The sequence below is a fragment of the Scleropages formosus genome, chromosome 19 (assembly GCF_900964775.1).
Source record: "Scleropages formosus chromosome 19, fSclFor1.1, whole genome shotgun sequence".
Lineage (NCBI taxonomy): Eukaryota > Metazoa > Chordata > Actinopteri > Osteoglossiformes > Osteoglossidae > Scleropages > Scleropages formosus.
This window is the reverse complement of record NC_041824.1, coordinates 11009893-11154071: the sequence shown is the minus strand read 5'-3', so window position 1 is coordinate 11154071 and position 144179 is coordinate 11009893. Positions and strand designations below refer to the sequence as shown.

At 40.1% G+C, this 144179-nt stretch overlaps 1 protein-coding gene across 1 annotated transcript; it reads left to right on the top strand.

The window, feature by feature from the left end:
- The first annotated feature begins 58999 nt into the window (after positions 1-58999).
- Positions 59000-114687, top strand: LOC108931848 (cadherin-2-like). Its single transcript, XM_018747896.2, has 16 exons — positions 59000-59488; positions 62007-62115; positions 94981-95201; positions 99410-99574; positions 100414-100569; positions 101363-101507; positions 101917-102089; positions 104765-104902; positions 105557-105742; positions 106129-106382; positions 106496-106638; positions 107490-107723; positions 107886-108119; positions 108413-108552; positions 110796-110960; positions 113800-114687. The coding sequence occupies exons 1-16, from the start codon at positions 59441-59443 to the stop codon at positions 114004-114006; spliced, it is 2718 nt and encodes a 905-aa protein (XP_018603412.1). The 5' UTR covers positions 59000-59440; the 3' UTR covers positions 114007-114687.
- The last annotated feature ends 29492 nt before the right edge of the window (positions 114688-144179 follow it).

Here is a 144179-nt window from a genome sequence, read left to right as displayed (position 1 = left end):
GGCATTGAACCTGATCCCCACACTTCACCTTGCAAGCGTTGACCATTTCAGGTTTAGTTTTTGTGGGTTATGTGAATTGTCCAACCATCAAGTGCTTCCTGACGAACAGAACCCTCTAGTCCAGCTTCAAGCAGCGGGTCCCAGTAACCGTAATCTGAGCAATATACATTTAGTTAAATATATTCATGGAGCTCTTTATGGACCCCTTTTGTCTAATCTCTCCCCACAGACCTGTTCGCCAAGGAAGGCCCTACCAGAAGTTCAAGGCTCCATTCAACATAGCTCTGAGGTTCACTGAGACACTGAATCCCTACCACTATGCCACGGTGATGGTTCATTAGTGGAGAATACCGTAAATTATGCAGGCCTTAATTACATTTTACCTCAGTTATTAATTGAGTCATTCCTTTTACATGTATAGATGAACAAATTTCATTTTGTATGTTCTTATCACAATATTAGTAAGTGAGATGTTTGAAAATAATTAAACATTTTACAGATTATGTGACTGCCTGCAATGGACTAACATCCTGTCCATAATGTATTCTTCATGCCTAGTGCACTGTGATTGTCAGATATTGGGATATTATCCAGACCATCGCAAACCCGACAAAGATACACGGTTTATGAAAGTGTCATGGTCCTTGCCAGAAGCAGGGGTCGGACAAAATTGCAGAGCACCGGACTTTACTGAAGGGAATCCAAGAATCGTGGTCTCAAGACTAGCAAGGTCGCCGATGTACGAATGTGGTTAGAGGGATTATCCAAAGTCGTCATTGAGAAACAAGCAATTGTCAGAACACACTAAGCGATGAAGGGGAGGTCAGGAGTCAGGTGAAGGAACAGGGGCGAGGACGGGAGAATAGGGGAGGTAAGCAATACAGAGCGCACAGTAGCGAGTTGTATGGCTGAACGAGGTTCCGCAGTTGCTACCGTTCTTCTGTAGCCTTTTCTGCGTCTCCCCTTGTGGTGCCCCCAGGTGTTCTGCGTTGAGTCGATGGCGTGGCAGAAAGTGACTGAGTGGGTTGAGTGAGTTAGTGAGAATTTTAGTTTGCTTTACGTAGCTCCTAATGGATAGTTGCAATGGAATATCTAAATGCAGAACTGAGTTTGAGAAAATCTGAAAAACTTGTTAGTTAATACTAAGTGATAAATTGATGAATAAGCTAATTGCATATGCCTCATAAACTAGAGAGTATGATTGCCAACAACAGCAGTACAGAGATATTGTAATTTTAGAAGATAATTTTATTTCATTTCGGAGACTTGTGATATGTGCAATGGTGGCACAGCTGGTAACACTGCTGCCCTGCAGAGCCTGGGCTATGCAGGTGTAGGTTGGAATCCAGCTCAGCCTTTGTGGAGTTTGTACGTTTGCCCAATGTCTTTGTGGGTTTCCTCCTACAGTTCAAAGACAGGCATTTCCAGTTAACAGATGATGCTAAATTACCTATAGTGGGTGTGTGCAGGGGGGCGTGGTGGCACGGTGGGTTTGGGAAGTGCCCACTGTGTGGTGGGTTTGAGCCCTGCCTGGGGTGCCTTGCAGCAGACTGGTGTCCCATCCTGGGTGTGTCCTCACCCTCTCCAGCCTTGCGCCCTCTGGTGCCGGGTTAGGCTCTGGTTTGCCGCAATCCCACTTGGGATAAGCTGTTTCAGACCGTGTGCGTGTGTAATCTTAGAATATGCTGAACACTGACCTTCAGACAACTTAATGTTACACCCTAGGGTTGTAATACACATATTCGTCATTTTATAGTACAGCTGGCTAGTTTTTTTTTTTTTACTTAAGCTCTTTTTTGTCCTTACAACACACCGCTACATTCTATTAGAGTCAGCAGTCTGGTTTTATTGCTCCAGGAAAAATTACCCAGATCAGCACACAAATAACTGTAAGAAGTACATTCTAGGTTGCTTTGGAGAAAAGCATTTAGTAAATGAATAAATAATTACTTCACACCCATTCTAAAAAATGTTACAGTAGACTGTTGTTCTTTTGTTGTATTCACTAATAAAGTTACAAGTTCTCTGATTTCATTTACTAAAAAGGTTGCTACATATATTTCTTCTGTTGGTTAAAATGGAATAGAATAGAATAGAATAGAATATACTTTATTGTCCCATTTCTGGGAAATTTGTCTTGGACAACCATGACACGACCAGCGCACAACATTGCACTCACATAAAACAATACATACCATAACATACAATAAATAAGGAATAAAGCAACAATCAAAATTATTAAAAACCTATTGTATACCAATCTAAAATCTCAGTTTTGGAATTCTCTATTCAATAATTTAACCACAGTTGGCACAAAAGAATTTTTATATATTTTAAAAGTGTACAAGAAAGCTGCTTCTGCTGCTCTTGGTTCACAAAACTGAAAAGCGTAACTTCAGTCAATATAACTTTGAAGTTTTTTTTTTGACCTGATGCTTTTACTTTACTCAGATAAATTTCTGAATGAGTACTTTGAAATGAGTTCTTTTTTATTATTTTTTGCTTTTAGTTTTAAAAAATTGATTCATTTGTATATTTTTTAAAGTAACGGTACTTTTGCTTGACTTTTACTTCAATGGTTACTGTGCCCACCTGTGCAGATGTGTTAAGTGAAGGCTCGTCAGTGTCAGACAAGGAGGGCTGCAGGCACTTAAGAAATTGTCTTCACTGATCCCTTTTAACTCCTTTCCAAGTTCTTAGCGGTGTAATGAGAACTGAGAAACCTGCTGAAATGTTGCCCCACTGGGCTGGAATTGAGTAGACCTGGGCCAGGCTGAGCCCCTCCACGCCACTGTCAATTTTCCCTGCTCTTGAGTTGTTCTGTACTTTGTACTGTTCTGTACTATGGCTTGGCACCACTTCTCAGGAGACAGCAAAAGAATCCTGGACAGGTGCCCTGAGCTTCTTCTAGTCGTTCTACACCTGTAGCCCACCAGACACCACCACTATCCATTTAAAAAAAAAAACTCCTTTGGTTCTCCAATAAACAAATTGCACAATCCTTCTCTGTGCCTATTCATCCTCCTCACAGCACTGCCCTGCTCCCTTGGAGCTTCCCAAATTGAATCCATCCTCCAGTCACATTCCAAGGGCTTTCATCATTCCCATCGTGACCATTTATCCCCTTCACCCCATTGCCCTTCCATTTTCTGTTGGATTCTATTTTATCTCTTGTTGCACTGGCTGCATATTTCTCTTTTCATTTCTATATTCTCTTGACCGTTCTATGGTTTGATGCATTTTTTTTTCATTCAATTTCTTTATAGATACATTTTTAAACCCTTTAAACCTCTTGAGGGAAGTATATTAAAATCACATATAATATCAGTGTAGTTTTTCTTGCTGTTTTTGTTTTCAATTATACTAGCTATGATGTGCTATGAAAAAACATTCACAGTAGAGCTGACATTTAAGGTGTGGTATCAACAAATTACTTACATTTATGAGTTATAAGGCTATAACATAAAGCATAAACAAAGAAAAATTGGTCATAGGACAATAGTGAATGACACCAAGTCCAATAAGGAAAATGTCAGAATCTGACTACATTAAGTATGACACATAAAGAGACTTGAAAGGCAGAACAATCTTTAGTGTCAGACAATGTTTTCAAGTCCCAACTCAGAGTACAGCAGTAAAGATGAGGTAGAAGAGAAGCAACACAAAACATTTTCAAATATCACACCTATGAAGGAATTACAGATTTGTGCCATCAAACTGACAGCAGTTATAGAAGGCAGCAGTTGGGTGACATAGTGATTGTGCAATCCAAAGAATGGAATTTTTGGTAGCATAAAGTGCTATGATACCTGGGCTGTTGGTTGAGTAGAGTTTAGAAATTTCAGGTTTGAATCCTACCACCTCCTCTTGAGCAGCATACTAACATAAGTTACTTAAACTGCTCTTGTAAATATTGCCCTGCTGTAATGAGTAAATAATTGTAGGCAGCCTGAAATTGTTACTTGCTTTGAAGAAAAGTGTTCATTAAATGTATCACTTCATGTTTACGTTTACTTATTTAGCAGATGCTTTTCTCCAGAATGACTTCCAGCATGCTTTTGGATTTTGAATTAAGTGAAATAATGTAAATGACATTATTATTCTCTCATTGCTTGTGCAATACTGTCATCATAAGCATCTTACAGTTTTAACCAATACAGCAAGATATTTTACTGGAGCAGTTCATGATATTTACCTTTCGTAACAGTCCTGTAAAGAAACAAGTAGTTATTTTCATTCTCACTTACAGTAACTTTGATTAGTTTCAAAATCCTCTTTTGCTTTCCTGATACATTTTTTTAATATATTAATCATTTTGTAGTGTTTATAATACATTTTATTCTGAACTTTAGCTTTCTCTTAAGTCCTTAGAAAAGACGTGGAGCAGTGCTTGAGTCCAGCTGAGATTTAATGCCGTTCTCTCTGTCAGCCTTCAGTCTGTCAGAAATAAGTTACATTGAGGCATCTGAGCATATCATCTGCTAATGATCTGCAGAAAAACGCAAGAACTTGAAACTCAGCTCAAGATCTTTTTTAATTTAAAAATGTCTCAAAAATTGATAATAACTGTAATTACCTCATGATTTCATTGTCTTGAAAGGGATAACAATGAATAGGAAGCAGCATATGTTCAAATGTCTTTTGAAATTTAGAGTGGCACCAGAAAAATAATGTCCAGAAGGACACTTGTCTAATCTTTCAGGAAGAATGCAGTGTGATGGAGGCAGATTAGTTTTGAATCCTGTCTACTACTGTAGTACCCCTGAGAAAGGTATGTACCCAGCTGTATAAATGGGTACATGATTATAGGTATCTTAATCTAGTAAATTGCTTTTGATAAAACCGTCAGATAAATGAATAAACCCCAAAATTCTAATCAAACAGTGCTTTCTATAAGACTGCTTAAAATGCCTATATAAAGCAGAATTAAGATAATGTCTGAGAAATTCCTTTTTATATGACATTATATTGTACTAACACTCCCATATTCTGATTGGTTGATCCAAAGAGAAGGCAAATTTCAGCATAGTTCGGGGTGATATTTTGACCAATGCTGTGAGGCCTCATTGGTTCTGCAGTAGCTATAGTAAAGAATCACTTCCACTACTCCTACCAGATTATTTCTGTAGGACTAAGAGAAGATGCTGGGCAGCAGCTGACCTCTCCATTTTGAAAAAGAAACCAGCAAAGTATAAGATGTATAATTTTGGGTAACATAATGGAAAGTTGGACAAGGAGAGGAGGAAGGGCTAGTGTGAAGAAGAAATACACATTATCCAATATGAATTTAGTGAATGTGGGAATACCAAAGTGTGAAGCAGCCAGTGTTGATTCAAATGGTCGTGTTTTCCAGACTCAAATTGCTGCTACCAATGGCAAATGCCTAACAGGTATGTAAATGTAAATATAACCCCTGGATGAAAAATATTACCGTTTCAGAAATATTTTTAGATAAGGCGAAATTTTCTGTGTGATGCAGACCATTCATCGAAAGTGTTCCTCTAACAGAAGTTAAAAAAATATTATAATAATAAGTTAACTTAAAATTAATACATAGCCCTCTAGGAAGGCCCAGACCACTTTAGACTGTACGCCGTGCATCTGCTGCTTTGTTTCTAAGCCCGTACTGTTCATTATGTTGGTGTCAGGGAACTGCCGACAAACCCACAAACCCATTTCAAACTGACTGACAGCCTCTGCCTCTAATCTCCCGTGCTGGGCTTTTGATTTCAGTACGCACGCTTTGTTTTGTGGAAGTGCCATTGGATTCATTTGGCTGCCCGTGCTGAGTGCAAATCTCAGGTGAAAAGTTTTACCCTGTATGCTGCAAGGGGTAAAATATACATATATATAACATATGCTGTATTCTGCATGACTTCAGAAGACATGCTTCTGTGAGAGCTCATTGATGGTTTTTGAGCAGTCAGAGAGGATTGTAGGTTTGGATGGAACTTCAGACTCAGCCTTCTTATTTACAAAGGCAGTTATGTCCCCTTTTTAACTATTTTTCATTCAATCGTAGATTCATGATCCATAAATAACAGCAATGATGGCTGTAATGCCCAAGGATGTGAAGTGATGTTGTCATATGAATGGTGCACTGATATAAAGTTGTTCTTAATGATCTAATTAAACTGTGTTTTCCCTTTGATTTGGTAATGAGTCAGCAACATGTACTTTGGTTGTTATGCTAATGGTTTTGTTTTACCAGAGGCACACAGTCATTTGAATGATTCACAGACTAAAGACACATAAAATGGGTGCGTACATCCCAGTATGCAGGAAAAGACTTAAACTTGGACCTGGAAAATATTCCTACCACTTAGAAATTATCATATTTGAAAGAAGTATGTATAAGCGTTACGTTCCTGTACGGGTTTTTGATGTGTTTCGTTATTCTTTTCTGTTTTGTGTATTTTTGCTCCCTGTACATGTTAGTTGTCTATCATTGATTGCCATCCCTGTCCATCATCATCAGTCCTGTTATAATTTCCTCCATTCGGACTAATCACCTCCAGACTCTGCCATCATAAAACCTCACCATTTCCTGAGAGACTCAGACTATTGTTTCATGGGCTTGTGTTGGGCTTGTGTGTTTGTTCAGTTGTTGGTTTATTGTTATGATTCGTTGTCTATTAACTTTGTGTTGTTGTCCTGGGGAAAAAACAGACAGGTGAGAATGTCATGTGACTTACATATCCAGCATGTATGTTTCAGTTGTTAGCCAAGAGGCAGGTGCCACCCCTTGTACTTTTGATTTTTGGTAGATGGAGGACGTTAGTTAAGGCATCCTAGATGCTGAAGACCCTTTTATTTTGTTTTATTTAGTTTCATACCTACGGTAGTGTACCAACTCGAGTTAGTTTAGTTTGGTTTTCCAAAGTTTTTTTTTGCTTTGGCACCATCATGTTTCCCTTTTTCCCCTGAACAGTCTCTCTGTATTCTGTAAAAATTGTAAATAGCCACATGAATATCTGCACTTATTTGCACAGTAAAAAGAACTTGCACTTAAGCACTTCCTTGTTTTTGTTGGCCCTTTGTTTCTGCTTGTCACTACTCACCTGATGTTATGCCCTAGTCACCCGTAGATGCCTGTGGTCGTAACAATAAGAATAAATTAACTATTATAAGAAGTCTTGATATAGTATTATATTGATACACATGCCTATAAAATACTTTCATAAGCAAGGATGTTAACTAGGGAATTGTGGGAATGAAATGAAAAAAAAAAATTATTAAATAAAAGTAAAATAAATAGATGCATTTTTATGAAAAGGCTGGATATGCAGTACTGTATGAGTAATATTAACTAAGAATTTCAATATAAAGTAACTGAACTATTGCAAATAATAGGCTTTCTATTTTGGATCTGGGTACTTTCAGGAAATGTGATGTTAGACCTGTGACACAAAAGAAATTCAATGAATTATTATTGAGCAAGGGGGTGCGGTGGCGCAGTGGGTTGACCCACAGTCCTGCTCTCCGGTGGGTCTGGGGTTCGAGTCCCGCTTGGGGTGCTTTGCGACGGGCTGGCGTCCCGTCCTGGGTGTGTCCCCTCCCCCTCCGGCCTTACGCCCTGTGTTACCGGGTAGGCTCCGGTTCCCCGTGACCCCGTATGGGACAAGCGGTTCTGAAATGTGTATTATTGAGCAGTTCTGTATAAATTATTGACATGTACAGATCTTGGTTTATATTGTGAGAATATGTAGTCGTTATTAATTTGACTGCAAGTTTGATGATAAAATCTCACAGTGAGACATACCGGGCGACTGCGTGTGTGAAAGCCCATTCCGTGGTATACCTGGAGAGCAGTCTATTCTGCTGTCATTGATAGAGAAACTGCACAAAGAGCTTTTCATTACAATAGTTGCTGCACCAGCGATAGGGGCTGACTCTCATCCAACAAAAAGTTTACCTGAAGAACTGCTCTGATAAGGCTGCAATGTTATTAGTGTGGCCTGAAACTCAGTTGATAAGAAAGAACATTGTTGTCGGGGCTGGAAATGGACTGAATCAAAAATCAGCTCATATATGTTGCAACAGTATGGAATTATAATACATTGTGCAAATCAATGTATGAATTAAATGTTTCTACAGTAATTTCTTTAGCAGATGAACACATGCATATACTGTACACACATAAACATCCAAGTAGATGTATTTCAATGCATAGAGATGCACATGTGTGAACTATTACGTAGTTAATGAATTGTCTCATTGGTTCCCTTAATCGATAAAATTTAGAGATAGATCAGAAATGCCATTTGCCCATTCAAAAAAGAGAAAATTGATAATGTTGTACTATTTTATTTTAAAAGTAATTTTTTCTTTATTATCAGTGCAACTTGGACACATAGGTAAGCCAATTAATAACCAGCAGTAACTGACTGATAGCTAAAATTTCCTAATAGTTTTAAAAATAGGCTGTTTTGGAAATTTCTTTTTTCGTGTTTAATGGCTCATTTTCCCTGTTGGATTGTAACTGTTGCCAGAGTTCGATTTAGTCTTCTTTTAGGGTGCCTCCTTGGTCATTTTTATTGCATTGCTCAATATCACACATACACCAAGGTGGCAGCGAGACTAATTGCCTTCTACAAACACTGCCCAATTTCTCCAGTACAAGCAAGTACTTTGAGTTAGTAAATAGCTCATGGCTAATGAGGTCTGGACATAAATTGCTGCACTGCTTTGTTGCCTTTTAGCTGGATAATATTCCTAGCGGAAACCACAATGGCGCTAGACTAGTCCACATCATGTTGGCCTGTCTTGCAGAATATATTGTGCTGAGATTTCCCTTGCCTCAATGTTCCAGTGTCATTCTTCTGTCATTCTCCATCAGGTAGCACCCTTTTTTGGACAGACAGAGTGTGCTATTGTGAACTTGGTACTGCTGTAAGAGTGAACTAGCCAAGCCTATCATCGCTGATTCCTGTGGTTGCGTGTTTATGGGAATAAATGTGTGTATGTGCACCTGATTCTGTGTGTTTAGGGGATTATGTGTGTTGGTGTGAGTCCAAGAGTGTTTGTGTGTGTGTGTGTTTTTCCTCTGTTGTGACTGCCCGTTTGCGGCACACCCGCCCTTTCATCCATGCTCCCGCTTCTGGTGCCCGAGGCCTGCTAGGCCTTCTTTGATTGTGGACTGCGTTTCAAGCTTTTGTCTGCTTCCTTTCTTGCGCCAGTTGCTTTTTGCCTCCGACTTCTCTGTTGATTTTTTTTTACCCCCAAACCCTCGCCTTCAATATTTTTTTTTTTTTTTTCTTTGCGGTGAGATAGTGGGGTGATCCTGGGCTACGGTTTTCCTTAGGCTATTTTTCCACTGTGTGACTTTTTCCTTACCTTTATTGACTGGTACTTTTTGTGGTTATTTACTTATTTTTTGTTTACTGGTTGTGTGCTCTTTGTCGTAAATTAATGCAATTGGTCGCTGCCCATGCCCCTTTCAGCTGTTCTTACATGATACTGTAGTAGGGTATCGAATCTGACTGCAGCCATATATCAGCTGAAAGGGCTGATTAGCGCACTAGCAGTTGTTGATCATCCGTAACTTAGACTCTTGTCCCCTGACCCTAGAAGAATAGGACCTAAATTGCTTTCAGCCTCTTTGATGGAACATCCAGGAAATAGATGCTATAAGAAAGTGAACGGTCCACTTATGTTTGTAATACCCAGAGCTGCAATGCTGTGCACCTTAGCGTCTATTTAACCAAATCTTCAATCAGAGTAGTCAAGAGTTGTATTTTAGTCAGTGAATAACGTTCAGCTGTGATGCCTCTTGCATTCTTTAGGCATCAGATCAAACAGTGGTGATCCAAGCAGTGGGCAGTGTGGTTCTCAGTATGAACATGTGTTGAGACTCTGTGCTCAGTGTTGAATGTTAGAGAAACTAATTCACTATACCATTATACTTGTGCACATTGAGTCCAATGCATATCATAGTTTTATTCATTTTCAACCTTTTCCAGATCTCATTTTTAAACGTGTTTGAAAAACATGTGCACAAAATTATAACATGGTACCCTGCCATTACATATGGTTTGTTTTTTTGATGTTTTCCTTACAGTCTTTAAGCTTTTTTACTTTATAAAGGTGCTCCAGTTATTTTGGATGAGAGGATCTTCTTGGAAAACCTAATTTATGGGGTTCTATAATACACTGGGTTTGATAAGTTGGCAGTCATTCAGATCCAAGTAGTACATTTAAACCAGCAGATGTTATTGCAGACCAATTTACCTCTCAACAAGCAACTGCGGTAATAAAGGATTTGTTCTGCATTTTTTTCCTGATCTGGTATTGGAGGATGCACATAGCCTGAATTGTGTTTCTCCATAGCTGTAAACAAACCAAACATTTTGACTGGTTCAACTGCTGATTTTGTTTTGAAATATAAACAAAAAGCCAGCATTGTCAGAAAGAGATGAATACGATAACACTAGTTCAACGGCATACATATTTCACAAAATTTATGTAAATAAGTGTTATCATTATCAGGCACCTGTTTACTAATGCCTGTATGTTTATTGTTGGAAATGTCAGCAGGAATTGACTTCCTGATAAAGGTATAATTTGTCAGAAATGTGTTATCTGATATCACACTAGTGCCTCTGAAAGGGTAATGTACCTTTGTTAGTTTCTTTTTTTTTTAAAATGCGACAAAAGTATAGCAGAGTCATTAAGGCCCATTAATATACTTCTTTCTCTTATGTGAAATGTTTATCACATTAGCCCAGCTAAGCACTGCTGTTTACTGTTTCAACAGAAAATGACTCTGAGGACGTGCCCTGCTCCTTAATCTCACAAATTCTTTTCACAGGGGTCGCGGCACTGCCACCAGCCGTCTCCCTAATTATGACACTAAAGCACATTGATGGTAATATCCCAGATTTCAGAGTAAGTTAATGGGGTTAGTTCATTTATTAATTTAATCGTTCGTTCATTTAGCGGTGAATCACAGCCCTGCTCTCAAGCCATTACAACGGCACACATTATAGTGTTGGCAAAGTTGCAAAAGGCCACTACCAGTGACAGCAGTGGTGTAATGCAGTCCTTCTTAGGATAAATTTAGTCCACGTACTCATTGTAGCATTTTACCGTTTATTTTGGGATAGCAGTGGAGAGGGTTGCACACTGAAACACGGTAAGTATCAGTAAACAGCAGCATGACAATCATAGTAACAATAATAATGCTGAAAGGGGAAGATGCCGTACACCATAAACTGCCACCAGAGAGAAAAATCCGTTTCCATCACCCTTGGTGGTGAGAAGAGCCCTTCTGTGCCAAAATCAGCTTGACACGGCAGCTGGGACCCAGAGTGGTGCATGACAGCCCTGGCATCCTGCTGGTTGCCCGCTGTGCATCAAGGGGTGAAAATATGAATTTCATGGTGTCCTTCCTGGTCTGAAGTCATATTGAATCTACTGAACATTGGACTAACATATACTGTATGTTACTATACTTTTATATTACAATGTATTAAAATAGTTACCTATTATTGGTGTTTTATTTCATTGCTAACACTTTTACGCAAAGCAGTTTAAAGTTATTTTAACACTATTTTAAAGGCATTGTAGTGGATTTTCTTCTGGGAAGTGACATTACAGCCTTTAGCTTACAATGTTACAATGTTCTTAACCACTAAAGTTGCCTGCTGCACATTTGGAAATGACTTTTTGTCCATTCTGTATCTGTTTAAAAAAATACACATATTTTAAATGCAGGGAAAAAAGTCAATGTCGCTAATGGATTTGTGCATTGTACATTTTTCAGTCAGATAACATCTTGGAAACTGCTTAAAAAGGAGTCTATGGTTCTGTGGATTTAAAAAAAAACTGTTTTTCTGTCACATTTTTTTTAAATTTTTTTGACCTTCACACTGAACCAGCTCAAATATTCATGTTGCAAATAGAACACCACCTGCAAGCTGTTTAGGCAAACTTGAACAGTTTCCATTGATAAGGTAAATCCAAACATGACAAGGTCAAATAAATAGTCTGAATTCTTTGTGCTGCCCTCTGGACAGCTACACTCACAGTAGATCACAGGCAACTCTTTAGTCCTCCATTGAGCTAGTAACCATAGGGAGCAATAATTTGTACTCTAAATGAAATACTGGCTAAATGTTTTTCATGGCGATTGCCGCTAAGGCTCACTTTGTTTTTGCAGCTGAGACACTTCCATCACAAAAAGCAATAGTATCCTCTGTTTGTTTTCGTTTTGATCCAGAAGAATTTAAGGCACCGCCACAAATAATCATTAAATGCTTTAATTTGCTGATGGCAACGCTTTTTGTGTCAGCACATCTAATTTTCAAAACATTTTTATGCTGAAACATTATCTCTAATACCAAGTTGTAGTTGAAGAAAGAGTGTAACCGAACTGTTTTATATTTTGTACGGTGTCATTAATGGTCAAAAAAGAGGTTGGAAACAAATACAAAAATGACAGTTTTCTAATAACTACGGACAAAAACCATCCTTGCTTTAATTATACAACTATGCTAAAAATGTGGCGTGTCATTGGATTTTATGCTTGCTTTTTGTTTTTGCTGCGCTTTCCCCCACTACACATCATCAGTATGCTGAAAATGTGTTAGTGCTATTCTATTTCTGGTGCAAAAAAGCAGCATCGAAGTCTCACACGCCCACTTACCTCCCACCAAGAACATGTGAGATACAATGCGCTGTTTTGCTGCCGTTGAGATGCACAGCAATCACGAGGAACAGGAATCTGCATGCGCAATCTGTGCACACAAACTGTCTTTGTCGCAGCATTTTCCAGTGTTTCACATATTATGTCTTGTGGTCATTTCTGTGTCTGATCTCCTGGATATCAGCTCACGGAGCAACATACTTCCAGAGGTGCTGTCAACACAGTTCATTGCAAGTAGCCAGGATTTATGACAAAATGTTGCCAGTTTTGCCTATAATCTCAAAATTGGAAAACTGCTAACCGCCTAAATTCTTTAAATGTAGTATTTAAAAGAAACTAAATTTAAGGCAAATTCTGCAGACATTAATGGGGGGTGGGTGGTAGGTTTCAGGGTAAGACAGCTGCAGATTGTGACCTTTGTAAAAGCGTCATTGTCGGTCTACCTTTTCATTTATTGCTTCCTGGAGAGAGTCATATCACCTGTGGCATCTGTTTCAAAACGGCATCCCGACAAACTGCTCCGACATGGCACGCCGTCGCGTGGCACTTAGAGTAGCAGTCCTCTCAGGGTTCTTGATGTACATGTGCCAGCTGTTAGTTGTGAGCAGTGGTGACTGAGAGAGGAAAGTTGCTCCATGTTTGCGGACATACTGTGTTTTCATGGAGAAAAAACTTTCTTCTTCCTTAATCACCTTGGTGAATAAAGTGTGCGGGCTGGTAACAGTACATAGTATCTATTGTAAGTTGCTTTGGGGAAAAGTGTCTGCTAAATAAATAAATGTAAATGTGAGCGTTATAGTAGCTACAAATAACACTTTATTTAAAACATTTTTCATTACAAAAGTCAAGACATTTTGTCAAAGCTGCTTGCCCCATGTAGGATTAGCTCCTATAGCTCTAATTCGACTAAATAACTCTGGTGCTGCAGACCTTTCCATCACCACTGTGTAAAATTAACCATAAGAGGAATTCTGTAACGAGCCCCGTTACTAGGAGTTTGAGTTGGAAATGGTTTTATTGTAAATAGTTGGATTGTGGGTAAAATGAAACTGTGTTCAACCGCTGTAGAAACTCACAGGGAATATCAGGGGGTGGCTGTGTTGGTTAGTGAAAGGGAAAGAAAGCCTGAGGTGTGCTAAATAGGCAGGGAAGGCTGGCTTGAGGTGTAGGTTCTTAAGGAAAAGGGGTCCTTGGACCGAGAGAGTTATTTCCTTGTGTTGGCGCCGATACCTCTTGCTGTGTGCTGGTGTTCTAATGAATGTTTGTACTGTATGCTACCCATGTGTCCTTTCTTGTCCCATCCAAACCCAGCACACTGCAGTACAATTCATGACAATCTTTTCAGATAGCATATATTATCACTAATTTAGCTTTATTTCTTTAGCTGATGCTTATCTCAAAAGTAGCTAACAATTATCTACTCCTTTATATAGCAGGGCAATTTTTACTGTATCAATTTAGGATAAGTACCTTGCTCAAGGGTACTACAGCAGGAGGTAGGATTTGAACCTGGGTCTGCTGAGTCCAAAGACAACTGCTCTAAGCACTACATCACCTGCTGCTAAATTTTTATGCACTCAAGAAATTGAGTGGAAATTATTGTGTGTAATATTTTTACAACTAGCGTTTGAACACAGTGGTGCTATACTATTTATTTTGCGGTTTACTGTTTTGGTGATATGATATCAGTTTGTTTGTCAGACTTTGCTGAGCTACGGACCCTTTAATCCCTTTATTCCAGTTAACCTTGGTTTAATAAATGGTTGAACTTTGCAAGGACAAAAGGAAAAATCAGCTCCTACAAACTCCCAGTCGATTAAAACTTTTAATTAGAACAAACCCCTTCAAACACACAGCATAGAAGCAAACAGGGTTATTAGCGGATGGCCATAAAGCCATGCCAAACTTACCAAAAAAACTAATTAATGTTGGGATGACAGATGGTGGGGAGTAAAGTAATTTCATTTTAAACCAAATGCTGTGGTGACAGCACTCAGAAAGATTAATCCCAGCTATCTACATAAGTTTACCAGGATGTGTGGTAAAGTTGTTTTTTCCCTGTAATTTGTCAAGAAGGTTTTTGTTCAAAGGATAAGGAGTAGTGATTTGTTTTCCTTACTTGCAATTCATAATTTTATGGATACACACGTGGCAGGACTAGTATTGTTGATTTATAGGAATGCATTTGCTATAAATGTTGCTTTGATAAGTATTGTATTACTGGAGAATATGTGGCTTATCTCAAGTGTTTGGTCACCAGCAGTTTACAGTTCAGCTGTACTTTTTTCCTCCTTTCAGGAATAGGTTTCAGGGCTCATTCTGAAATTAGCGATTAAGACTTCAGAGCATGCATGGCCCATGAATAATCTTTCACGACAATGCAAATGAGGTTTCCCTCAGCCCCCCTAGTCAAAAGCTTCCAAATTGATTAGCCCATTGTGCAATTGGCGAGCGCCTCCGGTGATTTCTAGATGGGCAATTAGACACCTTGTCATGTCTGAATCAGGACCAGGCCCTGAAAGATGAAATCAGTTTTGGACAAACCCCTGGAACCAAAGTATTTTAATGCATTTTAATATTTAAATGCATCAATGTCAGCTTTGTTTTTATTATTTATTAAACAAATCAATGTTTACTGAATTATAACTACCAAGCATGTGGTAACAACCAACTTTTTGTGTGCCTATATGTCTGTGTGTGCTCTACTTGTAATGGTTCTAGAATGCTGAGCTGTATTCATGAAATAAGAACGCCTTTATCATTTTATCTTTATCTGAACTGCCATGAACAGGTGCACTGGTTATTTTCTGCAACAGCTATCCTTGATCAATTACATGTGATTCAAGCGTGCACTTCCTCGGATACTTTAACAGGGATCTCTGTTCCTAAACTCCCACAAAGACTGACGTGAGCAGTGCCACAGGTAGGTGGACAGGGAAGGGGTTTTAATCAACTTCTGTGTTTTTCAGCTAACAGAAATATGTCCACATCCCTTTATTTGTTCGCTTGCAATGACAGCGGAGAAAGATTGACAGTAAAAGTTCCCTTGCATAAAGTTTGCTCTACTTTCAGTAACACTCAATGTCTTCAAAATGTCCAGAAAGTATCTTTTAATTTTCATTTTGGCTGAATCATTTCATTTGCTTTGCTGACTGGCATAAAGTTGAAAGTGAGGAATATCAGTCCTTGTAAAAGTTTTACTTCTTACTAAAAATTACTTTCTTCACGGCTGAGGCCCCAGCCTTCGTTTATCTGATTATTCAGCATCAAACCCAAAGCTTTGCGGAAAGGAAGCAAAGTGAGTTTTCTCATCATCAAAATCATCCTAATTGCACCGTTTTGCCACCAAATGCCTTCTCACACATCCGTGCAGTCCGTCTGTGGACATTGTGCCCTATGTTCAGCTCTCTGGGGGGACATTGTAGCTTCTCACCCTACCTTTGTGGGTCAGTATGATAAAGAGAGGATCCTCCAGACATTCCCATGACATCTCATCATTAAAATATTGCTGCCCACTGTTAAGGGTGCCATTAAAAACCACTTCTATCAGGGCACGTCCTGGTTATAATTAGGTGTTCTTCTTCAGCGTTATTTAACATAATTTAATACGAATTCAGAGTAACAGCTATGAATTTCCATTGGTAAAATAGCAGTGCAGTGCATACGGGGTAATCACCAGCTGCACAAACAGGACAGTATTTTTTAGAAAATACATATTTACTCATTCAGTACCAGCACAATTTAGTGGAAGAATTGAGTACAGAAGCCATGCACCAGTACAATAAGGCAACACATTGTGTCAGGGCATTAGATTCTGAACAGGCGGACTGCTATGCAAGTGATGAATCATAGATGACAGCTCTTTTTGTTGTAGTCACCCGCTTGCCTTTCCCACGTGGGAGTATAGTGCACGCTCAGAAGATCTACAAACCCATCCACACATGTTATTTTCTCTGTCTTATTCACCACATTTGCATTTTATTCATTTAGTTGACACTCACATTCAGAGCTACGCATTGGGCCATCTTGGCAAGGTAAAAAAAAATGCAAATAACAATATGACTCTACTAATTTGTGTAATAAATCTATTCTAGGGTAAGGTTCTGTTCATTTACGTGCATACTCGAAGTGTGCATGGGCATCATGCTGTTATACAATTTGAACCACGGGGTCAAGTGAAAGTCACCGGGAACAATTTTCATTGAGTCCTGGAGGAAAGGGAAAAAGAAAATCATGGAGATAAATTATTCCGCTGAAACATATAAGCCTTGCTTATCAAGGATTTTTTCTCCCTAAATTGTTATTATCGCTGCAGAGAAGACTGTTTATGAAAATAAACAATTACATTCTTTTAATGCTCGTGGCAAATATGTTGGTGTTTACCCTAATTAGATGTATGGTACTTTGCGGTGTAGCTTCTTTGCAGTTGGCATTAACCTCCAGACGCTCAAACATGCACACAGATGTTCATAATTTGGCTTACTTTTTATTCTTCTGAAGTAAACTTTATCTTTTTTGGTAAACACTATCTAAAGCACCTAGAAGTCAAAGGGGTAAAAATGCTACACGTTTTACTCTTACAGGCTATGAACAGCTGTTGCTTCTGTTGCAGCACAAACCATTAGTAGATCTCTTTATTCCTCTATAATTCTGACAATATTAAATTTCAGTCTCACTCTACTGTTGAGTTCTGAATCTATTTTTAATACATGCATAAAACTCTATCTATATTTCTGATGGCGCTACTTAGTCCATTTGCATGAAATGATTTGGGTTATAAAGTGGAAAAAAAAGGTCTTATAAAAATAAGTTGTGCAGGTCTTTGTGAATTTATACACATCTCAATTTTAAAATGTTCTTGACATTTACCACCATGCAAAAAGGCAGCGAAAATCAACAAAAAATGGAAAAGGAGCTTCAAAGGTTGAGACCCTGTCAGGATATTTACTAATTGATTTTTCATTTCACTACCCGAGTTCAGAAGGACTTTCAGCAGTAAAAACATACACATTTTTAAAAGTTATAATCAAATCATGATTTACTTTTTCAATTACTGATTGTGTAAAATATTGTTGTTTTTCCAGGCTTTTTTGGCTGTTAGAAATATATATCTACTGAGTACAGGCCTGAACCTGGTCCATGTAATTTTGGCAAGGAGTTTCAGGCAGGAAATCTAAATTCCAAATACATGTCACTGCATAATAGCCTTATGTTTCCTTTGGCTGGTTATAAGTATGTGCAAGTGATGCCCTTTTCATTGGATTTATCTTTACTGAGCTCAAGCCATCGCTTCAACAGGACTTCCATCATGGTTTTATGTCAACCCCTGTCTGGAACAATCAATCTGACCTGTCAGGTTGTTGCCCATTTTGGATTTTAAATTTACAGTTTTTATACTTGCTTTACTGGCACAACATGTAGAGCTGTTGAATGTCCTGGTTTATGCAACTAGAAATGTATTGAAGCTATTTTGCTTAAATGAATTTTAACCTCATAAGCAGTTTGTTTTACGCTTTTGTTTGGTACAGACCTAATATTGTAAGTTGTCTTGGACTAAGGTGATGGCTAAATGCATAAAAAAACTATACATTACCTGCATTCTGTAGTGTGTGCATGCACCAGAAAAAAATGGATTTTATTATTATTGTTGTTGTTGATTTATTTATTCATTCAAAGATTTACTTCAGCATCTTGTATTTAAAGGATTTCAGTGAACTTTTTAAAACTTCTCAGTGAATACGCACACTGTCTGAAACCACTTGTCCTAAGCAGGGTTGCGGGAGCCTAACCCAGCAACACAGGGCATAGGGCTGGAGAGGGAGGGGACACACCCAGGACAGGACACCAGTCCATCGCAAGGCACCCCAAGCGGGACTTGAACCCAGGACCCACCAGAGAGCAGGACCTGGTCCAACCCCATGCGCCACTGCACCCCCCCTCAATGCACACAGGAAACCAAAAACAGGGGTAAAAAATAAATTGACATTCATCAGTTGATCAATGCCTGCTCATTCCCACCAACTAGACCCTGAAACCAGAATCCAAATTCTTTTTCTTTTAAGCAAGTGCAAAATTTCTGAGTTAAATTATGTGGAACTTTCAAATGAGGCACATTTATCTTTGCACCTAATCTGTACCAATTTAATGTAATAAATCCTAACATATTAAACTGACTTTTAACGCTGCCGTTTAGGTATGGTATAGTTCATTACAGAAATATGCTTGGAAATGGTTGTTCTATTTTTAATAACGTTATAATTTTGTCACATTACTGTTCATTAAATGTAATAAAAATGTTTATGGACAAGAGCATATTTCAAAGAGAAAGTGGTGATTTGGAGATACCTGCAGAATCACTACTAAATGGGCTTCAGAGCTGCACAGCGCAGTTAATACAGTTCCCAGCAAGCGATGTACTGACCACATTGAACACATTACTGCTTTGCATCCCATGAGGGACCCTCCTGCACTACCACTGAGCATAGCAAATTGCTCCACAAAAGCATCCAAGGGTAAATTTCTAAGATGTTTTGAATAAACATGTTATCTATGTATTCATCAATTTACAATTTGATAATCTTCTAAATTTCATTTGCGAGATCTCCTCAAGTTCAAGTTCAAGTTGTTTTTATTGTCATTCCTCTATACAGCTTATTGTCAGTGGAACGAAATGTTGTTTCTTCGGAGACCACGGTCCTAAAAATATCCTTCATTTGCTGATGGTTTAAGATCATTCACAAATGCAATCTATTAGAGCATTGTACTCAACGGACTCAACAGACTACTTATGTAAGATTCTATTCTTTGTAGCAGAACAAGCTCATTCATTAAGGATGACAAAAAGCTGGTCAGAAAATAGAGAACAATTAAAAGGATGCCGAATGTAACTGATAGTGACTGGGAGACATAAAAACAAGGACTAACTTTCTAATCCAGTGTTTATTTTTTGTATCAAAATAGAGCAGGTTTAAAGTATCTGGGTAACGTTTAGATGTCACTTCTGTAACCTGGAGCATCAGTGTGAATTATGTCCTCCTTCTTGCTTTTTTCAGTATGTATGAAGTTTCAGCCAATGTGACAGCAGGAGAATTAAAAGTTAATGCATCTCAGCCTTTAATGGTCCGAGTTCTCCTAATGGCACAAACAAGCGTAACCTCAATTCTGAATAGATCTTCCCAAGCAAATTTGAATTGTAGTAAGTGTCAGAAATTTAGTCCGCAACAAATTCCAAAGGGCAAGATTAATGAAGCCCCACCATTTTATACCAAATGCCGTGACAATGTACATATTAATTGATTGAAAATACTTCTCAAGCTAATTTTTGTCTTCTGTAGCAGCTGACCCATCTCAGTATAGGGATCTGAGTGTGGGTAGTAGGTGCCCAACTTAATATTCACCACTTTCCTCCTTAAATGAGACCTGTCAGTCTTCATTGTTCCTTTGATGTGGACCAGTGCACAGGACCTAAAGCATTTTTATATGTATTTCCTCAAGTGTACATATATATTACTCACAATCTCCTTTCATAGTCCTGAATCCCAAAAGGTTTTGATGTTAGAATCCTGAGAGTGCAGAGTTCAGCCTCAAGGTGAGGCACTAAACCTGCTAGACCTGGAAATGATCAACTGCTTGCTTAATGTAAAAGAAAATCAGAACTTAGAATATCAGAACTTAAATAGACTCTCAGTGTTTAATGACTTTCCTCAGGATCAACGTCAAATATCAAGTAGGAGGGGAAGAGGAGATCCTTGCAAACTGTTACATCTACACTAATACCATTAAGTAAGAAATAAGATAATACATTAAAACTAAAGTTGAATGATTTACATGCCTGGGATCTAGAGCTGTAAAACTTCAGTTCAAGCCATATATGTATCATTTTTCAGGCTTTTTTAAATAGGTGGTTTAACACAATGAAACAAACAATTGACTCTGCCATTATGGGCTCAGTAGGAACAGAAAACAAAGCATGAAGTTGTTTAAGGATCAAGGGACAAGACTTCCAGTAAGGCCTCTGCTCTTTCTTGGGTGTCTCTGTTCAGGGGTTAGAGACCCACTGGGTAAGCTGCTTTTTTGTTCCAGCTGAGATTATAATTACTCAGCTTTACAGCACTCAGCAGAGTACACCCTACGGGTTGCTCCAATCAATATTTACATGACTGATTACAAAAAATTCTGCATGGTATGAAAAAAAGTTATCCAATGCCTGTTACTATGTCTAGCTTTTGTTTTTATGGGAGCAATTACAGCATCCCAGTCCTTTTGATCACTGGCAGATTCACTCTAGTGAAAAAGCAACTTACTCTCCGTAGTAAAGCATGCATGAATGAAACAAGCAATGCAAATTATTTTGTGTTCTCTGAACCCCATTGCCATACCCATCAAGATAAACAACAAAGTTTATCTGTAAATTAGTAAATTATCTCTATAGTACAGCACTGGGAGCAGTTCAGATCTTAGCTTTTTCATGCATATGATATATCTGCCCACCACTCCAGATTGCATTAGGGCATGAATTGCACATCGCATGTCAAAGCATTTTGTAATGCTGGGGTGCTTTATAGATTATCTGGAGCTTATTATAGCAACAGCACCAACAGAAATGTGAATTTGATCCTCCAAGCACAAATAAAATGTAAATAACATGACATTTCACAAACATATAGCATATATTAATTATAGATGCGTAGTATTTTAAAGCAAGTGTGAAGGGTTTGAATGCTGTGCGAGCTTCAGAATCAGTTTTTCATTTGATTACAGACTGTACGTCTCATTTAAATAATTCAGGCTTTGCTTTACACAGTAATATGTTGCCCAAAAACTAATCTTCAAAAAGAACAACTCAAGATGTGTGACGGCTGGAGAGAACTTTTTAAAAAGCCTTAACAAAATGTTAAATGTATGGGTGCAAGTATGAATGTTTCATAATTCACATTATTTTTTCATTCTTTGTCATGTACTTTGCTCTAGCCAATTCCATTAATCATGTGTGTTATTAGAAATAAGCAAGGTGCTTTTTTAATGCATGAAAACAAAAAAAATGTCATAAGGTTTAATACTTTAAAATGTTACTGGGATATAGCTACTCTTCATAGTGGGATATGGCTCTATGTGCAGAATTAGGTCGTGCAGGGTGCTGTCAACCGTACAGTGAAGTGAGAAAACAGTCTGAAATTGTAAAGACTTGTGGTACCTAGTTTTGTTCTGCTGCCATTTTCATAGCTTACTTTCCATTTTCTGTATGGAGAAAGAAGTAAACACAATTTTGTTCCCTTAAGCTTTTTTTCATTCTTGAGCATGCATAATTAAGGACTAGAGCAGCTTTGGTATCTAAAGACACCAACAGTGAAAGCTCTGTGCCAGCTTGCTTCAAAGATGGCTTGTTGTTGCTGCTACCAGTGCTTCAGCATTCCCTGGGACGCTTCGGCATTCCCTTGGCAGCTTCAGCATTCCTCGGGTAGCTCCGGCATTCCCTAGGTAACGAATTCCAGACTAAGGCAAGGTTACATTCAAGGATACGTTTGAAGTGCTATTATTTTTACTCCATAAAACATTAACAGCAACAGCAGTAAAAACGCCCCCCCGCTTTATAAATGGATAATTAAATGTAGGGAATGTTGTAAGACACATTGGAGGAAAGCATCCGCTAAATGAATAAATGTAAATGTAACACAGAATAATATTACATGAAGTTACAAAATTAACACATAAAATAAATACATAAGTGGTTACTGGTCAAGGAAAAGGTTTGCAATATGAGTTTTTTTAAAAAAATAAAACTTACCAGAGTAAATTCGCATTGCTCATTGAGGCTTTATAAACTGAGGATGCGTCTGTGATAATAAACTAATTATAAGCCATACAGATAGCTGGAGATAAGCTGGCTTAACAAGGATTCCAATAGGAGGAAAAAGGGACACTGCCATGCTTAAAGCTGCAATTTTTCCTGCTATTACAGGCGTGAATGAAAAAGGAGTCCGCTAGTAACAGGTTATCAGCAGGAAGGCGTGTGCAAACAAGACCCGTACGGCTGCTCCGCACCTCCAAGCCCACGTAGAAACAGTGCACTGAATTAGCTTTCATCCATTTAGAGATGGTGTTAGTGTAACATTCCTTCAACCTTTCATTTCAGTGTCTGTTCTATATATGCATGTTAAGCACACAAATTGTTCCTCTTTTTCCATTAAATTTTCTCCTCTGCCAGTCAAACGCAATGTATTTTTCAGCACATTTTATTAAATTTACTGTTCATTATACAGCAAACTAGCAGCAACAAAGGCTGGTGTCATAAACACAACTGAATTCAGCTGCTGTAGTCATAAACCTGAATACAGCTGGAAGACTTCAGCATAAACCATCTCAGTCTAGATGGTTGCCCACTATTTAGAGCTCATGCTTTCCAAGGGTAAAATTATACACCTCCCTTACAGGTCACCAGACTACTGTCACCTTTCTATCATTCTGAACAACTCGGTCATTCATCTACATCCACAGGCAAGAGCAGGACAGTCACCACTGTAATATATGATGTGTTGTCATATACATCCCTACCTCATCTTTTTCTGTTACCTTCAACTTTCTGGCTGTATGAAGTTTAATACTTTAATTACAGCTTAAAAACTGGTCAAAGGAACAACATCACGGAACCTCTGAAAGCTGATCCTACACCCTCACAATGGATCTAAAAAGAAAGTATGTCCATTTTCAGCATTAATCTCAGTGTGGCTGTTACCTCCCCAGTACCTCAGAACTGCAGAATTTGTCAACAGTCTAAAAGAACTTCCTTAAAACCCCAGAATCATTGGGAACAAGGAGTGTACAGTGTTAATAACAATAATAATGATTTACATAATTTCTCCAAGCAACTTGCTTTTCTCCAAAGCAATTTACAGTGTTAATCTACCTACTATTATATGCCCATATGTACATCTGGGTAATTTTTTACTGGAGCAGTTTAAGGGTAAGTACCTTGCTCAAGGGTGCTACAGCTAGAGGCGAGATTCAAACCTGCCACTTCTGGGTCAAAAGGCAGCAGCTCTAACCACCACACTACCAGCTGTCCCTATAACAGCAATAATAATAATAATAATAATAATAATAATAATAATAATAATAATAATAATAATAATAATGTGGAGTGTCATGTTTGAGCAGGAAAATGGGTTTATCGTAAATATCTGGCTTGAGGTGCAGGTACTTGAGGAAAAGGGGTCCTGGGACCGAGAGCATTACTTCGTTGTGTTCACACTTATACCTCTCACTGTGTGTTGGTGTTCCAATAAAAGTTTGTAATGAACAGTGTCCGTGTCTCCTTCTTTATCCCATCTAAACGAATGAATAATAGATAGATAGATAGATAGATAGATAGATAGATAGATAGATAGATAGATAGATAGATAGATAATTTGTCTAAAAGGTATTTTTCTATGTTAATTCCTCTTCTTCAACCATTTGTTGAAAACTGATCATTAACTAACACTGGGTAGTTCAACAATTGAGGTGAAAGAAGAAGGCAGACACTGTAGTCCATACAGCACTTTAATTTGTATTCACAGTCAGGCAAACGGCAGTCCCAGTAAAGACACAAACACAGACCTGTTGAGCAGACTGATCACCTTACAACTATTCCACCCGCTTACTGGTATGCACAGGTATATTGTTCATCCAGGCACCTCTGTATTGCTTTCATATACTCTTTCTTTAGGTGCCTATAACCAGTTAATATTGTTTCCTTGTTTCTGTCATCATGTGTATTCATAAACACATATCTCATCTGCCGAGATGTTCCAGGAAGCCTTGTGGTACTGATCCTCAGCTACAGCACTTCAGTTTACCCAAAAACTCTGTTCTGTCCTCAAAACAAAATACTAAACATTATATTAAACTGCATTAAAAGCATTTAATAGTTAATAATTTCAATACATCTACATTTATTCATTTAGCAGACAATTTTCACCAAAGCGACGCACATCTCATAGAAAATACAATTTGTACATTACATTAGGAGAAAGAGAGACAGCTGAAGAAGTGTGATTCTTAAGTAAAGTTAGTTTGTTTCTTTCCAATATATGTATCAGTGTTCATCACACGAGTAGCTACGTAAAACTCAGAATAGATGAATCCTATTCACCTTCCTACAATTTTTTTCTTTTTTTTTCAAGATACACAACCATTTATGTACAATACAAGGAGCAGCAGCTAAGTAAAGGCTTATCCGGGCATGATCATAAAGTTATGGTATATGAACATTTACACCTATATATTACTTATGTATGTTAAAGACTTCTGACCACCGCAACTCTGACTTGGACAAGCAGCTCATGACAGTGATTATAAAAGTAATATATAGGTATAACATGGTGGTATATTATATATCACCTTTTGGCATTATTTGCAGGTTAGTCTTACATGATCTATTCCGTTGTCATTATGATACATTCTGAATTTAGTGGAGGGAAAGAAATGAACACAATTCTTACTATTAATAGCATCAGCCAAATTCTGAAGTTTTAAAAGGAAACAAAAGAGTGTGAACATCATTTCCACAATTCAGTTTTTATTTCCATGTCAAAAGACCAGACATATTCTGAATACAATAGCCATTAATTGTTAAAAAATTCAGTGCTGCTTGAAAGCATGTGAACCCTATAGGGATGGTCATTATTCTAGTAAAAAATATTAAAATAAACTTAGAAACTCTAAATCTTAAACTTATAAAATAAATTTCTGATTATGATTTACACACCTGATTCTAATTACCTACTTCGTTTAACCACTGCAACTTGGGGTTCACTTTTTTGCACCTGCACTACTTCTGTGTTTGTGCTACACACATGATTTCCTCCAAAGCAACATAGAAAATTGGTCATTACACACCTACTATGTCAGATGAAAACGACTGGTTCTGATTAAATAACAATTTCATGGTAAAACCATGGGACACAAAGGGTTTGCATACTTTCAGGCTGCACTGTATGTATGTTTCACTTTACCAATTTATTACTTTATTTTTCACTAGTGAACATTGCAATAGTTTAATAAATGAGAGGCTCTTTAAGGCACTGAAGCCATGCTGAAGTTAGCACTGTTAGGGTTTCTAAGCATCTCCATCACTGTGGAAATTTTCTCAAATTGTTTAGGCATATGTTTAGTTGATTAATGGCTCATAGTTTGCATCCCTTCAATAGCGATAAAATGGAAAATGTGTCGATACTATTACAGACTGTTTTTAATTCTTAATTCTTGTACAGTTTTCTTTTTGTGAATGAGCATTTTTTTTGTGATATTACATATACTGCATGTATGTTCAAGTGTATTAAAGACACAGCATATAAATTTGTTGAGTCTTGAAGGAAGGAGACTTTGCTATTAACGTGGGCCACTCCTGCCCTGCCCACCTAATTCAATTGCTCATGCCCTGCATCAGCAGTTTTCCATCTTAAACATTGCTGGTGTTTGCAAGCAGAACTAAAGCAATTACAGCGCATTGCATCTCATTTTGTTAGTATATCAATCTAGATAAAAGCATAAACTAAGAAAATAAACAACAATGGAGACACGTGTTTGAACCAAAAAGCTTAGCCTTCAATTAAGAAGATGAACATTTTTAACTCTGATCTATCATACATATAGAAAAAACAGGAAACTGGAGCTCTCTATTTTTAGATATATGTACATAGAATATATACATTCTAATTACTCTGAAAAATGTATAAACTTTACTTAGCAACATCACAAAAGGCATGTGGTTTCCACTTCTTTACTCTTTTGGTTCAAGAGAGAAAAAACTTTGGCTCTGAGGCCAAATGGAATCAGCTGTGATGTGCTTCAATCATCTCAAAACCAAAAATCTGAAATAAATAAATAAATACATAAATAACAAAGGGCTGCAGCTGACCCAAACCCATTGCTAGAAGTCCAAAGAAAGGATCAAAGGATTCCCAACAGCGAGAGAAAGAGCTAAAATAATTCCAGGGCCTCTTTTCATTGCCGCACAGCTCTAGTAGCTCTTTCGCCCGTGAAGATGCCCAGCGACACAAGGTGTTGAAGCTTGTTCAGCACATAGAGTCATTCAAGGAGACAAGGACAAGCCATCCCCCACTTCTACACTGCTGTGCCCACAGGACCTCTGTGCACACACAAGTGGGATGACAGCTAAATGCATAGTTCAGGGACCTTCACTGGGAGGGGAAGTAAGAGTCTTGCACTGAAGTCATAACTTTGGACACCACACTGTTGAAAAACAACCTTGCTGTCACCACTGAAAGTTATTTCGCTGAATGAACCTATTGGATTGCTATCCTCATAGAACTAATTTGGCCACTACCGTAATTCAGGCTATAAGGGAATAGTTGAAAATAAAAAAAAAATAAATAAAATAATGTAACACATCATCTATCTATCACAGAAGCAAGGGAAACATTTAAACCAGTCGTGCTAACTGTTAATACCATGCATTGTTCAATTCATCATTCAATTCAGTCAATACCATGCCAAAGAGCACTGAACACATAGTATATGAACATATAAGAATTCGTTAAATATATAATATATTATATGTTACAAAGATGCTTTGAATATGCGATGGCATGCTGGTATAGCAAGTAACGCTGCTGTCTCACAGCACCTGGGTGGTGTGAGGAGAGGACATGGGTTCAATCCCTACTCAGTCTGTGTGGAGTTTGCATGTTCTCCCCGTGTCTGCGGGGTTTCCTCTGGGTGCTCTGGTTTCCTCCTACAGTCCAAAGACATGCTCTTCAGGTTTCCCGCTAGTGTGTAAATGACACAGAGAGAGTTTGTTCCACTGATGTATGGATGAGTGACCCCCTGTAAGTAGTGTATCTAGCAGTGTAAGTCACCTTGGTGAATAAGGTGTGTGGGGTGATAACACTACATAGAGTTCATTGAAGTTGCTTCGGAGAAAAACATCTGCTAAATAAATAAATGTAAATATGATGCATTGAAGTGTAGCTCAAAAAGATCACACAGGAACCTCCAGGCATTTAGCAGTTTCTGTCTGACTTCTTGGAGTGTGCTTTTTTTCTTTCTTCATTTAGATAACATTTACTCACTTAGCAGAAAATCTCAGAGAAAAATACAAAAAGTGCATTGCACCAACGGAAGGAGAGCTAAAGAAGAAGAACATTTTAAAAAAAGAAAATTGTATTCACCTTGCTCTCCACAATATTCTTGGTCCATTCTAATTTACTATTTAATCTTGTGGACTGAAACCCAAAACAGCAGTGCGTCATTCAGTGATTCGTCCCTGGGAGGCGCTTGTTTTGTAATGAAACAACAGATGTCCTGTTCAGCCTGAAAGCCCTGCTTTGGTTTTTTTTCTCTTGCAATCGGTCCACAGGAACTCCCCCCACACCCTTACAACTGAGAAGGTGTTTTCAGATGGATTTACTTTGACCAAGAAAAAAAAAAAATCATCTTTCAGAGTGACTTATATTAGGGAGTAATCTTGTTGAATTCACAGACATGCCCCCTATACGCAGGTAAATCCAGTCCTGAACAAAAATACAAAGGAACCAGTATAACAGGACATTATAAAAATTAACTAAGGTCCAGATATCACCTCCATTTGTTTTTTGTAGTCACTGCATCCTCAAATACTCATATGTTTGCTTCCTGCATAATCAGATTTCAACTATGAGAAATACTTGCTTTTCTAATGCATTGGATTTGAAATGATGCAAGGATATTTTGAGGAATGTTAAAAATACCTTGGAACTGTTCGACAATCACTTGTCCTGTTGCAGGGCCACATTAGTCCCAAGCTTATCCTGAAAGCGCAGGGCATAAGACCAGGTTGGACACACTCTCAATGGGATCTCAAGGCACACAGTTATTGACAGTCACACACTGCAGGCAATTGTACATGTTTATGGGATGAACTGGTCAGCAACTGGGGCTGAATAGGATTTTGTAAACAACATATTTTGATTTTCAGTCATTTTAAATGATCTAGTTTTAATTTTTACTTTGTTACTTGAAGTTAATAGCAATGTTAAAATTAAATATTATAGAGTATTTATCTTAGAGTATTCCTGCTCTTCGGTGGGTCTGGGGTTCAAGTCCCGCTTGGGGTGCCTTGCGGCGGACTGGCGTCCCGTCCTGGGTGTGTCCCCTTCCCCCTCCGGCCTTGCGCCCTGTGTTGCCGGGTAGGCTCCGGTTCCCCGTGACCCCGTAAGGGACAAGCGGTTCTGAAAATGTGTGTGTGTGTGTGTGTATTTTTATTTATTATAGCTCTATCCAAGATATTTATAGAACTTATTCCATAAATAAATCAAGACACATCTGTATTATTATGCTTTTATTGATTGTATAGAAAGGGGGCGCAGTGGTGCAGTGGGTTGGACCGGGTCCTGCTCTCCCGTGGGTCTGGGGTTCAAGTCCCGCTTGGGGTGCCTTGCGATGGACTGGTGTCCCGTCCTGGGTGTGTCCCCTCCCCCTCCGACCTTATGCCCTGTGTTGCCAGGTAGGCTCTGGTTCCCGCGACCTTGTATGGGACAAGCGGTTCAGAAAATGTGTCTGTGTCTGTGATTGTATAGACAATAAATAAAGCTGAAATCAGTCAGGAGCTGAAAAACATTGGATATGTTTATCTGTGGAGTCGGTCAATTATTGGGACTGAATAGGAGATTGTGGAGAAGACTTTTTTTATTTTAATGCAGTTTAAAGCTAATAAAATTAATGAAAGAAATGCTGAGTTTTTTTAATTTAATGTATCTTAATCCAGACATTTTACTGAATTTATGCCGTGAAGAAATCGATTAATCAAGAGATTAATGACTACATTATTAGCTTTCCATCAGTTGTGATGTAGCGATAATAGTGGTTTTGGATTAACAAATAAAACTAATTTCTTCCAGTCCGAACTGTGCTTGTCAGTTTAAAAGCCAGTGTACAGTAAAAGTTGTATTATCACAAGAGTGAAATTTTGAGTGAGAAAATTTCAGTATTTCCCCTAGTATTTCCTTTTCAACCTTAATTTCAGCAGGCAGTGCAACTTTTGTTCCAGTTTTGTGTTTGTTCTGGTGCCTAAAGAGAATCTCACGAAAACAAGTTACTCTGAGCAAGAAGAAGTGGAACACAGCTCTGCAGCTGAGCATGTCTGTTTTCAAAGCACACATCGTACCTTCAGCACTACGGCACCAACACTCAATCTGAGCCGGTAGTATAATTAAACAGGAGGCAATTTCAGGCTCTGTGCAATAAAATTAATTTGGCTGAAGATCTATTTATACAGAGGGGCGTGAATGGAGCATAGCGAATCCATTCTAATCATCAAAGGAAGATTGCAAAAAAACATACATTGCTCATAGCTATGTAGATTACAACCTGCTCAGATTTGCCTATAAACACTAAACAGAGAAATGGGCAGCCGTTTTGCGAGACTCAATCAGCAGTTGTGAGAATGAAGTGTCCGGGAAAATGAGAAATTAATCATATCTGAAGTTACATAAAAGTTGTCTTCGGCCTCTACTCAACGTGCCGAACCACTAAAAAGAAAATCCTCTCTGGTTCCTGATTCAGAACAGCCACCTAAACCTAATATTTTAATGCAAATATGTAGATCAGTGCAATGGGAAGCTCACGTTTACTTTTTCTTTTAATGGAACTTTAAGGTTAGCTTTGTTAAGACACGTTTGCCAAAAGCATGAAGAATATGATCTGCGAGTTTAATGTTTCAGAGAACCGCAAAAGCAACAAATCATCATTTTGGGTCAAGGATAAAACAGGTTGTGCGTATATCTGTGTGCCTGGGTTTTATGTGTGCAGTCTTACACTCACACACACCCATATAACACGGGAATTCTTACACAGATTGATTCTTCACTTCAGTGTGAAATTCAATTAGAATGTGTTCCAGTGATTTAGTTCTTTAATTTATTTTTCATCCTAAAAGCGGTTTGAGAATTATGCTTAATCCCAGCATATCTAGATAACAGCTCGTGTTGGCCTAATTCAAGCGATTAACTCAGGTAAATGCTAATGATGTGTGGTTATACATCACTTCTTCTGCTATGAAAGTACTCTTTTACAAATGAGTGCGTAAATAGCCTGATAGGATATTAAAAAGAGGAAAATTTTCTTTGCAAAGACATTGTCCTTTGACAAAAGTGACCTCTACTTCCATTTTAATAAGAGTTTTTTAGATCCACCAATTACACGGAAAGGCTGGACTCCCGAATGCCAGTCGGGCAAAACTTATGACAGTCAAAATTCAGCTTTATAGCAGTTACAATTTAAATCATATCATTTTCAAAGGGTGTCCTGTGGTGGACCTGTGTCTCTTCCAGGGTGTACTCTACCTTGTACCCTATGCTTTCAGAATAGACTCTGGACCCATAGACCCTGCCCAGGACAAGCTGTTCTTGACAATGGATGAATGGATGGATGGATGGATGGATGGATAGACAGATAGATGAAAGGAATGTTCAAAGATTGTTAGATGCAATTTACAAACGATGTAGCAGGATTAAACTAATGGTAAATGTTCCACAGGCATAATTTAATTTTCAAAATTAAAATGGAAGCCATTTAAAAGTGAAAAAAAATTTTGAAAAGAAAGGAAAAAAGCTTGTGAAAGTCGCAGCGGGCTAGTTTCTATGTAATTAGTGACCTTTTCACCAGTCCCAGTGACTGGGTTCTGCCATCAGTTACTGCTACCCAACTTCACAGGGAATATCTTCACAAATAATTCAGTACTAATGAATGCCAAACATAATTTAGTAATTGTAGTTTCAAAAGGCTGGCAAAGTAAAACAAGCTGAGAGCCTCACATTTGCTTGCTTGAAATGAATTCTTGAAATGCAGCCTTTCTGTCAGTCTGTGGTTAAGGACCACCCCTAGCCCTGCTCTAAATATTGAAGTAGGAAGAAGTGAGCCAGTAAAGTGCTTTGGCACTGTGTTTCAAAGATTTCCTGCATTTTCAAAGGATTAGATATTAAATGGTGAACTACTGCCATGTCGAATTAAAGCACAATGACTTATTATGATATGAATATTAAATAATGCTAATTCAAGATGGGCTTTAGTCTCATTTTGAAATCTGTCAACATCTAGTGGAAATATATTTTTTTAAAATAATGACTTCTAGTTCCAATACTGGCGATCGTTTTTCTTTGCAGTACCAGTGTTTGATATTGATCTGTCACACTTATGGATTTTCAAAGCAATTGAAATTTTGATGCTGTATTTTTAATAATATTTTCATGGTGGACTTGTTCTAATTTGCATTTCAGGCAAACTAACAGAAGGAGACTGTTATGCCAGTTCATGTTTCAGATACATACGCCTGAAAAAGTGGGAAAATCGACTGACTATGTGAATCTCTGCTTTGATGAGCACCGAAGGCTTGCCCGGTAAACGAGCAGCCTTGTCAGCATACTGCTCACAATTTATACCCCAGAATAAGATTGCCAGTGGGCTTATGGACCTCCAAATGTAGTTACACACAGAGGGGAGTTCAAAAGCAAAGTATCTAACTTTAACCCGATCGTCCCTTTTGTCGTCATGCTACCTCAGCTAACTCCACCTAACCTCAGCCAACCTCTCCATCAAACGGGCTGCTATTTTGTTATGTAAAAATCTGAAATCTGAGCAAGACCTCTCGGTACAAAGACACTCGTATTGTGGCATTGTAATAGAGAAGGAGCGTCCCCCAGTGAAACATTTAACGATGTTAAAAGTTGGTAGCTCAAGTGCTCAGGATCCCATTATCATTTTCCCACCTGTCTGATTGCACTTGTTAAACTAACATGGCAACAGGGTCATACATGTCAAAGTATCTATTGTCTGCTGTGTGGTTTTGCTGGAATATTTCAAAATAATATTGCTTATAGATTTTTAGTATAGACTTATGCAAATAAACCTTGAATTTATGCAAATGAGCTATCCCCCCAATCCGTTTTGTACTCATGCCCACATATACAGCCTACTCCACTTTGGATTTAATGATGCTTCAAGTTTTTCAGATGTGGGGGGGATTTTATTGCGGCTGCAGGGCCATGCAGAAATGGGCTTATCTCTAGCATTTCGCTTTGTTGCACATTTTCCATTCGGCCTCCCCAGCATGCAGGCCCTGCCAGTAACAGTCACATGAAGTGGATTTGAAGCTTAAACAGACAGGTGCTCACACTTAAAATGTTCACTCAAGTAGGCATTTCCTGAAGTCCAGCCATATCCACACTGTGAGTCATTCATTGTGACTGCAGAAACTCAGCAAGGCTCCGTGCACAGTATTTGTTTGACTGATCACCAGATTTCAAAATATACCACGGATTAACGACTGAAAAAGTACAAAACTTCAAAGTAACTACTTTAAACTGTGATGCACTTTGTAAAGTAAAATAGACAGATATCCTTATATGTAAACTTCCTTTATTTCCTGATATGCTTTATAGAAAAATACCCTTTTTGTTTGGTTTTTTCCTGTGAATGTTGGCATGAAAAAAACAAAAAGCATGTTGCCACAGGGTACAGTTGCACTATAGGTACTCCCAATGGTTTCTTTTTACTCCTTAGTGTGTTCTCTGAGCTGTGTAAGGAGCACGTGCACTGAACTAAAGGGCACTTAATGTCATACTTGCCCAAGTGCTTTCTCATGCTCTGCACTGTCTGGTTACTCTCATTATTTTTCAGAAACGAAGAATGAAAAAATAATAGGTATGGTAATAGCCACACTAGTAATATCCACATTAAGAAGATGCCTTTGTGAACTGTGAAGTTTAAAAACGTGAGTACCGTATACACTTTTATATAAATTTCACAGCTCATTGTTATTTATACAGGTACACAGGCAAGGAAAAAGAGATTTTTTTTTTAGCATTTTTACATGTCTCTAATGTCTCCAAACAACAATCACCTGACAGATTTGCCTGTCCCCCACACCTGTTCGGAAAAGCTCAGTTTCTGCTAATTAAACAGCTGCAGCTGGCTTCCCGAGCCATACAGTGTTCTCTCAGCCTCATGTCGACTTGTCGCTACATAACAAGGGGACTCTCTCTCTCTCTCTCTCTCTCTCTCTCTCTCTCTCTCTCTCTCTCTCTCTTTCTCTCTCTCTCGCTCTCTCTCAAAGTTTGTGAATTGTGCTGTGAAATGTCTCACGCTCAGATCCCCGCGACTGGATTTCCAGACCCTCAGGGACTCGAGTTTCAGAAGGTGGAAATGAGGTATGCAGGGATCTGGGAAAACAGCTGCCTAATTACCATATGGAAAACATGGGGGGTTGTGTGCGGGAATGGGACACTGCCTTCATAAGGCAACGTGTTTCCTTCAGGACATCGCCGTGGTTATGTTTTCTCAGCCAAAAATTAAATGGAGACAAAAAAGTGTACTAAAACTAGAAACAAAATGAGGCAGATATGTGTTAAGCGAAGGAGTGATAAGTGAGTTAAAAAGGTTACATGGGCTAAAAACAGACAAACAAATTTTTCTAGCATAGATTTTGTTCTGTCTCTAAAATGAACATATTGGTGGTGAGGAACTCTGTGTATGGGTTATGGAGAACGTAGGCTTGGGAGAGTGTTTACCATCCTGCAAGACAACAAGGCCAAGCACAAGGTCAAGGCAACACTGGAGTGGCTCTAAAACAAAAAAAGTAAATATCCTGCAATGGCCTCATCAAAATCCTCATCTGAACCCCATTGAGAATCTGTGCCACTTTTGAAAATTGCAGTTCATAAGTGCCATCTAACAAACCTGAATGATCTGCAGAAAATCTGTCAGGAAGAATGGGACAAAATCCCTACTGAGCAGTGTGCAAAGCTGGTTCAGACTTACCCCAAAAGATTTAAGGCTGTTATTGCAACAAAGGGAGGCTTTACTAACTATTAATATGTGGGGCCTGAATACTTATGCAAGCAGCATTTTTCCAGGTTTTTTCACTATTTATTTACTTTGACTTTGAAAATGAACTGTTTGAACACCTAGGTTTACAATAAGAATACTTAATGGAAGAATATGTCTATGTCTTTTTGAAATCCAGAAAATGGTGTCAACATACAAGGGGCTTGAATACTTTTGCAAGGCACTGTGTGTTTGCTGTATGATGTTTCTGAACACCTACCTGTTGCTGCCAGTAGTGAATCTTCTACAATTATTCAGTGGGCAGTGTGCTCTCTTTAGCTGCCTCTTCTCTAAAAGTAGGGCTTGGGACAGCCATCATGACGTAAGCAAGTAACAGATGGAGCTCTGCCCTCAGCTTCTAGGATGCTGTTCTCCTCCAGGTTGCATGCAGAGCTGCATCCTGCTGCGAGTGACCTCGCGGTGACTGCCACATCATCACAAAGGTTCCCAGCTAGGGCCGGAAAGACAGGAAATCAGCATCGGGAACACCTGACATCTCCATGCATAAAGCGGCCTTTATTGTGACACATTACCTCTGTTATATGGCTGTGCCATTTCAGTGGGAACCTCCAAAAGGAAGCTACAAAGAATAGTACTGTGGTTTATTGGTGTGAGGCGTGAAGTTCTGTAGGTACAGCACTTGTTTACAGACTTAAAGGAAACCTTAATACACAGGAAAGCTCCTAAGCAATTTAATAAAACAGTTAATAAAACCCTTTTTTTTCCATGTCCCCTGTTTGTTATACTGTAATTTCTGGAAAGATTCAAGATTCAAGAGTTTATTGTCATGTGTACAGTAAACAGTTTGTTACACCATACAATGAGATTCTTACTCTGTGAATCCTCTCAGCAGCCTATGACATAAATTATAAGGACGTAAGGAAAGAAAAACACAAGAAAAACATAAGGAAGGGATTACAACAACACAAGGGTATGGCTAAGACCATACAAGCAACGTGGGAGTGCATTTAACACACTGGGCAGGGCATCTTGTGCAAGTTTACAAAGCAGAAATCAGTCACATGGTGATAATATGACCCTTGACAGGCTGGAACAAAAAAAATCAGTTGAATGGAAATACCCTTTTACTCCACAGTTTTTAAATAGTCTTTTGAATGAAAAGGTGGCTGGAATTTCATTTCTAACAGCCCACTTGTCAAGTCAATATGGCTTAAAACAAAGTAGCCTCTCATGTCAACAGCTCTTATGCACAGTTGTTCTGGTACCACTCCATACAGTCCTACTTAGCTGAGGAATCCTTCCAGGAGCCCCTCCAGGCTTGACCGCATCACCAGACTCAAGTTGGATTTTCTCACGGATGCGATGATCCTTCTATCACATGTATGGGCGTGGCTTCTGAACCTCTCATCCAGGATTAGGACCAAGATTTTCTGTGGGTGGCTGGCTCTGAATCTCTTTTCATCTCCCTAACAGTCTACTCTGGTAGGAGTAACTTCCAGTTACCCATATATACACACAAACATACGCACAAATCTTGCTGAAATATTGCAGATGGACACCCTCCCTCACTGCTAAGCTACTCACAACATTAGCAGTGCCAAGGCAGAATTGGATCCACTAAGAAAGAAAATATGGTCTTTGAACAGAGGTATTGTTTCAGCTAACTTTTTATTTATTTGTACCATAAACAAACTGTGTATGTGTCTCAATAAAAAAGAAAAAAAAAATCTGCCGAAAGTCGGTACAAAATGGCCATCTGGGCTTAACAAAAATGCCGTAATATCATCAAACCACTCTGTCTATAGCAGAGGAAAGAATTGCATGGAAATACCATTTTCTTAAATGTTAAAGAATCCAATATACCAAGCTGTTAACGGTGCATTTTCAAAGTGATTTGCTGAATAAGTCCCTGCACTCAGCTGTAAAATGCAGCCACACCTGGAAAGTAAGAGCCGTGACGGTTAGCGAATCACACCTAATCGAAACAAAACTTGCTGCAGTGAGCAGTGGCACTGATCTGCTGATATATGCATCTTCCGGTCCCGGCAATATCCACTAAGATGCCAAATGTTGATGTGATATGTGTATATTGTTTATGCAATATTAGGGAATAATTCACAACTGAGGCTCTTAATACTTTCAGCAGGTTTTCACCATTTAGCGAGAAAGTCGGCCATTCCCTTCGGCTTCGCTTGGTTTGATGGTCTGTGCTCCCTGTACAAGAAATAAAATAAGATTAATGCACTGCACTGCAAAGCAGCAAGGACCTCTAGCCAAGCCAAGGGTTTCAGAGATGCGGGAAATCAATTTAACTGAAAACGTATCCGTTAATTTACCTGATGAATGCTGACATCTTCCCTCATTGGTTGGAACCTGACTGTGTTGAAGGTACTGCTATCTGGAATGAGAGAAGCAGACGGCAGAAACAGTTCATAAACCACTGATTATGGTTTCTTGTGACTGGAATGAACACAGACCAACCTTTCAACCTTTCTAGAATGTAGCATGTATCACTACCACACTGTTTAATGCAAAAAAAAAAAAAAAAAAAAGTAATAAAAGATCATACTAATGCTAAATGTAACTATTGTGATGGCACATTTGAATAATGACCTTTCTATATTAATACCAAGTAGAAAGTCTAGCCTTCTTGCGTTTTAGTCAGTCCTTAAGAAACAGAGCACCAATCTGCATAATGAAATGCTTAAATTATTTACTGTCAGCTAACTCCCTTGGCCAGGTTAGGTTTCAATTACACCTGCACATGTTATTGCATTATTTTACAAATTAAAATCCCTTTTAGCATTTGTGCCTCATGGTTGCATACTAACTTGATCCCATTTAGATTTCTGTCATCTTTAATACATTTTTCATTTAATACACTGGTGATCCCTTGGCAGTTACTAAAATGACAAAATATATTGCAGTGCTTTGTGTGGTTTAAAAGCTAAGGTTGCATTTCACTAGGTTGTCTGTAATTCTTTTGGCAAAATGTGTTTTGTTTTGCAGATGCTGAATACCTGCTCTTGTGGTTTGCAAGAATTTCAGTTGCTCATTTTGCAGTGAAGTGTGTCAAGGGTACTGAGCTCAAAAAGTTTAAACAATCAGGAAACTCATGAAAGGATCTTTTTATCAACTTTTCTAAAGTAATGGAAAGAATAAAGTCTTTAGTTATATCTTTGCTTGCAGATTCTATGAAAAGCAAGACTACACTAAGAATAAAGAGCAAGAAAGGAGTTTAGTTTTTTTTTTTCTGATTTCTTCCAAACTTATTTATAGAACGGCCTATTACTTTCTGTTGTGGATCAGTTGTGCAGATTTTCCATTTTACACTGTTGGACCACCACTGTCAGCATACAATTTCTCATTCATCTAGTAGGTTTTTATAGCGTCCTGGTTGTCAGCAGTCTGTGTGATATAGCTGACTTCGTCACAGCTTCAGTTGGGATTGGTCAGTGACCTGCTCATCCATGTAATGGAAAATTACTACAAACTATCCCATGTTTTTCCATATTGAGGGTGAATATGCCTTGACAGGCAGTGCACTGATTATTTTATCATATTCTTTATGACAAAATCCCAGGAGCCCCCACAAGGGTTACTATTCATAATAACACGCAAGCGTATTTTGGCATGTCTTATGACAGAGACATTTCATGGTTACTCTTAATAGAGAATAATTACCTTTGGCTTTTACAGAAAACAATGCCCTCATGCTTTATCTAACAGTAAGAAACAGAAATGGGACCAGCCTCACATAGTACACTGACTTGACTTATTGACTTACCTCTGAATAACTTGTTGTCGGTTAACTTTTTAAGCAAGCTTCATTTTATTATCTGGCTGTACTTCTATAAGGTATTTGCTCCTTTCTAAAAATATAAAGTCTAAAAATATAAAGACAATTTTTTAATCATCTACAGTCATTAATTGTTCTCTAAATGCCTACAGTTTGCTAGTATGTTTACTTACAGTGTTGTTTACTAACAACATTGTCAGTAAAGATACTACCAAACTCTCAATTCAAATATGCTTTTTTTTTGTATAGTGCTAGCAATGTAGTGTATTTCTACAGAAGAACTGAATTTCAAAGGCAGAATTCATATATTATTAATTTCTTAAAAAAACTATATCAAACTTACTCAAGACAACAGAACAGTATACTTAATAGGGTTTAAAAAAAAACTGATTTTTTTTCCTTTCTCTAAACTTTAAGTAGATAAATCACAGAATATGCTATTTAGCACGTTGTTTCTATTTCCACAGGGTAACAAATCTGTAAGTTTGAAAATTATCTGATTAAATATATCATTCTCATTGGACATATTGGTTAGTGCCGATGGCCCAGGAGCCAATTTCTTGGGCCTATTAGCACTCTATTATTAGCGTATAAATCACATTTCTGGCATTTCCAAGAGGGTGTCTTTAAGCATAAATGTGAACATGCTAAGTGTTCTCAGCCGTAGGCACCCTTAATTTTATAAACTGCCCATGAATGTTATTGAAAGAGGACAAGTGAGGCAGCAGATGGCCTCTCAGCTTCAGCAAGACACTGTTGATGCCGTTCTGCTCAAGAATAGCACAGGTCTACCAGCTCACTTAAAAAAGATATGCACACAACCCCAAATGCAAATGGACATCAACTGGACATAGTAACCCTGAAGAATAATGACTAAAGGGTTGCTGACAGGTTACAAAAAAAAAAAAAAAAAAAAAAAAAAACACGTCTTTGATAGATCATGGCCTTGATACACAAATCTTTTACCAAAAACAACTGACTTCATACATAAAGGTTTAACTTGAATTCATGAAGACCTCAAATTGTATGAAAAAACAAAAATGTACAGTTTCACAGTCCTTCAATCACTTTTCCATCACTCTCCATGACATATGCCTGAAAATACACACGTACCTATATTTGAGTTCAATATTATTTTTTAAATTTTAAATTAATCATTTGTAAAATAATGATAATACTTATAAACAACTGGAAAAAAATCTTTACTTGCCAAAGAGAAAAACTAAATTAAGTGAATATTAGATCACCTTATTTTCATCTTCTCTGCAGTGCTACTGGCAGGAATACAAATAGACATTAAGGGCATTATAACTGCACAGACGTAAAAATCTCCATCAACCAAGAAAAGAACTCCAGCGAAAATAAAAATGTATCTTATTTCCTACTGGCTGACCTGCTTCCACTGTGCTTTTGGACTTGTTCAAGAGCTTGGACAAAAGATGTTCTTGTGTGTGCTGGTCTTTTTCTCTTGGGTGACCTTCAGAAGACAAAACCTGTTGATTGTTTATATCCGGGCACAGCCAGTTCTCCTGCAGCATTTCTTTTCGTGAGGCTCATTTTTCATGAGATCTCTAGGTTTGCGGTTTCATGGTCATTCATACCATACTTAGAACATTTTTGAGATGGTTAAATTGATAAGCTTTTTTGCTGAAAATGTAATTTTGCATTTTTTTTAATTGTGTGTTTCTTAAAACTGCTTATGGTAGACACCCCATGGAAAAGCAGGGACAGCAAGTCAATGGACCGAACTTCAAAGTTATCCTTGTGGGCAGTTCAGCTGCTCAGGGGATTTTGAGGAAAGTTGAAATAAACAAACGAAAATAAAAAAGTTTCTCAAAGTAAAGGAAACTGGGATCTGGAAAGTAGTATGAAAAGATTATGAGGATACAGGTGTCAGGCATTGCTTAGTGTTGCATGCAAAAATTGCTACTATTCAGCAACAATTTAGAATTCCTTTCTTTCCATAACCTCTTGTATTAATGCTAATCATAACTGTATTTTACAAACATCTGAGGCTCTGGGTCAAATGATATGGTGATTCCAGCATATGTGGCCTTTGAGATGAGAGCTGATGCTATTCTCTATTAGGTAAACAGAAGAAAACATACACGTTGTCCAAAATATAACCCAGACTGACGGCTAGAAGTTTTTTGCAAATCTTTTCTGTAATATTTTCTTTTCATCATTTTTAAGCTTTGCATACTAATAAGTCTCAGGCTGTAGTTGCAAATTTTTTCAATTGAATATGATGAGGGGAGGAATTGCTTAGGTTGTGATAAGTATGAAATTGCTCTTTATTTTAAAACATGGTAGAAAATCATAGTAGAAACTGAATTTCTAACAGGCAAGCATACAGTGCAGAGTGATGAAAGAGAAATGTTTTGTAAAGCTCTGTTTAAATTGTCTCAGAATTTTCTGAAAAATGACTTTTGTTCCAACATATTCTACAATGCTTTTGCCAAGAGCAGTTGTCATGCTGCCATCTGAGAAAGAAGTACATTATTATCATTTATTCAAGCACACACAGACAGGATGCCTTCCCTCCCATATCTACTTCTATAGAACTGACCTCCAATTGGTTTCCCAGTTTAGTTCAACCATAAGCCAAACACAAGATCCTCCTCTGTCATTTTTTCCCTAATCCATGTCATCCATCCTTTAATCGCTCTCATCCTTATGCCTCTCTCACCACTTTTGTATCCTCAAAGGGTTTTAAATCCTAGAAGAAAGAAAAATCCCACTTTCAATCCCTCATCTGTCCAAAAGTACAGGTTGGTTTTCCTCACTCAAAATCATTAGGTGGATCAAATAAGTCAAGTAACTGTTTTGATCTCGTCCTATTGCTTCTTTCTGCTATTTCAGAACTGCAGTTTTGGGCACTGCCCTGAATGGCTTCCTCTGGAGCCACAGTTTTTGCCCCTATGCTTTATAGGTAAGGGGTGTACCTGAAGGCTCAAACCTTAGTCCATTATAATCGATTCTGTCTTATAGCATTTCCCATTGGGCTTAGAAAAAAAAAAAAAAAAAAAACTGTTATGCAAGTCAAATTTAAGGATTTCTTTTTCTTCTTTCAGAAAAAAACAAAGAATGCCTGAATGACTGGCAGACGCTAAAGATCTGAAAGAATCAAAAGTCAAAGTCCTCGCTAATTAAAAACCTTTAGTCTGTATTTAATTCCATAAAACTGTTCTAGTTTCTCTAGCTTCTCAAATGGCATGTTTTAAACAGTGCTTAAGACCCATACTTGCATGTATGGTTTTAGTGCTACCTTACTATATTTTGTCAAAAATAGGAATTCTGATGAATGTGAACTGTTAAGATTAGAAATTGCCTTTATAATTTGTACTTAGTATGGTTGTGTATTTAGCAAATAAACGTGAACTTGAACTGATGATTATTTGTGTATTTTTACAGGACAGCTGGTACCATATGGGTTACAGCTGGCACCTTTACATCCAATGGCTGCAGGTCAGAATCCCACCTCTAGCTGTGGTTCCTTTGAACAATCTATTTTTCCTAAAATATCAAATTCAAAACTGTATCAAATTCAAAACCCCGGTTACTGTGTACAAATGCATCACTGGAACTGCTCCCAGCTATTTACAGGACTTGATCAACCAGTACACCCCAGCCAGGCCCCTTCGCTCATCTACTTCTGCTCGCTTGGTGGTCCAGCGCACGTAAGGCAAAGCTCGGAGGTTCTTGGTTCTGGGTCCATTGTGGTGGAATGACCTTCCCCTGTCACTCAGAACTGCAGAAACTCTATTTTCAAGAAGGGTCTGAAAACCCACCTTTTCCAGATCCACTTCACCCAAGATCTCTCCAGCTCATCTATGGTGTAACTGTTCGCGCATCGTAACTCCAGCAGCATCCCTAGATACAATCTTTACTCAGCCATTACTCTGGTATTGTACTGCTCATTTGTGTATCTTATAATATTTTTTAAAAAAAAATGGTAGGATGGTATCAGGATTTGTCTATCATGTGTTTTATGCACCTACTCGAATGATGAACCTCGGTGTAGCAAGTGGTAGGGAACAAATTAGGTTTGCTTGAGACTTTTATGTCTGCAGCTATGTCTCCTTCCCTCGATGTAATGCATAAATTGTACTTTTTGTTGAGATGTATGTCGCTTTGGACAAAAGCATCTGCTAAATGAATAAATGTAAATGTAAATGTAAAATTGCCATCTGTATAAATGAGTATAGATCTTAATGTAAGGTGCTTTGGCGAAAAGCATCGGGTAAATGTTGTATATTGTACATTTGGGGTTATGACTTTTACATTCATATTCCTGTAGTGCTGGAGGTAAGAGTACCCTGTGATGACCATACACCCACAGTTGGCCAAAGGTTGTAAGAGCTCTGGGACACAAGATGAGGCTGTATTGCCTCTGTAATCCACCCACGCAGTAAATGCCCTTGCAGTGTCGGTCGAGACCTTCTAGCACTCTTTGCATTTGCATTTCTAACACTTGCAAGAAATATATCAGTGTGATGAAGGTAAGTGCTCACTTCCACAAGCAAACAGATGTCAGTTTATTACAGCAAGAGTAAGGAGTCACTTTCAGATGAGCTTTGATTTGGCATCACTGTAATTGTTTGAACAAAAAAAGCCATTTTACTTTTTAATGCAATATGTAAAATGTGTTTTGAAAAGTATCTTTGAAGGGATTTTACAAGCTCGCTTACTTTTCAAAATTTTGCATAACTAATTTCCAAGAAATATGCATAACATTTTTAATATTGTCTGCATTTTATTATTTTATTGTTTGCTTCTTTTGAGATTACAGGGGCAGCCTCTCTCTATTGCTGTAAAAATGACTTGTCACCCAATTTGGGCTGTTACATGGAAAGTAAGTAGCTCTGGCCTTATAACACTTTACCTTTGCCTGGAAAAACTGTGAAATGGGCAATTTGTGTTCACATCCGTCTGACAGTTGTGACATCAGCACAATGACTTAAATAAATGTCTGGATTTCCTGTGAATGCTATCTCACTGCCATCTCATTAAAATTCTCACTGTCGTTTGTTTTTGTTTGTTTTTTTATGTGTTGAAACATTATTCAGTGTTCAGTATCACAGAATCTGTGGATGTGGGCATTAGACTCGAAGGACCCAAGTCTGAATCCCACCTTCTGCTGTTGTGCCCTTGATCAAGGCACTTAGATACATTATTCCAGCAAAAAATACCATCTGTATAAATTTGTATAAAAAACTGTAAGCCTCTTTGGAGAAAAGCAACCAGTAAATAAAACCCTACCCATAACCCTAACCCTACTTGTAAATTTGCTATTGACAAAACTAGGGAGGCCTCGGTGTGCTTATTGGTGGGGACAGAACAGCAATACCCTTCCAAAGCAGCTGTAACCCAACTCACCTCTCCCTTTCCACACAAATTGCACCACTGTCTCCTTGAAGTTAATCCCCTGGCTACAGTACCTTTCAACACAAACAATTTGGGAAACATGGCATGATGATGTAAGGGAAGGCCGAGAGTGGGAGGGGGGAGTTCTTGCATATGTAGTTAATTACACCAGGCAAGTAGGGCACCAAGGTGAGGAGTGACCTTATTCGCTGGTTCATTGTACTATGAGGTACGGTACAGCAAATTCCTTTGAACGGTGTTCAGTGGATCAGAATGAAGTAATAATTCTTCCACTCCAGAGGAAAGCTTGACTGTCACCTCATTTTCCTGGTGACACTTATCTTGCCTCGTAACTGTCTAATGGAAGTTGACACAAGTTCAAAGTCATTCATTGTCAGCACTGGCACTAAAAACCTAAGGTTATGGCACTCGAAAGCAGCTTTCTGTCATTACAGATTTTCTGGCTTCTCGCATTGATATGGAACATCAGCATGGACTATCAAGGAGTTCAAGTCAGAAATGTTTCTGGGATTCTGATCACATGTCTGGAAACGTGTAAGCCATGAAGAAGTCCACAGTGCAGAATGAAAAAAAACACGGAAAATATAATCTGTATGTTTGTGCTCTGAAACATTGATTTCATTACAGCAGGAACTTCATGACATCGTTTGAAGCTACGCTCTTTCTGTTTCATTCAACAGTATTTTTTCATAAATGGATGGAATAACCATGATAAAATGAAATTGTGCAAGTTAAAATTTACCTTTGTGTGATATGTTTTGAAATTCCGAGATGGAACAAATTTAAAGATCTTACAATATAAAGTTTAACTGAAATAGAAAAAAGATTAAAACCCTCTATGTGATACTAGCGTCAAGTTTCGAAAATGAATGTTCTATGCCTGAACTTCCTTTTCTGGGTTTTTTGCAGCTGATTAGAAGGAGCAAATTGTACCTCTGTCAACTTTTATGTAGCTAAATCAACAGTACAGATTTTGGAATCACAAACAACACTTTGTCAGCAACTTAATTCCATTTACACGGCCGAATGGAGACAACAGCTTGAGAAAAATAAACACGCAGGCATAGGAGTACAAATTTGAATGCATGACTTCTTATAGCATGATGTGGTGAGCTTGCCTCTAGCTGACCTCTTTTTCTTTTTTCCTCAGGATTAATTATATCCAACAGTGTACAAATTGAGGATGGAGACAATTAATATTAATATTGTTCTCCATACGCTTTTCTGTCACAGAATTCAGAACATAGTTCCGTGTTCCTTAGTTCTGATACTGTGGCATGCATTCGTAATGGTGGAGGCAAAGCACAAGGTGTTTTATTTCCTACTGTCATTAAGAAACCACAACAAGCGAGCCTTACCGTGTTTTAACACCACCCCCAACCCCAACAAATCCTGATTGGATGAAGAGGCATCTTCATTTGTCATCTATCTATCTATCTATCTATCTATCTATCTATCTATCTATCTATCTATCCATCTATCCGTCTGTTACATATGTTATTACTTCAATAGGCACTTAATTTTGCTACTGTTCTAGAGTCAGCTTTCTTTCTTCATTCGGGGGGGATCTGGTTTGAAGTGAACTGTATGGTTCTTCCAATATTGTTGGAGACTGGACTCTTTCTTCCCCAGAGAGCAAGGTGATGCTTTTACTTAGACCCAGGGTGGGGGGGGGGGGGCAGTTGAAGACTGAATGATCCTTGAAGAGTTTGTTTAATCAGCTGATGGCAGGCCACTCTGCTGTTTTCTTCCTCCCTTCATCCAAAGTACCCCTCCACCCTAGGGAGAAGCACAACAACATTTGAAGAACCAATCAGCAATAGGGGAGAGAGGTGAAGGTGGACAACCTCTTGTTCCACGTCAATGCCGAGCAATGGGATGACCTATGCAGTGCCTCAGCTCAAATTTTCAGCTCAATTTATCTGTGCTGTTTGGTTAGCCGGAGAAGTGAACCGTTGTCCAGCTACAGACTTGCCCTTCTGCTGGGTAAGCAGTGCAGATTCTATCCTTGTGCCAGGGGAAATAAATCATGGATACTTGATTAGACACTGAGAGACCAGAGAAAAGAAAAAAGCTGACAGAACAGAAGGGCTATATATGTATCCTGAAGTGGATACGTAGGCCAAAGTACAGAATCATTTGTGGTACGTTTCTGGATTATCGGGACGGGGGTATTACAGTATATTCCAACAAGCTATCGCTCCTCTTAATTTAGATATTACTGTAGGGCATACAAGGTAGCGAAGCGGTTCAGGCTGTCACCATGCAATCTGAAGGACCCTGATTCAAACCCTAACTCCTGTTGCAATACCTTCAGCATAAGGTACTTCCCCTGAATTGATACAGTAAGAATATCCTGCTGTTAAAAGGTGCAAATCATTACAAGGATGCTTATCTAACATTGTTTTTTACCTTGGGCAAAGGGCTCAGCTAAACAATGCTGTTATTTTTTTGAAGCAGATGCCCATGAGGAGATTTTCATAGGATGCAGAGGAAGATAATTATAATTAAGCCATTGCCACAAATTTAAACTGCATTTGCAAGTTCTCTAATAAACATACAAAAATGTATGACATCCTCGACAGTTAAAGTGAATATATTCAGGAATAATTAACACTTTGGCTATGAAATATTAAAGCCACCAAGAGTGACTGTCTTAATGCATAGTTCCTGCTCCTTGTATTTTCTATATGTACATCATTTTGGAGAAAAGCATCTGCTAAATGAATAAATGTAAATGTAAATGTAATGCACACCATGAAATATCATACTTGATATCAAAATATCATACCTGAATACATCAAACTGTTAATTTTCAGCTGTACCGTTATGGAGATCAAATAAAAGGGGAATTTTTTTTTTTGATATTCCCCAGAAAGCTTTTTTTTTTTCTGACATGTTATTATACATGCAAGAGGGAGAGCTAAAAGGAAACATGAATGAGTTTTTTTATCTAAAGTGTGCTTCCAGCAAGTCTTGGATATAATGGCTATGTACATGTAGTGAGAATCCAGTCGTGTGTGTTACATTTACATTTACTCATTTAGTGGGGTGAGGTGGTGCAGCAGGCTTGGCCAAGTCCTGCTCTCTGGTGGGTCTGGGGTTCAAGTCCTACTTGGGGTGCCTTGCAATGGACTGGCATCCCGTCCTGGGTGTGCCCCCACCCCCTCCAGCCTTGTGCCCCGTGTTACCGGGTTGGGCTCTGTCTCACAGTAACCTCCCTTGGGACAAGCAGTTTCAGACAACGTGTGTGTCTGTTTATTAATTTAGCAGATGCTTTTCTCCAAAACCACTTCTACTGAACACTGTGTACGAGTATGAGCCCACACCATATTCACCCAAGGTAATTTACAAAAGCTAGATACACTGCTTAGAGAAAAACTTGAGTGGCTCATCCATACACCAGTGAAACACACTTTCTGTCTGTCACTCACACAGATGCACACACGCTATGGGTGATTTAGAGTCACAAATCCACCTCCACAGCATGGCTTTGGACTGTGGGAGGAAACCAGAGCACCCAGAGGAAACCCACGCAGACACGGGGAGAACATGCAAACTCCATGCAGACTGAGTGGGGATCAAACCCATGTACCCTCGCACTACCCAGGTGCTGTGAGACAGCAGCACTATTTGTCGGGCCACTGTGCATTAAAAGTCAATATTCAAATTAACTCCAAACATGAACATCCTGGAATCAGGGCTGGGAAAAATACAGATTTTTTTTCATTACATTTTTATTTGTTGGAATGCTGATCAGGTGACACTGGTTAAGCTGAATGAACAAAAGGCAAGCGGGGATACATGACACTTATTTTTTTATGTACAAAAGTACGTGAAAAGAAATGTAATTTATTAAATCATTCCTCAGGAATTATGCAATACATGTCACGTTTAAGAGTAATATAATTATCAAAATATTATGTTCACAGTTCTTACATGTATGATCAAATGTTTCATTTTTTTTTAATCTTCTGCTTGCAAAGGAATTCATTGAAATGATGAAAATGAACACAGTGGGGTATTTGTAAATTTCCAAGCTAACTGAGCTTTGAAAACTTCACTTGATTAGCACCCTGTTGTGACAAGATGAAACAGCAAAAAAATAAATTGAATAAAAACTTTAAAGCATTACCATAGATTAAAAATTCAGGCGGAATATCAAAATATGTAGTATATATTACATTATTTCAATAATTGATTATCCTTTTCCCTTATTGGCCTTTTTGACAAAAAAAAAACCTTCAAAAACCATTTTTCAGAAACTTCGATTTACTCGAAGTTTATCAAAATTGAACATAATAAAAGAATTCATCGTTCCAAATTCCACTAGACAATTGTACATCATTTTTTTTGTTTTTGTTCTACTCAAGTCTGCTGTACAATATCAATTTAGAAGTGATAATAACGAACTGAACCCTAACACAGTAGATGTGATATGTTTTAATGTAGGCAATGCAATAAAAGAAAATGATTTGAAACAAATCATATATAGCTTTTCACACAAACACAAATAAGCAGCATTACGTTCAAGACCAAAAGCTCTTCACTAAGTACAGCTAATTTGTTGTGGAAAGAAAAATTATTTATTTTATTGCTTAAGTCAGCTGCAGATATTTTCTCTATATACAAACCAATATTATAATCATAGTTTTCTAATCATTGTCAGAATGAAAATTCCACATTAAATGCTTTTGACAGCCCTCAGGATTCATTTCTATCGTTAAACATGTTCATATCTAACATTATAAAAATGAAATGTGATAAATATTTACCACTGCAGAGCTGTTCTGTACTAATGATTAAAATGCTGAAGTTGATTTACAGTATGTGAGTGAATGACTTCTACAGTTTAGTAAAAAATATTTGTATAATTTCAATAATTAATTTGTAATTTTGGAAAAAGTTATATTATTGATTATAATTGTTATATATCATATTGATTGAATCAAAACAACACATGTGGGCTGTTTGTTTTAAAATCAAGACAATACACTATTTAATGAAATATTTAATTGCGTATTCAAGGTGCATGCATATTTATAAAAGGTAGTATTCATTAACATAAAATATTAATTGACTAATCAAACTAAATACTACATCTGAATAAAGATAGTATTCAAAGAAGCTCTCCTCACAAGGAAAAACAGACATGGGACAGTGAGTTAGTTTACTAGCCAACTCAATAAGTAACATGAATAAAATTGTTTAAATATGTGGTCAGAAATGCCAACTGCTGTGCAGCTATCATTCTGCAGTGGCAAGAATTACACAGCACATTTATATTACTTAATGTGCTCGTGAGATTTAGGGCCTGGAAGCCCAGATTTAAAAAGGTCACAGACTGGAAAATGAAGTGGCATATTCACCCACAAAAGAAGATCTCTAGGCAATAGAAATGGCCTCCACCTTTACATGAGCTGGTTATCTAAATCCAGAGAGAATAATCAAATACCAATCAAATAAAAAATAATATGCAATTACATTATAAAGATTTTAGAGAAATCTCACTGTGACCCTGCACTGGACAAGTAGTTGTTGAAAATGGATGAATGGATGGATGGATGGATGGAGTGACCTGTTAGTGAATTTACTATGCTGTTTGCTCTGTATTTAATTATATTAAAAATGGCATGACCGAGTTCTGCTTTCAAAGGGTTAATTCATAGCAATTTTTTTTTTTTTTCAAGTTTTTTTCGGAATGGTTTTTTTTTTGAAAGTGGACTTTTAAGGCTAAATCTGTCAGGCATCTTTTAACTTCACACTGGCAAACAGTGGGCAAAAAAAATGCAACACATGATAAATATGCACTCTGATACATAGATAATTGGCATGCAGTTGCTGGCATCCTATTTCCCATTTACATAATCATGTGGAAAATGAGGATTTGCATTGAGTTAACAAAGAATAGCGGCCCCTTACACATACGCGAAGGCCTGTCGGTTTTGCGCAACCTATTCGACACAGCTTGACAAGGTTCTCCTGCGCATGAACATGAAATGAAACGAAGTGGATCCGACTGAATGCCCACGATGGAAGCAAATAGACAGCTCAGCGAAGCGAGTTAATTATGTGGACACACTGACTCTCCATGTTCAGCATTACCGGTTTCAGATTCAAGTCAGAGGAGAGGAACTGCTCTTGTACCCTTGAGAAAGTGCACTGAATGGTAACAAGTACGTAGCTGTATAAACAGGTAAATTGCACAATTCTGAGCTTTTTTCACCAAGCCAGATGCTTCCCGGGGGAAGCCAGCAGCCGTGTTTATTCCGAGCTCCTGTTAAACCTGCCCTATGACTTCCTGCTCCCAATTTGTCTCATTCTTACTGAACATATTTTGTTTCACAGTAATTGTGTATGGGCACTTGTATATGCATGTAGAGAACAATTTGAGTCACTCAGTAAGCATTGCCAAGGGCTATCAAAGACAATACAGTCAAATAAGAATTTGGATATCATGCAGACTTTTACAATTAGGCAATCTGAATATCCAATTACAAAGCTGTGTCTGAAGTGTCTCCATGATTATATGAGAATGCAGACAGCAGTTCATATTTGTGGTAGAATGGAGACTAACTACGCTTAAGGCAATAGACATGGAAAGTAGAAAAAACACGCATCCCTATAACCCATCACGCTCGATATTGCTGTTTGCACTATTATAAAATAAAAAAAAAAAAAAAACTGGAATTGAACTGTGTTATTTCTTAAAATACTCATCATTGCATGTCTCTTTCACTTAAAATCACATTTTTATGTTTCTGAAGCCTAAAAGTATTTGGTCTGAGATCCGACATAGGCAGTGTATTAAAGTGCTATTTTTTTGTTCTGTCAAAGATAATAGAAGTTCCAATATTTAAGCCGCTGTTTTCTCTGACAGCATTTCGCGCTCACCCTGACAGAAGCAATCGTATGACTTGAAGGTGAGCGTTGGGTGACAGTGTGATTCAGGCACCTAAATGATAAGAGGATATCCATAGCTTTCCGTGTCGCGTACACATCTGTTACAAGAGATTCGCCATGGCGAGCCACGCAATCGTACAAGTAATACACAAGATAGCTTTATCTCCCAAGCTATACCAGATGATATCCAGTTCATTCTAGATGGGTGAAGCTTCTTTGTTTATAGATGCGATTTGTACAGGAAGTCCAAAATCTCTCGGTCCTGAAAACCTGCAAGTATTTGATGGAGACACACCTCTATGGATAACACGATCCAATAAGATCCTGACCTCACATCCTAGAGGAAAAGCCTTGTGATTGCATTCCAACCATATTGAGGACCCAATCACAATAAATAATTGACATATCCCTTACTTAAACTAGGCATGTCTTTGCTTTCAGAGCTAGGAGACCTAGTATAGAAGATGGTGCACCTCATGGCTGTCTGGCACCATGTGCAATGTCTGGATTCCGCATACCTCCCAGTGCAAAAGGTTTGGTCCAGCTGATGTAATTTGAAAGTGTTGTTAAGATCTTTTAGGTTTTAAGTTCAGGTCACAGCACGTATGGGACTTAGAAATAGCGTTTCACAAATGTGGACATTGCTTCTCCTCAAGGCCGGATTTTTTTCCCCAAACAATTTTATCTTTACTCTGCGGAAAGGGGTCAGTCACCCTAGCCGTGCAGTACAGGAGGCACATCTGTTTTTTTTTTTTTTGTTTTTTCACTTTTATTTTTCATTTTCTATTTGTCAGCAGCTTCAAGGAAATAATGAGTTCCACTGTGAGGCTAAGCTTTTATAGTGCTCACAGTTCTGCTGTAACTGGAGTTATACTACTACAGCCAGCATGACTAAGGAAGCAAGACAATGTGTCTGCTGAGCTGAAAACTCGAGGCACCAGCAAGAGAACTTATCAGACTCTTGTCTACACTCAAGGGAATGACATCATTGTTACAGAGGACTCGTGCAGACAGCACATTCTCCCAGGCACTCCTAAATTGAACAATATCTAATATTAAGCAATGTACCCTATCTAATATTAAGCTGAGTACATTGCTGGTTCAGTTCCCTGCTGTTATATCCTTGAGAAAGATACCACACCTGAATTGTTCTAGTAGCATATCAAGCTTTGTAAATGGGTACATTTGGTAAGTTACTTTGGGTATTACACTAATGACAATAAATCACAAGTGTTGTCCATCCCATCTTGTCAAGAATGTCTCAGGGAGATTGGGAGTGCTTGGGGTATTATGTGGTCCTCTTAGACACCATCAGAAAAAAAAACAAAAAAAGAAAAAAAAAACAACACTTACGGGGGTTTACAGCTTTGGGTGAGATTGCAGTGTTTGACACAAATGCCTTTAAGAACAAAACATTCACAGTGAACTCCAGCTCCCACATAAAAATCTGATCTGAAGGATGATGGGTATAACTCACCAGTGATCTTGAACATGGCTTCAGCGCATTTAGATCGGTTCATGGCAGCAGCCCAACCAGTCTCAGCATCAACATTCAGTTCCTGAGAGAGTTGCGAAGCAGACCCAAACATACAGTGGAGTTCTTTGTGATATTACTTAATGATTCTCCTGTTTTTCTTGGTCAAATAACTTTTTCACATTAGATTTAACACCTCTGGTTTTGTTGCCCACATCACACTAACTAAAAAGCAAATGAAGCAGAAAATCAACAAACAAATTAAAAACTAAGCAATTAAAATGCATTACATTTTTCACTATCACTAAAAATATAATTATTCACATGCTTAGTGGGTCAGAGGAGAAACTTGAGTATCAGTCCCCTTTTCTCATCTATACATTTTTCTGTTACTTGATCATAATGAAGGATAATACATTTAATTTGATTATGATGTGACCACCAAGCTAAGCACTGTATTTGCCAAGCTACCAGTATTCTCTCTTATCCCTGTCATATTTAATTTCTGGCAACAATTAAAATAATAGCAGCACGGGTCAGTGTTCCTTAAGACAGAGAATGTTCACTTTCATTTGGATGTCCAAGTTAAAATCACACACACACACACTATCTGAAACCAGTTGTCCTGAGCAGGGTCGCGGTGAGCCGGAGCCTAACCCAGCAATGCAGCGTGCAAGGCTAGAGGAGGAGGGGACACACCCAGGATGGGACGCCAGTCCAATGCAAAGCACCCCAAGCAGGACTCAAACCCCAGACCCACCAGAGACCAGGACCCGGCCAAACTCGCTGTGCCACCATGCCCCTATGAAGTTAAAATCAGCCCTTTCAAAATGGAAAGGCATTTTTAGCTGGCAATAATTTTCCACTTGAAACCGACTATAGTATTTGGGCAGTATGTTTCAAATAACAAAAAAGTAATTTACATAAATGTCCATACATTGGTGATTCTCAGCTCTCCTGGAGTTGCCAGTCGTGTCCTTATAGTAAAGATTTACATGTGAATATTTTGTTGATTTGTGTCTTCTGAAAGCAGTAACTAATTGTCAAACTTAATTATTATCAATTACCTTATAATTTGATGTAATTATTACTTCATTGTGCCTGAACAATTACTGTATGTAACAAATTAAACTTAATTAAGATCATTTTAGATGTGTTAGTTTTTTTAAGGATTACAAAAAAGCAGATCAAGTTTAGAGAGCATATTTCATTAATTATGCTTAATGGCTTAATTGGTCAATTAAAGTATCTACTATGTGTAGCTTGTAAACACTGAAAACGATGTTTAAGACACCAACTGTGGCAAAAATGACCCAGCATATTTGGATGCGGGGGTGCGGTGGGTTGGACCAGGTCCTGCTCTCCAGTGGGTCTGGGGTTTGTGTCCCGCTTGGGGTGCCTTGCGACGGACTGGCGTCCCGTCCTGGGTGTGTCCCCTCCCCCTCCGGCCTTACACCCTGTGTTGCCGGGTAGGCGCTGGTTCCCCGCGACCCCATATGGGACAAGCGGTTCCAAAAATGTGTGTGTGTGTGTATTTGGATGCTCCCTGGAATCAGGACTGTTGCATTAATGTGTACAATATCATGCATTTAGTGATTTGCAGTGTAATGTATGCATTAAAAATGATACATTTATTCTTTTAGCTGATAATTCTCTCCAAAGCATCTTACAGTGCTAAGATACCTACAGCCATTTATCCCTTTATACAGCTGTGTAGTTTTACTGCAGCATTTAAGAATAAGTACATTGCTTAAGGTGGGATTCAAACCTACAACCTTTGGGTCCAAAAGCAGCAGCTGAAATTAAGTATTTCAACAATTATTATGAAACAATTAACAACAATAAACATGTAGACATAGTAAAATCAAAATATCTGTGGCAGAAAGTATTGTTTAAATTTTATGTGACAGAGATGCTTTTGAACCAACATGATGATTTGGTTGTATTTTTTTGTATTCTTTTTAAATTTGTTGGCATATGAGGTAGGATTATCTTTTTTACTTTTTCATGTACATCACGAAAGCTTTTGTTTTGTGACACATCGGAGACTCGTAAAAGAATTTGAATTACTGCAAAATTTGTTACAAAATACGGCTAAATCGTAGAACTCCTTGCTGAGGTAGTTAAAGTGTGATCCCCATGAATATTTGTGTTCTTGCAATGGATTTCAATGGTAATAAGCATGAAAATGGTGATATGGTCAATATCGAGTTTTCCTCTTATTTTCCTCAGTGGGCCTAATTTAATGACATGGCAGCAATTTGCTCAGCCATCAAGCTTTTGATAAAACACCAAGGCTATTCAGAAGAACAAAGAGTGTGTTCTGAAAAGCTGAGCAAGCTAGAGGAAGAAGGATAAGATGCCACATTTGGTTCTACATGAGATGACCCTTTTCCTGCTCATGCAAGCGCGAGAGCAACAGTTATAAGCAAAAACTCATTTTCCTTTCAATTATGCCATTGTAAAAAAAAGAAAAAAATGTAAAAAAGAAGAATGTAATGTGTACACAGAACTTCTCAAGGATGATTAGAGATGTGAAACAGTATTTGCTGATTAGAATCACTGGATTCCCCAGCTCTGCTGCTATGGGTTTTGTGAAAGACAAGTCATTGCAGAACATATCATGCACATATATATCTTTCAATTAAATAATTTGCCTTCTGGAATTAATCAGGAATGTGACTAAATTAGATTATTTTTTCATGACAACATGAAACAAATGTTTATGATGTGGTATCATCCAATTATCCATCTTGAGCAAACAAGACAAACAGGTACTTCACACGTTGCTATTGCTCATACTTCAGTAGCTTAATGTTAAGATACACGAGATGTAAAGGCATTCAGTAAGCGGGAAAAATTACTTTGCCATAACATGAGGACAGTTTGCAGAAAATTAACTGCAGAGAGGACTTTAGAGAACACTTCCTTCTTGACACAGATTTGTGGCCCCTGGATATTGGACGGGTGAGACAACGGGACTGTGTATGGGCAGATGGCCGTGTGAAGAATAGCTGTTGGCTGGAAGATGATGAAGCAGAGGCTGCTGCCCACAAGCGACAAATTAGCCCCTGTGGTGACAAGGTACGCTGACCTGAGGGAAACTGAGGTGGCATTACCAAAGACAGAGGCAGATTCAGGGAGGTATGAGTACCACGTAATACAAAGAGAGTCAGCAATGGACTACAGGACTTCCAACATAACATGCCGAAATTCTGTTGAGAACAATGCATGAAGGTTACCACAAGCAATAAAACTGCTTAAATTAAATAATTCAGTGTTCATTGTAATACAAAAATAACTTGCTCAGCACTGATTTGGGATTATATGGTAAATAGCGAAAAAGCACCATGAATGAACCATGAAGGGAGGGATGGAGTTGTATGGGATACAGCATGGATGGCCAGTTGAGAGGGGTGCTACAGTGCAGTCTAAAAGAACAGGTAATCATCAGGGAAAAAGGGATACCTGAGGGAAAAAAAAAAAAAAAAAAAAGGTATTTGGAAGGTAAAGAGAAAGTGTATGGAAATTTGACTGTCTAGCAAGCCGTGTTATTATTATTTCATTAGTTTGCCGACACTTAAGTCCCAGAAAAATTACATTTTTACTCATTTATACAGCTGGATTTTTATAACAGGGCCAATTCACAGTTATGCTATAAAGTGTATAACAAAAGGGACATTCCCAAGACCTTGAACTAACATGTAACTGACTGCTGTGTGGCACAAATCATATTTCTGATCTCAAGACATCAAGCACACAAACATAATCTCCAAAGTACAAAACAACAGAAAAAAGTATCACAGGCAGCGTATGTCAGCAAACAGTAGACTATAGTAGCATAGGATCCCACTACATTTTTACTGAGCACAGGTCATCAGCACAAGTGATCAGACATGCTATTATCAAGCATCTACTCCACTGAAAAATTTCTGTGAAGCGTATGTTAGTTTGACATGTGTGCTCATAGATTAATGTGACACAGACTCAATGTTATAGGCAGGGAAATCTGTTTTACATATGTTTTCAGCATAAATCATAAACCTGTAGAATTTAGACAGTATAAAATACAGGGAATTAAACTTTATAATACTTTTCACACATAAGACAAAAAAAATACCAGTGAAATACCCATAAAACTCGTTTGAGTGAGCTATTTCTAGAATTATATTAGCAGAGCTATTATGCTAGTGGTTCTGTCAACATTATGCACCATAAACTGATACTGAGTCTCTATAAAAGCAGATTTAATTGGGTATGGTTTATACAACCTCCAGGGGAAATCCTAAATTAAAGTTGCTACACTTTGGTTTAAGATGTCATGGCTTTTTTCACCTTATTTATTTTTATATTTATTTTTTGCTAACTTCCCCTTTGTCTAGCATGTGATGAAAATGTGTCAGAACGATACATCTATGTTTAATGCTGCGAAACTAAATATGGTATAATATCAAGGTGACTTTTTCTCATGACTACAGCAATGTATCACAATCCATGAGTACAAAAAAATTATATTCGCTATGACTTGCTGGTATCACCATTTTGCTTAAATAATGACTCATTATTTGATATTATTATTTCACTTTGCGATTCAACCCATTGTATTGTCTACAAAGGGAAAGAACCAAAAGATAAGGATTTCATTTTTTCCCAGTGTCAGCCCTGAGCTCCACTGAAAGCACATCATTCCACATGGTAATGTTAATTATTTCAAACATGAAATAAGTCCTCTAGGAGTTGGCGACTACATCCCTGATAGCCCTTGTGCCTTAAGGCTACTGAAAAAGTAATGTCAGTTAAATCAGGGCAGTTGGCTTCTCAGCACTTACAACATGAGACTAGGAGGCCAATTACTCCTTAGTCTATTAGTGAGGATCTGTCTTTGATATTAATATCAACAGAAATAAAACTGATCAATGGACTCATTTTTATTAGTCAGAAAATATCATCATTATTAATAAATGAATAATATATAATAATAAAATGTATATATACACACAGTCTGAAACCACTTGCCCGAAGTGGGGTCACAACAATCCAGAGCCTAACTCAGCAACAGAGGGCACAGGGCTGGAGGGGGAGGAGACACACTCAGGACGGGACGCCAGTCCATTGCAAGGCACCCAAAGCAGGACTCCCAACCCCAGACCCGCCAGAGAGCAGGACCTGGCCAAGCCCGCTGCGCCCCCCTCCTCAATTCCTGAACAAGCACTCTTTTGAGATGATATACATAATTTGAAATCATAAATATAATTTTACTGCTGAAACAGCAAACAATAGTCTATGAGAAAGAAATGATTTATACTGATGCAGGCCATTGCGATAACTTATTTCGTACTGTTTGATTTCACACAGGTGGTCTCACACATATTTCAGACTTCAACTGAAGCATTTTCAGGAGAAATCCATTTAGCAATCTTCACTTGAAGTGAGTGAGAGAGAATAAATTAAAATATTAGCATGTAGGGGGGTGCGGTGGCGCAGTGGGTTGGCCCACATCCTGCTCTCCGGTGGGTCTGGGGTTCGAGTCCCGCTTGGGGTGCCTTGCGACGGACTGGCGTCCCGTCCTGGGTGTGTCCCCTCCCCCTCCGGCCTTACGCCCTGTGTTGCCGGGTAGGCTCTGGTTCCCTGCGACCCCGTATGGGACAAGCAGTTCTGAAAATGTGTGTGTGTGTGTGTATTAGCATGTAATAGTGCCTGTGTAAGCTACCCTGTTCAAGTATGCAGGAGAATTAAGTAGTTTTCCTAAAAAAAAAAATCTCCTTAAGCAATGGTACACTACTTGTACCCATCGCACAGATGCACACTTGATGCTTTGGGAGGCATGAATTCAGATGGGGTGGAACAATTCCATATGCATCCGGGCAGTTGTCTTGAGATGTCCGTTTAACTGTAATATCAGTGTGTTCAGCTGGCAGACAAAATCCCAGTTAATTAGTCCACACCTTTGACCAAGGTAAATTATAATGTTATATCACAGACAAGTACATTGACCAGACACTTTTATCCAAAGCAACTTGCTGCTGAACTTCCTACAATCAGACACCCATTTATGGAGGTAGGTAGTTTTCCCTGGAGCAATTTAGGATAAGTACCAGTAGGCAGGATTCAATCCTTTGTGGGCCCTGGAAATTAGAAGGCTGAGACAGTGGGGCTGTGTATGGGCCTATTTACTCATCTGTACATCAGGGTATTCTTACTCTATCAGTTCAGACTAAGTGCCTTTATCAAGACTGCATAGTTGGATTCAAACCAAGAATCCTAAAATGACAAGACTGCATCCTCAAGTTTGTCTTCTACTTCTTTTACAAAGCACTTCAACAAGCTTTTCCCTTATTAACCGAAGTCTAGATGATGATTATTATTAAATGCATCCCCCCATATTTTGAAGATCCTTAAGATTACAGAAGAAATACCAGGGATTATTATCAGGTTTGTATCCTAAAATAGTAACAACACTTTAGCAATTTCTTCCCATTTTTTTCCGTTAATGGAGAAATTCAGGGCAAATAATTTGCTTAATAATAGTGTTAACATGGGGGATCCAAACGTTAGTGCGCGAGGGATACTTTACGCGCGTGCCATTCCTGAACATCGTTGATCGTGTGTCTAGTTGCCATGCGAATACAAAACAAGACATAAGGTCATGACTGTAGAATGTGCTGGAAGGATTGAGGTGGTTTCATCAGTTCTACGTTATTGTGAACTCAGTCAATAAACAATGAATGGATAAACTAAAGTGATCAGAAAAAAAGAAAACTTGATTTGTTCAAAACATAGGCGTTAAAAGTGCGCGCGGGTGGGGGAATGTTCACTGAAGACTTCAGTGAAGTCCTCCAACAATTCGAGTGTAACAGTCACAGTGGCTCCATTGCTAAATATTGCAAAATAATAATTTTGCCCCGCCCACGAGTTGCTACACCCCCACTTCAGAATAACGGTCCATGGGACGACGGAATCATGGGCAGCGATTTTGAAACCACCGATGTTCGCCCGTCTGAGAAAACTGGTTTGCGAGGGACAGAAGAGCGGTAGTTTGGGGTTTTGGTGTGTGCAAGACTGTGATGGGGGCCGGTGTGGCCAGTAGGGAGAGACAGTGAGGTGTGTGCGCGCGTCTGTGTGTGAGAGAGCGCGAGAGAGCAAGAGAGGGAGAGAGAGAGAGAGAGAGAGAGAGAGAGAGAGAGACTGCCGTTGGTCCGTTTTTTTTATGCACGCCGTGGAGAGACTCTTGCACCCTCGGCACCTCCTCCTTCTCAGCATCTCGTCGCCACCACTCGCCTTAGTGCGCTGCGGACCGCCGCTGCTGCTCCTGCCTTTGTCTCGGGCAACGCCGTGAACGCGCCGCGCACGCGGAGCCCACCGGACGCAGCAGCTCTCGCGCTCTTCACTGTGAGGTGGACCGTACACAGCCATGGAGCTCCGGGGGAGCGTCCTGCTCTTGCTTTTAGCAGCTTTACAGGTACATATATAATAAATATATTCTCCTAAACACGCACGGGGGTAGCTGTAGAGAATGGCGATTTTATTTAATAACTGTAGTGTGCGTTCTTCTTCGCGCCCCACTTCATAATTTCACTGTATTTATAAGCAGGAAAGTGTTCGGGACGCGCCGGCGTTTCGCATCGACCGGCAGCATCCGGTACGGTACGGGCTCGAATAGACGCAGCGCCGATAAAAAAGAAGTGATATTTCTGCCGGGCTCCACTCCGCTGTGCGTGTTTTCTGTGTCGCTAGATGTGCGTTTCCTCCCCGGGAGTTGGTTTACTGTATGACGGGGATGTTTTTAACAACGCAGCATGGGGTTTTTTAGCCTGTGGCGAATTGGCGGCGCGAGGCGAGTTACTGTCCATGGTAGTGGCGCGTGCCTGCCTGCCGTGTTCCGACCGTCCCGTGCGCGCACGTAGTACAATCGCTCTAGACTAAGTGTGCACTTTTTAGCCGTTTTTGTGTTCTCACATTTGCTCAGTTGAAGGGGGTGATAACCGTGAGTGGTCGTGCACAGCTTAGTCAGAAGAAATAGCGGGTAAGGTCCTTAAGATAACAAAAGAGCCCCCGGGGCTAATTATTCTTGTGCATTTCGTACTAGAATCATCATGCAGGAACCCGCGTTGCGTTGTGTGAATCCGGCGCGCTGAGTTAACGAGTTACGAAGAATTGTTGGTTTGTTTACTCAGATTACTGTACAAAGAAGGGGGGAAACAATGGGGTTAAAAACAACGAAGTCAACATCGGAGACAAACGCAAAAAGATCTGTGGTCGCGGACCCGCCGGGCTCCTGGTGGAACACACCTCGCTCGAACGAATTCGTGGACATGAATGATCGGAAATATGACTTAATTCAGGGTTCTGCTGTCTTTCCCCAGCCCTGCACAAGTGCGGGATGTATCAGTGCAGGATTTGTTACGATATGATATTTTGACTGAATACCGTTGTTCCAGAGCTCAGGAGTAGCAGATCTCCGACCAGCTGATTGGGAAATTTGTTTGGTCGCGGCAGAGTTCTTTGTACAGTTTTAGATGATTCTTTTCTTTGTTGTTTCTCAAAAGTAGTGGTAAAGTGTATAATGCTACATTTGCAGAGTAGAAAGCACGGTAATAGCCCCTACTGTTGCCAGCGAGTGTGGTAATAAACTCCTGGGGTTTTGTCCACTATAAATTGGTGTGATTGTGGCACAGATTACCCACAATGCCCTATGCTGGGAAGACACTTTGTTTAGTGGTCCCCTTCAGACAAGGGCTTGACACTGTTACTTGGTTTGTGGGGACTGCACTTTAATGCATGTAAGCATGCTCCCACATTTGGTTTGTCTCTTTAATCCATAGTTTTAACTACAGTAAGCCCCACCAGCTCCCTCCGAATGTCAATTAACATAATTGAGGGTTTTTTTTGGCTTAGACTCAACTACACACACTGTAGTGAGGCAAGCCTTTGCCAGTTTTGTTCTGAATTCCATTTTTATTGTGCTTTTGTATAAATAAAGTAGTTAATATTTCCTAAAGTAAGGAGGCATGTATTTTATAAGTGCTTCTTCCGTTGTCTGTTATTTTTATGTTTACGGTAACATTATTATTCGTCACTTAAAAGTCAAAGTTTGTATCCATTTTCAAGCATAAATGAACACGGACAATGGTTTTCGTTACCACCTGCCATTTAAGGGAATCTGAAACAGTGCGGAAATTTATTTTTTATGGGTGTGGCTTGCCTCCTGTAAGGATGAACACAGTAGCACAAGGTCTGTTTAGGTGAAATGATAAATAGTTTATAGTGGAAATATTTCTTTTTTTGTCACAGTCAGGCAATTACAAATTAGTTTTTAATGAGATAGAGCATCTATAGGTCTATTGTGTGCTGTGCAGGGCGCTGAACAACAACGGGTCTTTTGAATAGCACGAAGAAGCCAGGGAAGATTCTTCCCAGGGAATATAATGCCTGAGGCTCCCCCAGAGTGGCTCTTAGAATGTATCAATCTCACCAGAATGTACTGAGGCAAAAAAAGAGGAAAAAACAATCAAATGTCAACTATAAGCATTTTTTGAGGTTTTGTCTGTGTTGTTAGAAAGAGGAATGAGTGCAACAGCAAAACAGATAATTTATGTGTACATAAGTGTTTCTACATATGGAGTATGTGTTATATTGTATTTACATAGGTGCATTAATAAACAGTCTTTTTTCCTTTTCACTTGAAAGGAATTTTTTTTTTTTTTCAATAAAAAATGCCCAGTTATCAGAGGAGCCAAGCTAGTGTTACTGTCTGTCCCCAGTGAACAAATGGGACTTGTTCTTGCTTAGCCATGCTCCTTGGCAAACGATTAACCCTTTGGCCTCATTATACTAATTGCAGTTCCCTTAAAAACAACAGATGCTGCTGTGTAACTGTGAGGGAGTTCCAAAATGACCTGGTGACTGAAGGTTGGGGCTAGGAGCATTGCAAACATAAATGATGAGAAAACATACTTATGACTAATTCTTTCCCACAGATCTCCACGGAAGGTAAAGGGTCCCCAGCATGCAGGTCTGGGTTTACGGAAGATTTGTACCATGCAACAGTGTCTGAGAAAGTGGTGGAAGGGCAGCCTCTTCTGAATGGTAAATCTCCTTTTCTTCTACAGCTTGCCGTTTCTTGCCATTTCTTTGGATGTGTGTGTGGACCTGGGTTAGAGATGTTACCAGTGTGGAGAAAAGGCTGTGAATTGGTGGCTGGAGTCTTTATTTTCATTGCTGATAAACACAGTTTCTGTAATTGAATCAGGCCAATGAGCACACCTTGTTGCTAGTTTTATCAATAGCTTGTGTCCGAAGAAATTTAAATAAGCAGTTAAAACTGCCAGGGTTCATACACAGTGTTAATGCTTCTAAAGAAAACATTAAGGGAGAATGGAGCCTTCAGGCTTCTGTTTATTTGCCTCTCTCACTGTTTTTGAATGTTTAAATTACATTACGGCCCCCCTTGAAGACAATATTACTTCAGAGAAAGGGAAAGCCTCCAGCTTGAATTTAATGCAGAACAGCAGAATGTCTGGTAGGAAAAGTACTGTGTCAACAGTAGTTTTTTAACAAGTTTGCCCTGTTTTTTGTTCTCCTTCATTTGTCTGTTTGAAAGTCACTTATGAAATGTGAGGAGGCAACGAGCTGGTAGAGAGAAAGGCATGTCCTGCCCTTAGCTGCCAGCTCACTGGTCCTTAACTGCCCCCCCCGATTAGATATAATTTTATCATTTGCCTTAAATGGTAGTATCTGTGAAGAAAGGCCAGATAGCTTAACCATGGCCGCACTTATACATCACAAGCATTATCTTGGAGTCGATGAGGAAATCTGTGTACACAATGAGAGTCGAGAAAACAGAAGCAGTATCAGCTGCATATCATGTCCACTGCCTTTCACATGTTGCAGAGCTTTCACCACATATGAGGAATTAATGAAACAAAAAGAAATAATCAAATATTGGCCTGTTTTGGAGGAATATTAATTGGCCTGTTGTAGCTGTTCAGAATAAGAGCACAACACAATTTTTTGCATGTTGGCCTTAAATGCTGATGAAAGTGAAAGATGGCAGGCTTGTTATTTTGTGCCAAATGTTGAGTCTGGAACACCAGTAGAATGGGCAGATCTTAAAATGGGAAAAGGTGATTACTGAGCAGTTTTCCACTCCCTGTAGATTTATAGGTACCATCATAACCCCAACCCTCCCCTCAGTGGGGTGATAGCTGTGTGTGACAAAGCAGTGTTTCTTTTTTAGGCACAGCTGAAACAAAGCTATCACCAGCACACAGAAAGAGAGATGGGCAGAAGCCCTCAGCCGCTTAGACAAAAGGAAAGCAAGGGCATTGAATTTCACACCAGGTGCCTGAATTTCACAGTTTGACACGATTCTGAGTCAGAGACTGGGGGTGGGGCTGGAGTTTTGGTTTGATTTGGTTACCTGCATGGTAGCGTTTGATGTTCTTGGCGATTCATTTCCCTTTCCTTTGACTGATGCATAGGCTACCACCATTGTGTGTTTGTGTGTATCTGTGCAGGGAGGTGGGGTTCCTTTTTCTTCTCTACTGTCACTGGGGACCTCTTACAGAGTAGTCTTTGTGCTTTCTAAAGGACCCATTAGGTGGTGCATTCTGTCATGCTCGGTATGAGAATTTTAACAAAACTTGTCTGTTAATGAGTTCTTCTTATGTCTTAGGTGATATTGCTTTCACAGCATGAGGATCAGACCTCTGTTCTCCATAGTTTCTGTGGAACATCTTTTTATTTTAAAGATTAGTGTGGTCACCTTCTGTGAATCTTCCTCCTTTAAATTGCACTGCATCGAATTTTCAAAATAAGTGCAACTTAATGCCCCCATGCTTAGGTTGCCGTATTTTGCTCATTTGGGGAAGGTTGATAGCTCAAAATCTGCAGCAGTGTTCTTGACCAAAACAAATGTGGAACCATATGGTTGCAAGCTGTGTTCTTCCCCCACCTGTGTGGCCACTTCTGTCATATGGGGGGCCCTAAACATAAAGTAAATATCCAAAAGTTGCTATATTGCCATGTGCTGTGTGTAGTTTGACCAGTATGAGAAGTAATGTGATAACATGTGCATGTTTTTCTTTGCAGTAATATTGTTTTATTGAAACCTTTACCCATGGACCTAGGTATCACCCTAGCTTATACAAGGTGGAACAGAAAGATCTTTGCAGCTAAGCTACTGCAGCACTAAATAAAAATGAAACAGCAACTGGTTCTGATAAATACATTGAGGACAGATTTTAGTAGATGGTTTAATTTAAAGACTTTGTTGTAGAATGTAATATACTGAAATGAGCTAAGTGCTGTGGGCGTCTTTGAAAACGTACCCTTGTGAACTCAGAACCAATTAACAAACAAAGAAACAATACGTTTTGCCCTGAGCAAAACTGTTCTTTCTGATTGTCGGTTGCACTTGAAACACTTCTTGGAAGCTATAACTAATTAACCTGTTTACAAAAAGTTTTCATTCATTTTTTGCTGGTGTTCAATATGTCCAGGAAAAGCATTCCTGGGGGTTCCCAGTGACTGTTATTTATTGATATTTCTGGCAGATTTGTAGACAATGTTTTCATTAATTCATTTAGTAGAGTACTTTGGTTTAGACTGCAGACTGAGGGAGTCTGGTAGATTGTTGTTCAGCATGGAACAGTTATTTTAAACGGTATTTGTAAACAGAAAGTCAGCTTGAACTTTCTCGTGGTTGTTTAATTGTTGCTTAACAGAGGCCTGTATTCAGAGTAGATTGACCCTTTATTCAACTAAACACTTGTACCGAGGTAGTTTTGACAGCAGGGATTTAACTGAAATGTGAATTCATAACCATTTGGTTAAAGCTTCACATCCTAACTCTTGCACTGTCAACTCTCCGTGTCTCTTCCTGTTCTGCTTTGCTGCAGATCTGCTCATCCCGGTGTGTTTTTGAAGCTTGGGTGCTGACAAGTTGTCGTCGAATCTTTGACAGGGACCAGTGGAAAGTGGGTGGGTTAAAAGCGTGGCAAAGTGAAATGTGGCCCAGGTCAGAGCATCCCATTTGGACAAATGCACAGTGGGTCAATGAAACTTTGGTCAAGTCTTTGTTCAGAAAAGCCATTTCAACTGCACATCTGCTGTTTATGACAGCTGTGAGATTTAAAAAGTAGTTAGGGGATATTTTATTGGTGCACTCTGCAGATTGCTCAGTGGAAAGTAGCCAGGTTTTTTAACCTCCATGTTGACATCAAGTTTCAGGAGCGTTGACAGGTGAGAATTGAGTCGCTGCGCTGTCTTGCTGTAATGCTTCAGTTTTTAAGTGCCTGCATATGGAGGTTTTGGATTTTATAGCAAGGGTACCAAGCCTATTACATTTTCACCTGTATGTTCAGATATGACAGCTTTGTTCCCTACAAGTGGGTTAATGAAAAATCTAAAGGCCTGATTGACTGCAGTCAGTATAGCTTTTTCACAGCTGCAATTCTCAGTTAAGATTTTTTCGTGCTCTGTATCACAATTCAGGTTGCACTCATTAAGCGTCCTGAGCTGATAGGAAAGAGCCCACACTTATAGTTTATTTTAGTTGCAGTTCTTTGAGCCAGAGAGCAGTGCTTATTTTAGCATGAGCTACAGTCTGGGATGTAATTCTCTTGCTATCACACATAGGCCCGTGTGTCTGCTTAACATCTTGACACGCGCCGCACACACTGACCTCTGAGAATGAAGAAGTGCAGGTCCGTCCCTTAAATGCTCACACACAAAACCGTTAAATGGTTCTTAAACATTTTTAGATATGATTTGTAGTTATGTAAACAATTTTTTTTCCTTTTATGAGGCATGCCTTGTTTAAATTGTGTCCCAGAAGATGCTCCTTAGTTGAATATTACATTTTTCAGTTTTTTGAAGGAACTGGACAGCATGGTGGAGTGGCTGAGATATGGAATGTGCAGTTTACCAGTGGTGCAGCTACTGGAATAGTGAAATGATAAATGGCACCTTCCGTCAGTTGTAGTCCGTCGTTGAGGCTAGTAGTTCCTAGTTTGTTTCAATAAACAAACAAGGAAGATATGCACACCAAATCATTAATAGAACATTCCCGATCCATAAACACAAATAAAGCAAGCAGCAAATAAGAGAAGTAGAGATTAAATTTTTGGTATTCACCTGTAATAAAGCAGACATCGCCTGTGACTGTTCATTAAACATTTTTAATTGAACTTTTAAAACATTTTCACATTAAGGTATGCAACACAAGGAAGGAAAAGTACTAAATAAATGCAGTACAGAGGCACAATTTTAACATTTCAGATTATTTCAAGTAGTTAAACTGTGTTACTGATGTGTTAAAATGAACTTAATTTTGGCCGTGCATGTTTTGCTGAGCAGATTTGATGCATGTGACTGGTCTTAAAAAGGGACATACGATCACATGGGTTCTTAATTATTTAATTGAAGCAGCAGGAATGATTTGAATAATTAAATACATGGTAGAAATAAGGTCCATAATTAAAATTAAACTTGCCTGATCCAGCCATCATTTTAAGATTTCAGAAGTTCATCCAGAAACAACCATTGACTTTAAAGGAAACAAAGATAAAATATGCTTTACTTTTATTGTAATCATTTAATGAGTGTGACAAGGTTATTTAGTTTCTGTACACAAAACATAGCCGTGGTTCCCTTAATCATTCCTCTGCTTTTCAGAAAGGCAAAATATCACGTGATCCTGTTTAGTGAACCAGTGTATTACTTCTCGCTAACCCCTGGGTTGTAGTCAGATTTTTTTTTTGGAATGATCAATAAATTCAGGGTCTTTGTTTGGCCTGATCAATAGACTGTAATGAAGTCTGTGCTCCAATTCCCAGCTTAGCATTGCTGCTGGTGACTGTAGGATTCAGCTATTTTTAAAGTTATGAAGCTCAGTATATTTTCTTGTGCCACTTCAGTGTTGGATCTGTTCTGCTACCTGAATAATCCCAAGTTTGATTGGCATAGTATCCTACCCTGCAATTTTAAAGCGCAAGTGTCAGATTGTGTGCATTTCAAACAGAAATAATATGAAAATTTGCTTGAGCACGTTTAATGTGCTTGGTGGGGGAACAAGGATTTACATGTGAATAGTAAGGGCCTTGAAGTGGATATATTGCAGTTCTGAAATAATAATGTCTGTGTTGTGATGTCTGTTAGTCTGAATTGAACTTGCAGTAAAGTAAACTTTCCAGGCCTGGCTCCACTTGCGAGGACAGAACATATTTTATTCATGTCTGACCTTTAACCATCGCTTGCTCATTGAGGCACATTGTCTGGGCCTTGTGTCTGTGCAAGTTCAGAGCAATGAAGGTGACTCGTACGGTCTGCAGATGGACTAGTCAAATTGTCATTTGCACCCTAAACCACAGGCAGTCCCCAACCCACATTTGTAAATCTCCATGTCTTGTATAGATATTATACATATATAAGATTCCATCATATCTTTGTAAAAGAACTTGAGAAGGAACTGAATAATGCTAGACTGAAAGTAATAATCCTTTGAGACTGGAAAGCATGAGGGCAGTTGTAATTATCACTGTCTGACAGTGTTGCATGTTGCTGATGTTTAGTAGTGGGTTGCATAGTCTTCCATTTGTTCTTCATTTTTTTGTCCTTAACACGTAATCAGTCCATTAGGCAGAGACAGTCGTGGTATTCGTGGGTGGGAGCCGGCGATGGGTGATGGAGTTTGCAGCTGGTGCCAGGGCCTCTCCTCCCTCCTGCTTGAAAACGATTCTCATCCAATCAGCCTTCATCGCTGCATTCTGCCCACCACTGGAACTGATTTTTCCATACTTGGGTTTATTTCACTCTCTCCCCACCTCACTCTTTGTGATTTTTATTGAAATTTCTTGAATCTGGACTACTTGGAGCCTGTCTCTTGCTCTCTATATAATAGGAAAGAAGGAGATGATCATTTCCTTTTTGGTGATTGTTTGCCAGCCTGCAATAAACTGGAGCCCGCAAGTCTGTGATAGTACTTTGAGATGTGCATGCTTCAGTTTTGAGTTTTGTGCAGATTGAAATAAAATATTCTGGCAGGTTGCTTTTTTTTTTTTTTTTTTTTTTTTTTTTTTTTTTTAAAAGAATGAAAAATTAGGTTTTACATGGTTTCTGGAGGAACTGTTGATATTTGTCTGTTAAAGATCCTGGGTGTTTTTTTGACACTGTTCTCAGGATTCAAAATGGAGCATGGGATGCAATGAATAATATCTGAAACATATTAACCTGCAGAATCTTTGAATGTCAATAGGCCCCTGTGCAGCTGGAAACATTATCCTGACCATGGGTTGCGGTTTAGTCATACATTTTCGCTTGAACTCGAGGCAAACAGTGAGGGCTTGTAGCTGCACATGCAGCATGGTATAGTCAATTGGAAAGTTTGTTTTATCAACCTAGATGGAAGGTTATTGTGGACAGTGCATTGTTTGCCAGTGATGTGGAAGCAGCACGGTCAACAGAGAGAATAACTTTCATACCTCGTATTGGACTCCTCCCCAGACAAAGAGGTCTCTGTGCCCATTGGCTGACCTAGAAATGGAGCTCTCGTCAAAGCTGTTATTGTGCTTTTTCTACTCTCTTATTTTGCATTATTTCCTCCCCCCACATTATACTGTCTGCTTTCTTGCTTCAGCAAAACCACTATTATGTGCTGGCGAAATCAACAGTTTTGGCATCATTAAGCAAAAAGTGTAAGTAATCGACAGGACTGCTGAATTGCATTAGAAGGGACAAGTTGATCTTTTGTTCTGTCCAGGATATTGTCTGGCGTTGAAGATAAAATCTGAACAATGCTGCTTAAAATTTGATAGCCCTTTACAGTACATATTATGAAGTCTTGGAGTGTTGTAGAATGGCTACAAATAGACACATGTTTATGGAGTTCCTTCAAGGAAACTGGAACTATAATGAGATAGGTCTGGTAGGGCTGAAGGAAAATGAAAAAGTGAGAGGGATAATGATGGGATAGTGCTGGCAGTAAAATACGAAGGTGTGCAGTAGGACAGATGGTTTGGAGTATTCCACAGCAAAGCAAATGTGGGATTAACCTGTCAGAACATCTCAAGGAGCTCGGAAAAGACCGATTTGATCGGCTCTGATGGGTAAACTAGAGACGTCCTACCTGAGAAGGGAGTCTGGTCACACAGTGCGCAACCCACTGTCCGCAAGGATGCTCTTCAGGCCGCCATAGCAATGCAGAGGTGGAGCTCCCCTTTGAGCTGCTGATGGCTGTAACATGTGAGCAGATCCAAGTGTTGTCACAAAAATAGGCTGTGTGAGAGAGGCCCAGGTGCTGCATAAGAGCAGATGAACACTGTGACCTTTTGCTCTAATATGTATGTTTCATCAGCTGGAAAATGAGTTCAAAGACTCCTCTGTTTGGGAATATGTGAGGGCATATAAATAGCTCTATGAATTTTTATGTTGGTTTTTTGAAATGTTTAATGTGAGGTTTTTTAATAATCACATTTCATTGGACAGTGATGTTTAATTGTATTGATCTTACTTTCGTTGTGTAATCACAGCTTTCTGTTTCTTTTCTGATCAAGTTTTCTAATTTTTTTGTTAAAAATTAGAACACATGATGTTCAGAAAGTAATTTCAAATTTCTGTATATTTGTGGCACACCAGATCCTATGAATACAATGAAATTATTCAGGGGTTGCAGACTTTTTGGTTTGTAACTGACAGTGATTGTAGGAAAAAGACAATCATAACATAAGTTTAGGCCTGCGGTCAACCACAGGCTTGAGGCAAACCTAAGTTCAAGCTGAAGAGTTAAATTCCATCAGTGTGGACATGATGATGGTCCAGTCTGCCAGTAAGGAGCAAATAAGCTCGGGGAGAAGGGTCTTTTCTTAACTTGCCTGTAGTCATAATTACAATTAAATATGAGGTGAGAGAACTGCCTGCATAAGTCAATCTGAACAGCTTCGACTATTTGAGGAATCTCAGTCTGAGATGAGAACTGCTGAGGAATCTGTTCAACCTGACCACAAAAATCGCAGTGAGGAGATTCATTCTGCATGAATGACTTTTTCAGATTGTGGAACACAGCTGTTTTATTCATGGAAGATTGTGCACTGAAATAGTATTTTGTTTTTAGCTTTTTTTCTTTACTAAGTTTACCCCCCTCGATTTATTATATGTTCCTAAACCCCTGTTTTGTTGTTTTTTGATGAAAACAGTACACTAGACCCAGGAATTCTTAGTAACCGCATGAAATGTTTTTATGTGTGACTCATGCTTCCACATTTTTAAGACAAAGACTCCCCATTGTATTTACCATACTATTTAGCAACGAGGGAAAAAAGCTATTTTCCTGACATACAGACAAAAAGCAGAACACAGAGGGAAACACCACAATACTGATGACTTTATGTAAACCATTTAAGTGGAGCAGCATTTAAGTATTTCTATTTGTGAAGACTGCTGACATGAGAAATGTACAAAGAAAAGGCCAGATCACTGGTGATGGAACAGTTAGACCTTTCAGGAATTATTCAGTGTGTGTGTGTGTGTGTGTGTGTGTGTGTGTGTGTGTGTGTGTGTGTGTGTGTGTTTCTGTCAGGTCTTGACCCGGTACCCCCTCAGTCATGTCCTGTCCTGGTAGCTTGTTGAATTTTTCAGCTACCCGCCACAGAATGAGCCAGAGATCTGCAAAGCAAGGAGATATTCACGGTTTATTTTGGTCTTCAGTCTGGAGTCACACTGCAGGGCTGTCATATTAAATGGACCCTCTCAGCCATGTGCTCAGAAGTGGGTGTGAGTTGATGGAATAACGTCCACCGAGATAAAGTGGCTCCATTTTTTTTCAGTACCTCCCAGGCACGTTGCATTACTATACCTTTGCCACATATGCAAATCTTCCTGCTTTTTGTTGTTTTATTTCCCCTCTAAATAGCTATATGGTTATTACTATCTTTCTGACATGCAGGCAGTCATTTCCTGAGGACCAGGCGATCTCAGTTCTTCTATGATCTGTTTTCAGTTTCTGACTATAGCTGTCTGTTACTTTATTATACGACTGCTTCTCATGCACGCAAACTTGACAAACACTGCCTTTAGTGCGATATCATTATTGCCCGTATGTGCCTTCAGAATGGTGTTTGAAGTAAGGTTTTTTTACAATTCAAACCAATTTTAACATGCATCTCATATCTGGTGCAGATGAAGCAGTAAACTGATAAGGGACCTTAGGAATTACGTGAGTTCAAGAATACAAACAGCTGGCCTGGTAAACTACTACTAGAATATGGTGGTTTACAACTTTCCCAACACGTTAATAGTTTTTCCAGTTTACACCAAGACTTCAACAATTGACGTGATTGTTTTTAATGTACATTTTTACCATAACTATCCGTAGGCTGAAGTTTTGAAATGATGATGTGGGCCACGAGCCTGGTGTAAATTCACTACACTAAATATAAGAAAAAAACTGCACCCTGACCATTTTCTTTGCCCTTCTTCTCTATACCACATATTGTATAACCTTCAGGGAAAAGAAGATTGCTGCTGCTGAAAAAGGATCAGGGAATTTCCTTAATCTCCGGTGGCAGACTCTCCTGCCTCTCGGAAACCAAACAATGAAGTAATAAAGGGGGCTGGATATGTGAGGCATTACACTGTCGGACATCGTCGACATCTGTAATAGCATTTCATGCCTCTTGCCCACAGCTGAATCTCCCTTCGTGGGGCTCTCAGTGTCTGAGCCCTAATCTGGCAGTGGTCACCAGTGGCAGTTATTGGGCGATCCACGGATGCTTAATGTTTATTGTTATTAAGGATGTGCTATGATTTAGTGGGGGTGGGGGAAGGGGGTTGAAGTAGACAGACACCGCTTAATGTTTGTTTTTTTTGGGAGTGTCCAGCCTTGTTAAGCCTCGCCATGTGGCAGTGAACAAATGTTGGTTTTAAAACCCCCATCCCTCCCTCCTATGACACCCCCTTTCTCTGGAATGTGATCACAGTGCACTCCTCACGCAACGAGATTCTGAACCTGTTCTGTGACAGCTGTAGGAGAAAAAAAGACCCTAAGCATCATTCTGATGGAATAAGCAGAGACTGGCATGTATTCTGCCTGTTTAAAAATGTTTAGTCTGTTGGCGAACGTGACAGCTGGACCAGTTTTTGGGCCCTGCCAGAGACATTCAGTAACCCTTTCTTTGTGTCAGGAGTGTAGAAGGGGGGGAACACACACAAAAGCTCTGTTTGGTTTCAAGGAAAATTAATGAGGGCATGTGTTAAGAATTAGTATGAACATAACCTTAATGCAGTGTAACGTTTTACAGATGTCCCTGGCTACTGTTGCTTTGATAATCCTCATGTAAAGGGGCGCAGTAAAAACATAACAGTGCCCTGTGCGTGCACAGGAAATCTCAGTTGCACGCGACCCCACTCCCCCAGCATTGACAGGCTTCAGCGAGACTGGTCACCAAAAGAGTGAACCTTCCCCGTTTTTGCTTACCACAGCTAAACATGCCTTGAAATCACTGAGCCTCCAAATGCACAGCCTTTAACATGTTCCCCCAATGTTCCTGCATTGTAACCTGTAAGCCTCATAATTAATGCTTCATTGAAAGCATTAGTGTTTCTCCAGCCCATCACAATTGTGGCAGAGCAATATACATCCAGTAAATTATGTTAGCTTGTGTCTGTTTGTATTGGATGCTTGCATTTTTGTGTGCATTTATGTCTATTATTCTGTTTGTCTATCTGTCTTGTGGGTTTCTTCATTACAGTCAGTATTCTGCTTCTAAGTCACTTTACCTAAAGTTTAAGATGTAAATGAGGTATATTCTGAAACCTGGAGGACTCCCCTCTACTTTGCCTTGCTGTGTGTTGATACTCCACTACGTGTAGGAAGAGAGGTGACTTTGTGATGTGACGGTGGACGTGTTGACTATGAGAGACATCCTGTCCCACCTGACAACAAGCTTATTGTGTTTCCCAGAAGCATGAGAGCTGTCACAATGGAACTGTATTTTGTTCAGTCTCAGAAATGTGTTTTTGTATTGTATTACATCGTGTTGGATTTGGTAAAATGATAACATGCAGGGTGATACAGTTTGTCCTGCTATGGTTCTTGCCACTGGAAGGCAGTGCATAGCCTTAAACTTTTCGGTGTAGTCTACAGTGCTATGTGTTTATTCACATTCCTTTCTTGTCACGCCAGGGTTCTAAGCAGCACTACTCCCATCCGCTTCATGTTGTCTTACTCTGCACTTCTTGAGGCATTCATTTTCATTTATGTGACCCAGTGAAGGTCTTTAAAACATATTATCTGACTTTGTATTTCTGCCAGGGAATTCTGGATCAGTCACTTGCTGTTTGTAGAAACAGCCATTAATATGGTGTAATTGCTTCTTTGTGCATGGAGAAAAAAATGATGACTTTGGGTTTGTATCCAGAGTTATAGTCAATCATCTTTTCTCCTAAATATTAGTAGAAGCAGATACTTGTATTTTTTGGAAGTGAATGTGCAGCTTTGGATCTCAATCGTAAGATTGTTGGTTTAACTTGGTTGGTAAGCGTTTCTTCTTACTTCCCGTGGGGTTTTGGTCTGTAGGGTTTCTGCGAAAAATCTATTGGCTCCATATTGACTTCCCCTGGCGTTACTGATGGATTTCACACAGTTAAAGGTGCTGTGTGTTTGTCATGGGAGGGGGATGGGAGCCGTCTCATAGAACACTTGTAAGGAGCACGTTGGTGTGCCGTAGGTTGCCAGGAGCAACCAAAACCGGCATCCGCTACCATTCTTTCAAGTATGTCTTTGTTGGCAGTTTTTGGAGCAAAATACGACAGAGTTAAAGGTTGTCATTGTTGTAGCTGCTGTTCTTTTAAAATAATTAAATCAACTTTGGTTACAGCAAGCAGTGAGTTTTATTACCTTTTTACCATTTGCAGACAAATCTTCCCTGCTCCAGGCTGGGCAGTTGAATATAAACATGATTAACTTGTGTTGACAAACATGCATAATCTCACCTTTGAGGATGCTGCTTTATTTTTTAAATTCATTGTACATTATGTGGAACATAGAAATCCATAGCTCGAGGGACTGAAAAATTTAATAGGGCGTGGAGTGTCGTGTGTGTGTGTGTGTGTGTGTGTGTGTGTGTGTGTGTGTGTGTGTGTGTGTGTGTGTGTGTGTGTGTGTTTGAGAATAGTGCATGTCAAAGAGGTGAGAAAGATCTTTGTTAGAATAAAGATCTGTGCTTGAAAACATTGAGCCACAGACATCTTTTTTTTTTTTTTCTTAGGTCCCAGTTTTGCTGGCTGTAATTCACACTTGGATTGGAGCTTAGTCTCGACTAAGAGCCTCAGGGGATGGCTAACAAAACGTGGGTTGGACACTACTTATCATTAAGGGCTGGTATCTGGTGTGGTAATAACAGGCTTTAATAGTTCTAACAGGCCCGCACTGTGGTTTGAATGCGAATCAGAAGGCTGGACATTTACTTAACACGCCTGTCAGGAAGACATGTATCATTTTCAGTGAGTGTCACATGGCTGTATGAGTTCATATTGTGCACCCCTTTGTATTTCTTCAGATTTCACCCCTCGTCTGTGGTGGACTGGAAATAGATGCATGGTTTCATTTGTAGGCACTGTATCTTCCCAGTTGATGAATGTTAAATTGAGTGTGTTGAAACAAAACATTTTGAACTGTAATTTCACTGACCGACTGCAGTTTTACCTGGAATGGTCATCAGTCTTGACTGGATCATCATGCCTTCTGGGGCTGCATCATATTAGAGCTCTGTCAGTTCTCAGCAGACTCATGAATTTGGGTGGTCAGTGAGATGATTGACAGCTCATTATGCTTAATCCACCTATGCTTCCTGGCTGCACAGAGCGACTGTCCCAAGTGACCTCTTTCACCCCAGATTCTGTCCAAATACAGGCACGTCTGTTAGTTTCTTTTGAAACTGAGTACTGGGATAGCAGAGGATACTGCCAGTGAGACCCAGTCCCTCCTGTTACAACTCAACCTGACCACCGCAGCTGTCGCTTCCTGTTCACTGATGTGCCTGCCCCACTAATATCTCAGCACAGCCTACACGCGTGATCAGTAAGCCCTGCTGCACAGAGGTTTGTGTGACAGGCAGCCTGGCCTGCACTAGACAGCCACACAGACACACACATAGTACATATAAATTCTAACCAAAAACTCGATTACTGCAAAGATGATCATTATGTGGCAGGAGGTGGTGTAGTGGTTAGTGGTTAGAAGTACGGCCGTGCGCTCAAAGGAGCCAGGTTCAGATCATACCTCCTGCTGTAGTACGTTTCAACTTACTCTGAACTTTGAATTGATCAAGTAAAAATTGCTTTGTTGTATAAAATGATAAATAATTCTAATAGCTTAACACTGTAGGGTTGCTGTGGAGAAAGCCTCAACAAAATGAATGAAAATTTAAATGAATGAATAACTCTAAGTAGCATTCCTAAACTCCTGGCCTGTGAATCTAATGGCAATTTTAATTTGAAAGCCTGATTCAGTGTTTGGATGCTGCTTGCTTTGTGTGACAGAAGTATGGAAAGGCTGCCACCCAAGCAGGTTGCTGAAGCACATGGCCATGACCTGTCTTTTGTAGAACATTTTAACGGTCTCCATTATGTGGGTCAACCGACCTGGCAGTACACATCTTATTATAAATGTTGCTGTGGTATTGGAAAGCTCCCTACAGAACAGGGAACACAACGTGGGCCACTCCCACCTCCTTTCCATGACTGTGTGGGACCTTTTAATGTGCTTGTTAATTCAGCCCCTTCAAATAAGCTCATTTGCAGAGTAGAGACCCATTGTTTTCATTCGAAAGCAGCGTATGTAGTTTGTCTGTGCCCCACAATGTCCAACTGCCCCTGGATGTCCTCTCTCCGAACAACCCCGAGTAATGTGTTTTCTTTCTTTTTCACTACACAAACACGCTGATTCAGAGGGCTTTTGTCTGCCTTGCCTTCACGTTCATTTTGTCCACTCCAAAAACTGAGAACTAAAAGGGACGTATGTTGGAAGAGAGCACCTTTGGAAAGGTGAGGCGGGAACAGTGTAGCGCATCTTGGCTGGGATTTAACACCGCTATCGGCAGGGCTGAAGGCTCGCTGAAGACTCCTTTTGTGGAAAGCCTTGGAGGAATTGCATCATGCCGCTGACCTTTAACCCACACTCCTACAATATGCAAATGAGTACACAAAGGAGACAGCCGACACATCCCGTCGGCTCTCTATTCATTTCTGAAACATGGGGAGCCAAACAGGAGATGTAATTTCAGCAAAGAACCTGGCTGTGTGTTCTGTGGCTGGTGTTTTGTTACGGGAGTAGCCAGAGAGTTCCCCTTGCCCTCCATAAGGCTGTCATTGTCCTCCAAGGGGTGGGTGGGGGAGATTGACTAGGAAGAATTGGGTGTAATCAGCAGCATGGAGAGTCATCAGCCAGGTTGTGGGCACCTCCCTTTCCCAGAACATGTATCACAATGTCCCTTGCTAGTATAAGCTTTTTATTCCGGAAATTCAATATCTTTGTGGAACTTGTAGTGAGCAGGTTAATGTTGCTTTTGTGAAGTTCAGGGAGGCTTGTTTGAATCTCATGTCCTACTGCTGAGGCCTGTCTGTAGGGTAATGCCTGTTGGAAATTGTGGCATGCCCAGGGTTTTCAATTTTTTGGAGAATGTGTTTCAGAGTGAGCTTTTCTAAAGATACACACTGCAAAAACATAGCCAGGTTTTCCGGCATGATGTAAAATACTGTTTTTTTTTTTTTTTTTTTTTTTTGCATTACTTTATTCCCTGTTCCCCCCCCCATCAACCATTTACTTCATGTCCAGTATCACTATACAGGTCTTTAAAAAGTTATCATTTGAGCAGTGTGGTTGTAAGTATTTAAATTTCCACTATGGTCTGTAATTTTTTTGATCATTTCTGTAACGTGTTCTGACTCAATGTCAAAAGATAACCTTGTGATATTTTCCCCCGCTTTTTTATTTTTCGACAATATTTTTAGTTTAAGGGGCAGTTTCTATCAATGAGTGTCAACCAAATCTCATTGTGTTGTAGTGTGCTCAATGCGTTGTACACTGCCCACCCTGGAACTTTTTTACAGCTCTTTTAGAATGCCATTTAAAGATGCCTTTTTCATTTTATATTTCGTTGTCCTTATATCTATACAATTGTAGCAGTTTATTCATTTGCTGACAAATTACTCTTAGAAAAACATGAGATATCCTTGTGTATTGTAGTTTTGCTTCTCTACAGAATACAAGAAATAAAGGACTGTAGCTTTGTTCAGTCGCAGGTCTACATATTTTAATGATACACCCAAATTATGTACCCTAATGGATCATTATACTTTAGGCTTACTTGGCAAATTATTGAAACTGATCTCACATTCTAATCATACTGGGGTGTTCCCGCACTTTAGCAACAAACCATACTAAAATAGCACGTGACGGAAAGAATGCTTTGCAGATTGGAACAAATGATCCGGCTGGCAGAATGAGAAACATGCACCTTTAAAAAAAGTGAAATAAAGTGTTTGACTTGCACATGCTTCCCTGCAGGGCTGATGAAGTGTATGTTGCTGTGTGTTATACAGTAAAACCCCAATTTAAAACGTCCCGACTTACTGCAAATTCAGATATAACGCGATAGATCATTGGACCCTTTTTTGGTCTTTCTGCAATGTGAGAAACTACATTGAAAAGTTCAAAAGTTGGCAAAGTTTACACACTTAAAAAACCACCTTACAGCACGAGTAAGTTAGAAATGCTGAGATGCCTATTAACAACAACCATTAATATGCAGAATTCTTTAACTCAAAGGTAATATACTTGGCAGAAAGTAAATGTGCAAAAAACAGGTCAAATAGGGCTGCTTTAGGATGTTTGGTCAGTTTGAACACTGATTTTCCTGAACCCCGATTCAGCGCGACCCTGCTTTTTTAGAGATGACATTTTATGGACCCTAATGATCGTGTTATTATGGAGTTTCGCTGTATTTTGTGATACAGTGAAATGCAGTAGACGGTTGTGGTAATGTGAAACTACCAAGCTGTCAAGGTGCAGCAGCTCAAGGAGGGGCGCTATTGTTGTTGTCAGTTCTGACAGACACAAAAATTTCTTCTGATGCATCAACAAAAGGCAACGACAGAAGACAAATAACATTCATCTGCTTACTAATGGGAAGCCATGATAACATCTGCTCTTTATTGAAGGTAGGCACACTGTATATGATACTTTATACAGTGCACAAATGTGCGTGGAGGTACTTAAAATGGTGAAAGCCATGAATGCAGAGTGATGAATGTTAACCTGAAGTCAGCTCCATTACGATAACCAAAAAGTGGTACAGTTACATTAATTGCAGATTGTTTTAGATTACAGCCAAAAAGCGGTTTAGTGTCCAATGAGTATAATGCACTTTGTCCAATGAAGTGTTTATCTGTGTCATTTTGTGCTGGAATATGCCCTTCACTGGGGACAGATCAGCTGAATTGTTAGAAATTGATCAGCTAACGTAATTGTGCCAGCAGACTCGCTAATAAGTACCCTCCTTCATAGAAGCTGGGTTGCCCTCATGTACATGAAGGAGCAACATCAACTCTGACACCAAATTGCTCTCCATGTCAGCCCACAGGCATATTACAAGCAGTGTGTGTGTTGGGGGGGGATAGATGGCGGGGCTACAGAATTGGGACACCAGCTGACACCCATCTAATCCTCTTGTCTATTTTTGCTCCGTCACCAGCATCCACACTGTTCTTGCTCTTGTTCTTGTTCCTCAGACCCCCACCTTCAGTTTTGGTATCTGCCAGCAGTAAGAGGAGCAGCTGGTCACTCCCTGTACCTGTGTTTAGCCACCCGATCGTTCATCAAGTCAGATCTTCAAAAGCCCCTTTGAGTAGCTGTTACAAAGTCTTAACGTCGCAATATCTTTTTTTTTATTGCCTGAGCATGACATTTTTTTAAGCAGAAATGAAATTATTGATGTGGCAAACACAGATGGCTTTTCATCATATTTCCTTCTACTTAGTGGTCCTTATCAAACTACAGACCTTTACTCTTGTCAGTTTTTGACTTACCTCCTAGTGAAAGTGTTATAAGTACACACACACACACACACATTTTCAGAGCCGCTTGTCCCATACGGGGTCACGGGGGAACCGGAGCCTACCCGGTGTTATAAGTAAATTAAAATAAAAGAATAACAAAGAACAGGTACTGAACATTATAATCAGATTATTGTACTAATGGCTCTCATATTTTCATGCTGTTGTAATGTTAGGAAAAGAAATAAAATGCTAAACCTTTTGAGGACAGGCTTATAATAAAGTGAGCAGTACTATAATTTTATCCAGTATTTCAGCGTTATTTCAGTTCTGTGGTCTCCCACTGCAAAACTTGAATGGAGTAAGTTTGACAGTATTATATATGCTACTTGTGAACTAACAGATTTCTGTAAGAGCCTGTGGTTTGTGTTTTAATTGAAACAAAAAGACAGATGTGGTCAGTTCACCCCTCCCCCACCACTCCCCATTCCCTTAACTAATCTGTTTTTCACTGTGACCACAATGGGCAGAAAAGCCATCTCCTCAGAATCTTACAATTAAATTTAGGAGGTTTAAAGCATTTACTATAGATTCTCAGAAAGGGCACAATGACACATGCCATGAAATAGGCAATTAGCGGAGCTATCGCACTGTGCACAGTTATGTCAGTCATATAACTACAAATTGATCAGTTACATAATTTAGCTCTCATCCTTTTGCCACTTTCCCCACATAACTATAAGGTAATAGACAGACACACACACACACACACACAGTTTGAAGCCGCTTGTCCCGAGCAGGGTTGCGGCGAGCCAGAGCCTAACTCGGCAACACAGGGCATAAGGCTGGGGGGGGACACACCCAGGACAGGACGCCAGTTTGTTGCAAGGCACCCCAAGCAGGACTCAAACCCCAGACCCACCAGAGAGCAGGCCCTGGCCAAACCTGCTGCACCACTGCACCCCCCTCTTAAGGCAAAAGAATGTTCTCAAAACAAATGTTATACAACGGCAATACTACCATTGGTTTAAAATATTTTTAAAGGCAGTCCACTGAAATAATTGTTTTGTATGAATGTTATAAAGATGACTCTAATTTTTTCTTTCATTGTCCAGTGTTTTGTAGTTTTTGTTCGATGTGAAATTATTTTAAGAAAACGCTGTTTACATTGTTGAAAGAAATCTGTTGAGGTCTCTGTTGTAGAGATTTCAAATAGTTAAATAATAGCAGACATTTAAATCTCCTGAGACATTCTAGAACAGAGTCATATAAAATGGCTTCTTATTCTTTTCCCTGGCATTTACAGATGTGGTGCAGCAGCCCTTTCAGTCTGATGCTCTTTCCCCGCTCTCTCTTTTGGACCTTCTACTCGCAGGCTTGTGTGAAGCTCTATGGTTGAGATGCATCAGATTGCTGTAGTTCTTAGGCAAGGCAAGTCATGCATAGCGAGTGGTCTAATGGCTAGATATACCCATCAGCCTCGCTCCAGTTCACGCATGGAGGTTAGCTGTGTCCTCCCATAGCTTCTCTCCCCTTCTAAATTCTCTTCAGGGCATCCTCCTTCAGGCAGGACAAGATGGCCATTGGCTCCGAAGCTATCCAGGGTTCACATGCCATTATTTCACTCACTTATGTATGTATTTATCAGGTCCATATGCACAGTTACAGACCTCCCTGACTTTGATTTGAAAGAATGTGGAAGAGAGCACTTACAAATACAAACATTATCTGCGTGAGCACAGATGTGTGCTCTCCGCCCCCATTTCTGTTGATCCCTTCAAGGAACACTGACTCCGGGGGAGGGAATTTTAGCAGTTTAAAGGTTCGCTGCCCCAGCCCCGCCATAACTAATGTGCTGAAACACAAGGATCTGCTTGCTCCCACCTAATATCTTCCATTGTAAATGCTCACTGAGCTGTTCATCTTTAACTCAACCTGCCACTGCATGCCACTTTTTTCAATTCAGTCACCAATTTCCTACGTCTTGGATAAATTATGTTATGAAGCCTGATAGGATCTCGGAAGATTTGTATTTTTTCTAACTAATTGTGTTTCAAGCTTGCGCTTGATTTCTATTGATTTAAAGTCGTGCTGACTCCTGTGCGGTGTGCTTATCAGCAGCCATTTAAATCCCTCCCCCGGAAGATACTCTCCCTATTTGATGATTAGTTTTGTTTCCCGCTCAAGTGCTGTGAACCCGGATGGCTGGTCAGACTTCAAAAGTCTCCTTTCTTTGTTCTGTTCGCTTTGTTTTGGGGAATCTCATTGAACAACCGCTGATGCGAAGTGGAATGAAGGTCACAGTGTCAGCATTTCTGCCACAAGCGCAAACAACAAACAGACAAACAACATTCATTTTTACCCCAGCTGACACATTACTGTCTGCCACCAAATGACATGAAAAATATGGATGTGCAGAGCAGTAGCACAGATTCATTCTGCTTCTCTCCCTTCACCCCACTGACAGGGACTCCTTTTCAGAGCTGCAGGGGTTTTTCTGAGGATTAGTTTTAAATATAATGCCCATTGTTTTCCTTTGTTAATCATTATTTTACCCACTGAAAACAGACCATTAAAGAGCAGCTCTAACTTTACATTCCTTCTTATTGCAGCCTTCTCCCAAGACAACCAGACTTATCTTCCATTTATCTTCCGCTCGATTTATCCTCAAAGGTTTCCTTTCTTTTTACTTAAGTGCTTTTCTAATTTTTTTTTATATATGAAAGCGTGCATTCACTAGTTAGAGGACTATTGTAATTTTGTGGTATTATGTGCTTGTATAATTATGTTTTGTGTGCAAAGGCTTCGTCAGTAGGAGACTCATTTTTTCAGTTTTCTTTACTTTTGCTTTTAATAGGTGAGTACATTGTAGTGATACAGTGAAATGTGTGTGTGAATGTCGTATGGGATGTATACTGCTCATTGTATACTTTCACAGGAGCTGTCGTCCTCCTCATATCTTCTGTGCTGGAGGAATGTGGCTATAAATCTTGAGCGGGGGGCTGGTGCTCTGCAGGCTCGAGAAACCAACATGGTCAAAAGGTTAAAACATGTCTGGTGGCTTAAAAAGATAAAAACAACACACATTCAGACAGCTGGGACTGTTCATCTGCCCCACGGTTGGCCTTGTAACAGGATACAGCAAACCTGGTCATTTCTTTGTTCAAGAGATCAAATGCGCAAGTGGCTTGAAAAACGAAGATAAAGAAGTTGAGCAGAACATGCGTGGGGGGGCATCTGCTGTGGAACTGGATAATTGAACCCCACAATACGCCTTCATTCAACAATGTGTTTTTGTTGCAGAAACATCTAGTCAAGTATTTATTTTTGGCTTTTATTTATGCGAATGTTTTTGTTGCTCATTTATGCATTGTCCTTAAGGTAACAGCTTTCAGGATATTTCATTCAAGTTTATCACCATTCAGTGCATCTACCGAAGAACTTTTATATTGAACCAGAACTGATTGGAAGTTATGTGACTTCTGGACTGTTACAAGAAAATAATTTAAGCAAACACCTTCAGCAGTGCTAACCTGCATTTCGTTTGTATTGTAGCATAATGTGCTTTGATTACTCACGCCAGGGAAATATTAACCTATGAGTACGATCATTAATTTTCCTTACAGGTACGCCTCTTTAGATTATTGCTTCACTCACTCCATCTTTATTCTGAAAGAAAACCTTGACTGTGGCATTCCATTTTTCACTCTCAGGTAGAATTTGACTAGCATGCATAGGTAATGCTGACTAAGCTCAACATTTTGTGTCTAGACAGTGTTTTGATTAAAGAGAGCTGCATCAAGTGGGACATCTTGATTGTTTTGGCTTCTGGCACAGCAGCCCCTAATAAAATGGATGCTGAAAGTTGGCCTTTTTAATAGGTCCACACTGGTGCACTGGAAAACCAGCAAGCTCACAGCTATCTTTAGGTAAATTCCAGCTTCGCCATACATTTCAAGAATTACGCATTTTCTACACCTCGGGCATGTGATACAATAATTATATTTCCACGGGTGAAGTGAGCTGTGAAAGAAAATGAATGAAGTGCTTATGAAGCATGTGTGCTGTAATGGGACCATTTGACAATTTGTCAGAATTTAAAAGTAGTTGATGTACAGTATGTTTGGCTTAATTTAAATTAAAATCTGACAAATGGAGGAGTGCCCTCCTAGGGATACCTTTTATCCTCACCTGGTTTTTCCATTAACACCCCCCCAATTAGAGGTCAGCTCTAGTGGGATGTAATGCTCCATATTGAATGCTGTTAGCACAATTTGATGTAGTACTCCCTGGAGTGCAGTGATCACCTTACCATTGATGTCTCCTTGACAACCATCTCTGTTGGTTCCTACGCCATCATGTGTATGTTGGATGAGTCATATCTGTCTCTATCCTTTGGTAGACTGTGCTCTAAAAGTGAGAAGACTGAGGAAAATGCTTCAATATATTTGTCATTCAGATACATAGAAGCCTTCTACATTGTACTTAATCCAAGAAGATTACTTCTGTTATGCAATAATTGTTATAGTGGACTTTAGACAAATTTCTGGCTCCAGCATTTTTGCAAATGCAGCTGTGGTGTTCAAATGTGTAATGAACCTTTCGTTAGATGACTGTGTGACTACAATTGATGTCCCACTGGTATCTGTTCATGAAAGTTTAGATCTGAGAAGAGCTTTTAAATTTCCTGGTATCACGCATTCATTTTCTATTGAGAACTCCAAAACTGGATTTGAGGGTGGGAGGGTTTGAGGATGGGAGTTTGTGAAATACCCATTTATCCATTAAAATTTCCCCTGGTGCGGTAGTGAGAAAGATAGACCCAAAAGGATCTTCTGCCATCTTTAACAGTAAATGCTCACACTCCATGGTTATACAGTAAAAACAGGGCATTATTTCCCACTGAAAAGGAGCAGTTGGCTGAGGTTCCCTGCAAGAAGCTCCTCGCAATCACTTGAAACGGAGCATTTGGTTAACACAATTGTCTGTTTGTATGTATGAGAGTTAAAGGCATTGTCTGCGTATGAGTGTCTGAGGTATACAAGAGAGGCACTGTAACTGTGGTTCCCACACAGGTACGGTGAGGGATGACCACGTAATTCTTGTCCTAAGTTTGACACATTAAAGACACTTTCTGTGTCTGGCTCAGAGAGCAGCCTGGAACTGACAGGAAAGCGTCAGTCTTCCATCTTTTTATGATTTTTGCCTGTAGGCTACAATTTATAATGTGTCACATGTCTGGCTATAACAGATAAGATTAAAGAGCCAAATTAAAACAGATTAACAATTCACACTGTGCAACTCAAGTAATCTATATTACATTGTTTCACATTAATTGCAACTGAATTATTGGCATACTCTGTAATATGTCTTGTTAACTACTTTGCTGTGCCCTGTGGACCTAATGAAGAAGAAAAACTACTGCTTGTGGTTGATTTAATAAGTTTATTCTTGTCAGGAGACATTTGATGGATGGTGTTTACCAGACATAAAATTTAAAAAAAAATTAAAAATAAAAGACAACAAACAGGATTGGCAGCTACTTCTTGGCATGTTGGGTAACTCCCACAGCTATGTGTCTTTTTGATTTTTTTTTGGGCTTTTTTTCTGATAAAATCTTTTAAAGTGTACTAGCTTCAGTGAGGAATCAGCAGACATACAGCAGATTGCAGTTTTAAATCTCTCGTCAACCTGAGGGTTAATAGTGGTAAGTAAGGGGCAGTAAATGACTGTTACTCAAGACATAAAGCGAGAATCTTTTTTTTTATTTGGATTTTGCTGATGCTTTTTTTCCAAAAGGACTTGTTTTGAACAATGTTTAGCTACTTACAATTTACACAGCTGGGTGATTTTATTAGAACAGGTACTACAGCTTGAGGTAGGATTCAAACTGACAACCTTTGGGTCCAAAGACAGCAGCTCTAACCACTACTAGCTGCCCCCTGCTGTATATATAAATTTAAAAATGTGGACTTAATATAAATTATTAAGAGTGCTAAGAGATGAAGGCTCTCAAGGAGCATTTTAGATCAAAGCCTCCATTGGCACTCATTTAAATGTTTAGTCATGAAACTGGCTGATTTTGGAAGACTTTTTTTTATAGTTTAGTGGTTATGAATATTGCCCATAGTTGGTGTATACTGGGTCCACTTAATTGACTTAAAGGGGCTGTTTCTTCAGTTATTCTACAGAAATTCTTACAGGTGCTTCCTGTATGCTTAGTGAATGTACAATACATCACAGAAATATTAATCTCTTTACCTTCAAGTTATGATTGTTGATCCTTGGAGCAAATGCTATTTTTAATTGGAGTTCTTTGTTTAATGTGTAATTTGAATTGTATGTTAAAATAACTATGGGAAACCGCAGGGAATTACTGGTCAGTTCCCATGAATCATATGGATGTAATTAGGGTCCACAGGCTTTAGCAAATCCTTGGAAATGATGGTGTATGCCATCTCAGGGTTGTTCTCTGCCACTGCGACAGTCACTACCAGCACTGCCAAAATGACCACTGGCTGATTACAGGGTGATATTGCATACATACCAGTTATCGGAGTTATGAACTGAATGCAATCGTTTTGTCCTGCCTCATCTCCAGTTACTCACTCTAGCTTCCCAGGTGATTTACATCTCATACAGATTGTTCCCTCAGTGGTTTATGAGAAGTTTCTTTGCAAAGATGCATGTCTTTGTGTTCTGAACTGCTTTGAATCATCTGTTGTCTCTTCTAGAGCAGACAACTTGCAGTGTCACCCAGTTATACAGCTGGAGTTTAATTGGATCACCTGGAATGCTCTGCTCAAGGGTAAAACTGCAGGAACCTTTCTGAACCAGCAACCTTGAAATAGCAACCATCTGTTCAAAAACCTGTCTTACTGCCCACCATACTTGCTGTGCTGTCTGTAACACAACACACAAAATGGCCTGCGGCACTGGCTGAAACTGTGCTGAAAATGTGCGAGAAATCACTCTTGATAAAGATTAGGATTTCAGGCTGGTACTTATTACTTACCCATGCTATACATCAGATCTTTTATTCGCTGTTAAATTTTGACTGCACTTCATCCATCTTGCTCAGGACATACTTGTTCTGAGCTCAAGTCACTAAATTGGTTCTCTCTTGCTGGTTCTTTATGGCATCCCAAGGCTAAAGTGACTGAGCAGCAATGGTGCATGGGTAATCGTGCTAATGTTCAAACTCTCACCCTCAGAAATGCACCCAATCCTCATTTATACCCATCAACTGAATCTTTTGAACTGTACAATAGTAAAATTAAATTTACTATTATATTTACATTACGGTTATGTGTGAAAATATATGTATTGGTCCCTGACGGAGTTTTTAAGTTCCAGTTTACAGAAGTGGTGTACAGTAGAAAGGATGAGTAAAGTAATTAACAGGGCATGGTCAATGAAAACAGAATGATCTTCATAGATAAGGTATAATTTTTAATTAAACTGTACAGTACAGAGATACTTTAGCACCCCAGTTTTAACCGATGGGTGGGGGGAACAGTATATTACTGCTTTTTTAAGTAGATGTCGTTCCGGTCCTTTTTTGAAAATGAGCAAATGGATTATCTGAGATATCTATAGGTACTTAACCATTATAAAAACCAATCAAGGCAAATACAAAGAGTTAGCATTATTTTAAGAGCCTAGTTGAACTGTTGACAGGTTCTAATTTGGAGAATATCACACTTGGAATGGCTTTTCAGAGATTCAGTTTTTACTTCCACAATGCTATTTTTTGTTGCAAGTGCCATTCTGCTGCGTCATAATTGCTTGGGAAACCAAATCCCAGAGGCGTTTCACTGGAAACTGCAGACTCCTGTGGTTTCGTTTTATCTGTCCCTGTTCCTGTGTAACCATCCTCTTATAATAAAATGCAGCAGACTGTGAATGGCTGCATGAACACCTTTCCTGTTGCAGCATAGCATTTCTTTACACATTTACTTTTAATGGCTACTGTCATTCTTTTTGCAGATACAAAAGCAGCAGTTTAACCTCAGTACAACCCTTTCAGTATGGGGATTGTATCCAGACTTTTGTAAAGAGTTGGACATTCTTGTTCCTAACAAAAATAAATAATAATCATTGTTCTCTATTGTTTTGTTACGTAATTGTTGTTTTCTGAAGTTTGAAGTAACTGAGATGGACTATATTTGGGCAAAGTAAAAAGACAGGCATGTGTGACTGAAATTTTCTTCTCCCCTCATCTGGCTTGATATCAGTAGCAGTACTTTGTGTAACGGGCACATTGCCACTTTCCTGTAGTGAGTTGAAGCTTTATCTCACCGGGAATTTGCACCTTTCAGTCCTGTGACGCACACTTGCACCAAACATCTCACTTGTGCACATGAAGCAGTTTTCACATTTTGTCTGTTGGAGCAAGTTTTCTTTTTACAAGCTCTGTGTGTGTGTGTGTGTGTGTGTGTGAGAGAGAGAGAGCGAGAGAGAGAGAGAGAGAGGGTCTGGAAAGGTATGTGGGTGTTGTTTAGGCCAGTAAAATATTTCTCTCAGTGAGAGCCGAGATATGCACATGCAATATATAAAAAGACATTTTGGCTTCCAGGTAACCTCAGATTGGTTAATGTGGAAGAAGGGTATAGCAGCTCCAGAGAAATGTCTTGGTACCAGTGTACTTGCAGCCAACAGCCAGTTGATCTCACCTTGTTATTGGCTTTTGTTGGAGAAATGCATGCTTGCTGTAGCAAAGCTTCAGAAAGGGCCATTTGTGTCAGTAGAAATAACAGGAATCATAAAAAAGTATTTTTCCGCAGTATTATGTTGACTGTTGGAAGCCATGCATTCTATAAACAGGCGGCACGGTGGCATGGCGAGTAGCGCTGCTGTCTCACAGCGCCTGGGTAGGTTCGATCCCTGCTCAGTCTGTGTGGAGTTCGCATGTTCTCCCCGTGTCTGCGTGGGTTTCCTCCGGGTGCTCCGGTTTCCTCCCACAGTCCAAAGACATGCTGTTCAGGTTCCCCCATAGTGTGTGAGTGTCACAGAGTGAGTGTGTTTCACTGATGCATGGATGAGTAACCCCTTGTAAGTAGTGTATCTAGCAATCTAGTCACCTTGGTGAATAAGGTGTGTGGGCTAGTAACACTACATAGTATCCGTTGTAAGTCGCTTTGGACAAAAGCGTCTGCTAAGTGAATAAATATATAAACGTGAGAAATTCATCAACTACATTTTATGTGTATATATTAGTCAGAGCACGAGTGTAAATCTGGATTGATTTTATTTGTTTACTATTTTAAAATTGTATACCGTATTAAAGTTCAACACTGCTTTATGCAGTATTTCATTATATCTAATTTCAAGCTTATAATTTTTGTCAAGCACCTCTATACTGTAAGTGCCAGCATTTTCCAAAGATATATACAGTATCTGATTTTTAATGGGCAGTCTTAGTGAAATCCTTCACATTGAGACGCACTTGCCATCATTTCCACCTGCCTAGTCCCAAGAAGTTGCAGCAGAAGGAACAAAGAGGGGGACATGGGATCAAGATGGTTGTGGAATGTTTGCAATCGCTAGCCATTAGTAAGCAAGGTGAACACCTATTACCGTTGCATTTTGTTTAATGTGCTCTGCATTAGCAAATGCCTTCAAGGGCTGCTTCTTGTAAAGAAGGCCGAGGAGTCCCAGAATCCCTCTTGTAACTGTCAGTAGACTGCACAGTACTGTGGCTATTCTACTCCTGATGCAGTGTTACTGCAGAAACTTAATTACTTTTAAGAAACTCTTAAAATACGTATTGATTTTCATGTTTCTAAAACCTTGTGCAGCATTGAGGGTGCTTTTCCTCAGAGCTACTCTTGGTAAAAATTAATATTCAATATAAATTTCAGTCGTTAATGAGCAATAAACTCATAAATATTAATGCTGCACTGAGGAGTGAAGAGAGATGGCATTAGAGGAGAGAAACTGAGGCTTTATGTGGGGCAAGTGTGTAGTACATGCTTGTGGGAAAACAAGTGTTTCTTGCCCTTCAACCAATAAAGTGCTGTTTTGCAGAATGTATGCATTGTCATTTGAGGGTATGTGCCATGCCTGCCCCTTGAAGTTCATAATTTGATATATCCTATTTTCTGAGTGTCTTTATCTGAAATAAATGGACTGTCAGATTATCTGAGATAATCTGTTAGTAAGGGGGGCATTCCTCCCCAGCTGCAGGGCATAGTGTTACAGTCTGCAGCATGAGAATGAATGCCACTGTGAGCTCCAGTTGCCCCGCAGACTCCATGTCAGCTGCCGTGTGGTCCAGTGAAGGGTTTGTGCTTATCGGCATGGTAAGCAGCTGCAGAGAAATAGGGAGCAGCTGACTGAACACGTAGCGAATCCAGCGGAAGTTCTTGAATATAGATAAAATAAAAAAAATAAATAAATAAATAGTGCTGGTGTGACTTTAACCTGGTTTCTTTTTTGCTTTTGTGATTTGAAGTTGGCTAGAGTCAGGGGTGAAAAAAATGGAATACGGGGGGAACATCATCTGTGGAGTAGCTCTGTGTGCGCACACCTTTCATGCTGTTTTCCCACCTGATGAAAGTGCTTGGCAAATACAAGAAAATGTGATCTCCAGAGCACTATCGTTCTGGTGGAACGCCTGTTTGCAGACATCAATAGGTAAAGAGCTTGTAGCAAATGATCAGTTAACAGTAGGATAGCAGTTACAGACCTGGAAAAGGTTTATTCCCCCCCCCCCCCCCCCTTTTTTTTTTCCCCATTTGTAAAGCTTTTTGGGGGAGAAATTAAGTACTTCCAAATGTTTAAAGAGGGCTGCGTCTTCTACTAAACCTTTGAATGTTCTGTTATATACATATGTTTGCCAGGGTGATCTCCAGTTATGAAACTAGAAGTTTATATTTTGAGTTGAATGAACCCTTCCTTTTCATTGCTACAGGAATAGTCATACAATCTCTTTTTAAAAAATCATTTATCTGACTACATTTGTGCATTCATCATGGTTTTCAGACAAATGTGTGCTTAGAATATTTGGAAGACCTTAGATTCTGTTCAGATGAGACAGATATTCAGCATTTTTCTCTTTACTTGATGACTTTAATGTCTTGCCTTTCTTTGATAAATAACACCAATTGTACTCCTTTTTATACACTCCGTGTGGATGCAGACAAGCTTGTTTTCCTGACAGCAGAAATTTAAAACTGGCAGTAAAAAGGCCACAAATAGTGAGGTGTTTTTTCAAGATCTTCTTTTTCACTACAAATGCAAATGATGTGGCCTCTATCTTCAGTTTTTACTTCAACTCAAAACTCCTTCGTCTCTACTTCAAAAGAGAGCTTTGCTGTATGTTCTGTGTGACTGTGGGTTAACCAGTGGTCCTTCTCATTTTGCTCCCAGTGTTTCTGCATGGTCTGACAGCGTCATGTGATGCAGGAGACAAAGGCCAGTTGGGAGGTTAGCCCAGTTTTGTGTTCGTGAGCAGCAGGGGTTAGTCGTGAATGCGATCACTGAGATGGGGGTAATTTGGGCTCCGTCTCTGGGTTGTTAATCTATGTTTTCTGCTGACGAACTGCGTTCCTGTTTTTGCAGTGCTGCATTGGCATTTCTGCTTGAGCTAAAAAGACCTTTATCTCTGTGTCCATTATGGCAATGCCAAAGTACCCAAACACAAAAGGAAAGTAAGATTACTGGAAAGTGATTTAGAAGCCTACATTTAATCACTGTTAGTCATTTTTAGAGTTAAAACAAATCTTTACTGGAATTTAACCCAGTGGGTTGACATTTATATTCCTGTCACCCGATGGTGTTACTCCAAAGCATGCCTCATGGAAGTGTCAGCATCCTAGATCTATGAAACAACCGTCATGATCATAGTTTAGGGACACCGACAGGACTGCGTCATTTAACCCTCCCAGGGGATTTTCTCAGCTGCCGCTTCCTTTATGGTATAAAACACAAGTTGATATTGACAAATAGCAGAATTAAAGGGCTGAAACCATGAAGTAGGGGGAAGGGGTGCTTGGTTATTTAGACCTCTGGGGTTTCTGTCTCTTATTAACTGTCACCTTGAAGCACTGCAGGAACACTGCTGAGGTTATGTACACATAAATTATCATTACCAGGCTTAGCACTAATAAGGGCCTATGGTACACAAATCAGTTAACAAATGTTATTGGTTCTGGTTTAGTGAATGGTGAGCAGTGATGCCTTAGTGGTTGGGTTGGAACCACATGACACCGTAAGTCATGGTTTGAATACAGAGTCAAATTTGTTTGTTGGTGGGTTGTTTTGTCTAAAAGTCGTGCTGCTTTAGCAAAGAACGGCAGTGTTTCTTTTCCTTGAAATGCCCTGTGGTTCATTTTTAAATTGGCCATTTCATATTGTTTATCCATATGTACTGAATTATATGCATGTTTTGTCAATGGAAAAATGTAAAAAAAAATGTTTCCAGTTTCACCGACAGCCCACAGTAAATTATCAAAAAAACTTCTGTATTTATCTTAGAAGCAAGGAATCAAAACTCATTGGAACCGACATCAAGTGTAATGCTTGTTTTACTGCGGTATATTTTTGTACGTAGATGATGCAATGGCCTTACAGCACAAACAATTGTTTATTATTTCATTCAGTGTATCAGTGTGTAGAAAATGTGATTAGACAGTGACTTAGATGGGAAGTCTCTTCACTTCCTCTCGCTTAGAGCTATAATGAATAATTCATCCTGTCCCTGGCAGCATTGTGAATTAAATGGAAGACGCTGGATCAGATTAAATTGTTGTGTTCTGTGTATGAGATCATCAGGTCGACAACGAAATGTTACGAGCTTTTCCTGGTGTATCATACCTTACTATATTTTAATTTTTAAAATAGTTTTAAATCACACCCACTGTTGAATAACTCCACATACAGTGCAAGTGGGTAACTTGGCCATCTAGATGTGCTGTGGACTTAAAGTCTTGAGGACCATTATTTAACTACTGTAACCAAACCAGGATGTAAATCAACTGTCATAGGCTTGAAGTATTATGAGTAGCAACTGCATGGAACAAAAACATTTGAAATATTCATCAGCCGAATGGCATCAGCACAGTAACGGGATAGGTGATTTAGGAAAACTTCACCATGTGAGAATGATGGTAGTCAACAGGACATGACCCTGGTAAAGGAGCTTGGGTCATCTCAAATGGTGTCACAGTCACATTTTTATAAAATATAAAATAACAGTCCAATGTACCTGGAAGGCATATCCATCAACTTCTGAATTGTGAGTTTTATAAATAGCAATAACAAAGTGTAAAGACTCTAATACCTTTGAAGTCAGAATGCCTCAGTTTAATTTGAAATAGTTCTGGAGTGGCTCAGGAATGTCAACCCTTCACCATTTTCTCATGACCAGTCAGTCTTGTCAGGCTGACAGTTGTCTCCTTGACGTGTGCCGACCTTACCAGTAAAGACAAATTAAGTGTTGTGGAGTTTACTTTGGCTACATAATGAACTGCACAAATGGGCCACACACAGCAGCCTATCACACAAGAAATAGCAGTCACACAGCTTTATTAATAAACAAAGTGTCAGTTGGTCAGCTCACTTGGTACAGTTTTAATTAAAAGCTATCTGAATAATTAAGAAGCAAATACTCAGTAGCTTACCTGCATATTGCTTCTGACAATCTCAGCCTGCGCAATACACACACACACACACACACACACACACACACACATTTCTGACCCGCTTGTCCCATACAGGGTCGCGGGGAACCGGAGCCTACCTGGCAACACAGGGCGTAAGGCTGGAGGGGGAGGGGACACACCCAGGACGACGCCAGTCCGCTGCAAGGCACCCCAAGTGGGATTCAAACCCCAGACCCACCAGAAAGCAGGACCTGGTCCAATCCACTGTGCCACTGCACCACCGTGCCCCCTAGCCTGCACAATAATGAAGTCTTGTTTTTCTGACAGTGTTTCGTTTGAGCAGATAAAAATGCTTTTATTTAAAAATCGATTGTTTCTTCCTTCAAAAAATAACCATTGAGAAGTAAACAACTTCCAATACAAAGTATTACAGTGACATAATAAGCCTGTCTAGTTTACTTCAACAATTAAATGTGCATGGTTACTTTCCTAACCATTGGACTGCAGGGCCTTTTGGTGTTGTTTGTTTTTATACAATAGCATGTTGTACAATGACTTTTTGGCACCTTCACGGTGACCGTGGGTACCTATGCAGGTTTAAAAAGAAAAGTGGCAATACTGAAGTTTGATTTAAAGCTAAATAGCCTCAGCTCATTCAGAATTGACATGGTTTTCCATTTTCTGGGGTAGACAATGCAATTTATTCTGTGGTTGGAATATATGTTTCCCTTTCCCTCTTACCTCATAGCTTTGTGTTTCACCTTGTGCAACTGTAAGTCACAGTAGTATACACTATTTGACTTGTTTTTGATGGCTGTTTTGTTGATTGTTCTTGACTATTGTTAAGCTTGAGTTGCACATGTTGACTATAAACCTTAAAAATGCCTCTCAAACCCCTAAAACTCTCCTCTGAGTGCACTGAATGCTCTTGTGATCTCCTGAGATGGTTTCCTGAAACAAAGGGAAATTATCTTGAAGTTGATCCTTTATCGGTCAGTGGAGTTAAAAATCTTGAGCTTATGACCAATGCGTGACCTCATTGCAATTCATAAAAGTATAAAAGGACCAGAGAACACATGAAATGTACAGTAAGACATGCTGAATAGTTTCATTGTACCACCAGTGAACTTCCCATAATCTCGAGTGCCTTGTGTGTCACGCTGCTAGTCTGAGGTAAAGATGCCAAGGGAGCACAAACTGGTTTGTTTCCCCCTTGGTGGGTGAGATGGCTGAAGTCTCCCTTGTTGCTCACAGTGACATGTATGGTCCATTGAGAGTCTACTGGGCTGCAGGTGGAACTGGGGGAATGGCACGCTTACCCAAATCTGTGAAATCACCCACTGAATTGCATGGCTGCAGGGCTGAAAAAAAATGTGTGGTGGACAGTATGCACATCAGAGGAACTGTGTACCTCTGTGCATCCTGTCTGAGCTACTAGAATACTTTGCTGGAGAAGCATAAAAATTGAACTGTGTATGACTAAAAAGAGAGCTAAAAGGTACAAAAGAAGAAATTTTTTAATCTTTTTGTTCTGTCATCTAGGTGATATCAGCTCTGTCATGCTGATAGGACTTTGTGTTCTTGGGGTGTAAAGGGTGTGTCTATAGTTTCTGTGATAGAATCTGTCCACCTCAATCCTAAGGCACATTTAGCTGATGCTTTTCTCTAAAGCAGCTTACAGTTATTTACCCATATATGCAGCTGGGTAATTTTACTGGAGCAATTTAGGATAAGTACCTTGCTTAAGGGTACTACAGCTGGAGGTAAGATTCAAACCTGAAGCCTCTGGGTCTAAAGGCTGTGGCATCAAGCGGTACGCTACCAGCTGCCCCCCCGTTTACATATGCAAATATTTGTCACAAAGTATTGAACTAATTCTGTGGATGAATACTCTGTGCTACAAGAGTTGTTTATTTACGTGCCCTTTACTCTATTTACATATTTTGTTACAGATGGTATGTAACACAGTGCAAAATTCTTTACAGTAGTGGTGTGGGAATGAAATGTATGTCCAAAAAAAGTTATGTGCCTGAGTTTAAAAAAGCAAGGCATTCTTTTTTAAATTCTGTTCCCGTTAATTTTAATAAAGTGATCCCTTAAGGCTGTGTTTCATTTTCCACGTGTTTCTATGTTATTTTTCCTATATTTATCAAGCCACACCTGTTTTAGTATCCTTAAGAGGCATTCCAAGATTAATTATGCACAAAATATTTAAACTTTATGCTTATTTGTGAAGAAACCCAACATTCCACAGTGCTGCACATGAGGAATTTTGTTTGGTTCTTCTCATCAACAGTGAGATTTGTGGACTGCAGCCAAAGAGGGCACCTACAGTACAAGACCAGCAACCCCACAGATTTCCGGATAGGTGAAGATGGAGTGGTGTATGCTGCAAGAAGCTTCCATGCCTCTTCAATTCCAGCAACATATCTGGTGGTGAAAGCACAGGACTCAACAACTCAGGAGGTGTGGCAAACGCGAGTACAGCTAACGCCCAGGATAGATGGAACGGTGCAGGTATGATTGTTTAACATTTAAAAAAACATGAAATAATTTCAGTTTTGCCACTTTTAATTCCAAGGGCACATCTGTGTTGTTTCTGCTGTTATTTATGCTCTTTCCTATTGGCATATAATGTGTTTCCTATGTCCTAATAGTTGTGATTTGAGATTTATGTGATCCAATTAAGACATAATGCATCCATTTAAAATTGTTATAGCCAGCAGCCATACCAACATGCGGCCTTGTCTAGCCCAAATGACCTAAACTAAGCAGCTTTAGCCTGGTAAGTACTTGGATGGGAACCCTTATGGTAAAATCCAGATTTACTGGAAGGAGGTAGGATTCCTTCTGGTTCCAGACAAAAAAAAAAAATCCACAGTCCTGTTGGGCCTTGTTCCTGGCTCAGTTGTTGTTCAGTGGCATGCGTTGTCATAGAAACGGTGGGGCTGTTAGCCCTGGTTCTCAAGGCTAAAATCTGTCTGGTCGTTTAAGAACCCCCCAGTGGAGCTGGCTGATTGTGGCTGTCCACGCCAAGTGATGTGTGGGAGGGGTCTGAGGCATAGACCGCTGGTGGGCATCTGCCAGACAGGGGCTCCGCTCTGGCGGCAGACGATGCCACTTACGCCCTCCCTCGTAAAGTGCTTCAGGACACTCGCCTGATGTTTGCCAAGCCATTTATCCATCGACCTTAGAACATGCACTCAGTGCAGTCTGAAAAGATGCACAGCTGTTTTTGTCACAGATGAGATGTTTGTCAACTTCTTCATAGTCGTCAGGGTGGTTGCTTCCTCCAGTGACCCCTTTACCATGGTGTTGCGCTCTAATGTAAACACCTGTCAGTTGTCAGGGATCACCAGGGTCTTTGGCTTCCTCTATATGGGAGGTTTGGGAAGGTTTTTTCAGTGCTTGATTATGACCCTAAATGTTAATTAGGATGTTGTTACAGAATAGATTTTTTTTTTTTTTTCAGAATATTAATTAACACTTATTAATAATTGCATTATTACACGTAGTATACATTTTCTGTGGTTGTTTTAAACTGTGCATTTTTAATAGTCATTTTAAGCATGCTGAGTTATATGCGCATGGAAGAAACTTACTGGAGGAACCATACTTCTCTTGCTGAGATTGTTGATTTCCTTTGATGGTATACCTGTTTCCTGTCCAGACTTTTTTTAATCCAACAACCAAAACACTAACTTGATTGAGTAAAACATGAAAAACAAAATACTTCTAACAGATTTTTTTGAGGGGCTGTCTGATGGCATTCATAAAAAAAGAAAATCACTTTTTATATATGGCAGGACCACCATTAGTGGAAAAAAATTTGCAGTGATGTTTTTTTTTTTTTAAATTGAAGTGTTCCTGTGCTGGTACATGCCCCCAGGGCTGACTGATGGTTTAGTGTGTAATGCATTGACTGCATTAGAAAGAGTCTGAATGGCCAGACAGACAAGACCAGTGACATGTGAGTCAACCATCATCAGTCCACATTAACACAAAGGCATTGTCCAAATGATGTGCTGGGCAGGTGGTTAAAAAAAAGAGTTTCTCGGCTCCCGGCACTCATTTAATCACAGGTCACAGCAGATATAAGGTCTTAATGAGATCATTTTTCACCTTTGTAATATTTTAAGTAAGGGTCTATCACTAGATGAGATAGTTGAATAGATGACCATCACAGCTGCCCAACACAGTTGCAAAGAGTCTTGTTATACATGAGGTAAGAGCCAAATATTTAATATTAATTTTTACACCGGAGGATATGCAGTGTACATTGTGTTGCTTTCTTTATTGGTGGTTTGCATGCATGCTCGCCAAAGTGAGAGTTCATGCCAGAACGACTTCATGAATCATTAAGGACAAAAAAAAATATTGTATATGTTTAAATGTGTGGTGATGGGGGCGCGGTGGCGCAGTGGGTTGGACCAGGTACTGCTCTCCGGTGGGTCTGGGGTTTCAGTCCCGCTTGGGGTGCCTTGTGACGGACTGGCGTCCCGTCCTGGGTGTGTCCCCTCCCCCTCTGGCCTTATGCCCTGTGTTGCCGGGTTGGGCCCCGGTTCCCTGTGACCCCGTATGGGACAAGCGGCTCTGAAAATGTGTGTGTGTGTGTGTGTGTGTGTGTGTGTGTGTGTGTGTGTGTGTAAATGTGTGGTATGTTCTTCTATAAATGTCTGAAAATCTTGAAATTGTCAGTTATTCAGGCAGACAAACTGAACTAATGTAGAGGGCTTGTCTCATCTTAACAAAATCCAGTACTAGAAATGCAGGGGCATTGCACATGAGTGCAGAATACATTGGTTGTTGAGCTTATTACTGTGTGTTTTTTTTGTGCAGAATTGCATAAGTAAACTTCAGGTACCTTTTGGAACTTGTTTTTGTCACATACGTTGGGGTAGCTGTATGGATCTTCCTCAGGAACACTCTTCAGACTGCTTTTACTTCAACATTTTAGTCTTTAGAGTCCATATATCTTTGCTGTTGTCAGTTATGTCCTTACTCAGGAAATGTGTGCACTCACAAAGATAATAAAGCGTTGCTATTTTCCAACAGACTAACCAGGTCACTGGTTATATTCAGGGTAAGCAAAATGTCCCTGTCCAAGTATTTCTTTCAAACATGTGAATACCATTTATTTGTGTTTGAAAAACCTTTATTATTCCATAGCATGGGCTCACTTGTTTATCAGGTTTGAAGGAAGTGGTCTGAGATCGATTTCTTACTGGAGCCAGAGCCAAGTAGAAAATCCTCTGAATGAAAATATCATTAGCAGTTCCAAGAGCTGCAAGGAAATTAACTTGTTCAGGAACTAAAGATCCAAAAAAAGACAGAGTACCGCTATGTGAGATCCAAATGCTTAATTTGCTTAAGGAGAAGGAGAAGGTGAGAAGGGGGTGATAATTGGAAGTGGACAGGGCATGAGTGTGTCTGGGGCATTGGCACAGAGAGATGGAAGGCTTGTCGACACCCCATCTCTACCTCCACAGATGAATGTCTCTTCTGCAGAACGATCTGTCCGTGTCATTCATCATTCTTGACACAGGTCCCAAATAATTACTCCATTAATTCTCCCCCATTTTAATAGGGTAATAAATATTTCTGAGTCATGTTTTCTGGTGGCTGTTGAACCCACTTCTTTGAATTTAAATGCATAAAATGTGTAATTGCACTATCAAATGTGATTACCATCAGCTGTCTTGCCCTTTTGGAACAAGGTGATCAGGCGAGAGTTACAGCTAACCAGCAGATTTCTGTGTGTCTTATCTTATTTTGGAATGTTGTAACTTCAACTGACAAGCACAGCTTTGGGAAATTAGTAGTTTCAGAGTCTCCAAGGGGAAAACAGTCCCTCAATGGAACACAGTGGTTCCATTCAAATACCTTTTGTTATCCATCAATTTTGGCAGCAATATCTCTTTTTTCACCTTGTAAAAGCTCCAGGTTCTTATTGCAAAAGAACATTTTTTTCCATAGCTTATGTTTAGGTTTTCATGTACTGCTTCCTTTGTTTAATGTTGTGACCACTGATGTCGGAGAGACAGACTGAAACTGTGTTTCAGTACATTGTAAAAAAGACAAAGTTTACACCTTTTGATTGAAATTCCTTCATAAAGCAAAACTGGTCAAGGAATTCAAAGTTCTGCTTCTGTTATAAGCACTAAGCACTTCTGCTGTAAAGTGCGAAAGAACACAGCACTTCAGTTATAGTTTAAATTGTGCCTTGATGAATAAAGTAAGAGAGGGGCCTGGTGGCGCAGTGGGTTGGACCGGGTCCTGCTCTCCAGTGGGCCTGGGGTTCGAGTCCCGCTTGGGGTGCCTTGCGACGGACTGGCGTCCTGTCCTGGGTGTGTCCCCTCCCCCTCCGGCCTTATGCCCTGTGTTGCCGGGTAGGCTCCAGTTCCCCGTGACCCCGTATGGGACAAGCGGTTCGGGAAATGTGTGTGTGTGAATAAAGTAAATATCTTTATCTGTTCCATTTTTGTACCATGTAGAAATAAAAGGTAAAACAATTATTCCTGCAATACTAATATATGCAAAACAAATTAAAAAGGCACAATAAACAGTTAAGTACTGTGCTGAATGTGTTTATATACTTAAGTATATAAGGTAATGATATATGGTGTTTTTGATAGTTTTTTCAACACAAAACAACATCTCTGATGCCCCTCAAAGCTGGTGAGAATAATTCATTCTGAGATATAACCAGGAAATGAATATTTCAGTTTGGGCAGGGTGATGGAGTGCCCCAGTGGGTCCAGGAGATCGTGTACCCGCCACAGAGTGCCAGTGGGGCTGGCTCCCTGAAGCGCATGAAGAGAGATTGGGTTATCCCCCCCATCAATGTGCCCGAGAATTCAAGGGGGCCTTTCCCACAGGAGCTTGTCAGAGTAAGCTTCTCAGCCAACGCCCCCAGCTCTCTCTCTCTCTCTCTCTCTCTCTCTCTCTCTCACACACACACACACACACACACACACACACACACACACACACACACACACACAAAATCTTCTGTTTTACTTGCCTTGCTTAGTTAACCTCCAAAATGTTACAGTACAAACCCCCCTTTAAAACCACTGAATGAATGAAATATTAGGCTGGCTCCATGACACCGTAAGGACATACTGCCTCTTTGATTTTTCAGTCACTGTAAGTTTTTCTGGCTCTCTTTCTTTGAACAGTATAAATGCCAGAGACCACATGTTCCTTTCACTTTTCTGTCAGTCAGTCAGTGGATATGCAACAGATAATGCTCATGAAGCATTCTTCTGCCAGTCTAAGCTGGAATCTAAATACCTTCTATATTCCATAATATTCAATCCATGAAATTGTGGAGATGATGGCATTTTAATGGGTGAGCAGGATAATAATGGTCTGAACTGTCTGGAAGGCAGAGGGACAGCAAGTCCAGATTAAGATAGTAAAGGTGAAAGTGGGAAGACACTATTAATTTAAAGAAGGGAAAGGTCCTGCTGTTATTGGGAAGCAGGACAAACTCCAGGTGTTAGCAAGAGAACACATGCATGTTGGACTTTTTGTAAAATGAATATTTCAAATTTAAATTTAATAAAGCCCAGTAAATTTAGTTGGATTTTTTCCTTCATTTCTGTTCTAACATTTTATATCCCTCCTCCAACTTCGAAAAACTTTAATTGAAACATAATGTGGTCTCTTATTCATCTGACAAGCAGTTTCCACTGTGGCCTTGCCTCCCTCTGGCTGTTATCAGATCCGGTCCGACCGCGATAAGAACCGCCTGCTGCGGTACAGCGTCACAGGACCAGGCGCTGACCAGCCTCCGACCGGGATCTTTATCATTAATCCAATTTCGGGACAGCTGTCTGTGACCAAGCCCCTGGATCGGGAGCAGATATCTACATTTCACGTAAGCACCGCGCCTTGCCTGCTGGGGATTGAAGTGGTGTACCTGGACCTAGTCCACAAGTTTTTTTTTTTTTTTTTTTTTTTTTTTTTCTTTTTTAAAGTGGATTCCCAAGAATACTTGCTGATCTGCATCTAGGTGTGGACCCTCCTTGTACAGGTTGATACCCACAACCAGGCTCTTCAGTGAAATCCTTGTTTGAAAACTGAAAAATCTTGAGTTTTGAGCATGTGTCTTTTTATAACCCAGCAGGAAGGAAAAGGTCATGAGTTGTTAGCAACTGGGAGACTAAATGGAAATCCCTCAATTGCTAGAAGGCTGCTGTGAGAGCATTTTAATTTGAGAGAACGTTATACACACCAGTGAAATAATTTTACCACAATGAAAATCATGAACAACTTTCATGAAAAGATTGCATGAGCAAAGAATAGATGTATATTTTTATGGTGTTGAGAGATTCAGTCTGTGGCCCAAGCCCTGGTTTGGCCTAATGGCATTTGCACATTAACTGCAGTGAGGTACACAGAGCTTGGATCATTTGCAAGAGTTTGCAAGAAATCCACTAAGAGTTTGCATTATCTAGAAGTGGACTCTTTTGGGCTCTACTGTGTTGCATTATGGTCATTTAGGGACATGGGCCTACACTAATGGCGCCTGGCAGGTGTTGTTGCCCCAAAGAGGGCTGGACGTAGCACGTTGTTTCTCATAGCTCAGAATGGGCATGACATTGTTACAATGGCTCCCAGTGGCCAGGTCGCTGAGTGGAAGCCAACTAATAAAATTCTGCTCTCCATAGCTGCGGGCCCATGCAGTGGACCTAAACGGAAACCAAGTGGAAAACCCCATCGACATTGTGATCAATGTGATTGACATGAATGACAACCGGCCAGAGTTTGTACACCAAATCTGGAATGGCACAGTCCCAGAGGGATCCAGGCCAGGTAAAAAAAAAAAAAAAAACTACTGACTGCTTCATGTGTTATTCGCTATTTATTCATGTGTAAAGTTGCTTGTGGAAGGCACCTGGTAGCAAGTGGTTGGAGCTGCTGCCTTTGGACTCAAAGGTGGCAGGTTTAAATCTCTCCTCCAGCTGTAGTAACCTTTAGCAACGTGGTTGCCCTAAATTTTTTCCAGTAAACTAACCCAGCTGTATGGATAAGTAACTGTAAGTAGCTTAACATCATAAGCCAAATGAGAGAAAAAACATCAGCTGAATTAACAAATGTGAGTTTTCATATATTAAACCTGAAAGCATTTGTTTTGGCATGTCTTTGTGATATTAAATGAAAAACCGAATGCTATACATTTTTACACTTTACGTTATACTTTACTCTTTTTTTTGCCTTTAAGGAACACTAGTAATGACGGTCACAGCAGTTGACAAGGACGATCCCAACACAGCCAACGGAATTTTACGGTACAAGATACTGTCTCAAAACCCAGAAAGCCCCAGTGCCAACATGTTTACCATCAACAATAAGACAGGAGGCATCATAACTGTAGCAGCTGGGCTCGACAGAGAGGTAAAAACTGGTGTTATTTTCTGAAAGATTGGAGGAACGGCTGGATAGATGCAAGATTAACTCCTCATCATCATACAAGTCTCTTAGCATGAATCTGATGTTTTATTACTCTAATGAGTCATAATTGGGCCAGTTGGTAGTAACGAACCAGGAGGAAATTGTGTCTTCTATTATTGATGCATTTGTACTTGAATACGGATTTCTCCTACTTATGTTTTGCTGTCTGAAGAGATTTAGGAGACAGTCATCACTTGACAAAGGCTTTTACATCTCATATTCGGAAAGTCAACTTTGGTTTTTAATATGTTTGTTACATATTTACAATGCATCTTGAAAAGACTTTGGAGATCATTTAAAATACATCAGTGTATTCTTTCTTCTTTGTAAATTTCCCACACAGTAATAAACACTAATAACAGCGTGACTCCAATATAGACCCATCAGTTTCATGCAATTTCAATGTCCCATCAAATTTCAGCTGTAAGAGACAGGAAACAAGCAAAAATGTCCACTGTAGGGACCTGCATGAGATTTTGTAGAATTAAGAGAGACACGTGGGGCTTTTTTTTGATCAAAATAATGCTGGGGCCAAGAAGTTCCAAACAACGTTGGATAAATGTCCCGTAGAATTTCTGTTCTCCAAACATTGTTAGCATGCAGAGGATATGGTTTCGTCCGCTGGTTTGTTTTACTTGGGAGATAATCACAGATCCTTTTCTGATTAACAAATTAACAACAGATGACAGTACTAAATCATTGCCTACATTAGCAATGTAAATTCCATGGTTTCCACTATAGGCTTTTTAATATTATCTTTATATAATATAATGATATTTTGGTATTTTAGATTGTTACATTTATGATATGTTTCTTCAAAAGCTTTAGAAATGGGCAAATGTGCCATTTTGACTTGAAAATGGACCAATTCACCTTAGAGCTCATACTTACAGGCAGTCCCCAACTTATAAATGCCCGACTTACGTACAGCCTGTACTTACAAATCACCCCCTTACCGATTGTTAAATTTTTTGTCACCCTTAAGTAACAATCAAATAAAAACTTAATAATTAAGTCTATTATATTCAAAATTCGAGTTACATACATGGTTTGTAGTAAGAAATGGGCGCTACTTTGCAACCAGCTTCAAAACATTGCGTGTCTACAGCGGTTTGTCAGGCTTGTGGGCGGGTGCGTGAGCCTGAGGTAGGACACAGACTTGCTATGTTAATAGTGTCTCATATGTTACTGTTTTTAGCTATAATTTTTTTGTTTTTACCCTCCTGTAACCACATGGCACCAAAACGTAAATGTGATGCAAGTGATGGTGATGCATCAAAGAAAAGGGAAACAATTACGATTGAAACTATAGTGAAAATAATAGTGAAAGGTGAAACGCCAACGAACATCGGAACAGCGAACAATAAAGTTTCTTTAATGTTTTGCACGCGTGCACCCTCTCTCTCTCTCTCTCAAAGTCACTTTCCAACCTCTTCCCAGTTGCGGATCTCACTCTAGACACCCCCGCCGGTTCTCAAACCTACCTCGCTCTGCTCTTCCAAGTCCTGTCCCTAATCGTTCTCCAGTCCCGTTCCATGTCTCTTTGATAACGACTGCCCGCCTTGTCCATCGACCACGATTTCGGATCCTTGCCTCGGTTCAGTTCGCCGATTGATTCACCATTCGTCCGCGACCGCGAGAACACGTCTAATCTTTTGGTTCTGAATAATCGATCATCCACTTGGGATCCACCGCTTCTGTGTCCTCTGTTTATCATGATGATAGTAACATTTATTATTACCTCTTTCTATGTCTCTCTCTATTGTAAGTACTGTAGTTAGCATTTATTATTATTATTATTATTATTATTATTATTGTTGTTGTATTGTTATATTAAAGATGTTTTAGTGTATCCAGAAGTGTTTTTTAAATGTTTTTTATGCATGGAAAGGTACACAATATATTATATACTCAGCATGTTAGATACCCACCATACCTCACTGTTCTGACTTGAGTCAAAATCCGACTTAAAGACAAAATGAGGATACGTAACTCGTTCGTAATTCGGGGACTGCCTGTATTTACTTGTCACTTAAGGGTGAATGGACGCTTGATTGAATAGTTGAATTTTTTTGGTGTTTACCAACTGTTACTCTACATTGCACTGGGTTCCTCTAATTTGTCAGCCCCACTGACTGATCCTCTAACACCAACCACTGTATGGCTGTAATTTGGGCTGAGGGCAACGTGCATGACCGTGTTTTGTTCTGGTAATTATGCCCCAAGGCTCGATTACAGGCATACCAGCTGGAAGGTTGGTAGCCATCATGGATATAATCTACCTGTTCCTCATTACCTAGCAACAGGCAGTTGAACAACTTTAACCAAGGGATATTGTAAAGAACACCGAGAAACTGCTTCACCTGTGCATAGCTAAGGACGATTGACTTGGTTGAGGTAGTCATTGTGAAACAAGGAATATTGTCAACAGATGATGTGTCAAAGCTATTTTGCACAGATAATAAGAGAAACAGTAAAAAGGGGGAATGATTGCAACACAATGCTGCTCTTCAGAAAATGAATTGATATATGATGTGTATTTTCATGGGCTGTGATGTGATGCTTTCTCATGAATTGACATTAGCCTGGATGTGACTCAATTTTTCTGTTTTCCCCAGAAAGTACCACAGTATACTTTAATAATTCAGGCAACTGACATGGAGGGAAACCCAACATATGGACTATCTAACACAGCAACTGCTGTTATCAAAGTCACAGATGTCAATGACAACCCTCCTGAGTTCACCACCGATACTGTAAGTGAATGTCTGCAAATATTTATTTCTCTTAAACAGAGTTCAGAGTGCTTCAGAATCAGTAAACACAGAGAGATGCTATGCCACTTTTGAAAATGGCATTGGCAATGAAAGATATCCACATCAGAGGAAAGTGGGATTCTGAAAAAAGTGGTTTGGATAGCACGTATGTCAACTTTTATTTGATTGTAGAATCTCAGTAGTTTTATCAGTGCTGCCTCTTCTAAGCAAAGAGAGTTGTAGTGTGCTCATAGTTGAATTCTATATTTTTGAGGGTGTGCTGAATTCTGAATTAGCTAAAGGAAGATATTTTTAGAAATCATAATCATTATATTTTACTGTTTGTGTATATTATAGGTTTTAACTTGTATAGTAACTTAGCTATGAATAACTTTTAATGGTTCATTCTGCAGGCTCTCCGGAGAACACTGCACTTCCTGGGACATTTTGGTCCGACTTACTGCATCTAAAACCTGCAATGCCCGATCACTGATTTTTAAAACACTGTTACCTGTAATGCAATAGGTTGTTCTGGAATTGTTGCAGATGTTTCAATTTGCGCACTATTTGGAGTGCCAGCACCTGATGCTAGTGATCGCAAATTATATACTTTACCCCCTCCCTCCCAATCACCTAAATGTTTTATTCATGCAGTTTTATGGGGAAGTGCCAGAAAACCGAGTGAATGTCATCGTGGCCAACTTGACAGTGACTGATAAAGACCAGCCCAACACACCTGCCTGGAATGTAATGTATAAGATCACCGGAGGGGATCCTACTGGCAGGTTTTCTGTCCCCACAGACCCCACGACTAATGAGGGCTTAGTTACCGTTGTCAAGGTGAGGTCCACGGTCTGCTATACTCAATTAGAATACTGGCTTCTTCAGATTGTTCATCCCCTATACTGTGTCCTTCATCCCATTCCAGGTTCTTTGTTTCAAATATGTTCATTGCATTTGCAAAGATATTCCAGGAAGTAATAATTTGATTTTCCAAATCTAACTACTTTCATAGCTTTTTCTGCACTGAACAGTTTGTACAATTAATTTGTCTTTGTCATTTTTATTCACTGAAGATTTGCCCTGGAAGCTCTGTGAGGCAATGCAAGACTTCAGAAGCATTGTCATGTTGTTTTTTGGGTTGTGGGTTCTTTATTTCTGATGGCCACTGACTGATTGGTTCCTCTTGTGGAGCATGATATTGTTCTGTTTCCCCCTTCCCACAGCCTATTGACTATGAGACAACCAGGACATTTGTGCTCACGGTGGTAGCGGAAAATGAGGTGCCTCTGGCCAGGAACACCCATCTTTCTCGTCAGTCAACTGCGACTGTCTCCATTAAAGTTATCGACGTGAACGAGAGCCCTTATTTTGAACCCAACCCCAAACTCATCCGACTGGAGGAAGGCTTACCAGCCGAATCGATGTTAACAACCTTTACAGCCCAAGACCCTGACCGCTTCATGCAGCAGACAATACGGTAAGCTACAATAACATGGAGGTGGCAGGAGCACCAAGTTTCATTGACGATGACATGCACACAATTTTGGATGATCGTTGTGTCTTAGGCTATGTCATGTTTTTTATTTTTAGATATTCCAAACTGTCGGATCCTGCAGGCTGGTTGAAAATAGACCCCAGCAATGGCCGGATTTCTACAATTGCGATTCTCGACCGAGAGTCACCTTATGTGAAAAATAATTTCTATAATGCAACATTTCTTGCATCTGACAATGGTATGTCATGGCCCCTTTTAAAACATTCTGTTCTTTAGAATATACACCATTACAGTCTAAGGTATATCAGAAACTGTTCAATGGAGATTCAGTATTTGTGTACTGTTTCATAAATCTGCATTGGGTTTGTTGATGTGTGCACTGACCCGCTAATTTCTTCAATACTCAAGTAAATTAGCTTATGGCTGGTTTGTCTGTTTATAGCCTTTAGCGTGCAAGCAGATCGTTGGAATTTCTGATAAAGAGTTTAAAGCCATTAAATGGTCAGAACTGGATGACTACCTTCTTTGACTTGCAGAGCAGCTGAAAAGCTGCTTATCTGGTGAATACACAGTGGTCTGACTGTGCGTCGATGTGCTTTATTTGAAGTCACTTTAGCATTCTTGTTGCATAGCACTGCCATAGAAATGCCTGCCTTCAGTTCCTTCTCCATAGCCAGAGATGTGCTTGTCAGATTGTCATTAAGCCTGGATGCAGCATGCCTTCCACAAGACGTACTTTAGGTATGGGTACTGTGGAGTATGAATACGTTAAACAGTTCTTTCATACAAAACATTCCCCTAATGTTACAGGGGAAGTAATTGCAGTGTCTTGACAGCTCATTAGGAGCTCTTTTGAGCAGTATATTTTTAGAAGCATGCTCTGAGTCAGAAGACTGCCTTTAAAATACATAATCGTAAGGTAATGGCCCATTTACAGACCATGTCTTCAATGCAGTGTCGCTGACAGTTTGAGAGAGTTGCTTGAGGCAATTTTGTGACCCTGGTTGCCTTCGATCGATGCAGGCTTATCCACAGTGGTACAGTTTCCTCACTCTGTTTTACCATGTATCATTTCCTCCGCAACCTCAGGAATTCCTCCAGCCAGTGGCACAGGTACCCTGCAGATCCTGCTCCTGGACATCAATGACAACGCCCCCCACGTGTTCCCCCAGGAGGCAGAGGTGTGTGAGAAACCAGAGCCCAATGCCATCAACATCACAGCCGTGGATGCTGACCTCAACCCCAACGCTGGGCCATTTGCCTTTGAGCTCGCCAGCAGGCCTTCAGACGTCAGGAGAAACTGGACCCTCACACGACTTAGTGGTATGCTCATGCTGTATACTTCCTAATGTAATATGACTGCATTTATCAAAAAATAGATTCTTATTTTTATGAAATATTCCATTTTACCATTTGCTGTGAATACAATATTCTGATTACCCCTTCCAAAATGGTATTTTTTTAAATCATTGTTTAAACCTCCAGGTGACTACGCCCAGCTAAGTCTGAAGATTGGATTCCTGGAAAGTGGGATTTATGAGATCCCCATCATCATCACAGACTCAGGAAATCTTCCCATGTCCAACACTTCACATCTGCGGGTCAAAGTGTGCCAGTGTGACCACAACGGTGATTGCACAGATGTAGAACGTATTGTGGCTACCGGCCTGGGGACTGGGGCCATCATCGCCATCCTTCTGTGCATCATCATCCTGCTCAGTAAGCGCACTATCCACACAGACCCTTGCCCACAACCATCACTTCACAGTATGCAACCCACCACCAGTAGCACTTGGCCTAAAGGCAGCTGCATACGACATAGTTATCCGCTAAAAGAAATCCAGACAGATTATGTGTTCGGGAGGGGGAAAATCGCTGATCAAGCTTGAGTTGAGCTTTAAACTGAGGATCAGCTTATAAAAACAATTGTCTGACTAAAAATCAAAGCTTCTCCACATGTTCTATTAACAAGCCTGCTTTTCCCTTGCACACTCCGTCTTGGACCACTGTAGTATTGGTGTTGTTCTTCGTGGTGTGGATGAAGCGGAGAGACAAGGAACGCCAGGCCAAGCAGCTGCTCATTGACCCCGAGGATGACGTGCGAGACAATATCCTAAAGTACGATGAGGAGGGTGGTGGTGAGGAAGACCAGGTGAGTAACCCTAGTAAACATTCACACACACCTCCCCATATCACATAGTTTTATCATATAAAGTTAATACTGGGAATTATCCTGCAATGTGAACTTAAAAGAATATTGCAAATTGACTTTATCTGCTGAAGGTTCCAAGTGTTGATTGAACATTGCTGTGTGGCAAGCTGGGACGACTCCTCTTTATAGTCTTAAATTAGCCTGTAATTCTGTTAATTGCATAGCTAATGCAATCCAAATGTTGCCATTTAGCAATTACATTTTGATTTAGATGGACATTTTCTGGAGCATAAAGGCAGATGAAAATTAGGTCCAATGACTGGTTAAGCTTCTCCAAGGTAATAGTACCACAGGCTGCCGGGAGTTATTGCTCATTTGACAACAGGAAGATGGAACAAAGGAGTTTTGCAACAGTTGAACACAATGCATTTTGAAATGACTAATGAGCATTCATCATCAATAAGATTTACAACAAAAAAAAACTGTTTAATTTTGGATGGATTACATTCATGCTGTGTAGGGAAATTGCCATTTGTACTCACAGAAACAAACGCACACACACCGAATGAAACCGCTTGTCCCAAGTGGGGTTGCGGCGAGCCGGAGCCTAACCTGGCAACACATGCCACAAGGCCAGAGGGGGAGGGGACACACCCAGGACAGGGCGCCAGTCTGCCACAAGGCACCCCAAGCGGGACTCAAACCCCAGACCCACCAGAGGTGTAGAACCCACAGGCCAAACCCACTGCGCCACCACACCCTCCTCTCAGAAAAAAACGGAACAGCATTATACTGTGGTACCTTATCAACCCCATTGTGATTGGTTGATGACCTCTTTTCATTTGTTGCACTCTGTGTATTTTATATTTGTGGCAGCCATGTCCAGTAATTATGGGATCATAACCTAATGTTCTACAAATTATAGGTATGAGCCTGGCACATTGAACATGTCATTATAACAATACTTGCCTCAAAAATTAAAAAAAAAAATAACTCTATTGTCTAAACGCGATAAAATCGTGTTAGTAATTTATTCTCACACAGTGATGGTTCTCAGCATACAATATTTGCATCTCTTGGTGTGAGTAGTGCTTTTTTATCTATGAAACAGCTCATCAATGGAATTATCAATACAAAAAGCCCACTACCTTCAGTTAATATATAATAACATTTATCAAATGAGAATGACCATGCTCATTAGGTAACTTATTGTTTTCGAAATGGGTTATATCCAGAACACATCACAGACAGAAAAACCTGTATTTGCCTGTGGCATGTTTGTATTTCCTTCCATCTACACAACTGCATCTGTGTGATCAAAGGACTGTAGTCTGTGTGATTACCAGGTCTTTGTGATCATTCTAACCCTTTTCTGTATGCAGATGTGTATATGTATGTTCACTTTCTGTATTGTTCAAGTCTATGATATGTAAGATTGTTTTTTTTTCAACTGTAGTCAGGTAGGACAGTGTGAATTCGGTAACAATGATATGCCAACTCGAAGAGATTTCACTTTAGTTTGGGATCACACAAGGCATGTGCCATTAATCTCTGTAATAGAAAGTGTCCTGCACTTGGCTTCTGCATCTGTGCTGAAAAACACAGGTTGCAAGGAGGATTCCAGGGTTTACTGATAAACAATACTCTATTGCAGTACACACACACACTTTCTGAACCGCTTGTCCCATACGGGGTCGCGGGAACCTAACCCGGTAACTCGAGACGTAAGGCTGGAGGGGGAGGGACACACACCCATGACAGGACACCAGTCCGTCGCATGGCACCCCAAGCAGGACTTGAACCCCCAGACCCACTGGAGAGCAGGACGCAGACCAACTCACTGCACCACCGTGCCCCCTCTATTGCAGTAGTCCTTACTATTACCTTAAAAGCTGGTAAGAAACAGATTCTAGATACAAACTTTGTTGTCCGAAGATATTTTCTCACTTTGCAAACAGAAGTCTTTAAACTGGGGATGAAGACAATGGTATCCATCTTACATAATACCTTTGTCAATGAGGAAGAGAACATTTTTAGTATATTTCTTTTCAGAGGCTCTTTAGCTGTTTACCTATTATAATTAAGAAAGACATAAGGTGATTATATTTGAGTGCGTTGTGTATTACGTCTGTTTGTGAGGCTCAGTTGCATCGTGACAGTGAACTCCCCCACCTCAGACCACGTGCAATCCACTCTGCCAGGCCAGGTGGCCCCAGCGCTGATTCCCATCTGTTCCTTGGCAGGATTATGACCTGAGCCAGCTCCAGCAGCCCGACACGGTAGAGCCGGATGCCATCAAGCCCGTGGGAATCAGGCGCCTGGACGAGAGGCCCATCCACCCTGAGCCGCAGTACCCACTGAGATCGGCCGCACCACACCCTGGTGACATCGGTGACTTCATTAATGAGGTAAGGGGTCTAGAAACTGACCTTGTTGGTTATATTCAGTTACATTGAGCAGTTCATGTGACTGCTGTAGACACATGGCCGCACACACATATGTGCTGTGGGATAAATGTTACATTTATTTCCCAAATTTCACGTTTAATTTGTCATCGCTTATGCATTCCGCAATGGATTCTTTCCGCTTATCTCCCATTTCTTCTCTGTCTCAACTGCAGACGGAGGAATTTAATATCTTAAATAGGGCCACACTGAACTCTACTCAAATGAGATTAGTGAAGAACACAGTTGAATTAAATTGGTAATGAATTAAACACTAGCCTTGTCAGAAAAACTTAAAGTAATTATCCATGATTTGAACTGTGCATTATCTCAGATTTAACCCTCCATATGTGGTTGTGTTTCTTCTATTATATTTGCTTTATTCACTTTATTTGCTTTTTGACAGTGCGGCTTCATAGCATTCTATAAATTTTTAGGTGTGTTCTTTTAATTCAGTGATAAATATTTACTTGTTGGTTGCTTTGGTCCTTTTTGTTCATGAAACAAATATTTTTTTTTTTTTTTTCATAGTACATCAGGTCTCTTTATTGACCATTTGCTTGTTGGGGTACTAGATATGGATTCTTTTGAGCATTCAGTGTGTGCTTCAGGGAACAATTACATTTAATAATTTATTAATGTTCTACAAAAGAACTTAAACCCATTCTTCGCAATCTTCAAAAAAATTTGGATTACATCTCATGAATATGGCTTGGATACTTGGCGTACCTAGCACCATAACTCTCAGTCTCTCACTGTTTGTGACCTTTGTATGGTTTTAGGTGTGGTCTAACCAATCCAGGAAAGCCACTTCATTGTTACTTTTATTGTTCAACGATGATGTGAAAAAGGTGAAGCACATTTCTAGTACTTGCATGCAAGGTTTAGGTGAAACTGCGCCTTTGAAGCAGTATGCAGAACCCATGTTTACATTATACATGTCACTCACTGCCCCCATTTATTTCAATGATCATAACCACAGGGGAGGAGCAAACTATATTCACTACAGTAGATAAGGTTTACTGCCATTTCAGGTAAGTGGCTAAACAAGAAGATTCCAACAAAGCATTTTATTTATTTGCCTGATTAACTAAGGGCTATTTACATTGTAAACACACTTGTATATCCAGGCTTCTTAAACCATTTTGCTATTAATGTGTTTGCAGCAAATTAGCGGGTTCAGCTCATCCATCACCCATTTGGTGGAACATAGAATTGTTCGATGACATCTTCAGATGACAATAGGCTTATTGTTGAGAACATTGCTGGCTTATCTTTTGTCTGTTTTCCTAGCTGTTAATTATCGCATGGAGCATGTCAGCCTTTGTACTGTAACCCATTAGCACTCATGGTGGAGACACATCCCAGACTAACACTTGTCTCATAGGCATTTGTTCAAAACCGTGAAGCTTATTGATGTAAGGCGAAGTTGAGCTTCAGTTTTCTGAGCAGAGTTGTCTCTATTCTCTGTATTCTAACTTCAGTGCCTTTATCACACTTCTTTGTGCTGCAGCTGGGTTGATCTTGAACTACCTTTAATAATGGAATTAGTTAACCATGAGAGCAGTGGCGGTTGGAATTGTAATGAATGATCCGTCAGTCATATTGCAAATGAATGTATTATTGCTGCTGCCTAGAGCAAATATTTTAAGAGTTAGCTAGGGGAAAATAATTTCAAACTGTGGAAGCTGCTTTTAAGAGGGCAGTGGGTATAATGGCTGTATGGAAATGAAGCAGAGTTCTAGTACATTCCATTCGTTTTGACTGGGAGGTATATTTAAAACCTACACTTGTTTTGCTGTCGACTGAATTTCACTTTGTCCAGTCTCTGGCAGTGAACAGAAAATACATATTTGGCTGACATAATAATAATCTCAAGTCTGAGATTTGAAGGACATCTCTATTGCTGACATCTGTTTTAATAAAAATCAATACTAAGTGCACAGTTAAACATGTAAATATTTTAATGAAAGCAATGCACTGTACTTTTTGTGAAAATAGATAATTTATGGCAGTGCATTCTGTGAAGTCAAACTGTACATGAATTACATGAACAAGATTTTTTTCTTTTCATCTGACCCCAAAAAGCTGTGAGATAAAAATTCTTCATATCTTTCCTCTCCCACCTCCCATTTTGCCTCTCCTGATGGGGAGAGGTTGCCCCACAGCAGGGTGCATCTGTGCTGTAGCTTAGCTCCCCCGGGGGGGTCAGCACAAAGGCGAGACACACAGCGGACCCTCTTTAGCATGCGGCCCAGGCAGGGTCGACAGACAGCGATCCGCCTCACATCACAGGCCGAGTGGCATCCGCCGTAGGTCAGCGGGACATTTCGCTCCATCCCCAAGGTTCTGTCCTGAGGCATGTGTAGAAAACCAGACATGGGTGGGGCTGTGAGGGGGAATCTTCCATTTCCAGATATCCTTTGCTGTAATCCTGTGTGTGCCACACTCGATTTTTCCCACTCCTTGGCCGAGTTTTTCATTTGCAGTTGAGCTCAGACTTGTGCTGTCGGTTAAGAAACTTGAAAATAGCAGATCATTGTTCATTATGTTTAAACAGCAGAGCACTCCTTCGCAGCCTTTCCTGTGTGCTATGGAATATTACTTTATAGAATTATATGTGTTGTTACCAGTATCTGACTTTCTTGTAAAAGCATGGTAATTTAAAAGTCCATATTTTAAAACTTACAGAGAACATGGCTGTTAATAACTGAGTGAATTTAAAAACCTCACAGCATCCGTCCAGACAGCATCTGTCAATGGGGTGACCTTAATCTTTTCTCCTTTAATTCTTTCTTTATAGGGACTCAAGGCTGCCGACAACGACCCGACAGCTCCACCCTATGACTCCCTGCTGGTGTTTGACTACGAGGGCAGTGGGTCCACAGCAGGTTCCCTTAGCTCGCTCAACTCCTCTAGCAGTGGGGGTGACCAGGACTACGATTACCTCAATGACTGGGGGCCGAGGTTCAGGAAGCTTGCCGACATGTACGGCGGATGTGATGACTAGTCGGCGAGGGGAGTGGAAAGGCAGGGAAAAAAAGAAGTGGCACTTTTCATGGGACAAGGACAGCTTCTAAAGAAAACAACATTTCCCGAAGAGAAAAGGAATAACTGACGACACCGAGGGCAACTACAAAAATGACAACAACAATCTTTGGCTTAATGATGTAGTCTACTAGCAAATATGTTTGTCAGGAGCTTTGGCATAGGCTGCAATGTGATTTCAGCTAAGGAGGAAGATCGGTAAAGCAGTACGTGTGGATCGTTGACATGAAGATCGCTCAGTTACACTTGAATTTCACAGTACAGAAGCACTGGGATTTTATGTGCCTTTTTGTACATTTTTGGATCCGATAATTAGTTTTATGTTCAAGGCTTTAATGGTACTGAGTTTTGGAGTGATTTCAAATTTAAGAAAGTATGTTATACTACAGTATGCTTCAACATGCTTTTTGGTTACACCATACTGCTGTTTGTTGAATAAAAGTAAGTAAATTAAGGAAATGAAGGTACCTTTTTGTTAGTGTGGATGGACAGAAAGAACTAAGAACAGCAATGTACAGTGCGCTAGTCTTTTAGATAGATTTTTTCACTAAAAAATTAAACTTATGCAGCTGGTTGCAAATAAAGGGAGTCATAAATCATTTTGTAGCGGAATAAGTTTTGTTTCTCTGAAGTGGAATAGTAATTTTCAAAAAAAAACATTTATTTTGTTCTAATCCATGTACTTTATTTGCCTTAGTCATCCTCTGGTTTGAATTTTTCTTCTCTGTAAAGACAATGCGTGTACATAATGTTTTTCTTTACTTTTCTTTTTTGCGTAGTCTATGAAGAAGTGCAAAAGTTACTTGTATATGTATAATTTGGACTACAGATTAAAGTTTTTTGCATGTTTTTATCTTTTCATTATAAAAAGGTCTTTCCAAAATTTATTTACAAACACATCTGGTTTGAAATGTAATAAGTAGTAAGCAAGAGAGAGCGTTTTTGTAAAAAAAAAAAAAAGAAAAAAAAGAAATAAATAAAATTTTAAAAAGTGATCAGCACAACTTTGAATTCGTACCAAAAAAATTCATGGGGGCTGGGGATGTCATGACAACAGAGTCACTAATACCTGAAACAGCTTTAAAACTGGATAGGTATTGCTGAGAAGCTTTGCAGATAATATTCTGTTCTGGGCTAAAGATTTCTGACCCTCACGATCTGAATAAAATCCTAATTTTCTGGTTTCCAAATTGCTTTCAACTTTGTTATTTTTGTTGAGCACAAACTTTGGAAATGAAATTTTCGAAAAAATACATTGAACTAGAATTAAAAAAGGAAATTATTTTTTTTTTTTAGATTTTGTTATTTTTTTAAAAAGTGGCTAAGATTTTTTTTCACTCCATCTGAAGGCTGTACTGACATTTAATCCATAGTTCTTAATGCTTTTAAGAAAAGGCTATGTATTTTTGCATTTGCTGGTAAACAGGAATGATTTACAACACTGAAAAATTTACAAAAATTTTATTTTTTGTGATATCATCAGTGAAATGGGATATATATTTGTTAAAAATTCCCCAAATTGGCATAAGGAGGATAGCCTTCTGTGTTCTGCAAAGATGCTGTTATTTTTAAGTACAATCAAATCAATCAAGCATTATCTAATGTAGCACTTTTCACAGTGAAATTGTCAGGGAGCACTTACAATATACAATGTTTTTTAAATTCAGTAACTCTCTTTGCTGTCCTAATCAAGATTTTCAAAAGGTTTTTATTTGATCTGGTCAATCACATCACATTACAGCTTCAGGACGCGTGAAAGGCTTTTTTCCTTCATTTGGCATGTAGTTGAATCACAAGTATGGCATTGCTAAATCCTGCATTAATGAAAGAAAACATTTTTTCTTTCCTTTTATTTTTAGTTGTAGTTTTAACAAATTCCCAAAATTGCCTTCTCACAACAAAAAGATATCCTGACCTTGATTTCTTCAAATAGTCACACAGCAGTTTGTCCAGAATAGCTTGAACTAGAGATGGTCTTCTCAATTATTCCCCAACCCTTAGTCCTTGCAAGCTTGTATAGTAATTGGAGGAGACTTAATTTGTTTTGCGCAGGGTTCATGGTAATTTCATTAGTCATCTGCCATCAAGAGTGCACATCCACACACTAATCTTTCATCTTATCACTCTCCTGGGGGTACCTTTTATAACTAGAAGCTTATATCATTGCCAGTGCTACATCCCTGTCTGGAGAGATAATGGGTATGTTGTATTCCATGTGTATATATGTGTGTGATTGTGAGCGAGTAATTTGATTTTTCCCATCCGTGCCAAAGAGGTATAAGTCTTCAGCTAAATCCAGGAGCAAAAAAGAAATCTCTGCCTCATACCATCTGAGAAATATTTGCAAAATCACTTTAGTTTTTTCTGTTTGGAATTTTGAGTACAAGTTCCAGAATGTGTACACATACTGCTTCGCCTTATTTTAATTCTGTGTGACTTGCTCCTTTAAATGTTGCACTTATACACCACAGAATTTAGGTCCTTGAACTTAAAACAGCAAGGACTCACTCATGCCAATCATAAGGCCAGTCCACAAAAGGATATGCTACCTGCTCTGCTCCGCTATATCAATACAAATGTATCACTCCACATGGTTCTAAGACACTGTATCTACTTTTGACACACTCCTTGCCTTATACACACCCCCTACGTATGGGCACTGCACCTGCATCCCAACAGTCTCAGCCTTTGTTAAAACGTCGCTTAGCCATCCAGCCGACATCCTGGTGAAGGACAAGGAGATGAGGAGCTGGCAGGTTGCGCTGTGGAGGAGGAGGACTGCCAGGATGTGAGAGAAAAACCTGTCCCGAGAGGAGGCAGAGAAACCAGAAATGCAATTTATCCCCACTCACGGACGCTTCAGGCAATCATACCTGGATCAAGTTAAGAAGTACAGGGACTTCTCTGAATTCTTTAGCCAGCCACCATGAACCCACAGTCATTATTTTTTGTACAGAAACATTCTGTTCTCCGAGACTTACATGAACACAGATTGTACTGCACTGGACGATTACTGGAGTTCGAACACACCTGAGTCCTATTATGATCCGGTATGGAGGCCCCTCTGCTTGTCTGATATTGAAAGCCCAGATAGTGAAGAATGTGGATAGCCATAGTAATGCTATAAATTCTGTAGTACTGCAGGCTCATTTCAAGCAGAGATTCATTTTGGGGGGAAATTACGCAGGCCATAGTGTCAACTTGCATAGTAAGTGGGAGTGTTGGCATGATGCTTGTGTTCTGAATTTATTTGTTCAGTGCAAGCTGTTTTTAAAGATAAGACTATGCATGTGAACTTCATTACAGAATTTAAAGTTCCCAATATAGCATTTGTAGCCCGGAACTATACCCCAGAGGGTGGCATCGCTCGGTGAATGGAAAGGACTCAACACGTGTGGTCCTCCTGCTCATCCCAGCAGGCCATAAGAAGATTGTTCAAAGTTCACATATGGAATGGGAGGTCAGCCAGCCACCAGAGACCCTCAGCACTTTCTGAGTATGTTAGTGTTTTAGACCAGTGGCAAATTCAACGGACTCGACATGTTCCCTCTGCGCATTGCTGGTCTCTGGAATCTTAGCTTAGGAGCAACACAAGCTCCACAAAAAAGCAACTCCTCAGCAGAAACAATTAATCTACCATCCCAATGGGTTTTCCATGGGGCTGTCCAAAAAGTTTTGCACTTGGTAGGTCCTAGATTCTTACCTTGTTTTTTTTTTCCTTCTTTTTTTTTAAACTCTTTTAAAGCAAAAGCCTTGTAGTCAACTGACTAAATTTAGGCCCAGCCATAGCTCATGGGAGGATAAAAATGACATTGATCAACTGATATGGACCCTTTGGAACATTGCTTACTAAGGCTGCTCCTTCCAATTCCTACCCTAACTCTAAATATAAACACTCAGCAGCAAGTCGCCAGTGACTATGGGGCTGGCAGGTCTCCATCCCCATGGAAAGGAACAGCAAAATGGCTCCAAGCCACAATGTAAGACTCCTGAGCACTAATTAATTCCTACCTCTGTAACCCTCTCAATCCAGCTCCAGCTCAATAGCTGCTGAGTCCGGTTCATTGCATTACTGCCATAATATTTGCCTGCTGGCTGAACAGCAAACCTTGGCATTAATTTGTTGGCCAATCCAGTGTTTTGTCTCCTCTTTAGTAGACTCCTCTTCAATGGCTTCTTCTCTAATGATTTTTAGCCTCCTTAGTGAAACCCAAGAAACAATTAGAGTCTTCTTCAACTGTCCATCTTTATCACCTGCCTCTACCACCCCCAGTTCACAACTTAAAGACAATTAAATTCTAGATAGCATTGTCCTTATCACCTTGTATCCATCAAACAAAATTGTCCCAGGAATAAAAAAGTCATTGTATGATCACTGCTGAGCCAGAAGAAGGAATAAAGCAAAACAGTGGCCAAATGATAACACAGTGGATAGTACAGAGCACCTTAAAGGTTAAATGATCTTAGCGCTTTTATGAGTCGTTGACTGCCACTCACCTGACAGGCATTTAGAAGTGGTTTTGGTATTTTGTCCTGGAATAAATTTATTATGGCCAATAAGAAGGAGTTCTAATTAACACACTTTTAGTACAGTAAGAACATTGAGCTCTTTTCTCATGAAATGGCACCAAGTAAACAATTATCATTGGAAATTTTAGACACAATAAACCTTTAAAGAGTAAAACTATCATGTAAAGTTGTGTATTGAAAAAGAACTGAAAAAAGCCAGTTGAAATTTTCATTACATTACAACATTACAAGCTGGTGCACACGTTATCAAAATAAATAATATATTGTCTTCTATTCCTCTGGCTGGTCAACTACATTAAGTGCCTCGTTTGCACTCTCTCTCTATTATTATTGGATGGGCAGAAATATCACCCAGCTTTATAATGTTTCCATTACAAGGGATCAAAATCAGAATTCTGTTATGAATAACAATTTTTTGTCTTGGGTTGCTCAGTTTCCAGCCCTGATACTAAATCCTTGCATGAGGTGCTTTCTCTGACAAGCTGTACTAAAATATCAAGTCATACTAAAGAGTAAAAATGTAAATGTGTTAGATAGAAGTGTTGGCTAGGTATGAAAAAAATAATAATAGTAATAACTTCATGCCTAATTTCACCATTCATTCATTCAGTCATCTTCCTCTGCTATCCGGGGCTGGGTCGCGGGGGCAGCAGTCCGAGCAGAGTCCTCCAGACTTCCCTCTCCCCGCACACCTCCTCCAGTTCCTCTGGGGAAACCCCAAGGCGTTCCCAGGCCAGCCGGGAGACATATTCTCTCCAACGTGTCCTGGGTCTGCCCCGAGGCTTCCTCCCAGTGGGACAAGCCCGGAACACCTCCCCAGGGAGGCGTCCAGGAGGCATCCGGAACAGATGCCAGAGCCACCTCAACTGGCTCCTCTCGATGCGGAGGAGCAGCGGCTCTACTCCGAGCTCCTCCCGGGTGACTGAGCTCCTCACCCTGTCCCTAAGGGTGTGCCCAGCCACTCTGCGGAGGAAACTCATTTCTGCCGCTTGTATCCGCGATCTCATTCTTTCGGTCATGATCCAGAGTTCATGACCATAGGTGAGGGTAGGAACGTAGATCGACCGGTAAATTGAGAGCTTCGCCTTATGACTCAGCTCCCTCTTCACCACAACAGACCGGTACAATGACCGCATTACTGCGGACGCCGCACTGATCTGTCTGTCAACCTGCCGCTCCATTTTTCCCTCACTCGTGAACAAGACCCCGAGATACTTGACTCCTCCACTTGAGGGAGCAACCCTCCCCCAACCCAGAGTGGGCAATCCACCTTTTTCCGACTGAGAACCATGGCCTCGGATTTGGAGGTGCTGATTCTCATCCCCGCCGCTTCGCACTCGGCTGCAAACCTCCCCAGTGCACGCTGCAAGTCTTGACCTGATGAAGCCAGCAGGACACATCGTCTGCAAAAAGCAGAGACGAGATCTCGCGGCCACCAAAACAGACACCCTCTGTTCCCTGGCTGCGCCTAGAAGTTCTGTCCATGAAGATAATGAACAGAATCGGTGACAAAGGGCAACCCTGGCGGAGTCCAACATGCACCGGGAACAGGTCTGACTTACTGCCGGCAATGCGAACCAAGCTCCTGCTCCGGTCATACAGGGAACGAACAGCCCGTAACAGCGAGCCCCAAACCCCATAATCCCGAAGTACCCCCCACAGGATGCCACGAGGGACACGGTCGAATGCCTTCTCCAGGTCCACAAAACACATATGGACTGGTTGGGCAAACTCCCACGAACCCTCCAGCACCCTAGTGAGGGTATAGAGCTGGTCCAGTGTTCCACGGCCAGGGCGAAAACCGCATGGCTCCTCCTGAATCCGAGGTTCGACTATCGGTCGGATTCTCCTTTCCAGTACCCTGGCATAGACTTTCCCAGGGAGGCTAAGGAGTGTGATCCCCCTGTAGTTGGAACACAATCTCCGGTCCCCCTTCTTAAAAAGAGGGACCACCACCCCGGTCTGCCAGTCCAGAGGCACCGTTCCCAAACTCCACGCGATGCTGCAGAGGCGTGTCAGCCAAGACAGCCCCACAACATCCAGAGACTTGAGAAACTCGGGGCGGATCTCATCCACTCCCGGAGCCTTGCCACTGAGGAGTTTTTTGACTACCTCAGCAACTTCAGCCAGGGTAATGGATGAGTCCCCCTCCAAGTCCCCAGCCTCAGCTTCCTCTACGGAAGGCGTGTTGGAGGGATTGAGGAGATCCTCAAAGTACTCCTTCCACCACCTGAGGACATCCTCAGCTGAGGTCAGCAGCGCACCACTTCCACTGTAAACAGTGTTTGTGGAACACCGCTTCCGCCCTCTGAGTCGCCGGACGGTTTGCCAGAATCTCTTTGAGGCCGACCGAAAGTCTTCCTCCATGGCCTCACCGAACTCCTCCCAAGCCTGAGTTTCTGCCGCGGCGACTGAGAGAGCCGCACTCCGTTTGGCCCGTCAGTACCCGTCAGCTGCTTCAGGAGTCCCATGAGCCAGCCAGGCCCGATAGAACTCCTTCTTCAGCTTGACGGCATCCCTTACCTCCGGTGTCCACCACCGTGTTCGGGGATTGCCGCCGCAACAGGCGCCGGAGACCTTATGGCCGCAGCTCCGAACTGCCGCCCCGACAATGGAGGCGTGGAACATAGTCCATTCAGACTCAATGTCCCCCACCTCCCTCGGGACCTGGTTGAAGCTCTGTCGGAGGTGGGAGTTGAAGACCTCTCTGACAGGGGCCTCCGCCAAACGTTCCCAACAGACCCTCATTATGCGTTCGGGCCTGCCAGGTCTGTCCAGCTTTTTCCCCCGCCATCGAATCCAACTCACCACCAGGTGGTGATCAGTTGACAGCTCAGTCCCTCTCTTCACCCGAGTGTCCAAGAAATATGGCCGAAGGTCAGAAGAAACGACTACAAAGTCGATCATCGACCTCCGACCTAGGGTGTCCTGGTGCCAAGTGCACTGATGGACACCCTTATGCATGAACATGGTGTTTGTTATGGATAAACCGTGACTAGCACAGAAATCCAATAACAACTCACCGCTCGGGTTCAGATCAGGGAGGCCGTTCCTCCCAATCACGCCCCTCCAGGTGTCACTGTCGCTACCCACGTGGGCATTAAAATCCCCCAGTAGAACGACAGAGTCCCCAGTGGGAGCGCTTTCCAGCACGCCCTCCAGGGACTCCAAGAAGGCCGGGTACTCTACACTGCCACTAGGCGCATAAGCACAAACGACAGTGAGAGACCGTTCCCTGACCCGAAGGCGCAGGGAGATGACCCTCTCATTCACTGGGGTAGACTCCAACACATGGCGGCTAAACTGGGGGGCTATTAATAAGCCCACACCCGCCCGCTGCCTCTCACCCTGGGCAATGCCAGAATAGTGGAGAGTCCACCCTTGGTTGAGAAGAGTGGTTCCAGAACCCAAGCTGTGAGTGGAAGTGAGCCCAACTATATCTAGACGGTATCTCTCAACTTCCCGCACCAGCTCAGGCTCCTTCCCCGCCAGTGAGGTGACATTCCAAGTCCCAAAAACCAGAGTTGGCACCCGAGGTTTGGGTCGGCCGGGCACTCGGCCCCGACCACCGCCCAAATCACAATGCACCGGCCCCTTATGGTCTTTCCGGCAGGTGGTGAGCCCACCGAAGAGCAGCTCCACATCATGGCTTCGGGCTGAGCCCGGCCAGGCCCCATGGGCATAGACCTGGCCACCAGGCGCTCGCGTGCGAGCCCCCCCCAAGGCCTGGCTCCAGGGTGGGGCCCCGGTGATCCCATACCGGGCGGGGTAAACGAAAGCCTGGATTTTATTTTCTTCATAAGGGGTTTTTGAACCGCACTTTGTCTCGTCTGTCATCCAGGACCTGTTTGCCATGGGAGACCCTACCAGGGGCATATAGCCACAGGCAACATAGCTCCTGGACTCATTCAGGCACTCAAACCCCTCCACCACGGTAAGGTGGCGGTTCACGGAGGGGCTAATTTCACCAGTTCCTGTATAATCTACTTCTATGAGCATTGATATTGGGAAATAAAAAATTTTTTGAATAACAAATGGCCTTTTTTTTTTTTTTTTTTTAACTTTTTTTAAAGCTTGCTGGCACACAGAGCTAACACTCAGCAGAAAAATATTTACAGACCTCTCCCGAAGTCACTCCTGTTCAATTTTTGATGCTCTGCGCTTTGACGATAAGCGGCACCCGGAAGCTTGCCAGAGCATGGGTATGAAATCCACGTGGCCAGTGTGCAGTGAATGCAGACTTGCAGCAAATCAAACACACTAAAGGACTGACAAAGTACTACTCCTTTTCCTGACCTGATTACTACACCCATCGACCCAACTGAGGGCTCACTTTCCCTCACGATTTTTGCAGGAATAAAATAAATTTACAGCAATGAAGGACAGTGCCATTCAGCAGCTTTCCTTTTGCAGGCTTTTTTCACACTGCATGAGTTAAGTCTTCTTTACTGGGTGTATTAAAAATATTTGTACCTTTTCTGCATAAATTATGAATTCAGCATTCAGTTAAAAAAATTGATAAAATATAGATTTAATATTGGATATTGGGGGGTGCGATGGCACAACGGGCTTGGCCAGGTCCTACTATCTGGTAGGACTGGTGTTCGAGTCCTGCTTAGGGTGCCTTGCGACAGACTGGCGTCCCATCCTGTGTGTGTCCCCTCCTCCTCCAGCCCTACGCCCTGTATTGCTGGGTTAGGCTCCGGTTTGCTGTGATCCCACTCAGGAGAAGCAGTTTCAGACTGTGTGTGAGTGTGTGTATTGGATATTTATATAGTTAAAAAGGAGTGATGGCTAATTACCTGTCTCAGTATTCTGTTCTTAACAGTTTATTTGCACCATGCTAAACAATGAATCCTGCATTATTTATCAATTATGAACTAATTGCTCCCTCTTCATCTGGCTGGATACAACTGTGCAGTTAGCGGTTCCACCAAGAAGCTCTGTCAAGAAGAGTTTTATTAAAGGGCTGCAGTGTCTCTTAACACTTCCTCAAGTCATCTGTACAGGCTGGTGTATATGCTTTCATCATACAGAATATGACTGGAGGAACCCTGTCCTTGATTCTGTGGAACAGTGCAGCCTGAAAAGCATGGAGGAAACATTCTGGAACTGTCTTTACATCTCATTGATTCCCATGTCCTATACTCGTAAAGTCCATCTCCTAGCAGACAAACATAAATATGTAATAGTTTTTATTTGGTCAGCAGACATAGTATTCACCTAAGGTCATGGTTATGCCTTACATTATTTATTTCAGTGGATGGAAACAGGTAACAAAGTGGTTAGGACTGTCACCTGAAAGTCCCCGGTTCCCCGGTTCCATAACCCTATCTTACTGTTACTTTCAGAAAGGTGCTTACTGTGAGTTGAGCTTGTATAAGTAGATGCATCAAATACTGTAAATAGTTTGTTGTACAAAGATAGCACAACAAGTCACCTTGAACAAAGGCACCAGCTGAAGAATAACAGTATTAAAATATAATGTAACAACTCCCATTCACACACACACACACACATTTTCTGAACCGCTTGTCCCTTACGGGGTCACGGGGAACCGGAGCCTACCCGGCAACACAGGGCGTAAAGCTGGAGGGGGAGGGGACACACCCAGGACGGGACGCCAGTCCATCGCAAGGCACCCCAAGCGGGACTCGAACCCCAGACCCACCGGAGAGCAGGACTGTGGTTCAACCCACTGCGCCACCGCACCCCCATATTCTCATTATTTGATCATAATTTTATGACCGATAAAGTTACCACAAAATTTGCACCTTAAAGCTTAAGCCCTTAATCCGTGTGCAGAAATCTATGATGAATATCACTGTGCCCATAGACAGAAAAGGCTATTAAATTAGCCAAGGTCTACAGCATAACTATTTTATTTCATTCAGGTGGATGAAGAACACTAAATGTCACTTAATGTTCGTATTCTGGAGGATTTTTTAGATAACAACCATGACATTTTTCCTAATAATCACACACACACACACACACACATTTTCAGAACCGCTTGTCCCATATAGGGTCGCGGGGGAACCGGAGCCTACCCGGCAACACAGGGTGTAAGGCCGGAGGGGGAGGGGACACATCCAGGACGGGACGCCAGTCCGTCGCAAGGCACCCCAAGCGGGACCCGAACCCCAGACCCACCAGAGAGCAGGACTATGGTCCAACCCACTGCGCCACCGCGCCCCCTTTTCCTAATAATCCTAGCACATAATTTGCCTGAAAAATTATTTGAGATGAAGTTCTTGGAATTCATGTATTGACAGATTATTCGAAACAGCTCCATGAAATGGTGAAAGGTGTTTGGTAACATTTTTGCTTATTATTTATAAAATTAAATCATAATTTAAAATGTGGGATGAAGGGAAATTAGGGCTCTAGGCTAAGCAGGGTACACCCCAAGATGGGATGCCAGGCCATCATAGGGTAGTCATACACATGCAATCATACCACATATTTACACATTAAGGGCAGTTTAGAGACACCATTGCACATGAAAAACATCTATTTGGACTGCGGGAGGAAATCAGAGCCTTAGAAGAAACCCATCTGAACGCAAGGAAAACATGGAACTTTGGAGCAAGGGGCCTGGGAAAACGTTTAGGGGTCCTGGGTTGTCCCTGCATTTACATCTCCACTGGAGCTCCAGTGACCAACATCGATCTGCAGCATCTTCCTGTCCAAGTTATCTCATTGCTTTTTCTTCTCAGTATCACTCACCTTTCCACATCCCACAGCACACACCAAATTCTAGAATCAATCTCTTTGTCCAGCATACACAAAGCTTGGAAGTTCTCCCCTGAGCCTCTTACATTAACTCTCTAATTGTAAAATGCTTCAAAGACATTCCTCCCATTAAGGCCTGCTTGCTCCCCTGTGCATCTACCCTGGCTTTGAATGTGTGGATATCATTTATTTATCATCTCAACCTTATTCAGCTTACTTCTGCTCACACGTTAGGCAATGGGAATGAGGTATATGTGAAGTTGTGCGCACAGGACGTGATGAATCTCTCATTTTTCTCCTTGAGAAGTCCACACATTCTGATCCTCAGGCAGCTTCTCAGGCAAGCTAAGTAAAAAAACTTAATTTTTTCCTTTTTTTTGAAAAAAATCTATTTGTTTATTTATTTTTCTTGTTTAGAAGTCCTGCAAACTGAGAATTCGCATTGCAGCTTCACACTTCAATTTTTGCAAACATGGATTATCCCTAGAGGGATGTCATCTATATCTTAATTCCACAGACTGGTGTTGAGCGCTCCGCCACCGAAAGCACGCACAAGCATGACAATCTGAGGCCTGGCACGGCAGTCTCCCTCCTTCTCTTTAGCTTTATTCTTAAAGTGACTAAAGGATCCAGAACATTTGCTTTCATATGAGTTCACTAAACAATAACATGAATCCATTCTTAAAAATCACAACAAATGCACAAAGTTATGTGCAAAACGAAAAACCAGTGAGTATAATGACACAGTGAAAAATGGCTACGTTAATAACGATGGTAACCGTGCTCAGCAATATTGTCCTTTTGAAGGAGAAAAGAGGAGCTTAGTGGAGACATATATAGTATTTCTCTTGTCTAGCTAGTAAACATACACTTTCAGCAGGATTTCAGTTGAGTCTTTTCCTTTTAATGGTTTTAGGTTTTTTGAAAAGCTGAAAACTTACGGGAAGAGCTTTGCATTCAGGTATTGTAACAATCAAAAATGGATTTTGAAATAGGTGGAATTTGGCAAGCGATTTGGAAATGGTATGTCGAAGTAAGAAAGGAAATGCGTGTTTCAAAATATTTTGGAAAAGGACTAAAGCTACTGGACTGCAAAAAAAGGTGACTACTCAATTGCACATGGAATTTTTGAAATGGTTTGGTTCCCATTAAGGAAAAAATACAGGTTTCTGAAACAACATTTTTGAAAAAAAAAAACAAAAACAAAAACAAAACATAATTCCACAGTTTTCGCAAATTCAAAATAGAAATTTTTTAAAGACATTTCAGTAGGTAATTCCATATACCAACTGGTGCAATTGCAGTTTATCTTCCATCAATATCACAGTTTCACTTTTATTTAATAGCGTGGATGTGAAAATAGTGCCATTTTCAAAAACAGCATAAGTGAGATAGTAACAATTTAAACTGAAAGTATCTTGGAAGATGGATAAGGGAGCCTAACAGCAGCAACCAGTAAACATGGCTCAACTGTGCTCAATGGGCAGTGTGGGGGGAGTTGTCCAAATGGATGTGGAAAAAACAAACACAGAGGAGGTTCACTGTTAACATGGAACAAATGGGTCAATTTCATCACATTTTGCCAGTTTTTTTTCCCCCTCGAATCTAACTGAAGCAGTTCATTAACAAAGAAAGCCAGAAGCACTTGCCACCGGCTCAGTGTGTGGGAGAGAGAACAGAAGTGATCCATGAAGAAGCAAGACACTGACCATCAGTAAGAATCCAGCACCCCGGGGGCTGCCATTGATCAGAGGCCTGTATTTGCCCATTTGGTATGGGAATGGACATCACCCCTCCTCCCCTGGCCCTCTTCATATGCTCTGTCCTTTTCGGGGTGACATTAGTGAGCATTTTAATCATCCAGTGTCCATATTTCTCAGGCCTATCTGCGTGGTGCCACATTGGCTGCACCCAAAAGGAAAAGATTCCTCGCTCAGATACATATCCACTTAGACAGTAATTCCAAGCTTTTGTCGGATGGTGCCCAGGCTTTAATGAAAATGCAATTTCCCCTCCCAATGTCAGTGATGAATATCGTTGATCCAGTCTATGTGACAGCCTTGGGCGTCAGGAGAATGTCCGATAACAATAGAGTACACTTTGTTTTTTTTTTCTTCATTTTGACTATGAATTTTTGAAAATGAAGAAATTTTTCATTAGGACATTGTGGTTATTACTGTATAGTTCCTTCCAAATCAGACTCGATCTGCAAGCATCAATCACTCCCAGGACCCGGTTTCGTTTGTGCACTCGGTTTTATCGCAGAGGAGCATAATGGAGCGAATACAAAAGGGACAACATCAGACAAATGCAATAAATGTTAAAGCAGATAGAGCAGTTTCAGGCCCAGTGTGTACATGCTGATGTTTTTTTGCGAGTTGCTACGTGCAGGAAAACCAATGAAAAAAATCTTACTTTAACATTTTAATGTCTCTTGCTTGAGCCCAATCCTGGATGCATTTTTCATTCAATGCATTTTCAGAGCTGAAGTGGGATAAGTGCTTGTTTGTACTGTGGACGGCCTTTGCTTTGTCAAGCGTCGGTCTCCGTTCCAGTTGAGCCAAATGAAACCCCAGGTCCCCACAGACTGAGGCAAGACTGCTCAGGATCAGTATGTGGATAATTATACAATGCTTGTGACATTGTCTGTGCTTGAAAAAAGCAGGCTACTGGGTCACTTTTCCTGTCTGCTGGCTTTCAATTATTCACTATTGAAGCCAGTCATTCATATAGATTGCTGGGGGCACACAGATTGTCTCTCTGGGATGAATTACAAAGCCATGGAGTGAGGAGACTGAGGACGACCCAAAGGAGACATCTGAATGCATCTGAATGAGACTCATTTCCTGTTTTGGAATCTGGAGACTTGGTTCAGAAATCGCTATGCCTTACAGTGGCTCATTGTGCCGTAAGTGATGGTTTGAGCAATGTCATTTTCAATAGCTTTACAAGAAACTCCCTGCTGCACTGTCGGTTGTGTTGCTCAGTGTAATACCATAGTGCAATGCACAGGGTTAACAATACATCAGAGCAGCTGAAATATGACAGGTTATGTGAAGAGCTCTTGGTTAGAGTGTAAGGTCCTTTTCTGGTTTGAGCCATTTACCCAAAAATCCAACATTCACTGTTGACATATTGGGTGACCAGTGAGATGGAACAAAGACATTTTAATCAGCAGGGGATTAAAGAGAAAAGGTTTTACCAGAATAAACCAGTGCACAAACCTTATAACAATACCCTTTGGAAATGGTGATGCTCAAAGGTGACTGCAGAGCATGTCATCTCTAGATGGCTCCAGAGAAGGGAGCGTGGCATCTTTATAAGTGTGTTTGAGGCAAACACAAGGAGAGATAATTCCACCAGATCCAAATAAACTGCCACTCAATGTACAGTCCATTCGCCGGGAATACCCAACTTATTGTCCAGTTGCTTTTCTGAACAGCTGGTTCTTGATCCTTGTGGCAGGTCAGTTTGTCCAAGGAAAGCCAGCTGGCGATCATTAATTTAACTAGCCCCATGCCGGCATGGTGCCTTGTGTTGGTTCACACTGAGATGAGATTTTTCATGACTTGAGTGTTCGGATGTAGACTTCTGCTGAGCTCATTACATAGCATTCAAAGATCTGATGGAGTGGTTGAGAAGCCGCTACAAAGTAGAACTTTCAACAACAACCCTCAATGTCTAAAGACAGACTGGGCTTCAAGGAATGAAGTTCCAGATGGGATTCAACAGGAACCAACAGATCTGACACAAGCAAACACTACAAGCCCAACTGCAACCTGCACTCATTTCTTCTGAGAGTAAATTGGTAAGTTCCAGGATTCATTTAATAAAAAATACATTGCATGGATTTCAACGATTTTGGTGCAATTGCCATACGAAAGGTTTGGAACACCCTTGAATTTGCTAAATTATGCTAAATGACATTTCACTGATTCTTAAATTAATCCGTCAATCCAACAGAAGTTGCATAAACAAATTTTATTTAGCTAGCCCTTTTGCCCTCAATTCGAAGTTTGCTGTAGCTTAAAAAGAGTGGCGGGTAATTTAAAGTGTCCAGCTGTTTGGTAAATCACCATTAAACTAGATGTGTTTTTCACACTTTCAAAGAAGACTGTAAAACTAACACAGCAGCTCAGCATGTTTCAAAGTGACGTTACCTCACTGAAATACCTACATTCACATGGTTGATTCAGATATAGAGTATTCTGTAATTTCCAGTGCAAAGTTGGCGAAGTTCACAATGTTCAAATTTACACGATGAATCAATATCCAATACAGACTTTGCGACATCATTGTAAATCACAATTAATTTAATTTTACATCTGTATTACATTGGATGTTTTGCTGATCAAAATATCATCCTCTCATTTTGTTTCCTCTTTCTCTCTGTCACTTTCCTTTCAGTTCCTTTCATGGCAAGTTTAATCTTGATGGTCCTCAGGAATCAGCTGCATCCCCTTGTTCGTCCACTATGTACACACTGATTCATGTCCGAACCCCATCTGGATACTCCATTCTCTGACCAAGTGCTCTCGTCTAATACTCTCACCATCCAGGACAAGGACCAAGAAATAATGCCCTCCTCTCTTTCTGTGTGGTGCAAGCGTGTTTATGTGTGTGTCCATGTGTGTAAATTTCAAATAAATTTTGGAAAATGCTTTGTTTGACAGTGAACAATTCTATACAAGCCAAAAACATTGAAAACTACACACGTACAAAAACTACGAAAGCTGAGACCTTTTAATAACTCTGTATTTAAAACCAGAACTGCGTGAAATGTTGATCATAAATCTGGAAACAAACAGGCAAGTTTCCATATGGATAGGGTAAACTCAAACATAGATTCAAAGAAAGTTTTCTAAAAAAGTCAGTCTGCGTAAGAACACATTTCTACATCATGATCTGTTATTTACCTTGTGTTGGTGTTGTGAAATACAATTCTTCAATACTTCACCAGCTAATTTCTTTTTCCGGGTTTGTTGGGTCTGCTTTGCTTTTCAACTCTGAAAAAATCATTCAGTGATTCACCGCAACAAAAGAAATTGATGAATACATAAGTAAAATTTTAAATGAAATTGCTTAATAACTTTGACTCCTTTCAATTTTGTTTGAAGGAATTTCTTTTCACAAAGTACAAGCTAGTAAAGACAAACAATTCTGGTGTAGCACTTAGTTTTCTGTTAATATTTCATATGGAAAAGTGTTCGATATTGCACAACTGTACAGCTTATAGTATTTTTAAGACCTGCTTTTACATTTGCAAATTCAGCAAAAACAGCTGTATGTGATTTTGAATTCCATCTAATGTGAGTGAGTTAAAACACTATTTCTTACTTAATCAAGAAATTTGGGCATTATTTTTATTGGTTATTTTAACCTTGCATACTGTTTGCTTTTTTAATTAGTACTGGAGCTTTATTTCGGTGGACAGCTTCGGGAGTGAAGCTTCATGTTTCTTCAGCAGAATAAGATTATACCTGTTGTAAAAATGATAGCTCCTGTGTCATGGCTGCAAAGCCTTTAATAAGTTAGAAACCTGAAATTATCATGGGAAAGTCTTTGTGCACATGCATTACACACAAATAAATAAATAAACAAACTGTGCTTTGGACCCTGTCCTAATGCTGCTCCTTCACTAATCCATCCAATGACTTTCGCTTATTAGAAATTCATTTACAGTCTCTGGAGATCCAGAATTGAAAGAGTGCAGTGATTCACAATGAAAGGTATAAACTCTATATGCTCTCCAAGAAGACTGTCTGTTTTATTTGCTTTGAATTGTTAGATCCATCTGTCTAATGCAAGAACTGTGGGGGCCTCAGTGGTGATTCTGAAGAGTTACCTCATATTTTTAAGCACCATGATGTGAGACGTTGCCATCAGCGAGAGCTTCAGTTGGATCCACCGCGGCTTCTCTCCCTGTTTAATAAGCTGATCCTGTAATTTCAAGAGTTTTAACATTTATCAATTAAGATGTGCAAACCTCTTACAAACTGTACTTTTTAACTACACTCTAAAGATTTCGTTGCATAACATAAATTAAGTTTTCACAGTTTGGAAAAGTATGTTTCAGCCCCTGGTTTCCCTGCCACTTTACGAACTAAGCATCCACCACCCACCAATGGGTATGTCAACCCAAAGTGTTCATCATATACTGTATGTATTTTTAAATAACTGTATTACGATGTTGTGCTGATACAGTTTAAAAATAAGTAAATATTTTGTTGTCGCTACTGAAGGCATTTGATGAAGGTTAGTTAAAGTACATCCATTTCAGTATGTCTGCCATTTTCACCAATGCAGAGACATTGGATGCAGTTCCCCTGTGGCTGCAGGTGCATGAAATAGGACTGATGGAGGCATGGGAAATGTGCAGAATGAACAAAGCCAGTGCTTCAGAGGAGAGGAGGATAATGTGCACTCCAGTTCTCAAAGTGCGTTGAATGTTAGGCCAATAGGGACCAGCTCAAAATGAGGCTTTGTCCTGAAAATGCCTGGGTGTGGAAGTGTTACATTGACTTTTTTTTTTTTTACATTTTACATTTGTCTCCATTAAAAGGCATTATAAAACGTTATTTCACTGTCCTTCTTAAAATCTGTGTAGTTTGCTGAATTTCAGCTTATAATGCATATTACAGTACATTTATGAGTGTGTCCTTACCGCATCATGGTCTGTTCCTCTGTGAAGACCTCCAGTACTTTTACTGGGTATTCATGAGTGAAGAATAGGCATGTAAATTTTTCTTATGTAAGAGATGTTTCGTTTTCAGGTCATGTGCAACTTATTCTCTAGTTCATATGACAGCTTAAAGAGTTCCACGTGTGACATCTGAATGATTTTTTATTATTTTTTTTAATATACACATTAAAAGTTGAACTGGGACCTGATTGGATGTAAATTTCACCTGCTTGTAGGTAGGACGTATGTTTCATAGGCCGTTTCCGTTAAGGCTTTGATCCTTTTACAGAAAGACTCCATTAACTGACTGCTATTTAAACACCTCTCCGTGCCTTTTTGCACCACTTAGATGTGAAACGTGATGGAGCTTAGTGAGATTACTGGAGGAAATGGTGAAAATGGGATGTAATATGGGCCAGTTTCCTTACTTAGCAGGTAGTGCATTTAGAGACTTGTGACTGAAGTGTTTACAAGTTCAAGCTGCAAGAGGGGCCATTCCTTTGTACCCTTGTACCCTGCTGCTAATGGAAAGCTTCATGTAAGCAGAATTATTAATTATTAGAACTGCTAATGGTATGTTTAGATTTTGACTTTTTTTTTTGACGATCAATCCGCATTTTTATTTTTTCAAAAGGACTTCTGCAGATATGCCCCAACCGCATTTACTTGCCACAATATTTTTTTTCCCAAGCAGCTCATGTTAAAACAAACCCCTGAAAGGTGTCTGCAATTATCAGTCAAACAAGGCATCTTGGTGCTTCAGAATACTCTGACACATGCGGGCACTTTTGTTCTTTCACGTGCCAGAAGCACACCTTTTGGCCAAATGTGTACACCCTGTGTCACGCCCGCACCCTCGAGCCAAACGACTGCACCTGCCCTGAATCAGAGCGCAGAGTATAAAAGACACCGTCCCGGTTCACCTGGTTGCAGAACCTCATTGAGTCAAACTGTTTCTCCTGTGAAAGTCAAAAGAACCCCACTTACCTCCTCGTCCTTCCAGTCCTTCGTTACTCGTTGTCCTTTGTTCCTCGTTTGCTGCCTTCCCGGTTTCAGATCTCCTGCTTCGCCTGATCAACCTAGATTCCTGTCTCGTCCCAAGAAAAACATCTGCGCCTCGATCGACTCACACCTGTCCCGATACTAGATTGCTCCTTGTCTGTGTCGCAATAAAGAAACCCGCGATTGGGTCCACACCGACTCCTCGGTCTCCCACTCTCATCCCTGTGATACCCTGTAGACACAGGTGGCCTACAGGGGATTACTTGAGGTAAAATTTTACTCACTCCGAGCACATTTTCATGTTTCAGCTGCTCATTTGCTTTTACTACACCGCCATAGAATAGACCCCATTCTATGCCATGTCTATCCTGTTGAATGCCCATAACGGTTTCAACACACAGGGAGGCAGAATGCTCAGCAGGGAGAACGGAGGAGCCTCGGAGACAGTTAATCAGCCATGCTCTGTGTTACCACCCCAGGCATCTACGGGTGACTAGGGCGTAACATCAGGTGAGTGGTGACGAATGGTAACAAGGGGCCAACAAGGAAGTGCTTAAGTGCAAGTTCTTTTTACTGTGTTAATAGGTGCAGATCTTCCTGTGACTATTTACAATATTTGCAGGATTCAAAGACACTGTTCAGGGGAAAAGGGAAGTAAGGCAATGCAAATGCAAAGAACTTAGGAAAACCAAACTAAACTCACTCAGGTTGGTACACTACCCTAGCTATGAAAGAAAACACAACAAAAGCATCTTCAGCACCTAGTATGTCTTAGCTAACCTACTTCATATACCAAAAATCAAAAGTACACGGGATGGCACTCATCTCTTGCCTAATGTGTCTAGATAGACAACTAAAACCTACATGCTGGATGTGTAGGTCATGTGACATTCTTACCTCTCCACTTTCCCAAATCATAACAATAAACCAAAAATAGAACAACTAAACGAACAAACGAACAAGCCAAACACCATAAGACAACAGTCTGAGTTTCTTGGGAAATGGTGAGGTTTTTATGATGGCAGAGTCTGGACATGATTGGTCCAAGTGGAGAAACTTATAAGAGGACTGATGATGATAGACAGGGATGGCAACCAATGATAGACAGCTAAGGTGTACAGGGAGCAAAAATGCACAAACACAGAAAGAAGTAACAAATCGCATTGAAGACCTGTACAGGAACGTAACACAACGCATTGACTACATTGCTTTATCTCTAACTTCATTGCTCAGATAAATCATGCTATGTGATGAAGAGGAGAGCCTTGCTTCTGAGTTACTCAGCTTTCCTGGCAGCAGTCTGCTCTTCACAACACCATGCAGGACTGTTGGTCTGCTGCTCATGCACATATATAGGATTTGGCCAATTTTCCTTTCTTTTTTTTTTTAATTTTGTGGAGTCCCCCAGGGATGTCTAAGAGGGGGAAAAAAACCATTTTTAATTGTTTGCCATATGTTACATTTCCTTGTACAGATGTCCTCTTTATGTCATTACAAAAAACTGATTGGCTTATTGACCTCCCATAAGGTAATTCCTACTGAAGCACAAGGTGGGAATTTGCAGTGTGTCTTTTGGACATGGTATGAAGACAAAAATGTTCAGTTATTGAAAGGTAACAGTGAGCATACAGTAGATTTTCTTTGCCAGGTGTTCCAAGCACACAAACCAAGTGCTTAAATCAGTTAGCATTCTAAATTAAACAATATAGGAGACAGAAGTAAAATTTCTACTGAAACAATGGCAAGCTGTGCTTTTGCCCAGAACCAGTAACTAAACTGAAGAAAATAACCCTGGGAACATGTCCAGGATCAAGTAAATCGTGTGCCATGTGCTATGATGGCACAGGAGCTTTGAATCTAGTGAATTAGGTACAGGTCCAAGTGCTCACTTCAGAGGTATTTTTATTATAGAAAATCCATGGAATCCTGCATCCTTTATTCAACACAGAAAAAGGTTAAAATGGGAGGAGAAAGAGAATAAATGCAGACAATATCAGAATGCATTCACCAGGCAGCCTTCCACTTCTAACATACCGAGCTCTCTTTATTGGCATGAAATAGCTGCTTTTGACAGCAAGTAACTGTAAAGTCAGGAGTTTCAAACCTGAACATCCAAAATCATCAGCTACCATGAAAACTATACTTTGTCATGCTGTGTATGTCTCTGTGACTCCCATCCAGTGCTCACATCCCTTTATAAAGAGCTGCAGATTTTAAAGATTTAATTTCACCTCGACTCTCTGTGACACCTTTTCACAAGGGAGTTTTTTTGGTTGAGGTGCCTGGATAAGATTCGACCTGACCGCTGTGCAAGCGTCTGGCCTGAGCGGTTTAGCAATCTGCATTTCTCAGTGGCTCAGACGGCCTGTCAGTAGCCTCAGGCACTCACCCGGGCTCCTGCAGCAAATTGCTGCCTTGATCTTGGCCACGCTCATTTAAAGCCATGTCTTCCTCCCAAGATGAAGACTGAGGAATAAAGACATTGATTTGCTCTATGCCATCCATGCACTTAGTGGCATTCTAAGCTAAAGGGGAAATAAATAAATAAACAGCTTGTTGATTAGTTGACATCCGGAACTTGCCATAGTCCAACCATGGACAGAGGATACATAATTTATAACTTAATATAGAATGGCCATGATGAGGTACACATTGCATAAATCTCAAGGTCCTCTGAGTTTCATAATGTTATTTGCATTTCTTTCGCAGCACAGGAGTTGTGCAGAATGTAATTTCTAGTTCCAGTCACCTACATACAAAAAGTGGCTTGGAAGCCTTGTTCTGCCTTTCAGTTTTTCAGGGTGTGGACACCACCCATCAGAAGACCATGTGGTGGTTCAAAGGACCCAACACCTTTATAGCTCTCTTGATGATGTACTTCTTTGTCCATTATTATATCTTGCGCCTGTTTCTCCATTTTTAGCAAAAGAGAATATTATATACCGTTGCATTCTCCCTTTTCTCACTGTGTTCCAATTTAGCTGAGAAAATAAGAACATGTTGTGTTCAAAAGCATGTGATAATAACTCAGCCTAGCTATACATTTTAACACAGAATGGTGAAAAGAAATGTTGGCGGTCACAGTATGGGTCTATTCCAATTTTATGTTATACAAATCAAATAATAAATCAATATGACTGCCTCAGAATTCACCAAGAGCCCTTTTCATTTTTGATTCCACTATCATTAATTGAATATTCTTTCTACTCCGCTATCTAGTTTTCCATAACCTTTCCTATTTTTTCTGCTGCTGATTTAAAATCTGCAGCTGTTCTTACCGTGATGTGGATGAAAAGGCCAAACAGAAAGCAGCCTCCCTGAGCCTTATTAATTCCTAACTCTCCTTAGCCCCATGCGTACCCCCTGACCCAAGGTTGTCTCCTGTAAAGAACATTAGCCCCCAACTCAGACTCTAAAGAGCATCACTGAGTACGATGACACATTGAGGCAAAGGGACTGAGCCCCAGCCTTTTACTCTTCTGTTCTCTCACCTCTCCTCCATCATTTCTACTGTTATTTATTAGTGTCCTTAGTGACACAGTCTCAGTCACCATGCTTCCTTTTTGCAGGAACATTTACACAGAGGACAGTGATCAACCGCATCACAAAAAATATGGTATTTTCCATTTTATCAAGAATCCATTTGGCAGTATCATTATTTATAAGGTTTTTAATGCAAAGCAGTAATGAATTCCGCCAACCTGCCTAGTGTTTGGTCAGCCAGTGGGTTTTGGCAGCTTTGAAGAGTTCATGGCAGCACTCTTGCCACAAAACCCCCGAAGGGCAGCAATTCATTCAATCCATTCTTTATTTTTTCATTTATTTATTTGATATAATTCATTTATTTATTTTTGGCTCCATTGACTTTAATCCCCTGCAAACATGTCATCCTCAATTCCCTCCACAGCAATCTGCAGTACGGGCATGTGTTTCTCTCATGGATTTGGATGCCATCAGTACCATCTGTATTTGTTTCAGCTGCTTTCAAAAAGGGATTTTTTGTTTTTTTTGGGGGGAGGGGTTAAATATACACTTTTGACAGCAGGAGCACATTAACAGTGAATTTGCTGTGATTACCAGTCCTTGAAGCTCACATACCCCAGAGGTGAGTCTCAGAAGAATGCTTGACACCCCAAAATCAAAAAATATATGGCCACATGAAAGTAGAGAACATAAAGCCATCATCAGAACCCAAATGGATGCATGCAAAAGCAGAATGAAGCCAGACTCATGGTACGAATTGAAAGTGCACACTAGGCCTCTGTAAAAAAGTGAAAGGTTGATTTTTTTTTTAGCAAACAAATGTTGCATGTAATGGTGCATCTGGTATATTTCCAAGTATTTTGCAGATGGTTTCAAATGGAGAAATGCATAACTGTGTGCGCAAGTGTGAAGGGATTTATGCTAACAGGGTTTAGGGAGGACTAGATCTTCCCCAGGGCGGCTCCCAGCATGAGTGAATTTCGTTGGCATTTGATGTCATCTCCTGGGGCTCTGGAGCACCTTGCTGACCCACACTGCTGGAGACAACGTGATGTGAGCTGACAATCGAATGGGTTCGAGGGTCGAGCATCGCTCTTGGACTTTCACCACTTGTTACATATCCCTCAACTCTCGTTTGCCAGCCTATTAACAATTTTTCTTTGGTTTAATGTTAACAGTTCAAACAATTTAAGGAAGGTTTATTAGCTCACTTAAAGCGATGGATTTAAAGAAAAAATTTATTCTGTTTTTATTGATCTGGCCAGATGTTAATCTAAAAATGTGTTTTAATGACTAAACATTATGAAAAGTTACTTTAAATACAAATTACAAAAATTTAACTTTATCAGTTGGAAATTGATTCTGATCACACACACACACATTTTCAGAACCGCTTGTCCCTTACGGGGTCACGGGGAACCGGAGCCCACCCGGCAACACAGGGCGTAAGGCCAGAGGGGGAAGGGGACACACCCAGGACGGGACGCCAGTCCGTCGCAAGGCACCCCAAGCGGGACTTGAACCCCAGACCCACCGGAAAGCAGGACTGCAGTCCAACCCACTGCACCACCGCACCCCACTTGATTCTGATCAGTTACTTTTAAAACCTTTCATTACATTGGCCATTTTATCAGAGACATCTGCCTTTTTCTATATGTTAAGTATGCAGACAAGGTTGAGAGATTCAGTAACTATTATGGTATCAGGCAAAATCTCATCAGCGCCAATCCAGTGGCAAAAAATATTCTGTTGAAGAGAGAGTTCAGTGGAGAATCGTATGACTTATGTTAGCTAATATGCAGACCACACATACACAGTGTGCAGAAGGGTGTCTCAAAATGCACAGACCAGACTAGCAGCAGGTGGCAACTGGATCAGATGTTTATAGTTGTTTCTACTTAAGCTAATCTCAGAACAACAAGATGAGACTCCAGTGGAGGCGAAATCACCAAAACAGGATGACTGAATATTGAAAAAGCATTGTCTAGTCTAACAATCCTGGTTTGAGACATGGAACTGTCACAAATATGCATGGATCCATCCAAATGAGACGGGTTTGAAAACCACTACACACCAAAAAATTGCTGTTGACCAAGCGCTTTCTATGCCCTTTTACATGGATACTTCCGATAGTGTAAGGCATGTATCTCAGGATTGCTTCTGAGAAACATGACAGTGACTTCACTGCAGTGACCTGCAGAGTCCCCTAGATCTCAGCCCAGTACAGCACCTTTGGGATGAAGAGGAATAGGATACATATGCTCTCAAAAAATCTGCAGCAATATATTTTTTATCATTCATATATTATTTATATGCACTCACAGGCCTCTTTATTAGGTACACCTGGTCATTTACACATATAGCGCCCTCCATGGTTAGGGAGTTACATGGAGATATATACATATAATGGGGCATATTGTGATTTTTAGAGTGCATGTTCAGCAACAAAAATATCTATGCTTTATTTAACATGAAAATTCAAAATAAGCAATAACAATGTTTCTTCTTACTGTATTTCTGTTTGCTGGTTTCAGGAACGGGGGGCATGGTGGTGCAGTGGCACAGGACTGGGTCCTGCTCTCTGGTGGGTTTGGGGTTTGAGTCCCACTTGGGGTGCCTTGGGATGGACTGGCGTCCTGTCCTGGGTGTGTCCCCTCTCCCTCCAGCCTTACGCCCTGTGTTGCTGGGTTAGATTCCTGCTTTCCACGACCCGCATGGGACAAGCGGTTTCAGGTGGTGTGTGTGTGTGTGTGTGTGTGTGTGTGTGTGTGTGTGTGTGTGTGTGTGTGTGTGTGTGTGTGGGGGGGTTTCAGGAACATCGGTTGGTGACCTTCTGGAACACATTGCACAAGGGTACAATGGGTACATTTCACTTCCAGCAAGGCAGCTCATTTGACTCATAAGTGAAATGGCCAGTAGAATCAAACATCGGAATGACCCACAACCTCTACTGAATGAGTACCTATAAGAGGGAGTAGCAGCAGTGCTTTGATCCAGTCATTTATTGACTGCCAGTGACAGCATCACAGAAATACTGTTTTTTGACAGGGAGGTGAAGAAGGTCCTTGTGGACTTTGTGCGTGTCATCTTGCTTTAGCCGTCTCAATGAAGATGTTGATGCTAAAGGTTGTTGACATGTCGATGGACAGGGAATTGAGGGAAATGTTTAAAAATGCCAGCTCAACAAGGATTATGAAAGATTAATGGTTATGGTAATGCGCATTTTAAAATTTCAACACAAACCGTAATACCCAATATATGATTTTGTACTGACAAATTTCAGTAAATAATCATTCAGTAATAAAAAGTGCTAAACATAGTACTTACTTACATTATGGAATATACACTGAAACAAGGAAGGCCATTAAAATAATAATCAGTGGCTCAATTATGGAAGTATTTGTGTCTCAAAGTAGAATTAATTGCTTAAAATAAAGTTCCTATATAGATTTAAATACAGGAGGTAGTGGATAACAAGAAGTTTTGAACAAAATAAAAGGTGGAAGCAATAGAAAATGGGAGTATACTTTTATAATTAAACAAGACAGCATGAAGTAAAGAACAGCAAAATAATACTTAGAGCATAAAACAAAACCACAAGCTTTCGTCTTCTCTGCCCAAAAATACCCTATCAATCTTTAGAGCAGCTGCCATTGACACTGTCCTTGATTGCCCTTCCATCGGATGCTGCTTATCTCAATTAAGAAGGAATTTGGCACGAAGCGGGCCATACAATCTTGTCCATCAAGACTGGCCCCACCCCATGCCATGGTTCTGGCTCTTGTCAGCTCACACTAGGAATTTAAAAGTGGAATAACGGAAAAAAAGCGCACCAAAAAGACACAAGGCTGCTTTTCCAACATGCACCTTCTCTCCCCCTTGCTAACAATAAAGCTGTGATTAGTTCAAGGTCACTGGCATCTGTCTTCACCAGATAAGTAATGCATTCCTGACCAGCACTGCGAATCGAGCACAAGGAGGGTAGTGTGGCCAGACAGGACCAGATTTACAGCAGTGAGGTCCACCCTCTTCAGATTCCTCTCCCATGAGCTCACGCTTCATGCCTGCTAATGGCCGTGGAAGGCAGAACCGTGGATATGGGGTGTTATAAATAGACTTCAGACAAATGAAATGATTCAAAACCCCGAGACGAGACGCATAGCGGGGGTCCGGTAACATTGTTCTCAGGAGTTTAAAGAATGCAGCCTTTTTTGTCTGAGAGGTTCTCCAATCAGAAACAGAGGGGAGGACTAGTTGGAATCTCTTTCACGGACGGGGCCAACCACTTGAGCCACCATTATCGTTCACATACAACCTTAGCACTTCAAAGTGGCTCTTGTCGATTTTCTTCTCAAACCAGTTCTACTAAAAAAATGTTAGTTTTATTCATCATCCACATTTGTTTCCTAATAAGCCCCATTGCCTTTAAATGAGGTTTGATTTCGTGAACTTTGATTCCACTTAAAGTCAAACGATAGCGTTTCGTAAGCAGTGTGTCAACGATCCCCCGTGAAAGAAACTGACCTCCACCATTAGTGTCTGTCATACGCACCAGTGTCACAAAGTAATTATGGAAGTAACTATCTTGTTTTATGAATCTGGCACAAAAGGAGGTCATTAACTTGTCACTTATATTACGACAAGGGCTAGCATTCATAACATTCTGACATCATATCCCAGCCACAAGAACTAAATTGTACATTACTGGCTCTGTATATTTGCTTTGACAACAAGAAGTGATGGCAGAATTTCTTTTGATCCATACAAGCGATTAATATATAAAAAAAAAAAAACACAGTTTTTTTATTAATAACATACTTGAACGCATCTACTGTCAACTGTGTCTTCCACAATTTGTACTTATGTGAACTCCATGTACAATACCTTTGATGTAATTTACTTGAATGTCATTCAGCGCAATTCATAATTGTATGATAATTATAATGATTTTCTATGGCCTGAATTAAAACACTTTCAATACAATTCATACAACGATCTGCCAGCTGCCCATGGTCAGCATGCTGGCTATTACAGAACCTCCCCAGCTACCAACCTTTATGACACTGACAATTACTAACAGCCCTAACTGAGAAGTGTTTTTCAGCTGTGCTCAACCTCTCTCTCACCCCTGCATGGCATGGAGCTGATGAGCTTATTGAGTTCCCAAATCCGCTTAAATTTCCAAAACATCTACAGTACATCCTTTCAGGTTAGCCTTTGATCATGTTGATTTGGTGGACGAGTCTGTGATGCGTCTAATGTGATTGGACAGCTTGGCTTACTTGCTGAGGCTTGCAGCTTCTTCACTCCTGATAGTTAGATGTAGATATATATTTTTTGAAAAATTACTGTGTGTGTGTGTGTGTATGTATATATACACACATACATTTTATATATTTTTCTTTTTCTTCTTCTTCTTCTTCTTCTTCTTCTTCTTCTTCTTCTTCTTCTTATTATTATTATTATTATTATTATTATATGTATAATGTATTATTAATATATATATATATATATATATATATATATATATACAGCTGAACAGTACAAAAGATGTAAATTAAATAGACCTTGGCAGAGAGGTATTTTCTATATGGCTCTGTAATAAGTCACTGGCTTGGACTTGGACCTTCATCCCAGTAAAGTGGACTGAGACCTCTCTGTAAAAGAAAAAAATGCATATGTATAAAATGTAACTCTCATTAGTTTATTAAGTTGAGGAATATTAGCTAAATCAGATGTTAAATGCTCATCCATTTACTGTCCTACTTTGAGAACTTTTTACAAGAAAGAGCTCACAAAAAGAACATTTGCTAAGAGATGAAGTTTTCTTTGTTCTGCCAATTTCATATGAAATTTGTTAACAATACAATGTTTATTTTTATTGGCTAAATTAGGCATTTTTACACCGTCCCTAATCAGTTGGTAAGAAATATGAGGAGTTAAACTGTTAATGGAAATCTGGTGCAGCATTTCAACACTGGAAGGCAAAGCAGATCATAAATCAATCGTATTTTATTTGCAAAGAGAACCGTGGTCACCCCATGGATAGCTCTCTTGATTTTAGGGTTAGGATTAGCTCTTCAACTTCCCTCTGTTTGCCTGCTCCTTAGCGGGCTCTACAATGAACAGGTACAGTAACTCAGTCACCATTTGACTTGGGAGCTAGCAGTCATCTGGAATCGTGCTAAATGAGACAGGAAGTTGAGGAGTCACAGCATTTCCCATCTTTGAAGGTCATCTAACTTTAGTGCAAATCTCAAGGATGCTGCATCCAGGGGAATTAATGACAAATAAAAAGAGAAATAATGAAAAAACAACAACCTCTGTGACCCATGTGTTTTTGCCGTAATAGAACCATGGCAACCACAGGCCACAACACGGAAATAATTTTAAGGAGCTGTATTGTCATGAACTAACAACAGTGAAAACAAATATAAATTTTGGTGCCATATACCATCTGTGCATTATTGTAGGCTTTTACTGCTGATTATTTCCATCAAGTTTAACTGACAACAACTGCGTTAAACAGTGTACTACAAACCTAAAAAGCACACACACAGAATTAACAAACAGACCAGCAAAAATGATCCAACAAGGAATGTGGAACTGTCAAAATAATTCAAATCAGTGTATGGCTGAGCTGAATCAAATTAAGAACTCAGTTGGAAAGAAAAGTACAGATTTGGGTTCCCAGAGCGACTTCGGGAAACTCTATACTGGAACATTCTGCACACAACATTGAAACAGATTGTGTGTTACAGAGGTATATTACACAAGATTAAAAACACATTTCAGCAGGTGACCCTCTGAATGCTGGTGTCTGAATTTTACATTATATGTTCCTTATAATGCTGGGAACGCGTTCAGAGATGTCCTAAGGATCATATTATTGTTCTGCTTTTATAATCTACTTTACCTTTGCTCCACATTGTTGCTAAAGTGGTTCATGTGGCTGTAAATCTGTCCATAGGAGTTCTTCTGAGCAGCACCACTTGCATGTAGACTATAATTTAGAATATCCAGTGTATAAAGGAATCGCGGGTTAATGGACTGAGTTTTATGACTCTTTTTAGTAGTTATGCTGTGCATTAGGTGAACAGCACTTGAATACATTTAATGCTCTATCAGTCGATTAAGGTAAAGTGTTCTGTAAGATCATCAACAATTCTTTTGCTTTTCACACACACAAGCATGCTCACATTTTGGACTTTTTAACAAAAATATGTGGCAGTTTAATTGGATGGTGTTTACAGTATGTGTGCTACAACTGAAATATAACTTTGAGAATCCATGCTGGCAAGTAATTTTCAGATAGAGGCATGTAACAATAAGACTCCGCTACTGCATTCCATATCTGTATGTAACTATCTACCAGGTATATCATAAAAAAGGTTTCATGCAGATCTCTTTATATTCAGTATTTGTGGGGAAAAAAAGCGCTCGTGATGCAGAAGTAAAACAAGCAAACAGCTTGCATGGCCTACAGTTACACTGCGGTCCAGCCAAAGACAGCTGTAATCTCGTCTGTGAATCACAGAAAAATGTTTCAGTCACTGGCAGTTTCTTTTAGTACAGCTGTGGTCAAAAGTATCGGCACCCTCCAGGTTTTGCTGTAGGGAAGGTGTTTTTTTTTTTTTTTTCTCTCTGAAGGCTTCATTTTCCCTTCTGTAAACATAAAAATTATCTGCTTTACCAAAAGTACT

Excerpts from the sequence above, each read along its gene's own strand:
- LOC108931848 (XM_018747896.2), top strand. The coding sequence starts at position 59,441 with ATGGAGCTCCGGGGGAGCGTCCTGCTCTTGCTTTTAGCAGCTTTACAG. Across the intron at positions 101,508-101,916 it reads CCCAGAGGGATCCAGGCCAG|GAACACTAGTAATGACGGTC; the intron begins GTAAAAAAAAAA and ends TTTGCCTTTAAG. Across the intron at positions 107,724-107,885 it reads GACCCTCACACGACTTAGTG|GTGACTACGCCCAGCTAAGT; the intron begins GTATGCTCATGC and ends TTAAACCTCCAG.